The sequence below is a fragment of the Salvelinus alpinus genome, chromosome 8, assembly GCF_045679555.1.
Source record: "Salvelinus alpinus chromosome 8, SLU_Salpinus.1, whole genome shotgun sequence".
Taxonomy (NCBI): domain Eukaryota; kingdom Metazoa; phylum Chordata; class Actinopteri; order Salmoniformes; family Salmonidae; genus Salvelinus; species Salvelinus alpinus.
In genome coordinates, this window is record NC_092093.1 from 65,443,667 (window position 1) to 65,587,845 (window position 144,179).

Here is a 144,179-nt window from a genome sequence, read left to right on the forward strand (position 1 = left end):
GAAAGACGAAGGTCGAAAGCCATGCGTCCTCCGAAGCACAACCCAACCAAGCCGCAATGCTTCTTAACACAGCGCGCCTCCAACCCGGAAGCCAGCCGCACCAATGTGTCGGAGGAAACACCGTGTACCTGGCCCCCTTGGTTAGCGCGCACTGCGCCCAGCCCGCCACAGGAGTCGCTGGAGCGCGATGAGACAAGGATATCCCTACCGGCCAAACCCGGACGACGCTAGCCCAATTGTGCGTCGCCCCACGGACCTCCCGGTCGCGGCCGGCTGCGACAGAGCCTGGGCGCGAACCCAGAGACTCTGGTGGCGCAGTTATCACTGCGATGCAGTGCCCTAGACCACTGCGCCACCCGGGAGGCCCTCACTCTTCATATTTTCAAGCACGGTAGTGGCTGCATCATGTTATGGGTATGCTTGTCATTGGCAAGGACTAGGGAGTTTTTTAGGATAGAAAGAAAAGGAATAGCGCTAAGCACAGGCAAAATCCTAGAGGAAAACCTGGTTCAGTCTTCTTTCCAACAGATGCAGTTGTAAATGAGAACTTGTTCTCAACTGGCCTTCCTGGTTAAATAAAGGTGAAAAAAACAGGCACTAGGAGATGAATTCACCTTTCAGCAGGACAATAACCTAAAACACAAGGCCAAATCTACACTGGAGTTGCTTACCAAGACAACATTGAATGTTTCTGAGTGGCCAAGATGCAGGCAAGACTTGAACATGTCTTTCTAGCAATAAACAACAACCAACTTGCTAGAGCTTAAATAATTTTTTTAAGAATAGTGGGCAAATATTGTACAATCCAGGTGTGCAAAGCTCTTAGAGACTTACTCAAAAAGACTCACAGCTGTAATTCTGCCAAATCTGTTTCTAACATGTATTGTCTCAGGAGAGTGAATACATTATTGTTTTGTAATTTTACCACTTTTTCTCCCCAATTGGTAGTTATAGTCTTGTCCCATCCCTGCAACTCCCCTACGGACTCAGGAGAGGTGAAGGTTGAGAACCATGCATCCCCTGAAACACGACCCTATCAAGCCGCACTGCTTCTTGACATAATGCTCGCTTAACTCGGAAGCCAGCCACACCAATGCGTCGGAGGAAACAACGTCCAGCTGGTGACCGAAGTCAGCTTGCAGGCGCCCGCCCCGCCACAAGGACTCGTTAGAGCGCGATGGGATAAGGAAATCCCTGCCGGCCAAACCCTTCCCTAACCCGGGCAACACTGGGCCTATTGTGCGCTGCCTCATGGGTCTCCCGGTCGACAGCCTGGGATCATACCCAGGTCTGTAGTGTCACCTCAAGCATTGCAATGCAGTGCCTTAGACCACTGTGCCACTCTGGAGGCCAGGAGGGTGAATACTGATCTAATCAAGATATATTAGAGTTTTATCTTTCTTACATTCTTACAAGTATTTGTGTAGATCATTGACCAAAAGCGACAATTAAATACATTTGAATCCCGCTTTGTTACACAACAAAATATGTAAAAGGTCAAAGAATGTGAATACTTTCTGAAGGCAATACAGATTCTGGCCTGTGCATAAGGATGCACCATGTTACTGTAAAATTACTGTAACTCAACAAGCACAATCCACCATGCAACATAGCTAGAGTACATGAGGACAACTACTGGCTTTTACAATCCTATTACACAGTGTTTTGCATGGTGCATGAAGGGACCTATTTTTGACAGTGAACACATATCCTGTAACTTAGTAAGCCAATATCGTTCATAGATTTATTAATACCATAATGACGCGAACAACCCTGCTGACCAGATGTGGCAAGCACATGAAGGCCTGTCTTTAAGGCTGTGTAGTGGCAGGTATTGACTTGCAATGACTGCAGGGCAATGTAGTCTAATTATGACTACAGATGATTGTGTGAAGGTTGACTGACAGTGGCAGGAATGCTAATTATAAAAGTGTTTGTGCGTGTGTGTGTGTGCGTGTGTGCACGTGCGCAATCTCTGCAATCTGCTCCCGGTTAAGAGAATTGTAAATTATCGTACAAAGGGATGCTTTCTCTCTTCCTTAGTGAAATCGTTTTGTTTCAGTCTTTCATACATTTTCTCACACCAGTGTGTATTCTGTTTTTCACACCGCATACAGTGGGTTCAGGGTTGCAGCTGTTACCTGTTCTAATTTCTTATTAACGTGAAAACACGCCCACCTATAACTTTTATCTACAGCCTCTTCAGTCCTTCATCTCCATCTCGCTACATCTCTTTTACTGCAGCCAGTCCGCCCGATCTGACGCAGATCCACCAACGAACGCAGACAAATGGAAAATGCATTTCTTATGCACACAAACGTTTATCGTTTGCATTTACGCGTTTGTTGTCAACGGAGCTACTGAAACCATTTCAGGAAAAGGTAGGCATTTTTAAACGCTTTTACAATCAGGCCTAAGGCAATACAAACAGCCCAACTGTCGTCTATACAATTAATGCAAACGACAGGCCACTACACGGAAAACAAGTGATTCATTCACCTAGAATATTTTGCAATAAAACCCCTGGTGTTTTTCTAAACAATTTTTGTCAAAGAATGACCATTTGTGTAGTTGTTACAGGCCTAAGTGTTTTGAATTGCATTCATTTATGTAAGTCATTTTCATATAATTGACTAGCCTACACAACCACTTAAAGTAAACCAATTTGATCAAATAAACAATCTTACCTTTTGTGTCTTGCCTGTTATTCTGTAACACAGTGTTGCAGTGGTTTGTGGGGTGTTATAACAACAGTTCTGCTGGACCAGCCAGTGGTCTGTCTAAAGCCCCGGATTGTCGAGGACTCCACCCCATCACCTGCTCACAGGGCTGTCTGGATGGCGGGTAAGAGAGGGAGTTATTGTACTTTTATATCACCACAGAAAAGAAAGCTTATTTAAAAAAAGATATATTCACAAACTGTATAATGTTTGATAGAAACATAACAAATGAAAACCACCTGTTGTGATGCACTTGACATGCATCCTTGATGTGGAGACATAGAATCAGCCCCTTTCTACCAATGCTGTGGAAGATGTTTTTGAGTTACATTTTCACTAAGCAGGCATGGTGTCCTGTATGAAGGGAAGACAAATAATCTGTAAGGCATGTCTACACATTCCTAAACCACAGACTTTCTTCAGATAGAGAGAGGGAGACAGAGAGAGGGAGATAGAGAGAACGAGGGAGAGTGAGAGAGATAGATAGATTTAAAAGTAATCAGACAACTAAACCTGTAATGAAGATGATTCGATTTTTACCTGTATGTTGCAGGTACGATGTGGCAGCGTTGTCGGGGGAGACGTGTTACTGTGGTCATTATGGGATGGAGGGGCTGGTGGCCAGGGAGTGTCCAGACATCTCTACTAAATGGGAGTCAGACACTGTCCCACAAAACAACTCTACAGGGTGGTGAGATATATTTTATGCAGTTTTGATTGTCAGAGCCCTAGTGAGTAAGATTTATATTACATGATGTCAATTAAACTTGAAATTGGAAACTTGAATATACCGAGGAGAAGTTTAGATTCATTGTCTCCTATTTTTACATACAAAACTATTGACTAGACCGCTGGGTACTGTATGTTAATTCAAACATCTCTGATACCTACTGTATGTATACCCTATCTGTCTGCAGGTGTTGTGACTCTGTCTGTCTGCCGTGTGGAGATGGGAAGGACATGTTGGCTGTATACAGAACACTGGGGCCTTACGTCCGGAATGTCAGCCTGGCAGTACTGACTGACACAGTGCATTCTGGGATGCCTTTCCTCTTGGAGGTTTCTGGATACCTGGCGGCTCCTCCCACTCAGCCAACAGGTTAGTTAAACTTTTTATCAATCCACTATTTACCTGGTTTTATAGAAGTTACAGTGTAAAATGGTAATTACATATGAATAACCTCATCATTGACTGATTAGTTGATGTGTTGTTTGTTGGTTATAATTGGACCGTTGTGTGGTTGTCAGGGATATATGGCCTGGAAGGAGAGAACCTATCGTCTGTGGATGTTCAATTCAGTGGGAAGGGCCACAAAGGTCAAAGTTCACACAGCGTCATCATCCAGGACGATGGCTTCTTCACCTTCTCCTCTGATTGGATGCTGGAAAACCCTGGAACATACCAAATTAGTATGTCAAAAACAAATAGATGTTTTATTTTTTATTAATGGGAATAAGATCTCACATTCTCCCCTCTCCCTCTCTCTCTAGAGATCTCAGTCTCCAACCTCCTCTCCCAGCTCTTCTCCTCCCTCTATCTCTCCGTCTTGCATCCCTCTCCAGAGGGGTTGGAGGTCAGCCTGGTCCAGGGGCAAGGGGGTACCCCCTCCTGCCTGCCCTACCCAGCCCAGGACACCCTATCCCGGGCTCTGGAGAAGGCCTACCTGGGTGATACCCTCACCCTCCAGGCATATGTAGGAGCTGGAATCAGGGTGCAGTTCCACTGGAGATTCATCAGTGATGATGAAAAGGAAGAGGAAGAGGAGGGAAAGAGGAGGGATATAAAGATAGACTGCCTTCCTGATTCTGATTGTCTGAGCAGCACTGTGGTGAGAGGTTTACACCACATCTGACTTGGGCTTTTCTAGGGGTCAACTTTTCGTTCACTGTTATGATATCATGACAATTGGACTCTATTCCATATTTTCAGAGCCAACTGTTTAAAACTGAGGGGATTCACACTGTCAAGGTCAATGCTTCCAATAAATATGGCTGGACTGAGAAAACCATCCATATTGTGAGTAGTCTGCCACTATGTTACTTTCAGTCAAGCACTAATTTATAAACAGTCTGTTAACATTTTACAGGTGGATTGAGTAACACATTCAGTTTGATAGCTCTACCTGATTTCTTAAGACTTCACTTGTAATAGGGGTGCTCTTTCTCTGTGTACAGGCGGTGGTGAGGCGTGTTGTGTGTGATTTGACTCTGGAGAGTCGGTCTGGGTACCATCTGGCTGCTGGTCAGAACATTTCTGTGGACCTGCAGCTCTACACCACGCAGAGACAGAGCCTACTGCTCAACCTCACACTGACCTACCAGGGAAAACACAGCGTCAACCAAGACCATGTCCACAACCTCAACCAAACCTTCAATCATGACGATGCTGACCATGAAAACAATCAAAACCATGACCAAACAGAAGATCACAACCTCAACCAAACCTTCAATCATGACGATGCTGACCATGAAAACAATCAAAACCATGACCAAACAGAAGATCACAACCTTAATCAAAACCAAACCTACAGTCATGAACTTGACCACTTCTACAACTTTACCCTAGCGCTTGAACTCAACCACAACCAAACCCATGGTCATGACAATGACGATCACACCGTGTCCCTCCAATTCACCCACACCCTCTCCCTGTCCTCTAAACCCCAGCCCTCCAGCCCCCTGCACCTCCGCTCTTCCTATGGCCAGACCAGCTGCCACCTCCAGTTCCGCCTGCACTACCCCCTCCCCTCCACCGTGGGACAGTATACCCTCTCAGCCACAGTCTTCTCCCTCTCTGATCCTGCTGTGCCGCTACTCTCCGCCTGTCTCCCTTGCCCCCTGGTGGTGTACGACCGCATTCGCCGGCTCTGGCCGGCTGGAACGTGGAGCGCTGTGGTTCAGTCACGGTCAGAACTCAACCTCACGGTCACCAGCCAGGCTGACCGCATGGGTTCTAAGATGCTTTGGACAGTTGCTAGGGGCAACACCACTGTGTTCAACAGGATCACGGAGGCCTGGACCGTGACCATGACATTCTCGATCGCAGGGACCTATCTGGTCACGGTCAAAGCCTTCAACCCAATCAGCTGGGTTGGCTTCCACACACACTTCCTGGTCCAAGATCCAGTTGGAGAATTTTTGTTGAATGTTCCAAGAGTGGTCACGGTCGACTGTCCGACCGCAGCGTTGTTCACCATCACAACAGGGTTAAACATGTCTGTGGTGGTGTTAACGAACACATCCGTGCTGTATCAGAACAACAGCTACACAGCATGGGAGGAGGTGACCGTGGGTTTGTTGTTTGACTGTACTGGGACCACTGAGGTTGAGGTCAGAGCTGAGAACAGGTCCGTGAACGTGTGTGTTCAGCTGGTCAGAAAGTGGTTACACACGGTCACCATGGATATAACTCTACCACCGGTCACTGGGCCGAGCCTAGCCCTCAGTACCAAGGTAAATGGTAAGGAAAAATGTCATTCTCAAGTACTTTACTCTGATTCACCATAATATGTCTATGTTTGTGTGAATGTTTAAAGCTTTTCAACTGTTTTAAGATGGTGTGCCTGAACAGAAGGACACTGTCAAGACTTGGGCAGAGTAACATTAGACACTGCCAAGACTGGGGCAGAGTAACATTAGGAACTGCCAAGACTGGGGCAGAGTAACATTAGAAACTGCCAAGACTGGGACAGAGTAACATTAGAAACTGCTAAGACTGGGACAGAGTAACATTAGAAACTGCTAAGACTGGGGCAGAGTAACATTAGAAACTGCCAAGACTTGGGCAGAGTAACATTAGAAACTGCCAAGACTGGGGCAGAGTAACATTAGGAACTGCCAAGACTGGGGCAGAGTAACATTAGAAACTGCCAAGACTGGGACAGAGTAACATTAGAAACTGCTAAGACTGGGGCAGAGTAACATTAGAAACTGCCAAGACTGGGGCAGAGTAACATTAGAAACTGCTAAGACTGGGGCAGAGTAACATTAGAAACTGCCAAGACTGGGGCAGAGTAACATTGAAAAGTTCCTTACCTGGCTTTCCCCCTCCAATAATTCCTGCATTCTTGATTGCTGTCCAACTAAACCTGTATTTCAACATCAGAATTGTATAAGGCTTTAGTGGAATTCCTCTCAAGCACATCTGATAATCTGATCCTCGCTCCTTCTCACTACATGGAGAAACTAGAAGGGACGGAAGCCAGGGGCTTTTTACTACCATATCCTCTCTAACATGGTCATCTAGTAACTACCCTGTCCTCTCTAACATGGTCATCTAGTAACTACCCTGTCCTCTCTAACATGGTCATCTAGTAACTACCCTGTCCTCTCTAACATGGTCATCTAGTAACTACCCTGTCCTCTCTAACATGGTCATCTAGTAACTACCCCGTCCTCTCTAACATGGTCATCTAGTAACTACCCTGTTCTCTCTAACATGGTCATCTAGTAACTACCCTGTCCTCTCTAACATGGTCATCTAGTAACTACCCTGTCCTCTCTAACATGGTCATCTAGTAACTACCCCGTTCTCTCTAACATGGTCATCTAGTAACTACCCTGTCCTCTCTAACATGGTCATCTAGTAACTACCCTGTCCTCTCTAACATGGTCATCTAGTAACTACCCTGTCCTCTCTAACATGGTCATCTAGTAACTACCCTGTCCTCTCTAACATGGTCATCTAGTAACTACCCTGTCCTCTCTAACATGGTCATCTAGTAACTACCCTGTCCTCTCTAACATGGTCATCTAGTAACTACCCTGTCCTCTCTAACATGGTCATCTAGTAACTACCCTGTCCTCTCTAACATGGTCATCTAGTAACTACCCTGTCCTCTCTAACATGGTCATCTAGTAACTACACTGTCCTCTCTAACATGGTCATCTAGTAACTACCCTGTCCTCTCTAACATGGTCATCTAGTAACTACCCTGTCCTCTCTAACATGGTCATCTAGTAACTACCCTGTCCTCTCTAACATGGTCATCTAGTAACTACCCTGTCCTCTCTATCATGGTCATCTAGTAACTACCCTGTCCTCTCTAACATGGTCATCTAGTAACTACCCTGTCCTCTCTAACATGGTCATCTAGTAACTACCCTGTCCTCTCTAACATGGTCATCTAGTAACTACCCTGTCCTCTCTAACATGGTCATCTAGTAACTACACTGTCCTCTCTAACATGGTCATCTAGTAACTACCCTGTCCTCTCTAACATGGTCATCTAGTAACTACCCTGTCCTCTCTAACATGGTCATCTAGTAACTACCCTGTCCTCTCTATCATGGTCATCTAGTAACTACCCTGTCCTCTCTAACATGGTCATCTAGTAACTACCCTGTCCTCTCTATCATGGTCATTTAGTAACTACCCTGTCCTCTCTAACATGGTCATCTAGTAACTACCCTGTCCTCTCTAACATGGTCATCTAGTAACTACCCTGTCCTCTCTAACATGGTCATCTAGTAACTACCCTGTCCTCTCTAACATGGTCATCTAGTAACTACCCTGTCCTCTCTAACATGGTCATCTAGTAACTACCCTGTCCTCTCTAACATGGTCATCTAGTAACTACCCTGTCCTCTCTTGCATGGTAATCTAGTAACTACCCTCTAGCTGACTTTTACTTCCTCTAAATCAGCAGCTTTGATATTAGCACATGAGGTAACCACGGAGGAGCCAATTGGTGACGTCCTCTTAGTGTTGGCCACACCTGCCGTGATCCGATTAGCTGACTTCATCAAAGCAACAGCGATAGTGGTCAGAGGCGGGGCCTTGGTGTTTGAGTGGCAGGTGTCTCTCCCAGAACTCACCACTCACAGTCACACAGACAGGTAAGTCTATCCCCTGAAGATATTTACTGTCACAGTATTTACTGTCACAGAAAGTACTTTTTTTTAACCTTGTTTTCTCCCTACTGTTTCTCTCTCTCTTCTTTGGTTTTATGTTTTCCCTTTTCTGTTTGTCTTTCTCTCTCTCTCTCTCTCTCGCTCCACACCACTCCCTCATTCTATTCATCATCCCTCCATCTCTCCCTCTGTCCCAGGAACACCAGTGTGAGCTCCCTTCATCTCCAGGCAGTTGTTCCAGGGATGTATAACATTACCGTGACAACCTACTGTCCCCTGGGCCACACCTCAGTCAGCCGACACCTAGAGGTCATGGTTCATGGCCCCGTGGGTCACGTTCAGGTCCAGTACCCATTTGGGTCGGATCGGGCAGCGCTCCACCTGCAGGCTTTTGGGACCTACGCCACGTCCCTCCTCCTGTTCAGAGGACACTCCTTCTCCCACAGCGCCCATTTTGTTTTTGACTTCGGAGACGGGTTGCCAACTTCATATGTGAACGGTGTCTCTCATTCGCTGGGAAAGACTGCATCTACCTATCACCAGTTCACTAAAGGTAAACAAGTAATTATGTTTGCAAATTGAAATAAAAATAAAAACAATACCTTACATTCTCCTGAAATTCGGCATGAAGACATTTTGGACACACTGTAATAGTTGATATTTGTCAAACTGTTGAATCTTTATTGCATCCCCAGAGGGAGTGTTCCAGATCAGAGTGTGGGCCTATAATGAGTTCTACAGAAGTATGGCTACGGAACGTGTGTTCTATGTAGAGAAGGTTCCAGCGGGTCTAGAACTCTCTGCCAACTCAAGTGTGGTCCATAAGAACCAGGTGGTTCTCTTTGAGGCTCTGTTAGAACAGGGAACTAACGTCTCCTACACCTGGAGTATGGGAGACCAGACCACCTATGTCAATGCAGGTATTAACCAGGACTGGATGTGATAACAGGTTCTCATACTTACAGAACAGACAAAATGGATTATGGAATATACTGAATTACATCACAATTCATCAATTTCCAAATTTGTCTCAAATCATTTTGGAATCTATAGTCTTTTGTGTGAATATAATTCTGTATGCTTTATCTGTGTGTGTGAATATAATTCTGTGTGCTTTATCTGTGTGTGTGAATATAATTATGTATGCTTTATCTGTGTGTGTGAATATAATTCTGTGTGCTTTATCTGTGTGTGTGAATATAATTATGTGTGCTTTATCCGTGTGTGTGTGTGTCTCCAGGTGCTGTAGTGTCCCACGTGTTCCTGTCTGTGGGTGCATTTGAGGTGTGTGTGTTGGCTGAGAACAAAGTGGGGAGTGTGAGCCACTGTGTCCCCGTCTCTGTGCTGCACCGGATGCAATGTGCGTATGACATATGACGTCCTATCTATGTCAGAAACAGGTACTGTAAGTTCTGAAATCATTCATTCATGAAATGTAATATTTATTTCCTGTACGTCATTTGTCTTTCCCAGCTGTGAGTATCCACACAGAGAAGCAGGCGTATGCCACAAACACTGATATAACATTCCGGGCCCGGACAGAAGAACCGGACCCTGTGGAATTCCTCTGGCACTTTGGAGATTCCCGACCACTTCGAACCACATCACGCTCCTTAAAAAAGACATACCACACACCTGACAGGTTCTCACTCATCTCTTTGATGAACACAATTAATCAGTGATTAGTCATAATCAGTAGGCACATGGTCACACACATGTTTGATATTTCCAGAACAAATACACCCTATAAAGTTGTCAGATTTACAAATCTAGTCTACTCCTTCCTGTCCTCCCAGGTACAGTGTGGTGGTGGTAGCCTCCAACGGGCTGAGCTCCTTCACCTCCGAGGTGCATCCTGTCCTGGTCCAGAGAGCTGTGCGTCCTAACAGATTGCTCCTCCAGCCATCTGTGGTTCTGAACCACACCGCCAGCTTCACCTGTAGGGTCAACTCTGGAACCAACCTTTCCTACTTCTGGAGCTTTGGAGACGGAACCTCCAGGACGGGAGGGAACACAGAACAGCATGTGTTCCACAGGTCAGACTGAACCTTCTAGAAACTTCTATTAAAGGTGCAATCTATAATTGTCCTACCCAATCAATGGTGTTGCTCCTGCACTTGATTGTGAACTGATTGCAGTCTTGGTGAATGTGACAGATGGTGAAATAACATGGCATAGTGTGTGACTGTTCCCCATGCAGGACAGGAGAGTTCACGGTTGAGGTGACCGTGTCTAACCTGGTCAGCTCTGCCTCCCTGACCGCACAGATGTTTGTGGTCGACCGCCCCTGTAAACCTCCAGCTGTTAAAAACATGGGACCGCTCAAGATACAGGTAAGAGTGTTACTGAGAGACTGAAGGTTTGGACCTGTTGGCATAAGGATTTGGACTGACAGACACAGGGTCATATTCAGACTGACCCCAAATTCCCTCTCCTCTCCAGGTACGGAGGTATGAGCCAGTGGGTCTGGGGGTGACGTATGAGGCAGAGGTCCAGTGTGATGTGTTCCAGGGTCTGGAATACAACTGGTCTCTGTATAACTCTACAGGCCTGCCTGTACCTCTACCTCCTATTCACACAGACAGACAGAGCATCACCCTACCCAGCCACTTCCTACACTATGGTATCTACACCGCTATAGCCAAGGTGAGTGGAATCAAAACAGAATTCACACATTCTGTAATACTGTATGTTGTCAATATGTATGTTGCTAGCCCTTTTCATTGAAAACCTGGCAAAATAGTATAGTTTTTATAATTATGTTATCATAACGTTGTCCTGTGGTTGTGTGTAGGTCCAGATCGTGGGCAGTGTGGTGTACAGTAACTACAGTGTATGTGTGGAGGTGGTGCCCAGTCCTCTGGTCTCCTTCATCCATGGAGGCACCAATGTGTTCCTCAGCAGCAGAAACAGCAGCATCATCTCCCTAAACGGACAACTCTCCTATGACCCCGACTACCCCATGAACCACCTCAGGTAACTACAGCAGTAACACTGGCTGTCAGTCTGTCAGTAGCCTACAAAAGCCTACATACACACCAGTTCTCCAGGAGAAAGGTTGGCCAGCCCAACTGCTCTTAGAGGTTGTTTTGGGATTGGCCATTTAATGAAATGGACCCTTTCTACTGTTACTAAATCCCTCCCCCTTACAGCTATAACTGGACCTGTAAGCCAATCAGTACTATCGACAGCTCCTGTTTCGACCAATATGTGCCCACCTCCTTCTCTGTGATCGTGTTTCCAGTGGGGTTCCTGAAACGGGACTTTGACCAGTTCAGGTTCATGCTCACGGTCCAGAGTGGAGAACGCTCATCTACAACTGACACCTTCATCACGGTCACACCCAGCCGGCTCAGGTGGGGAACACTTTGATGTTACTTTACTTTTTGTACACTCCCCTCCGTATGTATTTGGACAGTGAAGTGCTTAGCTAGCATTTTAGATCTGAGATATAATGTTTTTCATGAGATGGCGGTACAGAATGTCAGCTTTTATTTGAGAGTGTTTTCATACATATCTGTTTTACTGTTTAGCAATGAAAGAACTAAATGTATCTCTCTCTCTCTCTCTCTCTCTCTCTCTCTCTCTCGCTCGGCATGAAATACAATTTGTAGATATTACCAAAGCAGTATAGTGGTACAGCATTTCAGTAAATACAGTACAATGCAATAAGGATAATGAAATACAATTCATTTCAGTAGTGATAATAATACTAGTACATATAATCATGTATTCAGGTACAACACTACTGCTGTTGTATTGTGTAATCTTCGATCAATCAATGTAATTAAATAAAAATACGATTAGAAAAAGAAAAAGAAAGAATGTCTAATAAATAAACAACAACATGTACATGATGATGGTTCCACTATGTATTACCAGTAAGTTATATACAATGTAAATACTTCAGCGTGTGGCGTAGAGGTCTAAGGCACACTGCATCTCAGTGCTAGAGGCGTCACTACAGACCCTGATTCGATTCCAAGCTGTATCACAACCAGCTGTGATTGGGGGTCCCATAGGGTGGTGCACAATTGGCCCAGTGTCGTTAGGGTTTGGCCGGGGTAGGCCGTCATTGTAAATAACAATTTGTTCTTAACTGACTTGTCTAGTAAAAAAAAAGGTCTCTCTATGGCAATCATATACATATCTGGCAGTAATATTTGTGGTTTCTCCCTCACCCAGAATCATTCCCAGCTTTATGTCATTAGTAAATGCATAGAAGATGGGAATTGATTGAGATATTTTCTTAAAAAATATGATCTTATTTGGGAGTATTTCTCACAGTAGAGGAAAAAGTGCATCTCTGTCTCTACCTCCCCTGTCGTGCAGTGACCACATAGACACTCCCCTTTAGGTAGCCATGTCTTTTTGTGTTTCCCTTTTTCTATAGCCAATTGGTGGTCGCTGGGCCTGTATTTGGTCAGGATCTGTCTCTGTTTTGGATCTCTGACAGAGTACAGATATTCTGCCAATTTGTATTCTGTTTTGAGAGCCAAATAGCAATTTAGTATAGTCTGTACCAATTTTTCAAATAGGAGGTTTTCATTTCTGTAGCAACTTGATTGATTTCCCTCTGTGTTTGGATAATAGGGTTGTTTAGTGCTTATAACAGATGACATAGGGGACTCTCTTCAGTGTTCAGCTCTTGGGTTTCAAGTGCTTTGAATTGTAAGGATGTTTTGTGGCTTAATTTCAAATGGTGCCAAAATGTTAGTGTCCTTTCTACAGATTTACAATTAAAGGGAATCTTCAAAGTTCCGCTCTGCATGCATTATTTGGTACTTTCTTTTGGATATTTAGGATAATCCTGCAGAATTCCGTATGTAGATTTTCTATTGGTATTTTCTCCCAGTAAAATTCTTTGCAGGAATTTTCACCAAATCCACTGGAGGCACTGATTTTTTGTCTCAGGTAGTTGTACCGTTGGGCATGTTCAACCATGGTATTTATTAATTTGGAGGAGTGTCTGCTGCTCTGATTCCTGGTCTTTTTCTGGAAAATCATGACTGGTTTTCTGAATGTTGATTGCCCAGTTGATGCTGTATTCCTAAAGAATGTTAAGTTGTTCCTGTAGACCTTGATCTGTTGGTGACAGTAGGACAAAGTCATCTGCGTTGAGCAGGAATCTGACCTCTTCATCTTTGACGGTGTCTGTCCAGGGGCTGCAGATCGGTCCAACAACATTGCTAGTTTGTTGACGTAGACGTTGAACATGGTTGGACTTAAACCACACCCTTGTCTCACCCCTCCCCCTAGTGCAAAAAACGATGTTATTTTATTGTTCCGTTTAATACTACGTGTGTTGTTCAAGTAAATAGATTTGATGATGTCGTATAATTTATCCCCAACGCCGCTTTGGAGGCTTTTGTAATATAATCCATCATGCCATAAAGAATCAAAAGCATTCTTAAAATCAACAAAACTTGCAAATACTTTTCCTCTACTTTTCTGATGAACATGCTGGTGTATTACTGTGTGTATTGTGTGTATTTGGTCTGTTATTCTGTGTTTGAATAGAAATGCCAATTCGTTTTTTTGCTGAGAGCGCTATATTGTCTAAGGAAGGTTTGTATTCTGTCATTGACAATACAGCAGAACAGTTTCCCCATGTTACTAGTGACACACATTCCCCTATAGCTATTAGGGTCTAATTTGTTACCTTTTTTATATATGGGGGTTATGAGCCCCTGGTTCCAAATATCAGGGAAGCAGCCACTCTCCAAAACCAGGTTGAACAGTTTTAATAAGGCATCCTGCAACTCAGAAGTACTGTGCTTAAGCATTTCATTCCTGATGCTGTCAGGGCCACATGCATTTCCAGGTTTAAGGATTTGTATTTTCTTCCAAAGTTCAGCCTGTGTCATTTGTTAATTAATTGGGTTCTGGTTGTTTATAATTGTGTGATATAGGGTCCTGAGTTTTTCTTGACTATTTTTTGGCTTTAAAGTAAGGTCTTCTGATGGTATCATTCCATAGAGACTTTCAAAATTATCTTTCCACATGTTGCCAGTTTCTCATGGTTTGAGAGTCCTTTAGGTGCCTTTTGACAAACTCCAAGCGGGCTGTCATGTGCCTTTTACTGAGGAGTGGCTTCCGTCTGGCCACTCTACCATAAAGGCCTGATTTGTGGATTGCTGCAGAGATGGTTCTCCTTCTGGAAGGTTCTCCCATCTCCACTGAGGAACTCTAGAGCTCTGTCAGAGTGACCATCGGGTTCTTGGTCACCTCCCTGAGAAAGGCCCTTCTCCCCCAATTGCTCAGTTTTTCCGGGCGGCCGGCTCTAGGAAGAGTCTTGGTGGTTTCAAACTTCTTCTATTCAAGAATGATGGAGGCCACTGTGTTCTTGGGGACCTTCAATGCTGCAGACATTTTTTGGTACCCTTCCCCAGATCTGTGCCTCGACACAATCCTGTCTCGGAGCTCCACGGACAATTCCTTCGATGTCATGGCTTAGTTTTTTCTCTGACATGCACTGTCAACTGTAGGACCTTAAATAGACAGGTGTGTGCCTTTCCAAATCATGTCCAATCAATAGAATATACAACAGGTGGACTCCAATCAAGATGTAGAAACATCTCAAGGATGATCAATGGAAACATGATGCACCTGAGCTCAATTTCGAGTCTTATAGCAAAGGGTCTGAATACTTATGTAAATAAGGTATTTTCATTTTTAATACATTTGAAAACATTTCTAAAAACCTATTTTCGCCTTGTCATTATGGGGTATTGTGTGTAGATGGCTGAGGATTTTTTATTTAATCAATTTTAGAATAAGGGTGTAACGTATCGAAATGTGAAAAAATTAAAGTGGTCTGTATATTTTCCGTATGTCAGGGATGTTGGGGCTGAATGTACTTGAAAGGAAGTCATTGATACAGGTTGTAATTTCTGGGCTGTGCAATGCTGTGTGTTGTATTTAGATTTTGTGTGGTCTTTGGGTAGAGAAGTTTTTTTTTAAATACATTAATCTGGCAGTGGTCAGACAATGGTGTTTTTGGTCTGACAGTGAATGCACTAATGGAGGAAGGGTCCAAGTCTGAGAGTGCGTAGTCAACATCACTGGTACCAAGAGCTGAGCAGTAGGTGAACCAAATAATCCCCTCTAATCCTGCCATTAAGAAAATACAGGCCTAAGGCTCGACAGAGATGCACTCCTTTCCACTTTTGTTCACTACCTGATCAGGGCTATTTCTATTACTACTAATGGGACTCGGGTATAAGGAGGGATGTCCAAACATATGTCTATTACCCTCAGGGTCTACACATTCAGGTTCAGAACCTCTTCTAGCATTAAAACCCCCACACTAAAACACATTTCCCTCAGGTTGAAACTGGTTGGTCTCTCTTTGGAGATGATCATAAAACTGATCATCATAGTGAGATGAATCTGAGGGAGAAGCATACACCACACCTATATGTATATATACATACACCGCACCTATATATAAAACATTGTGCCTTTGTTGAGTTTTAACCAAATGTGGGTGTTACCCTTTTTGATCTGGCTTAGTGAGTCCTTGCACAGTTTTATGTTTTAATGATAGCCTGAAGGACATTGGGTATCTATATCACCACGACACCATGTTTCTCGAAGTATTATTATGTCTTGACCTTTGGTGTTGAAAATATGGGTTTGTAGTCTTAAGACCTAAGGTAGAGGAGTACAAGCCCCGGATATTCCAAGAGCTAATAGTTAATTATCTAATTTCATATAAGTATATATCTATATATAATTTGGTGAGACTAAAGTACATAGGAAATGAATACACAGACAAATATAGAACAGGACAATTGGGTGTGAATAATGAAAACTAAACTAAATAAATCAATAAAAGTGTGTGTGTGTGTGTGTGTAATAAATACATTAACCTCTCTCTCTCTCTGTCTTTCTCTCTCTCTCTCTGTCTCTATCTTTATCTCTTTGTCTCTCTCTCTCTCTCTCTCTATCTCTATTTCTCGCTATCTATCTCCCTGTATCTCTCTCTATCTCTATCTATCTCTGTCTCTCTCTCTCTTTTTCTTTCTCTCTCTCTCTCTCTCTCTCTCTCTATTTCTCGCTATCTATCTCTCTGTCTCTCTCTGTCTCGCTCTCTATTTTTTTTTCTCTCTCTCTCTCTCTCTCTCTCTCTCTCTCTCTCTCTCTCTCTAGGAGAGTGTCAGTGTATTGTTACCAGTGCCAGGGGGACGCAGTGAACTGGGACCAGTCGTTCTCAGTCAGAGCAGTGTGTGATAGCTGTGGCCCCTCCCCCAGAACCATCAGCTACACCTGGACTCTCTACCTGGTCGACTCCTCCAGTAAGGTGGACACAGACGGTAATACATAGATCCCTCACCATACAGACTACAGCAGGATAGGTCCGTAGACCAGTCCTTCTGATGTGTAGATCCAGCTAAGTGTATAATAAGATCTCTAAAGGCCTGAATTCCAAATGAATGGGAGTGACACAGGCCCTACACTACTCCTATACAGTAGAGTGTATCTGTGTGTAATAATGTGTTTAGTGGGATGAGTGGGGTGTTATAGTGTGGGTATGTTAACCTGTGTGTCCTCTCTTTCAAGTCCCCTTCTGCCACAGTGTGGATCTGAGTATTCCCTCCAACATCATTGGTAGCCCTACCTTCCCCCTGCCTCCAGCCCTGACTCTCACCCCTCCATCATCACCCCCACACACATCCTCAACCACAGCCAGCATGATGTCCTCATCCACAGAGATATCCTCAAATATGACATCAATCTCAGCCAGCTTGGTGACCGGTCTGATGTCATCAAACGTGACCAGCCATACTGAGATACAAACTACGACCCCCACAACTCCCGACCCAGTCCCCCTGCCTCCCTTCTCCCCGTTGCCCCCCTTCCCCCTCCCTTCTCCATCACCTGGTGGTCGCCCCCAGAAACAGAGGTCACAGGGGTCAGTAGAACTTCAGAGAATCAATAGCGCAGCTGGGAACAACCAAACACCAAACTACAGCCCTCCATTTCTCTCTTTACCAAACCACGCTGTTTTGGCCAACCCTTCACCAAACTCCTCCCCCGAGCCTATCTCTGCTCCAATCAGCTTCACTCCTGATACACCTGAGCCAGGTAAGGGTTAAGAGTCACACAATAAAACTTATTATCTTCTGCCGACTGCTTTTCTTTGATAGGTTTCGTAGCTCTGAAATATGTTGGTGTATATTTTAAAGTATATTTTATTTCAGACTTGGGAGGGTTTGACCCCGGTGGGCCCCCTTACCTCATCTCAGAGTACCCTGTAGTTACCTTTGACGACGGCAGCATCCTTTACTCTGCCCCCCTCGGCCAGAGTGACATCATCGAGGAATTCCCCATCGATCCCGATTTTCCCACTGACTACGACTTCCCTTTCCCCGTCCTGGAGAGTGGAGATGTGAGCGGACGTCCTGGTAAGGAAGATGAAGGGAATAAATGAATAGATGGATGGATATATTTACGTCTTTACACTTCTCTTAGTTCAGTCCTCTTTGTGTTGCAGTTGAGGGCTCCTTTCCTGGACAGTCAGTCAGTGGTGGAGTGTTAGGACCCTTCCCTGGATCAGGTCAGTTAAGAGTTACTGGTATTATTGACATACAGTAAATTAAAGTAGCAAATCATTTTAGATCCACAACTAAGGAACATTGAAAAGTCCTAGATGAAACATGTTGCTGTTTTGTTTCAGATCCCTCCACAGCAGAGACAAGCTGGGACCCCAATGGAACACTAGAACCATCAGGCAAACAGACAGGCAGCTATAACTTCACTGGTAATCAAATCAAATCAAATGTATTTATAAAGCCCTTCTTACATCAGCTGATATCTCAAAGTGCTGTACAGAAACCCAGCCTAAAACCCCAAAAGGCAAGCAATGCAGGTGTAGAAGCACGGTGGCTAGGAAAAACTCCCTAGAATGGCCAGAACCTAGGAAGAAACCTAGAGAGGAACCAGGCTGTGAGGGGTGGCCAGTCCTCTTCTGGCTGTGCCGGGTGGAGATTATAACAGAACATGGCCAAGATGTTCAAATGTTCATAGATGACCAGCAGGGTCAAATAATAATAATCACAGTGGTTGTCGAGGGTGCAACAGCTCAGCAACTCAGGAGTAAATGTCAGTTGCCTTTTCATAGCCGATCATTCAGAGTATCTCTACCGCTCCTGCTGTCTCTAGAGAGTTGAAAACAGCAGGTCTGGGTGTAAGGATCTGGGTGTAGCTGGTGCAGAGGAGTCAGGCGCAGGACAGCAGAGATGAGTAACACAAGGAACTTTACTCAAAATATCAAAATACATGAAGTAACATGAGGCCCACAAACATCAGACCGAATTTACAATAAACAAACACGCACAAAAACCAAGGGGAAAACAGAGGGTTAAATAATGAACATGTAATTGGGGAATTGAAACCAGGTGTGTAAAACAAAGACAAAACAAATGGAAAATGAAAAGTGGATCGGCGATGGCTAGAAGGCCGGTGACGTCGACCGCCGAACGTCATCAGGCCAGGTAGTCCTGAGGCATGGTCCTAGGGTTCAGGTCCTCCGAGAGAGAGAAAGAAAGAAAGAAAGAAAGAAAGAAAGAAAGAAAGAAAGAAAGAAAGAGAGAAAGAGTGAGAGAATTAGAGAGAGCATACTTAAATTCACACAGGACACCGGATAAGACAGGAGAAATACTCCAGATATAACAGACTGACCCTAGCCCCCCGACACAAACTACTGCAGCATAAATACTGGAGGCTGAGACAGGAGGGGTAATGCCACGCAGATTTATTTCAGTCGATGTACATATTGGATTGAATAACATAAGTATTTTCTATAGACTCATACTTTTACAGAGATTTAGTTGTGAATGTCTGTCCTACAGATTATAATGTTCCCTTCCTGGGGATAGAGGAGGGAGACCCGGGAGTGTCAGTGGGCAGACCAACAGGTAGGGCTCACCTGTGTTTGTGTGTGTCTGTGTGTGTTTGTGTGTGTGTGTTTAGTGCTTGTGTTTATACTGTGTATGCCTGTGTGTGTTTTTGTATGTCTATCGTCAGGTTTTAGTGGTGGGAGCTCCGAGAGCTCAGAGGGTGACTCTGCTCCTGCTGTCCCAGGATCAGGTGAGGATGAGGGGAGTAACCTGATGGACTCCAGCCCCTCCCTGGTGGTCCTTGAACCCACACTACTAGACTTGCCCAGAGAACTGTTAGAGCAGGAGCTGTTTGAGTCCTACACATACACAGGTAAACATCCATCAGCACGCAATCCACTTAACTACTGCATTGTGCAAAGTGTGTACGTGCACAGCAGTTGTCCAGTCTCAATTCAACTAATTCAAATATAAATTGAATTGTTTTGATAGATTGACTGTACGTTGTTGTACCTGATCACCTGTTGTTTTTGCCTCTAGGAATCTCCTCTAATCTCATCACGTTCAGACCTTTCACTCTGAGAGCAGGGAGCAGATACATGTTGGAGGTCACAGCTAGTGAGTAAGGTCCAGATGTCGAGTCTGCCCTCTGAATCTCAGATGCTGTACGATGATGAGAGATGGATGGATCAATTCACTAATGTATTGATTAACTGATTGCTTTTTAATAAATGTCTCACTCCCTTTATCTGTTAATCAAAGTGTGTGTCCTTGTTTCCTGTTACTGAACTCAGACTCCCACGATGCAGTACTGGGGCGGACTCAGCTGTTCCTGTCCACTAGCCCCAGCCCCCGAGGGATAACCTGTCAGGTGCAGCCTAGCAGTGGCTTCGAGATACACACACACTTCAGCTTCTTCTGCACCTCTGGGAAAGAGGTACACATACAGTCTAACCAACAGCAGTAGTACTGTATTTATCTCCATCACCATCTTACTCATGTGTTTATTGTGTGTGGTTTAGGACCTGCTGTATGAGTACAGTTTCAGTATAGGAAATAGCCCTCCTAAGATCCTGTACCAAGGAAGAGACTTTCAGTACTTCTTCAACCTGCCATCTGGAGACCCTCAGGATGACTATAAAGGTATATTACAACTCTTTTCTGCAGTCAAATGACCTAGTGGTCTCATAGGTGGAATTTTATTCATATTTTTCATAATTTCATAATTAATAAACATTATTTTTTTAAACGTGCCGAAAATCCAGTGTTTATATGTCAGATGGTTTTGTTGTATGTAAGTCTTCTGTGATGCATATAAAGTGTAATATTGGGATGCAAACTCAAAATGTAACACATTTCAACTTGTGTGTGAGGTGTATACTTTTGTTTCAAAGTAGATTTGTTTAAGACTACCAAGAAACACTCTGTGACCCTGATTTAGTCCACTGCAGTAAAAGGTTAACTCTTATTTTATTATACTGTTCAGAGAGGAATATAGCAGACACTCACATTGTTTTGAATTTCATATCTTTATTGACACTGTGTCCCTGTTGATCCAGTCACTATCTATACAGAGGTCCGGAACAGGTTTGGAGCAGCAACTGCACCCTGTCCTGTAACCGTCACAGTCCACCCCAGCTTCATCAGGAACACCTCCTCTAACTACAACCCTGATATGGAACTGTAAGACTGACTGACTGACTGCCTGACTGACTAGTTGATTGACTAACTGATTAACTGACTGACTAGTTGACTGCCTGACTGACTGACTGACTAGTTGACTGACTAACTGATTTATTGGTTGATTGGTCATTGGTTTGATTGATTGATTTGAGGCCTCTCTCTGTCTTTCTCTCTCTCTGTGTAGTTTTGAGTCAGGTTTGAGGAACCTGTCTGGTCTGGTCCAGTTGGGGAACAGTGTAGAGATCCGTAACTACATCATCCTCCTGTCCAGCGTCCTCAACAGACTCAGCCAGGACCCCACAGCCAACACACACACTCAGACACACACACGCACCGCACTCATCAACGCTGTTTGTCAGCTCGACATCAATGACCAGGTATACACACTCGCACGCACGCACGCACACACAGACGCACACTCAAAGTAGAGTGTCTAGTAACGATCAGTTCTTGTGTGTGTCCCTAGCGGTCCATGACAGATAACATCTACATGCTCAAAGACCTGATGCACCTCACCCACCAGGTAAGAGACCCTTTACATTGGGTCAGAGCTTTATATGGCTCTGCATAGAGATGTATGCAGGATAGACGTATAATACATTATGTATTAACAGTGTGTTGTTGTCCCAGGTATTGTTTTCCAGTATCAGTGTGGTGGTGGCGGGTCACGTATAGGCTATAAGATGATAGATGTATATAATATGTATTAACAGTGTGCTGTTGTCCCAGGTATCGTTAGCCAGTGCCAGTGTGGTGGTGGGTCATGTCCAGTCCATCTCAGACCTGTTCCACCAGCCCAGTGTTCCTGTTCCCTACCTATTGGACAGCTGGACCCTCAACACTCTGGTCACACTGCTGTCATACAGCCTGCAGGCCACCCCCACTACTAATGATGTCAGACAAGACCAGGCCACTGCTGATGATGTCATACAGGCCACGCCTACCCTCAAAGAACAGGCCATACAACTCACGACTGACAGTCTGCAGACTACTGATCAATTACTACTGGTGAGATACACACTCTCTCTCTCTCACTCTCTCTCTCTCTCTTTCTCTAATTTCTCTCTCATTTCTCTCTTTCTATCTCTCATTTCTCTCTCTCATTTCTCTCTCTCTCTCTCTCTGACCCTCCTCTCTGTGTTTTAGAAATACCTCCTGTTCAATAAGGTCGAGCAGCACAACGTGACCACCAGTGTCATGGACCTACAGACCACTCACCACGACCGTGGTCTAACCACAGTCATCAGCTCTGGCTCGGCCACCTTCTACCTGCCTGACTCCCTGGACCTGGTCCTGTACGGCCGTAGGAGGAGAGAAACCGCAGATGGACCACAGAGTCTCTGTGTCCTCAGCCAGCTGACCACGTTCACACACAACCTCTACTTCTGGACCAAGACACCTGTACTGGTGAGATACACACACACACTTGACATCGAGATGATGAAGATGATGATGGTGATGATGATGATGATGATGTGTGTGTGTCTTTCAGCTGAGTGGGCCAGTGATTGACCTGACTCTGTACAACTGCAGCACAAGGAGAGAGATTCCAGTACGCTCGCTCTCCCAACCAATCAACATCGAGTTCCCCAAAACACCTAGAAATGTAAGCATTCACTTTCTGTTTGTGATGATGGACAGATTGCCTGTGTGTGCGTGTGTATGTGTGTGTGCGTGCGTGTGTGTAACCTTTCATCTCCCCCACAGGTAAGTTCTTTATCGGAGTTCACTCTCCTGCGTAGCCAGGTGAACTACCACGGTTTCAACATTACCCAGCAGGCCTTGCAGGAGGCCATACTGGTCAGTGTGGAATTCACGCGGCCCCCCAACAAGACCTTTCCCATCATGCTCCTCTTCAGGTGTGTACAAGCCTTTGAGTACAGCTTCAAACCTTCAGTTTTAGAATAGACAATTTCCTCAATTCCCATATTATGTCAGTTAATTGTGTGTGTTCTCAGGATGTTTGAGAGGCCGACCCCCAGCTTGTATCACATCCATAGCATCTATCACTGGGACAGAAACACCACTTACATCACCCTGCCTCCATCATACCTCACTGGTTAGTCTCATATCTCTCTTTCACTCTCCCCCACTTTTTCTCTATCTCTGTCTATTTCTCTCTCTCTCACCCCCCCAAACCCTCTGTTTCCCTCGCTCCCTTGTCTCATTTGCCATATCACATCATCTGTCTTTTGTTGTTTATAATTGAAATGATATTCCCTTTTGTTTAGTCACTGTGATTGCATGCTAATGCTAACGCTAATGCTCCCTGTAACATGAGGATGATAAAGTGTTTCATACGTTCTGTCCAGCTGCAGGGACAGGCTACCTGGCTCTACTCAATGCTGACTACAAAAAGACCCCCAGACACAAGTAAGTAACAACATCATCATCATATTATTATTATTTTATGGAGTCGTGCATGGCCAAGCAGTCGTGGGTGAACAGGGAGTACAGGAGAGGGCTGAGCACACACCCTTGTGGGGCCCCAGTGTTGAGGGTCAGCGAAGTGGAGATGTTGTTTCCTACCTTCATCACCTGGGGGCGGCCCGTCAGAAAGTCCAGGACCCAGACCCAGGGCCTCCAGCTTGATGATGAGCTTGGAGGGTACTATGAGGTTGAATGCTGAGCTGAATGTTGAGCCGTAGTCAATGAATAGTATTCTTACATACAGTGGGGAGAACAAGTATTTGATACACTGCCGATGTTGCAGGTTTTCCTACTTACAAAGCATGTAGAGGTCTGTAATTTTTTATCATAGGTACACTTCAACTGTGAGAGACGGAATCTAAAACAAATCCAGAAAATCACATTGTATGATTTTTAAGTAATTAATTTGCATTTTATTGCATGACATAAGTATTTGATACATCAGAAAAGCAGAACTTAATATTTGGTCCAGAAACCTTTGTTTGCAATTACAGAGATCATACATTTCCTGTAGTTCTTGACCAGGTTTGCACACACTGCAGCAGGGATTTTGGCCCACTCCTCCATACAGACCTTCTCCAGATCCTTCAGGTTTCGGGGCTGTCGCTGGGCAATACGGACTTTCAGCTCCCTCCAAAGATTTTCTATTGGGTTCAGGTCTGGAGACTGGCTAGGCCACTCCAGGACCTTGAGATGCTTCTTACGGAGCCACTCCTTAGTTGCCCTGGCTGTGTGTTTCGGGTCGTTGTCATGCTGGAAGACCCAGCCATGACCCATCTTCAATGCTCTTATTGAGGGAAGGAGGTTGTTGGCCAAGATCTCGCGATACATGGCCCCATCCTCCCCTCAATACGGTGCAGTCGTCCTGTCCCCTTTGCAGAAAACCATCCCCAAAGAATGATGTTTCCACCTCCATGCTTCACGGTTGGGATGGTGTTCTTGGGGTTGTACTCATCCTTCTTCTTCCTCCAAACACGGCGAGTGGAGTTTAGACCAAAAAGCTCTATTTTTGTCTCATCAGACCACATGACCTTCTCCCATTCCTCCTCTGGATCATCCAGATGATCATTGGCAAACTTCAGACAGGCCTGGACATGCGCTGGCTTGAGAAGGGGGACCTTGCGTGCGCTGCAGGATTTTAATCCATGACGGCGTAGTGTGTTACTAATGGTTTTCTTTGAGACTGTGGTCCTAGCTCTCTTCAGGTCATTGACCAGGTCCTGCCGTGTAGTCCTGGGCTGATCCCTCACCTTCCTCATGATCATTGATGCCCCACGAGGTGAGATCTTGCATGGAGCCCCAGACCGAGGGTGATTGACCGTCATCTTGAACTTCTTCCATTTTCTAATAATTGCGCCAACAGTTGTTGCCTTCTCACCAAGCTGCTTGCCTATTGTCCTGTAGCCCATCCCAGCCTTGTGCAGGTCTACAATTTTATCCCTGATGTCCTTACACAGCTCTCTGGTCTTGGCCATTGTGGAGAGGTTGGAGTCTGTTTGATTGAGTGTGTGGACAGGTGTCTTTTATACAGGTAACGAGTTCAAACAGGTGCAGTTAATACAGGTAATGAGTGGAGAACAGGAGGGCTTCTTAAAGAAAAACTAACAGGTCTGTGAGAACCGGAATTCTTACTGGTTGGTAGGTGATCAAATACTTATGTCATGCAATAAAATGCAAATGAATTACTTAAAAATCATACAATGTGATTTTCTGGATTTTCTCTCACAGTTGAAGTGTACCTATGATAAAAATTACAGACCTCTACATGCTTTGTAAGTAGGAAAACCTGCAAAATCGGCAGTGTATCAAATACTTGTTCTCCCCACTGTATGTAGGTACATGAGCAGACAAGTGAACTACACATTGAGACTGGAGACCAGCCAGTGTCTGTCCTGGGACCACCAGGAGGGCTGGACACACACCAGCTGCACACCTCAACAAGGACTGACCTCACACACCAGGGTCAACTGCAGGTAACACTCAGTCACACACACTCGCACACTCGCACACACACACATATACACACACACACACACACACATATGTTATGTTCTTCTATCCTAGTGGGGACCTCAAATTAATTTCCATTCAAAATCCTATTTTCCCTAACCCCAAGCCTAATCCTTAACATTACCATAAACCTAACCTTAACCCGTAACCCGAATCCAAACCCTAAACCTAACTCCTAACCCTATTCATAACCCCTAACCCCTTACCCTAACACTAATTGTAACCCTAACACTAAACCTAACCCCTAACCATAAAATAGCCTTTGTCCTCATAGGGATGTGGGAAATGTATCCACAGGGATAGAAGAACCAACACACACACACGTTTTGTTCTTCTATTCTCGTGGGGACCCTAAATTAATTTGCATTCAAAATCCTATTTTCCCTAAACCTAACTCTCACCCTAACCCTAGCCCTCACCCTCACCCTCACCCTAATCATAACCCACAATGGAATATTCCTTGTTTTACTGTCCTTGTGGGGACTTTTGGGGATTTTAGGTCCCCACCAGGAAAGAAGAACCAACCTCCCCCCCCCCCCCCACACACACACACACACACACATTCTGTATACACGGACGCAAACACGTGTGTGTGTTCCAGCTGTAGGCACTTGAGCCCATTGACCGTGGTCCAGCAGCAGATCCAGAGCAGCCATGATGACTCAGCAGACCTGGCCCAGTTCATCAGGTCAGTCAGACCACAGGATGGCGGATTTGTCATTTCAATGTTCATAAAGAGGGAAGTATGAGTGTTCAACTTAATTATGGTATTTTGCCATAATATGTCTCTCTCTTTTCCCCTCATCAACCCCTCCCCCTTTCACTCTCTCTCTATTTCTCCCCTCCCTTCCCATCTCTCTTCCCTCAGTCTCCCCAGTGATGTGACGGTGGTGTGTGTGTGTGTGGTGTGTGTGTGTCTGTATGCTTTGGGCATGGTGGTGTGTAAGAGAGCTGACCTCATCTCAGAGAGGAACCAGGGAGTCTACTACCTATCTGATAACGCTCCTTCAGACACACACCTCTACTCTGTTACTATACACACCGGCCTCCGCTCCTCACCCAGCATGACCGCCAAGGTATAGTACGCTTTCCCCCCATTTTCCAGAACTCTCCCTTCTTCCTCTCTCCCTCTCCCCATACTCTCTCCTTCCTTCCCTCTCTCCCTCCCTCTCCCCTGTCCCATTATCTTCTATGTCCTTCTATCGTTGTCCTCCCCTATCCTTCTCTCACCCCATTGGACATTTTTGTAGGGGTTAATACATTTTTCGTAAGGGAAAATTAAGTCTGAAATTTCAAAGTGGAAATGACAAACTTCAGATGCCTTTTACACCTCAAATGCACTACAAGTTCAACATTTCCTGTACTCATTATACCCCTCGTCCTAGTCATTATTATACATCATTCTCTTGTGGTAAAAGTTGTGGTAAAAGTAAACAGCCATCTATTGGTCATTGTGGAGCTCGATGGCAGTGAATGTGATGTAGTAGACTCCTCTCACTGGTGCTGTGAAGATACCTGCATCAGAGGAGAAGCAGGGAGACATCAGCAAGGCACTGTTAGTAATACTACCCTGTTGCTGGATTCAGTTTGTATAATTGAGCCTGTCTGGAGTGCCAAACAGGTGGGGTTTACACTTTTGGGACTATCCCATGGGTTCCATTGTACAAAGCAAGCTCAATCAAGTGCAGCTAATGTATGCAGCTAACACAGGTCTGGTGGTCAGTACCTGTAGTTGGGTTGTTGGCCTTGCTGATCTTGGTGAAGACTTTACTTGGCGGCCAGTAGGAGGCACTCTTTCCTCTGGTCAAAATTGGGGACATTGCCCTGTATAGGGTGCCGTCTTTCGGATGGGACGTTAAACGGATGTCCTGACTCTCTGTGATCACTAAAGATCCCATGGCACACTAAGAGTAGGGGGGTTAATCCCGGTGTCCTGGCTAAATTCCACATCTGGCCCTCATACCATCATGGCCACCTAATCATCCCCAGCTTCCAATTGGCTCATTCATCCCCCCTCCTCTCCCCTGTAACTATTCCCCAGGTCATTGCTGTAAATGAGAATGTGTTCTCAGTCAACTTACCTGGTAAAATAAGGGTAAAAAACCCTGAAAAAAAACCTCTAGACCAGTGGGCTGTCAGTATTGAAGGGTCCTACACCATTTGAATCTGTCAAACCAGCAGAGAAGGCCACCTTTGGTCTGTCTGTGAACACAGGAGAGTCAACGCACTCATCATTTTCTATCAAGTACATTTGTTTTGTTTGTAGAGTTGTTGCTGGTACTTCTGTTGGATGAACCAAATACATCTTCATATTCATACATAGTGGTGCTTTACCTGTATTGTCTTTCTCCAGCTCCTCCACCTTGTTCTTCTGGAGCTGCAGTTCAGTAGTGGTGATGCTCAGCTCCTCTCTAAGAGCCGTCACCTCCTTCTCACTGGCTGTCACTCTGGCCCTCATGGCTGACAGTTCAGCTGCTAGAGTTGGAATTAAGGGAATTAATGGAACAAGTAAATTATTTCACATCATAATGAACAACATTAGCTTTTACATGTCTGCTCCTACCTGCATTCTTACGTTCCATGCTGTTCAGCTCCATGCTCTGTTCCACCACCAGCTCCGGCACGTTTCCCCAAAACGTTCTTCAACGTTCTTGAACAGACTTTGAGGTAGTCTACATTTGCTCCGTTTGGTGGGTGTGACGGGTTATGGCTTGAAGCAATGTGACGTATTTGAAGGGCAGCGGTGCATTGTGAACCCACAACCTAACCCCTCCCCGTGTTTCAACTGGTCGTTCTGAAAAGCACTGTTTCCGTTTAATTAAACGTTGCATTAGGTTTTTTGCACTGAACGCAGCTCTGGGGACTTTTCTTCTCCAAAATGTATGAAAATAAAATGATGGTGACACCATTCAAATATAATTTTCCCCTCCAAAAATGAGCCTAACAACATATTGGTCCATATTATCAGGCTGGTGTGTTATTTAGCAATAAGTATTATCACCTGTAGCCCAAACGATGCAGCATAGTGGCTATAAATAAATAGCATGGGATTGCCCATCTGTATTTTTGCTTATCTTAGCTAGATCAGTGCTTCGTTAAACGGGTGTCCTGGGACGTTAAATGGGTGTCCTGGGACGTTAAACGGGTGTCCTGGGACGTTAAACGGGTGTCCTGACTCTCTGTGATCACTAAAGATCCCATGGCACACTAACAGTAGGGGGGTTAACTCCATAAAGTCCATAGTTACATGTTTTTGTTTAGTAATAAGACCTGTCCTTTCATCCTTATGTTTTGGTGTGTCAGTCTCTGTGTGTATGTGCCACCTGAATGTGTAATACTGTCTTTTACCCTCATATCTCATTCAGACACAGGCACAGACAGACACACACACACTACAAATACACACACTGCAAATACACACTGCAAATACACACAAAACCTGTATTTATCAAGTTACTATTACAACATGTTCACCTCATTACATACATTTTTCTGAGCAAACCTAGCAGAATTGTCTGATGTGTGTGTTTGTGTGTGTGTCAGGTCCATATCGTGCTGTATGGGGAGGATGGGGCGTCACAGACCAGACAACTACATGACCCAGAATGCCTTCTGTTCAGAAGGAACTCCAGGAACACCTTTATACTGAGGTACGAAACAACATTACAGCTACAGTATCCGCCTTTACAATGCACTACTATACATCTCTGTTTTTGTTTACTATGAGAACTGTTGTGTCATCAGTCAGCCCAGCCAGGCCAGCCAGCATGTGAAACCCTCCCTCCCTAGCAGCTGTAGCCACAGAGACAGAGACACCCCCGTACTAATACCATGTCACTGTTTGTGTGTGTCTCTCTGTAGTACTGTAGACAGTCTGGGCCCTCTGTGGGGGCTGCACCTGTGGCATGATAACACTGGCCACTCCCCCACCTGGTACCTCAGACAGGTGGAGGTGTGTGAGGTGAAGGGCAAGGGGCGGAGCTGGCTGTTCCTAGGCCAGTGCTGGTTGGCTGTTGACGAGGGTGACAGACAGGTGGAGAGGAGACTCAGGGTCTGTGATCAGGGGCCAGGATTCACCAAGGTAACACACCTGGATGCACACATGTACACACATGTACACACATGCCACACGCAAGCATACGCACACACACACACACACGCGTGTACGCACGTACACACACCACACACACACTCTCACACCAACAGGTGATTCCCATTCAAAATTCTATTTTCCCTCTACCCTAAACCTAACCCTTACTTCTAACCCTAAACCTAACAACCCCTAACCCTATTTCTAACCCTAATTCTAAACTAAGACTGAAATAGATTTTTTACAAATGAGGACCGGCAGGCAGAATGTCCTCACTTCTCTTAATTTTAGTTGGTTTACTATTCTTGTGAGGACTTCTGGTACTCACAAGTATAGTAAAACATGAACACACACACACACACACACACACACACACACACACACACACACACACACACACACACACACACACACACACACACACACACACACACACAAACTCATTGTCTAATGATGTTCTTATGTCATGTGTTGTTATGTCATCTGCTCTTAATATGTTATTTTGTCATGTGTTGTTATGTCATCTGCTCTTAATATGTTATTTTGTCATGTGTTATGTAATCTGCTCTTAATATGTTATTTTGTCATGTGTTGTTATGTCATGTGTTTGTGTAGCTGCTGTATCTGAAGCTGTCAGAGTACCTGTCAGACTTCCACCTGTGGTTGTCTGTGTACAGTGGTCCCTCCCCTAGTGTGTTCACTCACACACAGCGCCTCAGTGTGTGTCTGCTGCTGCTGCTGGGGTACATGTGTGTCAACACGTTACTCATATCTGGCCTCGACGACCAAGTGAGTCAATCAATCAATCAATCAATCAATCAATCTGTCATTATGGGCAACTACACTGCCCATAATGCTGTGTGTTGTTCCAGTACACCTTAGAGCTGGGCATCATCGACGTGTCTGCCGTTTCCCTAACAACGGGGTTGCTCAGCGCGCTGGCTGTGTTGCCCGTAGCGACCGCGCTGTCCTTCCTGTTCCGTCAGCGTGAGGTTAGAGTAAAGAGGTCAGAGATCAAACAGGACATGGTCAGACTGCCAGACATCTACTCTATAGAAGGTAGAAGACACACACACACACACACACACACACACACACACACACACACACACACACACACACACACACACACACACACACACACACACATGCAAGCACTCACTATGGCTTGCTATGGTTCTTTCTTGTGGGTGGTTGAGAACAGGTGAAAGTGAGGGAGTCAAGTGATAAATCTCTGCTCTCTCTATCTCTATCTCTCTGTCTCTCTCTTTCCACCAAGCTGATGCGCTGATCGTGAGTGACTGTGTGTTTGACTCTCTCTCCTGGAACAATCTGCAGCAGTGGGCACAGGAGGCCTGGAGGAAGAAATATGAGGTGACACACTCTTCCTGTTCTTACACACATTTGGGAAAATATGTGTTTGGCTTCTATTAGATTTCCATTTTACCTCTTAGATATTATATTTGTTTACTTAATATTAGGTATCATGTCCCTCTCTCTATCTCTCATGTCTCAGGGCTCAGTGCCGAATAGGAATCTGGTAACTCAAAGAGGAGATCTGGTAATACGGGGCAGTCAGGATCTGGTAAGGGATCTGCTGACCCAGGAGAGCGTCTCCTCAGATTGCAACTCCAGTGGTTTTGACAACAGCTTGCTTGGCAGGTTGCTAGGCAACAGTGTCCCAGACAACAACAGCGTTTGCAAGGAGAGGGATCGTAACCTCAACGATAGCCCCAAACTGCTAGGCAACAACCAGGTGGGCAACAGTACCAGCAGATGCTTAGGGGGCAGGCTCAGCCCTCTACCCCGCTGGAGTCACCTCCTAGCCTGGGTACTGTGTTTGGCCCTGGGCCTCTCCTCTCTAGTGGTCACTATCGTCTTGGGGATCGGGTTAGTACATAAGACAAGGTAGCTATCATACTGTATTAAAGAGTGATACAAATGATTACAAGTGATACACATGGTACAAGTTATTTACCAGGGCGTTATTGTTTTTGTGTGCATGCGTGTGGATGCGTGTGTATGTGTGTGTGCGTATGTTAGGTTCAGCAGCAGTAAGACTTTACTGTGGATCCATTCCGTCTTCTTCTCCCTGCTTTCCTGTGTCTTCCTCATCCAGCCAGCCATGGTAAACCAAACCCCAACGAACAAAACACAAACCCAACCTAGCATGAACCCCAACTTAACCCAAACCCAGCCAAACACAAATATAAAGCTAACCTTTGCAAACCAAAAGTGGTTGCCGTCAATAATTTACTCAGAAAAACATTGATGGAATTGGTCTGTTTGATTTTCTTTTCTAGATCCTTGCCGTGGCTGTGGTGGTCTCCTTCTGGCGCAGGAAGCGTCCGGACTTCTCCAGTTTCTCAGGAGTTCCTGGGTTTCCTGGGTTTCAGGCAGAAACTCTGAAACTGTGGACCCAAGATGGCTCCTGTGTCCCAGAGCTCTTCCTGCTCAGCCCTCCTCATCCGCCCCAGGAGAGATACTCACACTTTGACAGGGTAACAACATCATCCTTCTCTAACAGACAATCAACTGCTCTGGATTTTACTCTATATTATTTAAGAATATATTAAGAAAAGTCTTTGCTGTGTTATTGACAGGTGCTTGCGGCCCGTCAGAGGGCTCGGTATCTGCGTCTGGTACGCCCACCCACTTCTGGGGAGCTGAGGAGGACAGGGGGGAGGAAGAGGAGAGAAACACTCATCCGCAAAACACTCAGGTGTGTGTATGTGTGTGTGTGTGTGTATGTGTGTGTGTTTCTGACCCAGTCTGTTCCCTCCATAGGGAGATGGCAGTGTGTTTCTGACCCAGTCTGTTCCCTCCATAGGGAGATGGCAGTGTGTTTCTGACCCAGTCTGTTCCCTCCATAGGGAGATGGCAGTGTGTTTCTGACCCAGTCTGTTCCCTCCATAGGGAGATGGCAGTGTGTTTCTGACCCAGTCTGTTCCCTCCATAGGGAGATGGCAGTGTGTTTCTGACCCAGTCTGTTCCCTCCATAGGGAGATGGCAGTGTGTTTCTGACCCAGTCTGTTCCCTCCATAGGGAGATGGCAGTGTGTTTCTGACCCAGTCTGTTCCCTCCATAGGGAGATGGCAGTGTGTTTCTGACCCAGTCTGTTCCCTCCATAGGGAGATGGCAGTGTGTTTCTGACCCAGTCTGTTCCCTCCATAGGGAGATGGCAGTGTGTTTCTGACCCAGTCTGTTCCCTCCATAGGGAGATGGCAGTGTGTGTCTCCATGCTGTTCCTCCTACTGTGTGTAACCTATGGCAGCTCCTTTAGAGACCAGTATCACCTCAACCATGCTGTCCGAACACAGTTCACCAGGTAGGAGTGGAACAGGAATATTATCCCTTGTATCCGCAGTTTGTTGCTTGTTGTTAGCATATTCATATGTATACATTTTCACGATCAATATGAAACAATTTTTTTCAACAAAATTTAGGAGCCCACATAACCCCTTCCTGTCCATCCAAACGCATGAGGAGTGGTGGAACTGGACCTTAACCAGTGTACTGGATGGTCTGGACTGGGACACCTGGTATAACAACATATCAGCAACTGGGAAGGTGTGTGTGTGTGTGTGTGCGTGCGTGCGTGCGTGCCTGCCTGCCTGCCTGCGTGTGTCTGTGTGAGAGTGTGTGTCTGTGTGCGTTTGCCTGTGTAAGTCATCGCATGTGTTTTACACCCTCTTTATCTCCCCTCATGACAGGCAGGTGCTGTCCAGGGAACATGTATTCTGATAGGAGAGCCCATCTTGAGGAAGATTGATGTTTCCAACGCATCCCAATGCCAGGTAAACCAGGGGGAATGGACACATCCCATTTAACTGACCGGAAAAACACTGGGGACTGTTAAATGTTGACGTTTAAATGGCTAGGAATTACTCTGTTTTTTTAACCCTCTGTAAAACTGCAGGTTCACTTGTCCACCAGCAGGGGGTAGTGTAGTCAACATGGAGTGTATTTGAGGAATTCAAATCAAAGGAAATTACATTTTCACATTTGCCAAATACAACTGGTGTAGACTTTACAGCGAAATGCGTATATGAGCCCATTCCCAACAATGCATAGTTAAAAAGTAAGAACTTTTTCAAAAAATACAAAAGGAAATAGTAGCACAATAAAATAACAATAACGAGACTATATACAAGGAGTACTGGTACCGAGTCAATTAGCAGGGGTTAGAGGTAGTTGAGGTAATATATACATGTAGGTAGAGGTAGAACGTGACTAAGCAATCAGGATATACAATAAACATAGTAGCAGCAGTGTATGCAAAGAGTGTGAAAGTGTGTCTATGTGTGAGTGTGTGTTTTGTGTGTGTGAGCGTATGTAGTCGTAGTCTATGTATGTGTGTGTGTTGGAGTGTCAGTGTAGTATGTGTGAGTCTGTGGGTAGAGTCCACTGAGTGTGCATAGAGCCAGTGCAAATAAAAAGTTGGTCAATATAAATAGTCACTACAGTCTGTAGTGCCATGCATTCAGATGCCAAGCAGTTTCCATACAAGCGGTGTTGTAGCCAGTCAAGATGCTCTCAATGGTGCAGCTGTAGAACTTTTTGAGGATTTGAGGGCCCATGTCAAATCTTTTCAGCCTCCTGAGGGGGAAGAGGCGTTGTCATGCCCTCTTCACAACTGCGTTGGTGTGTTCGGACCATGATAGGTCCTAAGTGATGTGGACACAGAGGAATCTCTCGACCCGCTCCACTATAGCCCCTTCGATGTGGATGAGGGCGCGATCGGCCCTCTGTTTCCTTTAGTCCTCAATCAGCTCCTTTGTCTTGTTGACACTGAGGGAGAGGTTGTTGTCCAGGCAGTCTCTGACCTCCTTCATATAGTCTGTCTCATCGTTGTCGGTGATCAGGCCTACCACCGTTGTGTCGTCGGCAAACTTAATGATGTTGGAGTCTTGTGCGGCCATGCAGTCGTGGGTGAACAGGGAGTACATGACTAAATCTGCAGCCCTGAGGGGCCCCCGTGTTGAGGGTCAGCATGGCGGATGTGTTGTTGCCTACCCTCACCACCTGGGGCCCGTCAGGAAGTCCAGGATCCAGTTGCAGAGGGAGGCGTTCAGTCCCAGGGTCCTTAGCTTAGTGATGAGCTTGGAGGACACTATGGTGTTGAACGCTGAGCTGTAGTCAATGAACAGCATTCTCACGTAGGTGTTCCTCTTGTCCAGGTGGCAAAGGGCAGTTTGGAGTGCAGTATAGATTGCGTCATCTGTGGATCTGTTGGGGTGGTATGTGAATTGGAGTAGGTCCAGGGTTTCTGGGATGATGGTGTTGATGTGAGCCATGACTAGTCTTTCAAAGCATTTCATGGCTACAGATGTGAGTGCTATGGGGCGATAGTCATTTAGCAGCTAGGTGACCCATGATACAAGTCAGTATTCGACGACCATCCATGTCTGAGGACGTCGGGAGATGACATGGTAACTGGCCACTAGGGGCAGCGGTGAGCACTCTTACCTTCAAGTAGGTTTCGGTTTTGCCAAAGGTTGCATGTTCGAATACAGCGATAGAAAGTTGTTTTTGGCCTATCCCAAACCTTAACCCTTACCTTCACCATTCAGAGTTAATACCTAACCTTAATATTTTGGAGTTAATGCCTAAACTTAACTTTAAACACTTCGATATTTTACGTTTGGAACAACTTCGAAATTTGGCATTTCAGAAACGTGGATGAATGTCAAATTCTGATGTGAGACTGTGAGAGCTTGTTGCATTTAGACAGGTTAACTTGGCGTTCTTGGGCACAGGGACTATGATGGTCTGCTTGAAACATGTAGGTTTTACATACACAGTATTGCAGTACAGCTCAGATTTTACTGTCTGTGCAAACTATCACAATGTCTATGTATTCCACATTTAATTTTGCTGTGAGTGGTCTACTTTCTTTAGAAACTAGAAAATGAAGTTATTGTCTGTGTGTTTGATAGCTAAATGTATCCTGCTGGGTGAACCCATAACTAACCTCTGACCTCCCCTCAGGTGCCTCCTGTAATGGCGACCTTGTTCCCAGAATGCCTCACGGCATATCCCCCACGTGAAAGCGTCTCTGGGATGGCGTTACCCATGGAGGTCAGACTTCGTCTCTGCGGTCAACTCCAGTGTTACACAGGAACTGGGACCACAGTACGACTGGGTCTAACACGGTCAGAACACAACACAACCACTCAGCACCATTATCTCAAAGAAACTACCATGTACATGAGTAAACAGACTTGAACTTTTTTCACATCATGTATGTATCACCAGGCTGTATCATAACCGGCCGTGATTGGGAGTCCAATAGGACGGCACACAATTGGCCCAGCGTCGTCCGGGTTTGGCCGTTGTAGGCCGTCATTGTAAATAAGAATTTGTTCTTAACTGACTTGCCTAGTTAAATAAAGGATTTTTTTTTTTTAAATGTCTGTTCCCCTATTCTACAACACACACCTGAGCTTAGTCTATGATAACATAAGCCATGTTGCTGATGTCATCCTGTCCTCTCTGCTCTAATTAACGCCCAGGTCAGAGTTTGTGTCCAGGCTAGAATCCCTGAGGTCCGCTGGCTGGCTGGACAGACTAACGGTAGCCACGGCAACCCAGTTCACCCTCTACAGCCCCCCCACCAACCTGTTCAACAGTGTGAACCTGATGGCCGAGAGATTACCTGGTGGAGCTTTGCACACCTCCGCCCATGTCCAGTCAGCTAGGGTCTACCATTCACCTACTGTGTGGGACTACTTCAGTATGGCATGTCAGGTAACATCATAACACTCCTAGTCCCTAGCCCCATCCTCTAACTAACCTCTACCATATCCCCTAACATCTAGCCCAGTGGTGGGAAAGCGTTTGGCTTGACGGCCACATAGGGATTTTTAATAGTGAAGATATCAAAACAATAAAATAACACACATGGAATCATGTACTAACCAAAAAAGTGTTAAACAAATCAATATATATTTGGGATTTTAGATTCTTCAATCTAAAATGTGCACCCCCACACCATCACACCTCCTCCCCCATGCTTCACGGTGGGAACCACACATGCAGAGATCGTCCGTTCACCTACCCTGCATCTCACAAAGACATGGCGGTTGGAACCAAAACTCTCAAATTTGGACTAATCAGACCGAAGAATAGATTTCCACCGGCCTAATATCCATTGCTCGTGTTTCTTACCCCAAGCAAGTTTCTTCTTCTTATTGCTGTCCTTCAGTAGTGGTTTCTTTGCAGCCATTCAACCATGAAGGCCTGATTCCTGCAGTCTCCTCTGAACAGTTGATGTTGAGATGTGTCTGTTACTTGAACTCTGTGAGGCATTTATTTGGGGTGCAATCTAAGGTGCAGTTAACTCTAATTAACGTATCCTCTGCAGAAGAGGTAACTCTGGGTTTTCCTTTCCTGTGGCGGTCCTCATGAGAGCCAGTTTCATCATAGCGCTTGATGGTTTTTGCGACTGCACTTGAAGAAACTTTAAAAATGTCTTGAAATTTTCCGCATTGACTGACTTTCATGTCTTAAAGTAAAGATGAACTGTTGTTTCTCTTTGCTTATTTGAGCTTTTCTTGCCATAATATGGACTTGGTCTTTTACCAAATAGGGCTATCTTCTGTATACCACCCCTACCTTGTCACAACACAACTGATTGGCTCAAACGCATTAAGAAGGAAAGAAAGTCTGCATATTAACTTTTAACAAGGCACACCTGTTAATTGAAATGCATTCCAACACCTCATGAAGGCAAAGGGTGGCTACTTTGAATAATCTCAAATATTAAATATATTTTGATTTGTTTAACACTTTTTTGGTTACTACATGATTCCATATGTGTTATTTCATCGTTTTGATGTCTTCACTATTATTCTATAATGTAGAAAATACTAAAAATAAAGAAAAATCCTTGGATGAGTAGGGTTGTCTAAACTTTTGACTGGTACTGTATATTATGTGTTTACTCAAACCTCCTGCGGCCCAAATTGAATGGGCTCACGGGCAGGAGTTTTCCCACCCCTGATCTCTTCCCTCCACGACAACCCCCCACATTCAGTCAGATAGGGTCTGGTCTTCCATCCACTGTCACACAGGACTACTAGCAATAAGCAGTGAGAAATGAACTGTGAGCAGTGAATTGTGAGCTGAGCTAGAACAAAGGCCCATTCTATTAGTCTTATCTCAGACATGAAGGCCAATGATATCTGAAGGTGAATATGAGCTGTAGCTTTGTTTGCCTTCATCTCTCCTCTCCAGCTCATTTTCCTCCTCGTCTCTCTGGTCCAGCTCGTCCTCCAGATCTGTTCTGCTGGAGAGAAAGGCATGCTGGGATACTTGAGAGACCCCCAGAGTTGGCTCCAGGTGAGAGAGAACCCCCTCCCTTCTCTCATACAGTATATACAGCAATACATTCTCTGTAAATCTGGGTTTGCTCACTGTAGTTGTCTGAGTTCTCTTTTTATCGTTTGATTGTGATCAAGCTAGCCTCTTCATACTCAGTCCTAAGCAAACCACACTGAACTTTATACCCTACAAACATTTCTCTCAGTAGAAATTTCTTTCTGTTTGTTTAGTAATAATAGGTCAGTTTGCCCTTCTCTCTGTCTCCCTCCAGGTCAGTATACTCCTGGTAACCCTTCTCTCTGTCTCGATCCAGGCCAGTATACTCCTGGTAACCCTTCTCTCTGTCTCCCTCCAGGCCAGTATACTCCTGGTAACCCTTCTCTCTGTCTCCCTCCAGGCCAGTATACTCCTGGTAACCCTTCTCTCTGTCTCCCTCCAGGTCAGTATACTCCTGGTAACACTTCTCTCTGTCTCCATCCAGGTCAGTATACTCCTGGTAACCCTTCTCTCTGTCTCCCTCCTGGCCAGTATACTCCTGGTAACCCTTCTCTCTGTCTCCCTCCAGGTCAGTATACTCCTGGTAACCCTTCTCTCTGTCTCCCTCCAGGTCAGTATACTCCTGGTAACCCTTCTCTCTGTCTCCCTCCAGGTCAGTATACTCCTGGTAACCCTTCTCTCTGTCTCCCTCCAGGCCAGTATACTCCTGGTAACCCTTCTCTCTGTCTCCTTCCAGGTCAGTATACTCCTGGTAACACCTCTCATTCTCCCTCCAGGTCAGTATACTCCTGGTAACACCTCTCTGTCTCCCTCCAGGTCAGTATACTCCTGGTAACCCTTCTCTCTGTCTCCCTCCAGGCCAGTATACTCCTGGTAACACCTCTCTCTGTCTCCCTCCAGGTCAGTATACTCCTGGTAACACCTCTCTGTCTCCCTCCAGGTCAGTATACTCCTGGTAACCCTTCTCTCTGTCTCCCTCCAGGTCAGTATACTCCTGGTAACCCTTCTCTCTGTCTCCCTCCAGGTCAGTATACTCCTGGTAACACCTCTCTGTCTCCCTCCAGGTCAGTATACTCCTGGTAACCCTTCTCTCTGTCTCCCTCCAGGTCAGTATACTCCTGGTAACCCTTCTCTCTGTCTCCCTCCAGGCCAGTATACTCCTGGTAACCCTTCTCTCTGTCTCCCTCCAGGTCAGTATACTCCTGGTAACACCTCTCTGTCTCCCTCCAGGTCAGTATACTCCTGGTAACCCTGGTGTACTACATCTACTACATCTATCAGTCCATTCTGACTCTGGAGGTCGTTGACCTGCTGCAGCGACACGACTTCAGGACGCATGTGGATGTCAGCTTACTGTCTACCTGGGAACAGGTGAGAATGGGAGAGAGTGAGGTGTGTGTGTGTGTATGATGATGATGATGATGATGTTGATGAGGCCTCTGTATCTCCAGCACACCCATACACTGCGTGGCATACTGCTCTTCCTCCTGGTGGTGCGGTGTATGTGTTTGTCGGGGGTTAACAGAACCATGGCCGCCTCAGTGACTCTACTCAGACTCGCCTTCTCCAGACTCCTCTGGCCAATGGTAAACAACCCACAGACACAGCACCTTCTACCTTAACTACAAACAGTCCGCATGGAAACTATTTAAAATATAATAATCCTAATTTAAATGTTTTTTTTAAAAGAAGTTTCAAGTAACAGTTCAGTAGTACAGTTCAGTACTTCAGGTAAAAGTGAATTGGTTAAAATTCAAGAGGTCATTATGTTTCTAGAGTGTGTGCTTATGTTTGTACCGTTTCTATTCTCTCCCCAGCTGTCAGGAGTTGTCCTGTTGGTGGCTCTGTCCTCTGTGGGAAACCTGCTGCTCCTGAGAAGGTCCTGGGGGTCCAGCTCCCTGCCCCACTCCGTCTTCACACTCCTGTCTCTCTCCAGGGGCCAACTGGGCTCCAGGGCCCCCTCCCTGCCCATGGCCTCTCAGCCCCACCAGCTCCACAGCCCCAACAGCCTGTCTTTGTCTTTCTACCATGGAGCTCTCTGTCTCACCCTCACTGTGGCCTGGACAGCAGTGGTACTCATTAAACCTTTTGAAACACTTTTTATAATACTGTTTTTGTCAGGTGTGTGCGTACTGGTAGCGAAGTCAGGTGCAGGAGAGCAGAGATTTGTGAACAGGCGCACACATTATTGAGGCAAAAGTGCAAAACGCGCAAAAACAGTCACAATAATTATGTTTAACAATAAACATCTTTGTGAAATACCACGGGAAAAACAAACCAGTCTGGCGCGTCAACAACAAACACGTAACACAAACAATCTTACACAAAGACATGGGGAACAGAGGAACAAATACATGTAGATTGATTGGGGAATGAAAACCAGGTGTGCAGGGACAAGACAAAACAAATTGATACATGAAAAATGGAGCGGCGATGGCTAGAAAGCCGGTGACGTCGACCGCCGAACGCCGCACGAACAAGGAGAGGAGCCGACTTCGGCGGAAGTCGTGACAGTTTTGAAACACTTTTTATAATACTGTTTTTAAACATTTGTGTTTGATAAAATCCTTGACATAAATCAACTCGTTTCCCAGGCGATCCAGAGACAACAAACATACACGTAGTCTACCCTACAGTACTGTGTGTATACATCACCCTGTACTTTGTTGTTGCTTTATCCAGCCCTAGCAAGCTACATCAGTCTGCTGTAAACCCTCTGCTCCTGTCTGTTTGTCTGTCTCTAGTTGATTGGAATCGTCTCCTCGTTAGTGAGAGCTGCTAAACTAGCTGGTAGGAGGAGGAGCCTACTGACTCTCTGTGACGTGGTTGGCTACGTCAGGGACCGGGCGGCTGTGCTCATTGGCCAACGCAGACAGAGATGGACAGATAGCCATGCCCACAGGAGAGTGAGTGACCTTTGACGTCCATGCTAATGTCTGAAAGATAGTTTTGAAGATAGGACTGCTTTGCTTTGACTGTCAATGAAAGCAGAGAATAACCTTGTGGTTTAGATTGAGGTATGGAAGGGGTTAACTGGCTGATATATTTTTTTTCTCCTCAGAGTTTTTACCTGGAGGAATTTGAGTGCCTGGTGGATGAGCTGCAGTTTAGACTAAATGCCTTCTCTAACAGTCTGCACCACACCCTACCTCCTAAAGATATCTTCTTCCCCACCCAGAGCCCGTCCAGCCTGGCTTCACAGGTGGGCACACCTGGGTGTCTCACCCACACTGTCTGAACCAACCTGCCAGTGTATATATGATTTAGGCATAACCTTTGAATATGTAAGCCTCTGTGAAGCAATCTAGGTTGAGTTACTTAGACATGTCCCACTTTCAATTTGAACTGGCCACCATCTCATGAGCTGTCTCTGACTCCAGCACAGTTTTAAGGGTGTGCGTTTCTTTTGTAGCGCTCTGCTGCCAGTGAAACAGCACACATGACTGAAGAGACACTTCTCAATGACCCCCCTGACATCACCAATCTCCCACTGACCTCCAGGGAACACTCACCTGACGCACACCACTACAGGTAAAACCACAACTAAATATAATTCACATCAAAAACAGCATGAGCCTGCCATAGAATGGCAGAGGTGATTCACTGAACTATGTTCGCCCAGTGACTACTTGATTATTTGAGTTTATGTTTAGGCTTTAGCTCAGTTAGCTAGCATAGCCCTAAGTCACTCAGATGGCCTGGGTTGTTAACCAGTTGTTTTTATTTCCATCCCAGGTCTCAGCTTGAGTTGGAGACCCTCCACCATCTGCAGCAGTCAGGCCAGAGGAGGCAGACCCCAGCCCCAGCTGGGGGACTCTCAAGTAGGGTAGGGACATCCGGCAGTCCCCTGCATTGTGGAGCACCAGGGAGGAACTCCCGAGAGCACCCATCAGACAGAAACCTCCAGAGCTCCACCTCCATAGGGGGGCCAAGCTACCTCTCCTCCCCAGATTCGGTGCACCTAGCTGAGGCTCGGACATGGGACAACATGCCTCAGATCCAGAGCCTAACAGGCTGGATAGATAATCAGCTGGTTAAGACTGTGATTCTGGAGAATCAGATCAGCCACTGGACCACTGTCGGTCGGTCTGGTAAGAAGAGCCACAGAAGTCCCAGAAACACCCAATGGGCTACAGTAGAGGGGCCCAGCTCCAGATATACCACTGCTTCTGGGGTGGTGGAGGGCCATGGAGGGCCACACAGGGCTGTGGTGGAGGTTATGGTCCATGGGTGCCCGGAGACTGAGCCAGAGGAGGAGGGATTCCTAGGGACAGTCAGACAGTGCTGGGGTTAACACTGTATGGCGAGTCTAATGAATGAATTATCTTCATCAATATGCTATTCAAGAGGGATATTTTGAAAAAAACATGTTTAAATACTCTGTGTGGAGGGAATCAGGCTTATTTACAAGTATTCAGTAGGCCACTGCTTGTGTCACCATGTCTATTTTCAAAAACATTAAATTAACAATGTGCCCTGGTTGTAAAACAAATAAATAAATGGTGTGTAAAATACATTCTCAAATAAATGGTGTGCAGGATAGGGTGAGGGGAGCGCACACTGTTTCTTGAAAGAATGAACATTACAACATGGCTCACTGACTAACCAACTAATATGCTTACAGGACAGTTGCATTGTTGCAGCAATCCAGAGACCTCCTTGCACAATAAATAAATAAACCTCTTCATGATCCTGTTGATATCAAAAGTACTAGTACAACTTTTTCTTGTTTTATGTTCACTCACTGTTGAAAAACAGTAGTCCATTCAGTCCAATGACATTACAACAATTGGTAAAGTATCCAATGACACCCTCGAACGTACAGGATCCAGGAATTAAGTGGCGGTACGCAATTGGAGGAAAACCGACGATGACAGCCAATTAGAACGTGGCAAGTCAGACAAATTCAATTTCAGGAGGTGGGGAGCGTGGTTTCTGAAGTCTTTCTAGTTTGTATGAAACCATAAGACAAAGATCAGTTTAACGCCACTTCAGGAATGATCAAGCGCTACAGAGATTGCTAATAATAGACACATTTGATTATATTTATCAGTTACTAGCTTAAAGGGAGAAGTCTCACTCGTTACACGGATAGCATCCCATTGGAAAACCTGACAATGAGAAAGATAGCGCTGCTGCTAATTGTCTTGCTTGGCGTTGCCCACTTTGCCACTGTTATCCAATGTGAAGAAGATGGTAAGTAGCTAGCTAACGTTAACTAGTAATGAATTAAGTTAGCCAGGTCGTGTACACGCAAGTTAACTGGCTTCTTCTGTCGTTATAATTAGCCAGTCAGCTCGTATTCGCGAGCTAGTTGGGTAACTAGTTAGCTAATTATTAACTGATGGCTAGCTTTTATAGAATGTTGTGCGTGCACGCGCACTCTGTAATGTTACAGCATGGTTTTGTTTAGCTCTTATCATGACTAATTCCATTGCATAACATTGGGTCATTGGACATCCCATGTATTTAACCTTGTGAGGAAAGTGCCCCGACGCTGCACAAATGCTCAGTATAAACGCAAATACACCTTGCACGCGATACAGTTTTGGAAAGATTTGGAACTTAACTCTCATAGGAATGAAAAAAAATTCTAATACTAAAGATACAATTACTGTACTCAGTGTAATCCATCCACGGGACAGGTGTGGCATATCAAGACCAATACACAGGTGCATCTTGTGCTGGGGAAAATAAAAGGCCACTCTAAAATGTGCAGTTTTGTCACACAACACAATGCCACAGATGTCTCAAGTTGAGGGAGTGTGCGATTGGCATGCTGACTGCAGGAATGTCAGGAGAGCTGTTGCCAGATAATTTAATGTTAATTTCTCTTCAATAAGCCGCCTCCAAGGTTTTAGAGAATTTGGCAGTATGTCCAAACAACTGCAGAACACGTGTAACCATGCCAGCCCAGGAGCACAGCTGGCTTCATGTGTGGGATGGTCTGGCAAGCAACCCGGACAGCTGATACAACTGTGGGTTTGCACAACCAAAGAATTTCTGCACAAACTGTCAGAAACCGTCTCAGGGAAGCTCATCTATGTGCTCATCGTCCTCACCAGGTTCTTGACCTGACTGCAGTTCGGTGTTGTAACTGACTTCAGTGGGCAAATGCTCACCTTCGATGGCCACTGGCATGCTGGAGAAGTGTGCTTTTCACAGATGAATCCGTTTCAACTGTAACGGGCAGAATACAGACAGCGTGTGTTTGGGTGAGAAGTTTGCTGATGTCGATGTTGTGAACAGTGTTCCACGGTGGGGTTATGGTATGGGCAGGCATAAGCAATGGACAACGAACACAAACACAATTGCATTTTATCAATGGCAATTTGAATGCAGAGATACTGTGATGAGATCCTGAAATGGTCACACCAGATACTAACTGGTTTTATGATCCACCCTACCATTTTTTTAAGGGATCTGTGACCAACAGATGCATGTCTATATTCCCAGTCATGTGAAATCCATAGATTAGGGCCTAATGAATTTATTTCAATTTACAGTTCATACAGTTGAAGGAACTCTAACTCAGTAAAATCTTAGAAATTGTTGCATTTATTTTAGTTCATTGTATGTTCCATGCTTTCAGCTGAGAACCCAAAAGGTGGGCCTGCTGTAAGCTCCCCAGGGTTTGAGAGCTAGGTTTTGTTGCAACGCAAACCCAACTGCGCTGTCCTGACTTGTTGCTATACGTTCTGTGGATTTCAGTGTTATCAATGTTTGCAGATGTAGCAGAAGTCGATGAGGTTGATGACAGTGACGATGAGGAGGATGAAGATGATGGAACAGAGGTGAAGGATGAGAACGGAGTGTTGGTCCTGACCGACAACAACTTTGACACGTTCATGGAGGGCAAAGACACTGTGCTGGTTGAGTTCTATGCCCCATGGTAAGTTTGCGTAAAGGGAGAGTTGACAATAAGTCAATATTTGTCAGTCATTGGCGACGTGTCCATCCACATCTATTGTGCGGCTCTTGGTAGCTGATAATGCAGTGTGAAAACCGGAAGGCCTTCATCTCAAATGCATGGGATATATGCACCATTGAAATCATTTTCCCCTTGATTGACACTTCTCTAATCTGTTCTCCCCTCTCCCAGGTGTGGCCACTGTAAGCAGTTTGCTTCTGAGTATGAGAAGATCGCCCAGAGTCTGAAAGAGAATGACCCCCCAATCCCTGTGGCCAAGGTGGATGCGACCAAGTCCAGTTCCTTAGCAAGTAGATTTGAGGTGTCGGGATATCCCACCTTCAAGATCATGAAGAAGGGGGAGCCTGTGGAGTATGATGGAGCCAAGAATGAGCAGGGTAGGACAACCACTAACAAGACTGAGCTGGTAGCCTGGCTGTCTCTGTTTCTGTATTTGACTACGCTAGTACATCTTGGCCTTGTTTGACTAAAGCGGAAACGGACTGGTACACAGGCTACTATCTTAGTTTCACTTCAGTAGCATTGGTAATGTTATAACTGACTGAAACACAATCACATTGTGGCTCGAGTGAAAGAGGTAACCCAGCCGGACTGGATTGCAACCCCCTTCCAGTTTCAGTTTAGTAACACTATTAATGTGGGAACTGTGGTTGTGTTTCAGCCATTGTGGCTCAAGTGAAGGAGGTGGCCCAGCCAGACTGGAAGCCCCCTCCTGAGGCAACCCTGGTGCTGACCAAGGACAGCTTTGACGATGTGGTCAACAACGCTGACATCATCCTGGTGGAGTTCTACGCCCCATGGTCAGTCAGTCCACCTCCAGACAACGTTTAGGATGCTTCTCAATGATCTAGTCACTTCATGTCCTTGTCTCCTCTTCTTCATCTGCACTGGTCTGATGCATGAAATCTATCACTTCCTTTGTGGTTTCTATCTAGTAAAGGAGTGGAGGTGATTAAAATAGCTTTATATGAAGCTTCATGACTGTTGTTCCTGCCTAACGAAGCGTTATGGTGCTATTTTAACTGTCCCTCCAGGTGTGGCCACTGTAAGCAGCTGGCTCCAGAGTATGAGAAGGCAGCCAAGGACCTGAGCCAGCGCTCTCCTCCCATCCCCCTGGCGAAGGTAGACGCCACCCAGGAGAAGGACATCGCCATCCGTTTCGGGGTGTCGGGGTACCCCACCCTCAAGATCTTCAGGAAGGGGAAGGCCTTCGACTACAACGGACCCAGAGAGAAGAGTGGTATGTCCACACTTCAGACTGTTTCAGACACTACCCAATAACTAAATATATCTGCTAACATTATGGATTTTAGTACGTGTCCCATTGTAATGATATAGCCAAGTGTTCTAACTATTCTGTGTGTTCTCTCTGTGTAGGAATCGCTGACTATATGAGCGAGCAGGCAGGGCCTCCCTCCAAGCAGGTGCAGATGGTGAAACAGGTGTCAGAGTTTATCAAAGATGGTGACGACGCTGTCATAGTGGGTGTGTTTTCCTCGGACCAGGTTACGACCTACGACCTCTACCTAGAGGCCTGTAAGTATTCAATCATTTTTAATTAACAATGCTTTGGTGTACACAGTGCAGGGTTCACACAAGGTGCTTCAAGTACTTGAATTTGGTACTGGCATACTTTGAAAATCTGACATTTTCTCAAGTTGGTACTTTTATTTAATCCATTTTAGAATAAGGTTTTAATGTAACAAAATGTGGAAAAAGTCAAGGGGTCTGAATATTTTCCGTATGTATAAATTAACGAGACACCTGTGATTCATGCCTGTCTCAGTGGACTAATACATTGCAGAGGCTGCGAGGATGGCTCACCAGTAGTACGTTTACCATTAATTCCCACTTCTAATCTACAATGTTTGTTTGGTTACAGTAATTTGTTAATGTATTCAATTATTCGTTTTTTACCGTTCTCATTGTCTGAATGGACACTTAGTTTGCGGACTGCACAACCTAGGCTACACTTGTGAGGAACAAGTTTTTTTCATTCATTTACATCTCGTTCTTGGTACTTCATAGTACCAAAACATTACCTCATCCAATGGCATATGTCAATTCTAGATACTTCCATCTCAAATACACTCCCTCCCTGGACAAGCTCACTGAGTATATGACCTAGAAGTCACTCTCCTATCTCAAGATTCATGCAACATCAGAGGGGTAATACAATGGTTCCAGACACTGCCATACTACTCCCCCCAATGGGAAAAGGAGGGTGACTGGCGTACAGACATTGTGGAGCCCTTCACATGGTTTAACAGATACATTCACATATGAAGACAATGTTCCATTCTGATATTCTGCATATTACCAGACATGTAAAAGACAGGCCTGACCTCTCCCCTCTCTGGGCCCCAAGTGACTTTTCCCTAGAGAAGAAAGGAAAATGCAACTGCCGACAGTATAGTCCAAAAAGAGACATTCTAATGACAAGTATTTCACATAAGCATATTATGAAAGTAAATAAAACATCTTATTTATTTATGTTACCTAACTAATTCTGATTCAGCTAGGACAGTGCTCTTGTCAATGTTGCGTAAGGATGCGTACCAGTTTACCCATAGAAGTAGGCCTAGGCTACCTGGCCTGCGCGTAAAATGTAGGCCTATACATTTGCACATCTGATAGTATTTCTGATTGTCTTAAGCTCCACAGTGATGGTGAATTCTCAAATGTTTTTCTTCACCTCAAACGGCACGTAATCAATCTGTTTTTACATGCATTAAGACTACGTTGAGGAACTTGTCAATTTGTAAAATCTTTCCAGCTCTTTTGATAACCACTCAGCACGATGGGAAAGGGGGGTGGGTGTCATGCTCTGATCCGGTGGAAACATAATAAAATAGGCCCACCTGATTTACTTATCCCTTGCACAAATAGCCTACAGCTTTGTCAGTCCAGAGCTCACTGGCACAGGAAACTGAGGGCCAAGAATATTCTATACAGTATTGCAAGTTTGCTAGCACCAGCTTCAGGCTGGACCAAGTTAATAGTTGATACAATGTTTAAAGTTCCTTGTAGACAGGCCAATGTGATTCATAGGATATTTCTTTTTATCAGAGTATTTTCTACCTGCAAGCTACACTGTTTCTATTTGTTGGCTTTATGGAGGCTATTTTTACATTGTTGGCAATAGAATTTACTTTTAGAATTTTGATTAACCACTTGATGATTTTCAGATACGAAGACTTTATTATAAATTAAATTGAACTGTTCCACGGAAATGTGCATATGACAATCATAACTGGCACGCAGTTTGGTAGGAATGGTAAGATAAATTGGCATTCTAAATGGGAAAGGTTGATGACTCTTGTTGTAGACATGACATACTGGTAACTTCAGGAGCTTACTGGCAGACTCTGCCAAGGCCAGCTGGAAGAGGTTCGGGAACAGTTAAAAAAAAAAATATATATATATATTCTTCTGGTTAGGCTATCTTGATCTTGCTCCTTGTCATTTGTGTGTCTTGATTATTTAATCAGTGTGCTTAAAGCATAAGACGAGCTCAGTAGCCTACCTACAGTATAGTTGATTTTCTTCAAACATATAGGGTGTGTCTATAGAAAACTCCACGTTTTTAAAAATGTTTTTTTTTTTGTCTGGGACAGCCCTATAAACAACATATTATTGAGTAGAACTTGTAAGGTTCCCCATGAGGTTGTGGGGATGAACTTTTACAAATTGATGGTCCTTGAAAATAAATATTAGTGCTTGAAAAAATACTTAAGTCCTTGAATTTGACTTGCCACGGTCTGTACGAACCCTGCGTATGACTATACATAGCATGCTATATGTTTAGTATTGAGGGTGTATAGGAAATTCCTTCTCTCCTGGTGAGGCTTTCTAAAAGGGATCAATAGTGATTGTATTGTACTCCGTGTTCCCCTCCTATCTGTCCTCCCAGGTCATGTTCTTAGAGAGGACTTCAAGTTCCTCCATACCTTCAGTTCAGACTTGGCCAAGCTCCTCAAGGCCTCCCCCGGCCAGGTCGTCATGGTGCAGCCTGAGAAGTTCAGGTCCAAGTACGAGAAAGCTTCACACACACTCACCATCAAAGTAAGTCTGTCCACAAGGTTTGTGCGTTTGTCTAACCTCAGGTAGACTTCAATGAAGCATGCTCTCCTGACCTAAGAAAATGCTGAAATGATTTGTGCATGTTTAATGTTGTAAGATGTTCTCATAACCTGGCCTGGCCTATCTCTCCTTTTCAGGACTCCACAGAGGTGTCTGAGGTGCAGGACTTTTTTAAGAAACACATCCTGCCACTGGTGGGTCACAGGAAACAGAGCAACGACGCTAAACGCTACACCAAGAGGCCGCTGGTCGTTGTCTACTACGGTGTGGACTTTAGCTTCGACTTCAGGAAAGGCAAGTGTCCTCAACCCCATATTTCCTAGGTTGTGTGAATATTGTCTAAAGCTGCGTAGCTTCCATAATACCTTGTCATGCTGAAGAGCTGGAACAAAAGCCTGCACTACCAGTAGCTCTCCTCCAGGACCGGCGGTTGGAGAACCTTGGCGGTGTTAATTGGAGCTCATCTCATGCCTCATGTCTGATAACCCCTTCTATTTCTGTTCTAGCCACCCAATTCTGGAGGAGCAAGGTTCTGGAGGTGGCCAAGGATTTCCCAGAATACACCTTTGCCATCGCTGATGAGGAGGACTACTCCGATGAGCTGAAGAGCCTGGGGCTCAGCGACAGCGGGGAGGAAGTCAATGTGGGGATTCTGGGAGATGGTGGCAAGAAGTTTGCCATGGAGCCTGAGGAGTTTGACTCTGAGGTGCTGAGGGAATTCATCATGGCCTTCAAGAAAGGTGAGCTTTACAGCAATTGTTATAAAATGTCAGGACTTTAAACCACAACATGTTGTATTGAGTTACATATTAACCTGAGTTGAGTACCTTGTCTGCAGCCAGCCAAATATAATCAGTATGTGACAGGTCTTCATTGCCAATATCATGTAATGGACTATACATTAGTGTCCATTGGTCACCATGTCTGTCCATTCTTGTCTCTCGCTCTGTAGGCAAACTGAAGCCTGTCATCAAATCCCAGCCGGTGCCCAAGAACAACAAAGGCCCTGTGAAGGTAGTGGTTGGAAAGACCTTCGACGACATTGTCATGGATACCAAGAAAGACGTCCTGATCGAGTTCTACGCCCCGTGGTGTGGTCACTGCAAGAAGCTGGACCCCGACTACACCGCCCTGGGCAAGAAATACAAGAACGAGAAGAACCTGGTCATTGCCAAAATGGATGCCACGGCTAACGACGTGCCTCACGACAGCTACAAAACAGAGGGCTTCCCTACCATCTACTTTGCGCCTAGCAACAGCAAGCAGAGCCCAATCAAATTTGAGGGTGGGGATAGAACCATAGAAGGATTTAGTAAGTTCTTGGAACAGCACGCCACAAAGTTATCACAGAGCAAAGATGAACTTTAAAAATCTCTTTCTGAGTAGGCAAGAACTTTAACCATGCCAGTGTAGAGACTACAGGTTCTAGGTGCCCTGGAGGAGCCGAGGGAAGACTGTCAATTCCAAATCAACCCTTCCTAGCCCCTACACCCTAGCCACCTATGTGCAAGATGGAGCTACCACCATATGTATCCAACCCTCTCAGATCTCCACTAGGGCCTAGTGTTTAGGGGGTCGGAGTTGATTTGTGTCCCCACAGAGGGCTGTTACTGAGTTTCTCTGATTTACCAGATGTAAAATAAAAAAAATCTAAAAAGAAATCTGATCAAATCAAGAGATTCTGCTTTTGTTTTCCATGTCTAAAAGCATGTAAGCACTGCGAGTTCTAAGCCTTTTTAAATAAAGCATGAACTGATGTGGTAGTTGTGTGTACTGAGTGGTGGGGTGCATAATTCTTATCCTTGTCAGCTGTACTGAGGACAGGATAGGTGAAAGCAAAATTAAGGAATGTTGTCTGTCCTATTATATAGGATGGGAGTATTCAACTCTTACCATACAAGGTCCAGAGCCTGCTGGTTTTCTGTTCTACCTGAACTAATTGCACCCCGTCTAAATCATCCCCTGAATAGAGGTTATTATATTCTATTAAGATTAATTGATTTTAGTTTCAGTTTTTAGATTCACTTTACTACTATGTTTTATAAAAACATTTAGCTTTAGTGTTGGACAGATGTGTGGGAGGCTAGGCTCCATGTATGTGTTGTATCATTTTTGGGGATGTCCATTCCTGCAACTGTGGGGCATTAATGCATAAGGTGATGGGTCAGGTCATAGGTTAGGTTTAAAGGTAGACTGCAAGAATACCTAGATGCACGACATAAACTAGTGAGTCAATATCTGCAACAACCAGGAGGGTTGAAGAGCGACGCTAAACTTCTCCGCTGTTTTGGTATCATAGCTGCTGTGTGAAACTTGCACATGCACAGATACTCCGTCTGACAGAGTGCAGTCTTGCATGTTCTCATCTCAATGGCCGTTTTCGAGTGGATCAATTTGAAAGGTGGTGACCTATTTTGGGGATAAAAAAATTGTACAACTTGGACCAACATGTCAACTGCATTAACTTTACAAAAATCATGTGATCAAAGATGACGTTTTGACTGCAGTCGCTATTCAAGTTCATCCTGCAGGGAACGCCTGCATTGCGTGAGACTCTATTGTCAACCAATCATTAAGGTGTTTTTATTTGACCCACACGAATGTGACCAAAGACATGACTGAAACAACCAATTTGCACGGTGTACAGTAGATATATATACAAATGTGATATGAGGTTCTCACTAATTGTACAATGTCCACACATGGTTTCAGATTGTTAGTATGTGTGATATAGAATGGCAACACTCATGTTTCCTTTAGGGAGTGGATGAAATTTACACAATTGTTACCTGATGGAAAATGGGGGATGGTCATGTTTTTACATTTCAATCAGGGGGAGGGTCATGTAATCCGTTACTCCCCGACCATAAATTACATGTAATCTGTTACATGTAAGGGATTACAAAAAAATGAACTAATCTGTTACGTTACCAGCAAAACTATTGTAATCAGATTACAGATACTTTTGAAGAACTAGATTACTTCGAGGATTACTTTTAAATTCAGAAAGCATGTTTGAGGAAAAAAATCTTTGACACTTGTTTTCTCAATGACATTGAGAAAGGCAGAGCCCCACCTGTTTTGAGACCCACATTTTTTGCAAAAACATATAAATATATATTTGGGGGGGGCTTGCCTGTTTTGCATGTATTTTGGCATTAATACGTGTCACATATCGGAAATGTTTGCGAACAATGTAAAAAAGTATATAATTGAGTTAATAACGCCGCATACAAACATGGTCTCTTTTTTTTGTTTTCTTGAGTAAGGAAGCTCCGAAATGCAGGTGTTTCAGCCTAGCTCAGTGTTTTCTGTGGTGGTGGGGCGGGCCAGCAGAAAATAGGAGCATTGCGCCGTGATTGGCTCAGTGTTCTGTCACTCATGGGGACCTTACGCAATTGCCAAGCTTAAGTGCTTAGAAAGGGTAGACATCCAACATTTCAGCCCTTTGGGTCCTGCCATAGAGTTATATTACAAGTGCCCTTCCAAGAAGGCTCAGGGTCATTGGCCACAGAAATTATGTAAAATCACATATGTACAGTAGCTTTGATTGGACTGATGTCCATGTCAACATCTTACTTTCACAATCTTAGCTAGCAGTCATCATGAATCAAGTCTACTGGCAAATCCTTTTTAATCCTTGTCATATGAAGAGAAATAATGAAGAAAAAATATAGATAAAATGTATCAGTGCTCATCGGCCATTGGACATAAACATTACACAACAATTTGGAGATCGTAAATTCAACAATGAGTCATTTGTAAGGATAGGTGACAGTGGCTAACTGCAAGCATTGCAACTGGGAAGTCGGAAATAAACAGCTCAAAACATTTTGAATGGTCATTCAACTCGGATTTGTAAATCCGGCATCTTTCTCTTTGATGACAAAATTTGCCCACGAAGGACCGCTGCGCCACTTTCCTGTTCAAGCACATCACAACAACGTGAGGCCAAAAATGCTGCTACATAAATTATGTAGGATGCCAGGGAGATATGTATCCTGTAGCTAAGAAAGTAATACTAAGTGTATGTTGTGTAGTAAACTGTTAGTAGCCCATGTGCCTCACCCTAATAATTTGGCCGGTGTATGCTTGTTTACTAACTTTTGTTGTACAGCTTTGACAGTGCTACTGATAGTAGTGGTGGCGCTTGGCTTGCACGTGCAAATTCAGCACACACAACATTCTGTAATAGAATTGTGTTATTTGAGGTGTAAATTTAAAAGCTTATTTAACGTGTCAAATAGTGTTATATGATGTGTATCTTTTTTGACAAACACCCAAAGGTATTTCAATGTGCCTCACCCTAATAATTTGGTCTATTTTAACCTCTTAATTTTTCCTACTGTTCTAACTTGGTGGTGCACATGTAGCCTATAACCTGTTTAAGATAAATGTAATAATTGAATATGGTAAGAGCTTTCATTGTCTGCTTATATGCCCCCTTTAGTTATCCTACGGTTCTGACTTGTTGTACAGGGAGTACACTGTAAGAACTGCCCATGTTCTGAATTCTGTCTCAGTACATTTCAAAAGTGCTGAACAAATAGTTATATTGACTACGTCAGTCCTAGCTCCCTCATTAATGTCTTAATAGAAATTACGGATGGACTCTTATCCGCTTGTCGTCCCCTTATGCCATAGTTTGTACATCTCAATTGTCATTAGAAACCACATTTGTATAAGCAAGTCAGCCATATCAGCTATGTTTTTTTTAAAGGCAGTAAATGAGGCTGAATGAACTGTTTCACTGCCAGACAAGGCTCCGCTGATAGCCAGGTGTAGCAGTGGTAAGGTGTTGGGACAGCTTTAACAGTTTGTGGATACCGTTTGTCAAGGTTATAGTGCAATTAATGTATTGTTTAGTGTCGTGGCTTTGCTGGCAAGCATCCCACCTATTTTTTTGCTAAAATCGCCACTGCATAGCGCATTGATGTGAATCACATTGCTGCTCTCTCATTTAGCTATTTGTGCCTTATGGATTGTGGTTGTTGTGGATGGCTGTTCACAAATCGAAATGTGTGGATCCCAGCCTATGGAATAAAAGTGAGGCTTTTATTGCTCAATATAATTCATGCTGATAAAAAAAAACATGCCTAATGGACACGCTCAAACTCACACACTATTGATTTACTTAAAGGGGCGATCTGTAGTTGCTACATCAATTTTTGGACTTGTAAATTATATATATATACAGTTGAAGTCGGAAGTTTACATACACTGAGGTTGGAGTCATTAAAACTCGTTTTTCAACCACTCCACAAATTTTTTGTTAACAACCTACAGCTTTGGCAAGTCGGTTAGGACATCTACTTTGTGCATGACACAAGTAATTTTTCCAACAATTGTTTACAGACAGATTATTTCACTTATAACTCATTATATCGCAATTCCAGTGAGTCAGAAGTTTACATACAATAAGTTGACTAAGCTTTTAAACAGCTTGTAAAATTCCAGAAAATTATGTCATGGCTTTAGAAGCTTCTGATAGGCTAATTGATCATTTGAGTCAATTGGAGGTGTACCTGTGGATGTATTTCAAGGCCTACCTTCAAACACAGTGCCTCTTTGCTTGACATCATGGGAAAATCTAAATAAATCAGCCAAGACTATTGTATCGCAATTCCAGTGAGTCAGAAGTTTACATACAATAAGTTGACTAAGCTTTTAAACAGCTTGTAAAATTCCAGAAAATTATGTCATGGCTTTAGAAGCTTCTGATAGGCTAATTGATCATTTGAGTCAATTGGAGGTGTACCTGTGGATGTATTTCAAGGCCTACCTTCAAACACATTGCCTCTTTGCTTGACATCATGGGAAAATCTAAATAAATCAGCCAAGACCTCAGAAAAAAAATTGTAGACCTCCACAAGTCTCGTTCATCCTTGGGAGCAGTTTCCAAATGACTGAAGGTACCACATTCATCTGTACAAACAATAGTATGCAAGTATAAACACAATGGGACCACGCAGCCGTCATACCACTCAGGAAGGAGACGCGTTCTGTCTCCTAGAGATGAACGTACTTTTGTGCGAAAAGTGCAAATCAATCCCAGAACAACAGCAAAGGACCTTGTGAAGATGCTGGAGGAAACAGGTACAAAACGAACTATATCCACAGTTAAACGAGTCCTATATTGACACGACCTGAAAGGGCGCTCAGCAAGGAAGAAGCCACTGCTCCAAAACCACCATAAAAAAGCCAGATTACGGTTTGCAACTGCACATGGGGAAAAATATCATACTTTTTGGAGAAATGTTCTCTGGTCTGATTTTTAAAAATTGAGCTGTTTGGCCATAATGACCATCGTTATGTTTGGAGGAAAAAGGGGGACGCTTGCAAGCCGAAGAACACCATCCCAACCGTGAAGCACGGGGGTTGCAGCATCATGTTGTGGGGGTGCTTTGCTGCAGGAGGGACTGGTGCACTTCAGAAAATAGATGGCATTATGTGGCAGGAAAATTATGTGGATATATTGAAGCAACATCTCAAGACATCAGTCAGGAAGTTAAAGCTTGGTTGCAAATGGGTCTTCCAAGTGGACAATGACCCCAAGCATACTTCCAAAGTTGTGGAAAAATGGCTTAAGGACAACAAAGTCAAGGTATTGGAGTGGCCATCACAAAGCCCTGACCTTAATCCTATAGAAAATCTGTGGGCAGAACTGAAAAAGTGTGTGCGAGGAAGGAGGCCTACAAACCTGACTCAGTTACACCAGCTCTGTCAGGAGAAATGGGCCAAAATTCACCCAACTTTTTGTGGGAAGCTTGTGAAAGGCTACCCGAAACGTTTGACTCAAGTTAAACAATTTAAAGGCAGTGCTACCAAATACTAATTGAGTGTATGTAAACTTCTGACCCACTAGGAATGTGATGAAAGAAATAAAAGCTGAAATAAATAATTCTCTCTACTATTATTCTGACATTTCACATTTTAAAAATAAAGTGGTGATCCTAACTGACCTAAGACAGGGAATTTTTATAATGATTAAAGTCAGGAATTGTGAAAAACTGAGTTTAAATGTATTTGGATAATGTGTATGTAAACTTCTGACTTCAACTGTATATATATCCATTGCTCTGTCTATTAATCTGAGAGTGGTTACATTTCTCCAGGCCCATCCCTCAGCTTTTAACCAAAACAGAGTCGGGGCGTCCGTTTTGTTATTGTTTCATCTGTGGATTTGCCCTTTAAACAGCTGCATATTATCAAGATATGAAAGTGTCACCAACAAAAAGTTAAACAATAAGCCTATAGCAAATGCAGCATACGACATTCATTTTTCACACGACAAAAGTACTTTTCAGTAGTGCTGAAAGCATGCCATTCCATGAGCGCAGCATTTATTTTTAAACTCAAATCAATGAGCCCAATCTGTCCTCCATGACAAGAAAATCCTAAACAACACAGTAGGGCTGGCTAATAAGTCCTTCGTTTTTGGAGTTATGCTCAGGTAAAACAATTTGGCTAATCTATACGACCATATCTACAAGTCCTATTCTTGAAGATCAAGGGGTATAACATTTATTGGAATGACTGTAATTCTGATAGACTTTGGTTTTTAATATAAAGATATAATTTGATTGTATTATTATATGTAGTAGAAAGCGATGGGTTAGAAGAAGCCATCTTAAAATGTAACATCCATATATGGCCAGCTATGTAAACTTTAACATAGATTTATCCTGCAATAGATGTCGTTCAATTGGTAACATAAATGTTGGTATTTTTTTAATGCTTCTTAAGGGGAAAGTAATCTAAAAGTATTTTAGATTTTTATTTAACTAAGCAAGTCAGTTCAGAACAAATTCTTATTTACAATGACGGCCAAACCCTAACCCGGACGAAGCTGGGCCAATTGTGCGCCGCCCTATGGGACTCCCAATCACGGCCGATTGTGATTCAGCCTGGGATCGAACCAGGGTCTGTAGTGACACCTCTAGCACTGAGATGCAGTGCCTTAGACCACTGCACCACTCTGGAGCCCTGAATGTAATCAGATTACGTTACTGAGTTTGGGTAATCCAAAAGTTACGTAACTGTAACGGATTACATTTAGAAAGAAACCGACCCAACCCTGTTGTTAATCAATTAAATGTCATATTGCTCAGTGTTTAAGAATTAGTTGCATATTATATATCTGTGTGCCCGATGCTGCACCTCATCCCCGATTCTCTGCTGAGCGCGCAATATCAAGTGCTCAATTAAATGATCCATAGCCTATATATAGGCCTAGACTATACAAAGAGTATGCTCGGAGAAGCACAGGCCAAAGTTATATATTTTTAAAGTACTTCCTTCCCAAGTTTTTGCGCTGCTGGGATGGTGTATATAAAACTAGGTTACACCGCATTACACACGCCAATGGATAGGCTATCACAATCACAAGCCCTTCCCTGCTCTTGCTGATGTGAACCCTTTAGTGCTGCCTAACCAATGGCTGTGCTGTGTATGGTGGCACTTCAGGAGGCAATAAAAGGCTTCTTCCAAAAATATTTTATTTGTCCAAAAAATGCTATATCTGTGTCAGACGGAGAGCGTGAAGATGAGGAGGACTGGAGATAAGCTTGCTACTGCTGTAATTGATTTAAAATAAAAACAGTGTTTCGTTGACCATAATGAAGCTATTTATCAGAGTTATTGACCTCACAATAAGCCATATTCTAGTAATTGACATAACTTACATTACTATCTTAATTTTTAATTTGACTTTAGGCTACTAACATCAAGAGGGCTTTGTGTTGGAGCCAATTTCTTCCTATTCAAGAAATAAGAGGTCGGCCAACCTGTTTGACAGACAAAATTATAGTCTGAAATCTATAGATTTTGTCAGCCAATTCCTTCAGTCACCATGCACTCCTTAAATATCTTGGTGTCAGTGATGTTAAGTGGTTATTAAGTGGTATCTTGGTGTTGGTGTGTTAAGTTAAAACCAGGACTCGAGTTGGGGGGGTGTGTGAAGGTATTGTGGCTTTTGTTAAAGAAAATGGTTACACTATATATACAAAAGTATGTGGACAACCCTAAAAATGTGTGGATTTGGCTGTTTCAGCAACATCTGTTGCTGACAGGTGAATAAAATTGAGTACACCGCCATAAAATCTCCATAGCCAAACATTGGCAGTAGAATGGACTTACTGAAGAGCTCAGTGACTTTCAACATGGCACCGTCATAGGATGCCACCTTTCCAACAAGTAACTTCTTCAAATGTATGCCCAGCTAGAGCTGCCCCAGTCAACTGTAAGTGATGTTATTATGAAGTGGAAATGGCTCAGCCGCGAAGTGGTAGTACACACAAGCTCACAGAATGGGACCGCCGAGTGCTGAAGTGGGTAGCGTGTAAATATCATCTGTCCTCAGTTGCAACACTCACGACCGAGTTCCAAACTACCTCTGGAATCAAGCTCTCCGTTCGTCAGGAGCTTCATGAAATGGGTTTCCATGGCCGAGCAGCCGCGCACAAGCCTAAGATCACCATGCGCAATGCCAAGCGCCGTCGCCCATGCACAACGATATATGGTGTAAAGCTCGCCGCCATTGGACTCTGGAGCAGTGGAAACGCATTCTCTGAAGTGGTGAATCACGTTTCAACATCTGTCAGTCTGGCAGGCAAATCTGGGTTTGGCAGATGCCAGGAGAACGCTACCTGCCCGAATGCATACTGCCAACTGTAAAGTTTGGTGGAGGATGAAAAATAGTCTGGGGCTGTTTTTCATGGTTCGGGCTAGGCCCCTTAGTTCCAGTGAAGGGAAATCTTAATGCTACAGCATACAATGACATTCTAGACGATTTTGTGATTCCAACTTTGTGGCAACAGTTTGGGAAAAGCCCTTTCCTGTTTCAGCATGACAATGCCCCCATGCACAACGAGGTCCATACAGAAATGGTGTGTCGAGATCGGTGTGAAATAACTTAACTGACCTGCACAGAGCCCTGACCTCAACCCCATCGAACACCTTTGGGATGAATTGGAACTCCAACTGTGAGCCAGGCCTAATCACCCAACATCAGTGGCCGACCTCACTAATGCTCTTGTGGTTGAATGGAAGCAAGTTCCTGCAGCAATGTTCCAACATCTAGTGGAACACCTTCCCAGAAGAATGGAGGCTGTTGTAGCAGCAAAGGGGGAACCATCTTCATATTAATGCCCATGATTTTGGAATGAGTATATGATCCCTTATTAATGTTAAATCCACTTCAATCAGTGTAGATGAAGGGGAGGAGACCGTTGAGACATGGGTTGTGTATGTGTGCCATTCAGAGGGTGAATGGGCAAGACAACATATTGAAGTGCCTTTGAACGGCATATGGTAGTAGGTTCCATGTGTAGTTTTGAGTGTGTCAAGAACTGCAACGCTGCTGGGTTTTTCACGCTTAACAGTTTCCTGTGTGTATCAAGAATGGTCCACCAGCCAAAGGACTTCCAACCAATTTGACACAACTGTGGGAAGCATTCGGGTCAACATGGGCCAGCATCCCTGTGGAACACTTTCTGAGGGCAAAAGGGGGTGCAACTCAATATTAGGAAGGTGTTCCTAATATTTTGTACACTTAGTGTATAACAATGCTTTTGTCCGCAATTCTTCATGCTAGAAACAAGCTGTAAAATGTCGTGGAAAGACGTGACTCTGTTGCATATAGAATATATTTGGTTTGTCTCTATGACATGCAGAGGCTGCGTTACAACCTATAGTCAAGGAGATAAATGTGATTCTGTCACTATTAATTGACAATCAATATTTCAGCAGGCTATTAAACAACATACTAACTCTAAATCAGTCAGGATCAAGCCACGTAGCCTACCAAGGCACAAAAATGAATTATTTATATATTATAATTATTTCAAGGCTATAGACTACCATTTATTAAATAAATTGTGAAGCATTTGTTACACGCTAGAGCCCTCAAACTCAACTCTGGACCTCGAAGCCGTTCCACTGCATTTTTTCATTGTTCCCCTCTAACCAGGGACTGATTTAGACCTGGGACACCAGGTGCTTGCAATTAAATATCAGGTAGAACAGAAAACCAGCAGGCTCCGGACTTCGTAAAGTAAGAGTTGAATACCCCTGCGCTAGAGCGCTAGAGTTGAATACCCCTGCGGCAGCAGTGCTCAGCATTTCAGCAACATTCCTATACATTTCGCATTTAGGATCATGTGATGAGATATGCATTCTAATTTAGCCTAGCCCTTTCACACGTACCATCACACGGGTGTGATCGTTCTACAGTGGTCCCTGAAGCGTACGATCACACCCGTGTGATTAGAACACTCATTTAGAACGTTCATTTAGAACGGCCAGTTTCGAATGACGCAACAATCAGCATTTGAGCTGGACACACTTTTTTCAGAAACTATTTACACAAACACAGTCCTTACAAAGTTATGTCCAGAATGTGAGCAGTTTATTTTGGGATGCAATGTTCAGATATTCACAGAAGTATATATAGCATAACACAATCATCCTAACCGGAAAAATGTAGGCTACATTTGTCCAAGCGCTAACTGAGGAAAGATTGACCCAACACAAGCAGTAATATTTTCTAACTCTCGGGTGACATAAACTACAATATGAATTAGCTAATAGCAATTATTATGTATAATTAATCACATCACGGGTGAGCTCACCATTGATCGAAATAATTAGGTAAAACACTTTTGAAATCGAAAGTAATCCGACGATTAGTTTCAGCGCGCAGCCATGCATTTGTTCCTCACAGAAACCGAAGATAATAAGAGAAGACAAGATGAGTTTGGTCTGTTTATAGTATGCATGTTGGAGGTGTGTGTCAATCACTGTCGTTCACATCCCACCCTTCATTTCCGGAAGTCCTCAAAAAATGAGTGAACTCTTACTCCCCTCATTTTGTTATATCATCTTTGGTCAAACAGACGATTACGTGAAACCCAGAATGCATTGTATGTCAACAAACATGGCTACACAGCTGGAATTAGCTTAGCTCATCATAATCAGTACAACCTTCAAAAAAGTATTTTACACACATATGTGCCCATTACAATCTATGCAAGAATCGGAATGCATGATTTGTCACATAGAATTGAAAACATGTGAATAAAACAGTAAATACACAAATAATTGCCACACAAAACATTTTCTGATAGTGATTTATTGAGACAAGTGGCGTGTGCCGGCAGTCAACCACGTACCCTCTCACTCTAAACCATTCAGTGTTGTTGTTTATGTATGTAGATAGTGAGCTAAGCTGTAGCATTAGCAATAACTTTCAAAAGGAGACAACTCACAAATGTGGAAATTCTGGAGATTTTGAGTCTGAAAGTCAGGAATCAGATTCTGACAGTGAGGAGCTGCCCCCCAACCTTGTAGCCATTGAGAACACTGAATCTGAGGACCCCTTGTCCACTGACAAAGTCCCAGTTCCATTAGAAGATGCTGGTGGTGATGGTGGCAGACTGACAGTGGATGAAGTACAGGAGTTCTGTGGTAGCTGGAAGGCTGCCAGCCATTTCACCCCTCCTGGCCCTGCTGATTGTGTTGATGAGTCCCAGTCTGGAGTGCAACGCCCCTTGCCATTTCCATCTGAGGCAGACTGCTTCAAGTTGTTTCTGACAGAGGAGCTGGTGGGAGACATAGTAGAGACCAATCGCTATGCCTTGGAGCTACAGGATAAGAGAGAGCCAGTGTAACGGATGTGAAATGGCTAGCTAGTTAGCGGGTACGCGCTAATAGCGTTTCAATCAGTTACGTCACTTGCTCTGAAACCTTGAAGTAGTGGTTCCCCTTGCTCAGCAAGGGCCGCGGCTTTTGTGGAGCGATGGGTAACGATGCTTCGTGGGTGACTGTTGTTGATGTGTGCAGAGGGTCCCTGGTTCGCGCCCGGGTATGGGCGAGGGGACGGACGTAAAGTTATACTGTTACACCAGGAGTGGGGGGACAACCACAATTAGTGAAATGTATACATTCCTGGTGACAGTAAAGAAGAACTCCCTAAGAGAATACTGGAGCAGAGATCCTATGTTTGCAACTCCCTTCTTTGCCACCCTCTTTTCCGAAGACTGCTTTCTAGTTCTGCTGCTATGACTGCATTTCATCATCAACGCTACTGCCATCCTAAATGACCCGTTATACAAAACAAGAGATGTCAACAGCTGGCAGTAATGTGCCATGACAAACGAGACGTCCATGTCCTCTCCACTGTCCATACAGCAACCATGTCGGCCACAGGGAAGGTGGACCACCTGACGGGAGAGAGAAACAAACCAGACAGAGAAACATCAAACCAGACTGCGTACTTGACTATTACCTCAACCATGTCGGCCACAGGGAAGGTGAACCACCTGACGGGAGAGAAACAAACCAGACAGAGAAACAAACCAGACAGAGAAAGATCAAACCAGACTGCGTGCTTGACTATTACCTCAAAATGAGGGCAGTGGATAAGGCCGACATGATAAACAGCTTTGTGGAATGCACTCAGAAAACGACCAAGTGGTATAAGATATTTTTCCAGGGTAGCGTCAAAATACAACATGCCAATACTTCTGACGCATTTAGCATTGTTTTACAGAGTTAATAGAATAATGTAACTAGCTACATAAGCACGATTGAATATAACACCATAAAAGGTGAGTAACATGAGTAACGTTACCTAGCGTGTCCGCGGTTATAAGGAATATACACAAATATATTATGCTCCATACACACAGTGAGCTACAGTAGAAACGGTATAACACGACACAGAAACTATTATAACGTAATTAGGCACTTACTTTGATAGAAACGCAGTCTGGATTTGAAGATGGGTGTCTGTAGTGACGCCTCTAGCACTGAGACGCTGTGCCACTTGGGAGTCAAAAGGCCAGGGTAGCTTCAACATACAACACATGCTAATACATCCGTGACGCAATTAGCATTGTTTTCCAGAGCTAATAAGACTGTAGTTAGATACCTAAGCATTGAGTATAACACCATACATGTTATGAAATTAGTAACGTTACATCGCGTGTCCGCGGTTATAAGGAATATACACAAAAGCATGATGCTACAGTAGAAACGACATAACACGACATGCAGAAACTATTATAACGTAATAAGGCACTTTGATAGAAACGCACTCATTTCCAAAGTTATTATTGGTAACGAAAACAACTTTGATTGCGATGCAGGCGACAGGTGGAAAATATGAACACGTGTATGCAGGACGGCAGATGAGTAAATGTCTGCAGACTTGAACTGCACAAACAATTGAGAAGTGTTTGGGGAATTTTGTCCGGGTCAGAAATGTCCCAAAAATTTATTGGTCCGCAAAAGTAAAAATGACTACTTTTATGTGAATGAATGAGGCGGAACACACCTCATTTCAAACTGTTATTATAAAATAAAAAACTGTTTAGAAAATAATTTAAAATTGACAAATAAAACAGGCGGCGTGCTTTGGTTTGAGGGCAGCGCAGATTAAATGTACTGTTACATAACAATCACATTCTGGAATTAGAGAGAACGTTCTAACATCACGTGCATAAAACAACTCACGCTGGGGCGGCCGTTAGAGATATTTGGAACTCACGCATGAAAGGGCTAGAAGATACTCTTACATTCCCATGCCATATTCACAGTCAACACAAATCTATTTTGTAACAACAATATCATGGAATAAAATAATAAATTTGAAAATTATATATAATGCTTTTTCTTCAATTCATTGATGATCAGATACTTCAGTTGTAACTGGTTCTGTTGTGCTCAATTTTTACAGTTGACAACTTTAGCACGGTCCCAAACTTAGACTATCCTATTTTTTTTAACAATAGCTTGTATAGAAATCAAAACATCTCTGGTGCTGCTCATTAGTTGTCATGCTCTGTTGTGGTATTATAACAGATTCTGCTAGTTATGTAAAATGATGTAGAATTGCATGAAATGCGTTTATAAAAGGCTATTTTTTTCTCAAACCGCAAATAAGATGATAGATTAATGCAGTGATTTTATTATAATAAAGATTTTTCATCCCTATCTGTCACGTTCCTGACCTGTTTTCCCTTGTTTTTGTGTTTATTTAGTATGGTCAGGTCGTGAGTTGGGTGGGTTGTCGATGTGTGATTTTTATGTTGGGATTTTGTGTGTTCGGCCTGGTATGATTCTCAATCAGAGGCAGCTGTCAATCGTTGTCCCTGATTGAGAATCATACTTAGGCAGCCGGGGTTTCACGTGTGTTTTGGTGGGTGTTTGTTCTTGTGTCAGTGTTTCGCCACGCGGGACTGTCACGGTAGTTATTTTGTATCGCATATTGTTTTGTTATATATTAAATCACTATGGAAACTAACCACTCTGCGTATTGGTCCGATCCTTCTCGCCTCTCCTCGTCCGAGGAGGAGGAAGAAAATGACTATCGTTACACTATCATTGTCCGCGTGGTCTGCGAAACCACAACCTTCTAGCTACTTTACCATGTAATGCTTACATTACGAAGATCCGTTTCTAAAACGGCATGCAGTAGGCCTATCTAAGGCTCTGATCTGTCCTAGGAGTGAGGGTAAACAGTATGCATGTTCTCTGCTATCCACTTTATGTTTTAGTTAATATTTTGGGTATAGGGGAGGGTCACAAATTATTTTTCGAGTGTTAAGGGAGGGTAAAATATATATATGTTACTGAAGGGAGGGCCATCCATTTTCATTTCAGATAGGTCCAATTTTCTCCAGGTATGCCTCATTATAAATAATGTACAATGATTTATTGTCGACATTTAAAAAGTTTGCATTGAAAATAGATGCGACAATTGCCTGCAAGGGTGCATTTCCATTTAACTGTCTTGTGTTGATAAATACTGGTGGACATAATGAAGTCACACAAATGTTTCCATTACCATTTAAGCCAAATTAATAAATTGGCGACAGCCTGTATGCCCTCCTACCTAGCTGTTTCATATCTGAGGTAGCCCGCGAAAGCCAGCATGGATAGAACGCAGTAATTGACTAATATACAGTGCATTCGGATTAAATAAAATGTTTTCCTCATCAATCTACACACAATACCCCATAATGACAAAGTGAAAACAGGTTTTAGACATTTTTGCACATGAATAAAAACCAGAAATACCTTATTTACACAAGTATTCATACCCTTTGCTATGAGACTCGAACTTGAGCTCAGGTGCATCCTGTTTCCATTGATCATCCTTGAGATGTTTCTACAACTTGATTGGAGTCCACCTGTGGTAAAAGGCACACACCTGTCTATATAAGGTCACACGGTTGACAGTGCAAGTCAGAGCCATAACCAAGCCATTAGGTCGAAGGAATTGTCCATAGAGCTCCAAGACAGGATTGTGTAGAGGCACAGATCTGGGGAATGGTACCAAAAAAATACTGCGTGATTGAAGGTCCCCAAGAATACAGTGGACTCCATTTTCCTTAAAAGGAAGAAGTTCAGAACTACCAAGACTCTTCCTACAGCTGGCTGCCTGGCCAAACTGAGCAATCGGGGGAGAAGGACCTTTCTCAGGGAGGTGACCAAGAACCCGATGGTCAATCTGACAGAGCTCTAGAGTTCCTCTGTGGAGATGGGAGAACCTTCAAGAAGGACAACCATCTCTGCAGCACTCCACCAATCAGGCCTTTATGGTAGAGTGGCCAGATGGAAGCCACTCCTCTGTAAAAGGCACATGACGGCCCGCTTGGAGTTTGCCAAGTGGCACCTAAAGAATTCTCAGCCCATGAGAAACTAGATTCTCTGGACTGATGAAACCAAGATTGAACTCTTTGGCCTGAATGCCATGCGTCACATCTTGAGGAAACCTGGCACCATCCCTACAGTGAAGCATGGTGGTGGCAGCATCATGTTGTGGGGATGTTTTTTAGCAGCAAGGACTGGGAGATTAGTCAGGATCGAGGGAAAGATGAATGGAGCAAAGTACAGAGATTCTTGATGAAAACCTGCTCCAGAAACTCAGGACCTCAGACTGGGGCGAAGGTTCATCTTCCAACAGGACAACGCAGGAGTTGCTTCGGAACAAGTCTCTAAATGTCCACGAGTGGCCCAGCCAGAGCCCGGACTTGAACCCAATCTAACATCTCTGGAGAGACCTGAAAATAGCTGTGCAGCGACGCTCCCCATCCAACCTGACAGAGCTTGAGAGGATCTGCAGAGAAGAACGGGAGAAACTCCCCAAATACAGGTGTGCCAAGCTTGTAGTGTCATACCCAAGAAGACTCAAGGCAGTAATCGCTGCAAAAGGTGATTCAACAAAGTCCTGAGTAAAGGGTCTGAATAGTTATTTAAATGTCATATTTCCATTTTTTTTAATACATTTTCAAAAATGCCTGTTTTGCTTTGTCATTATGGGGTATTGTATGAGGCGAAAAAACTATTTAATACATTTTAGAATAAGGCTGTAACTTAAATTTCCACAGGCAGTGCCATGGTGAAACTTGCATTCCTGTAGATTTGAAATAATTGGATGGTGAAACTTAATAGCCAACCAGAAAAGCAATTCAGGCATTCTTGAAAGTCAGGATAATCCTTGTCCTGCAAAGAAACATTATTTTTATAGAATTTTTTTCTATTTTACAAGCAGTAGGCATTTTGAATTAAATGTGGAGTGGAGCTTATAGTTACATATTCGGCAATCATAATTTATCTAAAAAACACAGTCTCCATCATCATTTGTTGCAATAAAGAAATAAAAAAAATCTACCTGTCGAACTCATAAAAATGTTGTCTGTCTTTAGAAAATGTCTCCTATATGTCGTTTCCATTACACAAGTCGCAATGTTTTTTTTGCGAAATTGCTTTTGTAGAATAAACCTGTGTCAATGGAAACCTGCCTAATGCCATGTTGATCTGAGCCTTGCTTTTGGAAAACCACTCCCCGACGATCGTCTACAGTCAGTTGCTTTAGCCTTACTACTCAAACGATCCCACTATCTGGCTGCTGCTTGTGGCAACATCATCTAGCTGAGTCTACCTTTCAATTTTAAAGTCTATCTTAAAAAACCTCTTAAGGATCGGAACCTTTTTTTAATATTCGCCTAAAATGACGTACCCAAATCTAACTGCCTGTAGCTCAGGCCCTGAAGCAAGGATATGCATATTCTTGATACCATTTGAAAGGAAACACTTGTGGAAATGTGAAGAATTTAGGAAAATACACTGCTCAAAAAATAAAGGGAACACTTAAACAACACAATGTAACTCCAAGTCAATCACACTTCTGTGAAATCAAACTGTCCACTTAGGAAGCAACACTGATTGACAATACATTTCACATGCTGTTGTGCAAATGGAATAGACAAAAGGTGGAAATTATAGGCAATTAGCAAGACACCCCCAATAAAGGAGTGGTTTTGCAGGTGGTGACCAGAGACCACTTCTCAGTTCCTATGCTTCCTGGCTGATGTTTTGGTCACTTGAATGCTGGCGGTGCTTTCACTCTAGTGGTAGCATGAGACGGAGTCTACAACCCACACAAGTGGCTCAGGTAGTGCAGCTCATCCAGGATGGCACATCAATGCGAGCTGTGGCAAGAAGGTTTGCTGTGTCTGTCAGCGTAGTGTCCAGAGCATGGAGGCGCTACCAGGAGACAGGCCAGTACATCAGGAGACGTGGAGGAGGCCGTAGGAGGGCAACAACCCAGCAGCAGGACCGCTACCTCCGCCTTTGTGCAAGGAGGAGCAGGTGGAGCACTGCCAGAGCCCTGCAAAATGACCTCCCGCAGGCCACAAATGTGCATGTGTCTGCTCAAACGGTCAGAAACAGACTCCATGAGGGTGGTATGAGGGCCCGACGTCCACAGGTGGGGGTTGTGCTTTCAGCCCAACACCGTGCAGGACGTTTGGCATTTGCCAGAGAACACCAAGATTGGCAAATTCGCCACTGGCGCCCTGTGCTCTTCACAGATGAAAGCAGGTTCACACTGAGCACATGTGACAGACGTGACAGAGTCTGGAGACGTCGTGGAGAACGTTCTGCTGCCTGCAACATCCTCCAGCATGACCGGTTTGGCGGTGGGTCAGTCATGGTGTGGGGTGGCATTTCTTTGTGGGGCCGCACAGCCCTCCATGTGCTCGCCAGAGGTAGCCTGACTGCCATTAGGTACCGAGATGAGATCCTCAGACCCCTTGTGAGACTATATGCTGGTGCGGTTGGCCCTGGGTTCCTCCTAATGCAAGACAATGCTAGACCTCATGTGGCTGAAGTGTGTCAGCAGTTCCTGCAAGAGGAAGGCATTGATGCTATGGACTGGCCCGCCCGTTCCCCAGACCTGAATACAATTGAGCACATCTGGGACATCATGTCTCGCTCCATCCACCGACGCCACGTTGCACCACAGACTGTCCAGGAGTTGGCGGATGCTTTAGTCCAGGTCTGGGAGGAGATCCCTCAGGAGACCATCCGCCACCTCATCAGGAGCATGCCCAGGCGTTGTAGGGAGGTCATACAGGCACGTGGAGGCCACACACACTACTGAGCCTCATTTTGACTTGTTTTAAGGACATTACATCAAAGTTGGATCAGCCTGTAGTGTGGTTTTCCACTTTAATTTTGAGTGTGACTCCAAATCCAGTCCTCCATGGGTTGATAAAGTTGATTTCCATTGATCATTTTTGTGTGATTTTGTTGTAAGCACATTCAACTATGTAAAGAAAAAAGTATTTAATAAGAATATTTCATTCATTCAGATCTAGGATGTGTTATTTTAGTGTTCCCTTTATTTTTTTGAGCAGTGTATAACACATTAGATCTGGTAAAAGATAATACAAAGAAAGAAAAAAAACATTTTTTTGTACCATCTTTGAAATGCAAGAGAAAGGCCATAATGTATTATTCCAACCCAGGTGCAATTTAGATTTTGGCCACTAGATGGCAGCAGTGTATGCGCCAAGTTTTAGACTGATCCGATGAACCATTGCATCTTTGTTAAAATGTTTGTATCAAGACTGCCCAAATGTGCCTAATTTGTTTATTAAAAACTTTTCAAGTTCAAAACTGTGCACTCTCCTCAAACAATAGCATGGTATTCTTTCACTGTAATAGCTACTGTTAATTGGACAGTGCAGTTAGATTAACAGGAATATAAGCTTTCTGCCAATATCAGATATATCTATGTTCTGGAAAATGTTCTTGTTACTTACAACCTCATGCTAATAATTCATCATTGGTTTTAGTTTCAGTTCTAGTTTACTATAATAACCTTGAGGGGAACAATGAAAAAAAGCAGTGGAACTGGCTTTGAGGTTCAGAATTGAATTTGAGGGCTATAGAACACATGAGATGTGGTTTGTAAAATGAAAATATTGAATGTTTTGTGCATACTGTAGACACTACTACCACAGATAGAACAATGAGACAGATATTTCTGTTCATTGAAAATATTTCACTGGATGTATAAATGTGAAGCATCCGCTTGGCGTTTCCAAAGCCAAGTGTCTGGCAGTGGGAAGAGGTGTCATACTTGAGTAAAAAGTAAAGATACCTTAATATAAAATGACTCAAGTAAAAGTAACCCAGTAAAATACTACTTGAGTAAAAGTCTAAAAGTATAAGATTTAAATGTACTTAAGTACAGTGGTGTACTCAATTGTCATTCTTGAGTAAAAGTACAAAGTAAAAGTAAACGCTATACATCAAATTCCTTATATTTAGCAAACCAGATGGCACAATTTCCTTTTTTATAACTTTTTTGACAGCTAGTGGCAACTCCAACATTTAGACATAATTTACAAAGGAAGCATTTATGTTTAGTGAGTCTCTTGATAAGTGTGCGAATTTGATATTTTTCCTGCACTGCTAAGCATTCAAATTGTAACTAGTGTCAGGGAAAATGTATGGAGTAAAAAGTCCATAATTTTCTTTAGGATTGTAGTGAAGTAAAAGCAGAGAAAAATATAAATAGTAAAGTACAGACTCCCCAAAAAACTACTTAAGTGGTACTTTAAACTATTTTTTACTTAAGTACGTTACATGGCTGGCAGTGGGAGAAGATGCAATGAGATGGATTTTGGCCGATTTTCTGCTTATTTTCTATTATCGATGAAACAATTGATCTCACTACAGTTCTGTTCCCAAAACTAAAATATGAACAGAGTGGACAAAATTGTATAGACTTTACCCTTTGCTAAAGTTAAAAAAAAGTGCATTGTTTAGGAGTGCAAAGGCGAATTTAGTTCATGCACACGCGCATTTCACAGTTAAATAAAGGTTAAATAAATAAAAAATGCACACGCGCACTTTAAACTAGGCGTGCCCTAACGGAAATATGCGCCAATAGGATCTCGCTAGCTCGTGCTTGGCTCTAACCACCTCCTTGCTAGTTATGCCCACTATGACTCATTCGTTCCCATTTGAAACGACGGGTTTTGGTCAATCTTGGTTTAGTTATAAAAACCTTTGCTATTACTGTATGAGCAAACTGAACTAACTGAACGAGGCCGATTCGTCTCCCGTGCCATCTACCAATGAGCGTATGAGAGGGGCGGGACTTAGTAAACTGGATAACCCTAGCGAAGAGGAGGGCTCCTTCTCAATAATCTAAGTGGCTCCCTCTCCTTGTCGACCTCCCTACATGATTACAAGTCAGTAAACTCAGTGTAGCTGTAAAGTATGTACAAGAGGATGAACAAGAATTAGATTTTACTGTCATGGGTAAGATGTCAATTGAATACTCAGCAAAGAGCTAGGGAGAATAATTGCTTACTCCTCGCGTCCTCTCTCCTCTCTCCTTCCCAAAACCCATTAGATGAGAGCCACTTCTCCTTCAATGAGTTTTGAGAAGGAGAAGGAAGCTAACGCAATGAGTAAGCAATTATTCTCCCTAGCTCTTTGCTATCAGTGCATATAGAGAAAAGGTGATGAGAGGAAGCGACTTTAGACTCTTGAGACTATATCCGACCATAACAAGGTTTCCATGCCATGACCAGAATAAAAATAAAGCAGATATTTACTTTATACACTGTTTTCTACAATATAAAACACATCCACCGTTTAGTACATTGCTTTGTGATTTGTATATAACGGTTTTGCTACCAATATTTACTCATATCTACTGAAATTGTACATGACACATTTGCTCATGGATTATTAAATATGGTATTACCATGATGAGTCGTAATTGTAAATAGTTGCACATACATGTGGCACCAGGTAATAGAGTAAACACTTCGCATCTACATCTTTGCTAGGCATTTGTATCGTCGATAACCAAGAGAACAAAGGAAACTTCTCCACATGTCCCCCATTCCAGGGCCCCGTTGTAGCGCGGCCTATCATTGGCCAGCTCCCTGATACAATCCGACCCATCGCAATGCACCGTAGTGAGAATCTTGAATATCGGCCGCGGTGATTGGCCCATATGTTTGGCGCTCGTTGAAGCTGCAGTGGCCGGAGTGGGCGGCGAATGTGAGTGAAAGAGACGGAGAGAGACGTTTGAATAGTTGCTGAGGCGGAAATATAGAAATTGAGAAACTGTTCAGTAAAACAGTATATTTTACAAGACGTTAATTCCGCATCAAACTATCCGTGTTATTTCCATTGGGAAGTACATACCAGAAAGAAGCGTAGCGAGCCGGTGTTGTTCGCTAGCTAGCTAGAGGACGCGCGAGGTGAATTGACTCCCCCTTTCTCTCGCTGCTAACGAGCTAGCCAACAAAACATAGTAACGTTAGTAATCCAATCCCGATCAACGAAAGATTCTCGCTTGGTGCGTGTCGGATAGATCCCGAGTCACTTCATTGAATGAGGACTGACCCCCCTCTGCAGGTAGGAAATGCTGTCAAAATATACAATTATTTCCTCTGAAAAAAATAAATAATAGCCACATATGTAACGTTAGCTAGCTATCTCTGTCTTGGTCGCTAGTTAGCTTGCTAGCTAACCGGTTAGCTAGGTATGGAAGGTTCATGTTAGAGTTGACACATTTATTCCCTTGTTTGATCTGGCTGTTATCTTTGTAAATTATGCCAATAAGTTAGCCAGCCAATTAATGTGGCAAGATGACAGTTGTGTAACGTTACTTCACGTTGCAAATTAACTGGAGTGTTTGTCTGCGGTGGAGGCGCGGAAGGGTTTAACTTTCTTCACTTCAAATCGTACCAGGTTTACACGTTGATTCCCAACATTGAACTTTATTGAACTGTGTAGCGGTGTCATTCATCTTTTTAGCATTAGTTAGCTAGCTAAATCGAATTATTTGGCAGGATGGTTTGAAATTGACATTTAGCTAGCTAACATCTGAATTGGGAAATGTGCATGATACTAGCTAGCTAGTGTTCGCTACAATTCTATCAAAAAAATTGTCACATTTGACATGACAGCAATCGATTTGGCGACAGCAATAAAATCAAAGCGGAGTGATCAGAATTAGGTTCTAATGTGTGTCACTCGAGGCAGTTGAGAGCGAAAGGTGAAAGCCTTCCCTACTCTGATATACTTGTTGTTCTTCACATTTCCAATAGGGGCGCTATTTAGCCACTTGCCACTACATACCAGTAATATGGCACTAGTCTAGTACAGAATAGAACTCGCCAGCTTGTAGTCCTAAAAACCGGAAATGATTTACCTCTGGTTCGTTTAGACCAGGGGTGTCAAACTCATTTCGCATCGTGGGCCACATACGGCCTAGGGAGATGTCAAGTGGGCCGGACCATTAAAATTATACCATACTCTGCTATAAATAACCAAAATATCATGTCTTTCCTTTGTTTTGGTGTAAAGAAGCACAAGAACATTAGGAAAATATTGAAATTTAATGAACTATCCTTTTACAAAACATTTCATGAAACACCTCATATTTCCTTAGACAAATGTGCAATTTACTTTTATCATTCACAAATATGCATTGCAACTGATCCCACTGATTGTACAAAGGCACAAAACTTTAATTGGTACTGAAAAATATAGTAATGCACTTTAAGATTAAATGAGACTTTTAAAGAAAGGAATTTTTAAACCACTTACACATACGCATATAAAATCTAAATGTAATCCCTGCGTACACCTTACAAACTAAGGAGAGTGATTTTAAATGTGTAATGAAGAAAGTGTTCGCCTGTCCTGTAAATCTGTAAACTTCATACATGAAACATACATACACATACAATACATACTGAAAATTTATGGAGTTGTATGAACAGTAGAATTCCATCACACAACTTTTGTTTTGAAGCTGCTGACTAACATTAAAGTGCACATTTTTTAAATCACCACAGTAAGGATTCATCTTCACAGAGCTGTATTCTTTCAATGCAAACAGTATCTAAGGCAGCATTTTAAAGGTACCGAAATACCGAAACTTGTTGCAAACACACCAAGCACGAAGGTTTTCCGTGCATCTCTGTAAATAAATAGGACGTGGTCCATTTTTCTTTGAAAATTCTACACTCCTTATCTACTTTTCTCCGTTTGGATAACGACATTTTGGCTAATGAGGGTGTAGCGGAGAGGTAGAGACCAAGGTATTAACAACGTCGTAACAAGCAGCAGATGGCGCATTGATACCGTCTGCTGTTTTCAGTCTGTCTCAGTGATGCGGCTTGTCTTCTACTCTGATGGAAAGAGTGCGCCCCTTAGCGGATAATCCATGAATTGCAGCGAATTAAAAATATTAATTCCATGTCTTTTATGCATTTTTTCCACTTTCAAATTATCCTGCGGGCCTGATCGAACCTCCTTGGGGGCCGGTTCCGGCCCGCGGGCCGTATGTTTGACACCCCTGGTTTAGACATTTCTATGGGGAAGGAATAGGGTTTTTGAATAACCGCCGATAATAAGGTCTGACGTTAACACAGGCTTATGAGATCTTATACGTTTTGTTCTATAATGGTAATATCAATCAGTTAACATTACCTTTATGAAGTCTTTATTTGCGTTATATTTTTTAAAGTATTACATAAATGCTTCAAAATTCACAAAGTGATGTTAGATGATGAAGATTGTCTCATAGAACAAAACGTATAAGATCTCCTAACCTGTGTTTACCACAGACACAGGCCTTATTTTGGGCTTTTATCCAAAAACCGTGTGAAAAAAAAAAAAAAAACTTTGTTCAACGAACCATGGAGGAGTTAGTGCCTACAAAAAAAGACGCCATTACTATTGCTCTCTATTACCTTTTAATTATAAGATTGTTAATTGTCCCCTCCATCTTTGAGTATTGAGCCCTTCAATCTAACATATGAACATGTTTGTTCATATGATTTGACAAATAATTTTCTGTGATGTGTAATTCTACAGTAAGTCATACTCCTTTCCTCTATGCGTGGCGAAGCCCTAAACATGAGCATCCAGTGTGGTGACTGGTGTAATAAGGTAACAGATTTTCATGGCAGCACCGGATACTGTATTTCCTCAAGGGAGGGGATCCATTGGGTTAGACCCACCCAGGCAGGACAGATGCACAATATCAGTGCAGATTAAGAAAAGGATACATTCTAGTCATGCATCCTCTAGAGTCTAGACAGAGCTATAGGCAGTGGTCTTTCTAGCAGTATGTGATCAGTACGTTGTTTTGGCCAATCACAGACAATGCAATGTATTTATTATGTTTAGTCTGCAGGGTTTTTCTGGGTAAAAATGGTAGTGGGGGTGGGGCCATGGGCTTGGCCAATGGTGCAGTCACTGACCTAAAATGTTAGAGGCCCTCCTGTTGGCCGCAGTGACTAATGTAGCTGTTTTAAAGATCATGTCCTGCAATTCTACACATTTTGCCATGAGGCTAAGAGAAAAAGGTGCCGTTTTAAAGCTAATTTCGTGCCGTGGGGCTGAGATAACATGTTGCCGTTTTAAAGTTGATTTCCTTCAATTCTACACATTTCACCATGGCTTATGCTATCTGAGTGACTCAAACATTATAACAAATCAATGGGTGCCCCATGCCATGACAAAAATACTCCTGAATGCATAATTTTGGGAATTTGACTGGCTAGTGTTTATTTTGGTGATTGTTAGTTCTAAGATTATCTTATAAAAAAGATACAGGTCCATTATCTTTTCTACGTACTTTATATCTGGTTTTAGTCATTTTAATTTTACACTGAAACATTTTTCCATCCCCCAAATTATAAAATAAATATATAATTGTACTGTTTGGACATAGGAGGCTGGAAAAAACACTATGCAGGAAAAAAAACCTGAGTGTGTAATGTACAGTGTCTATTTTGTATACAGCAGTACTGTGTTGGTAAGACAATTTCCCCTTGGGGACATTAAAGTTCATCCTATTCTAGACAGCAGTCACGTAGCAGACGCACAACTCTAATTTGATTTCTGTTGCCAATGACTTGGAACTAGGGCCCTCTCCAGCATCCGTTTCTCCAGGCCTTATTGAGCAGAGAGACGCGGATGTTATTATGGAGACTTCAATACTGTGTTTAGTTGGAACTGAGCATGTGTAATGGAAGCCAGCAAAGACTGATTTGTGATTTATGTTTTACCCCAAGTAAATGGACAATGAATTTGAAACATGCAACCAGAAATTAGTTTGGGGGTGTTTCCCCTTATTTGCATGACTATGAACTGGCCTGGCATGACTGTCTCAGTGCAGCTGTAGAAAGGGAGTAGAGGTGGGAATAGAAACTGAAACAGCCGTTGACTCTGAAGAGACTGTGCGTGCGCCCTTATCAACATGTTCAATGACCAGCTATGGGGTCCAAAGCTCAGTTGTGTGTTTTCATGTCAACTCTTTGCCTTTACTCTTGTACAGTTCATGGTTCTAAAGCTGTGTGTGTGTTCCAGGTTGACCATGGTGCTGACAGGGAAGCGGTCTGAGAAGGGACCAGTGTGTTGGAGGAGAAGGGTGAAGTCTGAGTACATGAGGCTACGCCAACTCAAACGTTTCAGACGGGCTGATGAGGTCAAGGTACCTATATGCAAACAAACATTATATATATATATCACTCTCTCTCTCTCACACACACACACACACACACACACACACACACACACAGGTTTCTGACAGTGTCTCCCCCCCCCAGAGTATGTTTAACTCTAACCGTCAGAGGATCTTGGAGCGGACAGACATCCTGAACGCTGAGTGGAAGACAAGAAGGATCCAGCCCGTTCACATCATGACATCTGTTAGCTCCTTACGAGGGACCAGAGAGGTCAGCGCATGTTTCACACACAACACACACCTATCCAGAGATATTGAAATCTACGTTACCAGTTTACTGTTTTTCACCATTTAGGACTTTTTACACTTCTCTTTCCAGTGAAGGCTTATCTGAGTCCTCTAGTGTGTGTGGTCTTGTCTCCTACAGTGTACGGTGGACAGTGGTTTCTCTGAGTTCTCCAAACAGGTGATACCTCTGAAGACGCTCAACGCTGTAGCCTCTGTCCCTGTCATGTACTCCTGGTCCCCGCTACAGCAGAACTTCATGGTAAACACGCACACACACACACACTGCTACAGCAGAACTCCATGGTAAACACGCGCACACACACACTGCTACAGCAGAACTCCATGGTAAACACACACACTGCTACAGCAGAACTCCATGGTAAACACACACACACACACACTGCTACAGCAGAACTCCATGGTAAACACGCGCACACACACACTGCTACAGCAGAACTCCATGGTAAACACACACACACACTGCTACAGCAGAACTCCATGGTAAACACACACACACTGCTACAGCAGAACTCCATGGTAAACACACACACACACTGCTACAGCAGAACTTCATGGTAAACACGCACACACACACTGCTACAGCAGAACTTCATGGTAAACACGCACACACACACACTGCTACAGCAGAACTTCATGGTAAACACGCACACACACACTGCTACAGCAGAACTTCATGGTAAACACGCACACACACACTGCTACAGCAGAACTTTGTGGTAAACACACACACACACACACACTGCTACAGCAGAACTTTGTGGTAAACACACACACACACACACACTGCTACAGCAGAACTTTGTGGTAAACACACACACACACACACTGCTACAGCAGAACTTTGTGGTAAACACACACACACACACACACTGCTACAGCAGAACTTCATGGTAAACACGCACACACACACGGCTACAGCAGAACTTCATGGTAAACACGCACACTGCGCAATACTAAGCTTGTTCTGACACGTGCACTAGAAACGCAGTTATCCAACCCGATGCCGTAGTCTAGTTCTGACTTGATGATAATGACGTCACAGACTATAATGGAGTTGTCCTGACACACCTGGTCTGCCTTGTAGGTAGAAGACGAAACGGTTCTCCACAACATCCCCTACATGGGAGACGAGATTCTGGACCAAGACGGAACCTTCATAGAAGAACTCATCAAGAACTACGATGGCAAAGTTCACGGAGACCGGGGTAAGACATGCACGTGTGTGCGCACACACACAAATATTTGATATGATCAAATCTTGTGTTTTTGGATGTGTGGTGTGTATTCATGTTAAATGACTGTGTGTGTTTCCAGAGTGCGGCTTCATCAATGATGAGATCTTTGTGGAGCTGGTGGGTGCCCTGACCCAGTACAGTGACAACGATGATGAGGATGATGATGAAGAAGAGCAGGAGTTTAAGCTTGAGAAGGTGGAGCTCTGTGAGGCGAAGGACCACCTGGCCGAGGACCCCCGAAAGGAACCCCTGATCAACACTGACAGTAAGACAGACGGCCACTTCCATCATCCAACCGAGAATAGATATGGGCCCTATCCCAAAACCATTCCCTTAAACCTTTATCGCACAGATCTCTCCCCTAGTTCCCTTCCCTAGGTCCTTGTCCTTTCAGATCTTTATCTCTACTTACGCTCTCCTGTGTGGGCTGACGCGGTGACTGTTGGTAGAAATTGTGTGTGTAACCCCTTTGTCCTCTGCTTGCAGGCCAAGGCAGTAGTGACAGCTCTAAGAAGTTTCCGTCTGATAAGATCTTTGAAGCCATCTCCTCAATGTTCCCTGATAAGGGCTCAACAGAGGAACTTCGAGAAAAGTAACTACCCCTCTCTTTGTGTGTGTTTCATATAAAGTGTGTGTGTATTAGGGCTGTGATGATGGAGTTTGGAGTAACAATTAATTGTCATGCAAATGGACACGGTTATTGTATTTTATTTTATTTCTGAGCTTGTACTGTACATAATGCATATTTGCAAATGAGGTTTGTCATACCTAATGAATACAACACAGCTTTGATGGCACCCTGTCTCTCAAACTAATGTTTGGAGCTTTTGGAAATGAACCTTCTCTCAACTGTGCCGTTCTGGTCGTAAAACCATTACCAACTTTACCCTCTTTTTTTTTTTTTTATATATAAATTTTTATCCCCTTTTCTCCCCAATTTTCGTGGTATCCAATCGCTAGTAATTACTATCTTGTCTCATCGCTACAACTCCCGTGCGGGCTCGGGAGAGACGAAGGTCGAAAGTCATGCGTCCTCCGAAGCACAACCCAACCTAGCCGCACTGCTTCTTAACACAGCGCGCCTCCAACCCGGAAGCCAGCCGCACCAATGTGTCGGAGGAAACACCGTGCACCCGCCCCCTCGGTTAGCACGCACTGCGCCCGGCCCGCCACAGGAGTCGCTGGAGCGCGATGAGACAAGGATATCCCTACCGGCCAAACCCTCCCTAACCCGGACGACGCTAAGCCAATTGTGCGTCGCCCCACGGACCTCCCGGTCGCGGCCGGCTGCGACAGAGCCTGGGCGCGAACCCAGACTCTGGTGGCGCAGCATAGCACTGCGGTGCAGTGCTCTAGACCACTGCGCCACCCGGGAGGCCATAACTTTACCCTCTTGATGTAAAAAAGAAAAACTGCTATTGGGTAAACTATATCTATTGAATACTATATCTACTATATCTGTTGAATTTCCCCTATTACTAAAATGAATCTATGAAAATTATTATGACGATCATTCTTTTAGCTCAGTTATTGTCCATAATTGTTGGTTACATGATAATACGATTATTGTGCCAGCCCGTGTGTGTCAGTAGTGCATATTCCTGTCCTGCCTCAGATCTAATGGTGTGTGTGTGTGAGTGATCAGGTACAAGGAGCTGACAGAGCCCCAGTTGCCCGGTGCGTTGCCTCCAGAGTGTACTCCTAACATGGACGGTCCCAACGCTCGCTCCGTTCAGAGGGAACAGAGTCTACACTCCTTCCACACACTCTTCTGCCGACGCTGCTTCAAATACGACTGCTTCCTGCACCGTGAGTGTACGGACACAGACACACCCACTCTCTCTCACCACATTTGGACTGTTCTGCACCAACACTCTGACTTCACTATGACCACTTATCTTTCTCGTCTTTGTATCTCTCTCTCCAGCCTTCCATGCGACTCCTAACACCTATAAGCGTAAGAACATGGAGAATCTGGTGGACAGTAAACCCTGTGGTGACGAGTGCTACATGTACCTGGTGCAGGCAAGTACACTCAGACACACACTCAGACACACACTCAGACACCTTCAGTTCTGACTGTTGTTCTATGGTGGTTGTCTAGGATGGATTGGTGAGGGAGTATCCTGACGGCATGGCAACCGAGAGGTCCAAGACCCCTTCCAAACGCCCAGTGAGCCGTCGCCGGGGACGACCCAGCGGCAACAGCCGGCCCAGTACACCAACCGTCTCCACGGATACCAAAGACACGGACAGCGAGCGAGAGGGGAAAGACGACGATAACGACGATGATGATGATGATGATGACAAGAAGGACGAGACCACCAGCAGTTCAGGTACATACACACGTGTGCCAGCCAAACACCATACCCAGTCGTATGCACACACCCACACACTAACCATTGCCTTTTGTGTAATCCAGAGGGTAACTCACGGTGCCAGACTCCAGTGAAGTTGAAGCTGACGTGTGACCCTCAGGTTGTTGATTGGAGCGGAGCCGAGGCTTCACTCTTTAGGGTTCTCATCGGAACCTACTACGACAACTACTGCGCAATAGCACGGCTCATAGGAACCAAGACCTGCAGACAGGTCTGTTTTTATCACCAAAGCACCTATGCATTTCTCTAGCTTTCTCTCCCATGACTTCCTCTTTACTTGGCAGGTTTTATGGAAAGACCTTTTGTATATTGTCTGGTAATGGGTGTGTCTCTAGGTATATGAGTTCAGAGTGAAGGAGTCTAGTATCATCGCTCGCGCTCCGGCCGAGGACGAAGACACGCCCCCTCGCAAGAAGAAGAGGAAACACAGGTACGCCATGCCCAAATATGGACAGACTACTTCAGGGTGCAGTAATGGGCTGACTGCAGGACATAGTCAGAAGCTCTGGTTGTCAACTTCCATGGAAAAGACTACTCACAATCTCCTTTTTTAGGTTGTGGGCCACTCACTGCAGGAAGATCCAACTGAAGAAAGGTGACGATTGTCTCTAGAACTCTCCTGACATTACAGCCTCACTCAATCTTAGAATGTGATTGAATGTGTTCTTTTGATCATTGTGGTTCATTTATCAGTTTTTATCTTTGTTGTGTGACAGCGCTGACCTGTGCTTGACCCCTCCCCCTGTAGATGGTTCGTCCAACCACGTGTATAACTACCAGCCATGTGACCACCCCCGCCAGCCCTGTGACTCCTCCTGTCCCTGTGTCACTGCTCAGAACTTCTGTGAGAAGTTCTGCCAGTGCAGCTCAGAGTGTGAGGAAATGTTTTAATACTTTATTTTGATCCATAATTACATTGCAAACCAGTCCACACTCTCGAACTGTCTCTCTCTCTCTGTGTCTAGGTCAGAACCGTTTCCCGGGCTGCAGGTGTAAGGCCCAGTGTAACACTAAACAGTGTCCGTGTTACCTGGCGGTCAGAGAGTGTGACCCTGACCTGTGTCTGACCTGCGGAGCTGCTGAACACTGGGACAGCAAGAACGTCTCCTGTAAAAACTGCTCCATACAGAGGGGAGCCAAGAAGGTAACACACATACATACACACACACACACACACACACACACACACACACACACACACTTGATATCAGTAGCTCACTCTTGTGATTCCCCCCCCCCCCTCTCAGCACCTGCTCCTAGCTCCGTCTGACGTAGCAGGCTGGGGCATCTTCATCAAAGAGCCAGTTCAGAAGAATGAGTTCATCTCTGAGTACTGTGGGGAGGTGAGGCTCGGCCCTGTGTCTGTCATGGTGATGGTTTTGTTTGACTTGTGTGTAATGTACAAGCCTGTGGAAAATAATTGTTTTGTTCTCCCGTGTTGATTGTGTTTTTCTCTCCCCTCCTTGTAGATAATATCCCAAGATGAGGCGGATCGCAGAGGGAAGGTCTACGACAAATACATGTGTAGCTTCCTCTTCAACCTCAACAACGGTAACACACACGCATACAAAAGTATTGAAATACTGTTTTTGATAAACTAAGTGGGAGGGAAAGCTAATTCTTTCTCTCTCCCCACCCCAGACTTTGTAGTGGATGCTACTAGGAAAGGAAACAAGATTCGTTTCGCCAACCATTCCGTCCACCCCAACTGCTATGCAAAAGGTCAGACAATGCCATAATCACTTTCATTAGTTAATTTTGGGTGACTGTTTCCAGAGGGGATCAGACTAGGTGTGCTACGGTACTGTTTAAACCACCAGATGTATAGTATGTCAGCTGATCCAGCCAGTCTGTTGTGTATAACCTAATACACCGGCAGATGGGACCAACAGACGTTACACTCTGATGTAGAGTTTCACTGATAAGACCTCTGTTGTGCTAACAGTCTTTCTCCTATCTCTGCAGTGATGATGGTGAATGGGGACCACAGGATAGGGATCTTCGCTAAGAGAACCATCCAGACTGGAGAAGAGCTCTTCTTTGACTACCGGTCAGTATATACGGGTTACTAACCAGCCTGTCTGCAGCCATTTCAATCTGAATACCCCGTGAGGAGGGTGTCTAAAACTTGTTCCTTGTTTGGTCTCATTGACACACTTATACGTACGCATACTCACACACTTTGTGGTTGATTTGACGTCTGTAGCTAACTTGTCTTATCTCTCTCAGGTACAGTCAAGCTGATGCTCTGAAGTACGTCGGCATCGAGCGGGAATCAGAGATGCCATGATCCCCTCTTCTACCTCTAGATCAAAGGCCTTACACACGCACGCACACTTCTCTTCAGGAAACGCAAACGGCTCATTGTCGGAATCCTGGGATGCTTCAAGAATTCTGGGAAGTTTTGACCTTTTTCCCCCCACTTTGAATAGTTTTTCTACCAACAAATCTTCCTGTTCAGAGTTATGTAGGACTCATTGCTATGGTCACTAGAACAGTCTTTCCTTAATTTACAGCTAACAAACACATAAACAGGTCTTAATAAATCCACTGCGGGGATCTCTTTAGCTCTGTTATGCTTTTTATACTTGATCCAAATTCATGTACACAGTGACTCAACCATAACAAGTGGTTGTTGAACATTTTACTTAGTCCCTGACCACCAGCTAGACTAAATGCAGGTTAAAAACCTCTGTGACTGACTTTTTCCCCTTCCCCTAGCCAGTGTCCAAACCTTAGTCTCAGACCCCACAGACGCACTCTTGAATGCCGGAACATTGTTTTGAGACTATAGCCTGATATCTGAGGTGACAGTGTACGATGCATGTTGACCAGCAGCACTACCTGTTTTTGTTTTTTTCTTTGACTTCTGGTTTATTCCTAAAACTATATTCTGTCTTTCATTTCTTCAAGTTTTGAACATTTGATGACCATTGACCACCTGAGGCATGCTTTGATACAATCTCTATTCTAGATGGTGCTAACTAAGACGGTGTGATGTTCTCACATTTTAAAACTTGATGTTTTGTAAATGCCCCCAGGTATCCACTTCTGCTGTGCCTTGAATCTCGTCGTTAGAACACTGAATAGTCACTTGATTAGAGCCCTTAAGTGTTGATTTATTGATAGATGTATCCTCAATCTGGTTAATGCATGATGACGAAAGCTTCCATGTTTGTAGTCCCGGGAAGACCTCACTGCTACTATAATCTAGTGATGCCTGGTGCTTGTGAATACTGCAGACTTGAACCAATACAACCAGCCTTGAATAATGTTAAGTAATGTTCACGTCTTCACCTGCAGTGGGACGAACTGCTCCGATTTATCTCCTGTTTTTACAACTGTAACTTTGTCAACTTTTAGCAGCAACTGAGAGGGCTCTGTAGAGACCTACAGACAGATCTAGATGACTGACGGTTGTGTTTAGATGGAAGTCAGGAGCCTATCTTCTTTGTTTTAAGTAGTTTGTTGCTCATGTTAGTACAGGGGTGGGGAACTCTGGTTCTTGGGAGATCCATTGATTCAATGTCACAGCTTACACCAGGTCTAAATCGGTCTGACTGGAAAACCAGCAGATACAGCAGCTCCCGAGGACTAGTATCTCACCCATCTGTTAGGATGTATACTTCCTGAGTTGTAGAGCCAGCTGGCGTCCAGTGGGATTGGACATTACAGAATGTTCATAGAACAGCGGTGCTTCTGTCATATGGAATAGGGAAACTGCTCTATACAAATTATATATTGAATGTTGTGTAACGTTTCCTCCAGTTGTCTAGCCGGGACCACTACTGTCTGATTTCCAAGGTGCTGATTTTTACTGTCTTTACAGGGAGTATTGTTCAAAGTGATCCAGAATAAAATAAGAGGAAAATGGTGTCCAATTGTTTTTTTTTAACCACTAACAACCAAAGCCTTCTCAGATGCATTTTAAAACCACTTCAGTAATGAGTAATTTTGCAGAGTCGTGTTAAACGAGCGGTATAATTAAGCAATAAGCCACGAGGGGGTGTGGTATATTGCTAAGGGCAGTTAAGCACGACACAGCCCTTAGCCGTGTTATATTGGCCATATACCACAAACTCCCGACATGCCTCATTACTATTATAAACTGGTTACCAACGTAATTAGAGTAAAGATAAATGTATTGTCCTACCTGTGGTATACTGCTGCCAGCCAATCAGCATTCAGAGCTCAAACCACTCAGTTTATAATGAAAATTCACACCACATCTTGGTGCAAGTAACAACCCAGCCAGTGACAAGACCACTAGAGAAACCTTGACTTTATTTAGCACACATTTGTAAAATGAACCACACTATACAAATGGTTTCCTCATTGCAGTAATGATACAGGGGTTACAGGTCCAATCCCCTATGAAACCCTAACCCCATACCAGGGATTTTACAAGACCCAGTGGGGGAAGAGGCTAGGGATGGGGCACCAGTTCAGTGGATCCAACACTTCAGCAGTGCTGATTCAGTGCTCTACGCGATAGGAATTAAAAGGTAGTTTGAGGCAATATGTAGCGTTTACTGTGAATGCAGTCTCCGCTGAACTTCAGCGATACAGATTGAATAGAGCCCTCCGACTCAGATTTAAATTGCAGGGGCGTCTCCATTTAATCCAGACAATTTATTTCCTTCGTCCAGACCGGTGGTAAAACCAGTCATCTCTCTACTCCTCTGGCTACATGGAGGTAGCGTACTGGTCCAGTTCTGTGTGCTTCAGCCAACTCCTCCTAGTGTGTGTTATGTTTGTCTGGGATGATAACGATAGTTAGCTGCTACAACACCTGAGTATCCTACGAAGCAAGCTAGATCTACTCTGGGTTTTCTAAAACTAACCAGCTTCACAAACCAGCTCAGGCTTCATCCGTACACTACAACGGTCAAAATGTCTTGTCTGCGGCTAACTATAGCAGGCTTGTAACTGCGCGTGCATGTCGCACGGCAAACTCATGAGACAAAAATCAATCCATGGGCAACTCAGTTTAACATTTTAATTTGTGCCGAAATCAAAATGCATCTTGCAAATTCAGCAGACTGCTGTGTGAAATGCTTTTAGAAGGGCTGTCTTTATTTTATTAATGCCTGCTTTGGTGTGCTTATCAATGCACCAGCACCCCCCCTCTTATATACACACTTTTTTGTATTAAGTCATACAAAAGTTACATTGCGTTAAGTTTAAAATGCATTCTGACATTACTAAAATATGTAATGTGATTTTAACATAACACATTTGATTCATCAAAAATCAGTAATCTTCCTGAAATGAAGGGGTTGATGAGGGAATCTGATTTCATTGATCCTCAAGGCCCAGTCATTTCATTCAAGGTAAGTGGAGTTAGCCTGCATCAGAGCAGGATAGTTCTGAAGGATTCATTGCCATATAAATGTACCTGGCTAAAAACGTGAGCCACTTTCGTATGACCGCTTATCCTGAGTTGAACTCAGTTGACCAAAGTTAGCTCGCTAACTCCTCAAACCTGCTTCGTAGGATATCAATCTGAGACCAGGCTAGCAGGGAGGCAGTTGCATGCAGTAACTATGGACACAGCTCTCTGGTTGGACTTCGCACTATGCCATGGGGTGAGGGTTTGGGGTGGGTCTGATCATATTTGCATATCAAAACAAGATAGTGTGTCCATGTGTATATGTCCCACTGAGCACACACACGTCTGCCAGTCAGAAGAACCACACTTTATTACTCGGACATAAAAAAAAAGACAAAAATGAGAGGGAAGGGGGCGGGTTAAGCCAGGTAGCTGTACGTGTCTTTCTCTCCATCCACTCTCTCCAGATACTCCTTCTCTATCAGGATGTCTATACACTTCTACAGAGGAGAGACAAGGGTAGCAGAGAAAAAGGGGGCAGAGGGAAAGGGGGTGAAAAATATGTACTTTAAGACAAAAATATTACAGTTGGTGCAATGTGTGGGAGTCCTTTGAGAATGTATTGCGACAGTGTGTGTTACCTTATTAATAACAGGGACTCTGGGACAGGTAAGAGTGTGTGTTACCTTAATGACAGGGACTCTGGGTTTGAAGCGGGACGAGAGCTGGTTTAGGACTTCAGCCAGGAGCTGCTGGTGTTTCAGAACCTTCCTCATCTTCATTATCCTCACTATGGCAGCCTACACAGTTCATAAAACTTAGTGATCCACGCTGAAAGAGAAATTCAGTACAGTAGTTTCAACAAACATGTATATGCAGTCGGGAACACACCTGTATGAGGAGCTTGCGGTCCTCCTCTATGTTCTTGTGTGTGGTCTCCTGCTCCTGTTTCTGTTCAGTCTTCATAGGAACGTTAATGTTCACACGCAGCTTCTTACTGGAGACATGAACAACAAACATTATTTTAAGGATTAAATCTATGCTTAGACAGAAAACGCACAAGAACCAGACAACACAAAAGGAGAAACAGAGAGCGGACTTACTTCTTGTATCCCAGGAAGAGTTTGATCAGGGTTTCTGGTTTGAACTCCACTTCGTCTATGTTAGCATTCTCATCCTCCAGGACCTGACACACAGACCGCATTACAGTGCATCAAAGCTGGGACCGAGACTGAAAAACAGCTTCCATCTCAAGACTGTTAAACAGCCATCACTAACAGAGAGGCTGCTGCCAACATACAGACTCAAATCACTGGCCACTTTAATAATGGTATCACTAGTCACTTTAAATTATGCCACTTTAATAATGTTTACATATCCTACATTACTCATCTCGTATGTATATACTGTATTTTATACCATCTTGCCTATGCCGCACAGCCATCGCGCATCCATATATTTATATGTACATATTCTTATTCCTTCCCCTTACATTTGTGTATAAGGTAGTCGTTGTGATTTTGTTAGATATTACTGCACTGTCGGAACTAGAAGCACAAGCATTTCGGTACACTCACATTAACATCTGCTAACCATGTGTATGTGACCAATAAATTTGATTTGAGTCACTACTTTCCATCAGTGTGTAGGCTTTTATACTGCAGAGTCCAGAGCCCTCTAGTGAACGAACTATCATTATACAACACATTCTACTTGACTTGCACTTACCAGCAATTTGGATTTCAACAAGATCTGCAACACTTGAACCAGAATGTCCTAAAAACAACAAAATGGTAAAAACAATATTCACAGCCAGTGAAATACAAATGTGCTAATCTCATCAGGGGTCATTTAAAAGCATTTATTTACATTTAATACATCTCTATTTAGAGCACAGTATCAGCATAACTCACGGTTTTGATCTGTGTGCTGTCAGTGAGTTGTTGTACGGAGTACAGGTCCTCTGTGTTGTACTGCAGCAGGATTGCCATCTGGAAGGTAGAGGCCTGCAGAGTGTACCTGGAACATACATTGAATTACATCTGTGATGACGTACATCTCCAGATTCTAGTGAGAAGTGACCTTGTACCAACTCTGTACCTGTTTTTAAAGCAGTTGGTGACCAGCTCTCCTTTAGACAGGTGGTAGAGCCAGGTGAGTTTCCGACCGCTGTGTCTGCTGCCGTAGAATGCTGTGAACCGCTGGTAGCTACGCTCCAACTGGAGGACGAGAGGTCGATGCATTAGGTCTACTCTCCCCTACGTATTTGGTCAGTGAAGCTAAAACTTTTAATTGGTTTCTATATACTCTATCAATTGGATATGAGATCAAGTGTTTTATATGAGGTGCCGGTACAGAATGTCACATTTTAATTTATGGACATTTTTGTTTTATACATATGTTTTACCGTTTTGAAATGAAAGCACTTTATGCATCTAGTTCATCCATTTGAAGGGGTCATAAGCATTTGGAGTGAGAAAGCTAGAGGCATAAATATCATACCCCCCAAAAACATTTACCTCCCCTGTTATTGGTTATGGTGAGAGGTTAGCATGTTTTGAGGACATGATCTTTGTGCATCTGTAACTTTCTCACTCATCATTATTCACGAGTAATTCATGATTATCCGTAGTGTTCAGTGTTCAGAAACATTCTATTCTATTTACAATAAAAGTGATTGTGTGCTATGAATATGGGAGCAAATACCAAACTTTAGACTAAATGTAATACACAAGTGAATTTGTCCAAATAAACTCAGCAAAAAAAGAAACGTCCCTTTTTCAGAACCCTGACTTTCAAAGATAATTCGTAAAAATCCAAATAACTTCACAGATCTTCATTGTAAAGGGTTTAAACACCGTTTCCCATGCTTGTTCAATGAACCATAAACAATTAATAAACATGCACCTGTGGAACCATCATTAAGACACTAACAGCTTACAGACGGTAGCCAATTAAGGTCACAGTTATGAAAACTTAGGACACTAAAGAGGCCTTTCTACGGACTCTGAAAAACACCAAAAGAAAGATGCCCAGGGTCCCTGCTCATCTGCGTGAACATGCATTAGGCATGCTGCAAGGAGGCATGAGGACTGCAGATGTGGCCAGGGCAATAAGTTGCAATGTCCGTACTGTGAGACACCTAAGACAGCGCTACAGGGAGACAGGACGGACAGCTGATCATCCTCGCAGTGGCAGACCATGTGTAACAACACCTGCACATCGGTACATCCGAATATCACACCAGCAGGACAGGTACAGGATGGCAACAACTGTTTGTTGGCCTGTTGTAAGGCAGGTCCTCACCAAACATCACCGGCAACAACGTTGCCTATGGCCACAAACCCACCGTCGCTGGACAAGACAGGACTGGCAAAAAGTGCTCTTCACTGACAAGTTGCGGTTTTGTCTCACCAGGGTTGATGTTCGGATTCGCATCTATCGTCGAAGGAATGAGCATTACACCGAGGCCTGTACTCTGGAGCAGGATCAATTTGGAGGTGGAGGGTCCGTAACGGTCTGGGGCGGTGTGTCACAGCATCATCGGACTGAGCTTCTTGTCATTGCAGGCAATCTCAATGCTGTGCATTACAGGGAAGACATCCTCCTCCCTCATGTGGTACCCTTCCTGCAGGCTCATCCTGACATGACAATGACACCAGCCATACTGCTTGTTCTGTGCGTGATTTCCTGCAAGACAGGAATCAGTGTTCTGCCATGGCCAGCAAAGAGCCCGGATCTCAATCCCATTGAGCACATCTGAGACCTGTTGGATCAAAGGGTGAGGACTAGGGCCATTCTCCCCAGAAATGTACGGGAAATGGCAGGTGCCTTGGTGGAAGAGTGGGGTAACATCTCACAGCAAGAACTGGCAAATCTGGTGCAGTCCATGAGGAGGAGATGCACTGCAGTACTTAATGCAGCTGGTGGCCACACCAGATACAGACTGTTACTTTTGACACCCCCCCCCTTTGTTCAGGGACACATTATTCCATTTATGTTAGTCACATGTCTGTGTAACTTGTTCAGTTAATGTCTCAGTTGTTGAATCTTGTTATGTTCATACAAATATATACACATGTTAAGCTGAAAATAAACAGTTGACAGTGAGAGGACGTTTCTTTTTTTGCTGAATTTACTTGTCACCTTCAAATGGTGGGACTAGATACATGACGTCCTTTCATTTCTAAAACAGATATGTATGGAAATACCCTCAGAATAAAAGGCGACATTCTGTACTATCGCCTCATAAAACAAATAAAAACAAATAAATGTGTTGGGGAGTGTAATTTATGTTGTATTAAGTTGTGTTGGAGTTAGGAGTGATGTGTGTATCGTTACAAGGTTGAATTGGTATTGAGTTGAGTCTCACCTCGGAGGGCAGAGCGAAGGTGCATGATTGCTGGAACGGCCAGGACCCGGAACTCAACACCTGGATACTGAAGTCCACTGTAACACACCTCATTATTTAGCATTGGAAACACATTTACAACAAATACAGATACCAGTAAACAGAAGTATTAGGTTTATTAGACAAACCAACAGGTGCTTACAGTCGAGAGGTTCAGAGTTGGTCAGGTGTTTCTTGAACTGTTCGTTGAGGTCTTTGCTGACTCCGATGTCCTGGAACATCCTCTGTAGTTTAGATGTGTACTCAAAGCCACACGCTTGCTAAGGGAGAAAGTCACAATACTTTCAAAATTACATATTTTCTTTTACATTCCTTGGGGTGATCGGTCTGTGTGAGATTGGATAAATGCGTGTGTGTGTGTGTGTGTATATATATATATATATATATATGAGGTACAGACCTTGAGTTTGGAGATCATGCTAGCTTCTGCGTCGTCGCTAGCACTGTTCTGGTGGACGAGGCGTTTAGCCAGCATCTTAGCATAGAACTTCTGGAACACATCCTTGTCCTCTATGTACTTAAACACCACCATCTGAGGGATGAGCAACATATGAAATATTTATTGAGATAGGACGTTGAGACAGTTGGTAACTCAAATTAGTTCTGAAGAGAAAGTCAAAAGGTTTATGAACAAAGAGTAGGTCCTCACCACTTGGTTGAGTGTGTCCTCCAACTCTGCCTCTTCTGGGTTCTTAGAACTGGAGAACAGAATACAGTGAATGTTTAGTTACGTCAGAGACAGACAATAGCCCCAGCGCCATACAGTAGATTACCCACCTCTTCTTGAGCAGAGAGTCACAGTATCTAGCCAGTAGTTCAGGTGATTTGCTGGAGGACTGGGCCATCTTAGTGACCGTGTTGTTGTTGATGAAACGACCACACGCCTGGAGAGAGAACGCGCTACAACGTCAGTTCTGGGTATTTATATAGGAATCCTTACTACATTGATTTTTTTCAAGGAGAAAAAAGTTGTTTATTAAAAAGCTAGAATGCACCTTGTCTAGAGCAGCTACGAAGCCAGCGTCGTTGTTGAAGGCAGACATGACCAGAGCGTTGTACTTCTTATGGACGTTCAGTGTGGTCTGGACATACACCTTAGGGTCCTAGGAGGGACAAACACACATATATACATACAAATATATATATGTGTGTGTGTGTGTGTGTGTGTGTATGTGTGTATGTATGTGTGTGTGTGTGTACATACGTTGAGAGCGGCCTCCCCACATTTCTCTATAGCGGCCAGGCCCTGGTTGTGGATGTGTGTTTCTAGGAGTTTCTTTAGCTCTCCCAGGCCATCCGTTATACGAGACACCAAGTTATACATCCGACCTAGATCTGAGAGGGAGGAAAAAAGAAAGAAAGAGAATGAGGGAGAGGAGAGAGAATGAGAGACTGAGTACACACAACTTTTGTCTAAAAACACAGGCACTCATAACAAGGCATATATAACTCCTTATACTTATTCTCTATTGTATTTTCCATTTCCTGGGTTGAGCAGCTGAAAAAAAAAACCTACACCATTCCCTACCTTGGTTCTTGTCAGCATCCAGTAGATTCTGGAACTCTGTGTGGAAGATCTCCAGGTGTTTCTCTATGAGCACCTGTTCACACCGCCTGGCCAGCTCATCCTGAGTGGACTCATGGAGGTACACCTGCACACGCCTCTGTTCCTCTAGCAGACGGGCCTCGGCCTACACACACAGAAACACAAGGTTAACTTCCTGGTGCTTTCATGGAGCTACACCTACACCCGTCACTGCTGCTACCCCCACCCTATTTTTCCCCCTCCATCCTCACCTTCTTCATATACTCAGTAACAGGGTTCTGTTGGAGGAACTCGGTGCTCTCTCGTGTGTAGAAGCGTTCGGTGTCCGTGAGGAACTGGCACTCAAAGTATTCTTTATACACTGACAGCGTAGGACCCTTAGCAAACGCATCCTCCTCATTCAGCCCCAGCTCCACTATAGGAGACAACACACATACAGTCAAGTCTGAGACTTCTGAATTCTTCTATAAGAGAAAATTCTGTGATGTGCTGGAATGTGATGATATTTTATAAACGCGTGTCTAAGTGAAAACTTGAAGTGGATTGGTTTGAGGTGTGTTGTACCGTAGGACTGCACCACACCACTGATGAGTCTGGTGTTGATGGTCTCTCCATTCCTCTCCTTCTCGATCAGCTTCAGGACCGCATTCGTTACCTGAGAGAGAGAGAGCGAGTGGTGTAAAGTCAATGAATGTATGAATTACGTTGTTCGCCGTCTTAGAATAAGATGGCAGCTCTATCCATCGCTACACCAGTTACACATAGAACGACACAGTGAAACACACTGAACTGACGTGGTTGGTGATTCTATTTACCGTGCGTGTGTTGTGTCAGTCAGATGTGACATCATCATCATACCCACCTGTTTGTTTAGGGGTCTGAATAGACACTCCCTCCACGTTACCAACGCCAACTACAGAAGAGGGCATGAGGGATAAATGGAGGAGAGAGGATAAACTAATGTCATAATTCACTCATCTTTTACAGTTGAAAATTGACACACACAAAGACACCCCCTCCCTCCCTCCCTCCCTTCCTTCCTTCCTTCCTTCCCTCCTCTCACCGAGTAGATCTCGTAGATGCCCTTGCGTCCCTCATCACATTCACGTCTGACCCAGTGCCTGTTGAGGTAAGCACAGATCCCATTCAGCACCTTACTGGAGAACCGGTAATCCTCCCACTGCTGTGTGTAGAACTTCAACACACACTCATCCATCAGGTCCTCACCATCCTGGGAGAGAGAGAGAGAGAGAGTAGAGGGGGAGACGGAAGATGCATTGGTCACCAAACAAAATAAGGTACAGTTCAAGAGAAAGAGTAAACAATGATAGGTGGAATTGGCACCATATTTTCCTTGTATCCAACCACACATTAGATCTGTGAAAGGTCATCAAAGTGCCAGCGGGTCAGGAGAGGATGGAATCCCCATGTCACTGTACCACTCACCATGAGCAGACTGGTCAGGTAGTTCTTGAGGAACTCCTTGAGTCTCTTGTAGAGTTCCAGGCCTACGAACTGGGCCCCCCCAGGAGTACTGCTCTTCTTGGAGGGCTTGTTGGGGACGGCAGACCCCCGGCCTTGACTGGACTGGTGCACGCTGGTACAGTAGTTATACACATGGCTGACAGGCAGGGGAGTTAAGACAGAAACACTATGGTGGTATCAGGTCTATTGCAGCAGGACTCTGACCTCTCTACATGTGATGTGACCTAGCCCATCAGTAAGTATTGCACCACTAGGACACACCCATGAACACAACACCATAATGACACTGCAATATACACTGCATACTGCTGTGAGTTTCCACTTTGGGAAGTAGGCCATATAAACCTTAAACACCCTTCAAAAGGGAAATCACAGCAGCCGTACCAACTTAATAACCCCTTAAATTCCACCACCTCCCCTGGCCTTCACCCCCCCTTAGCGTGTGGGATACGTGTAGAGCTCCATGTAGCGTGACTTCGCCATGCTCTGCCGTGTGTACACCTGGTGGATGCCAGCCCTCAGGTCGTCCCAGATCTGGTCCAGCCCGATCTGCTTCAGCCCATGTGGGTTCTGGCCCCTGTTGGACGACATCGTCACGTCCCTCCTGCTCTCCTCAGCTCCTTCTTCTCTCCTCTGCTCCCACTCCTGTTGTTTCTCTCCTCTCAAGTGCTGTCTCAGAGTGTGCCGTCCATGGGAGGCTGGTGAGTGCGTGTCAGTAAGTTTGGCTCTGTCGTCAGTTGCTCCTCCTCACAGCCTTATGCAGCAACACCTCACCACAAGACCTGGAGGAATAAGAGAGAGAAAACAGTGGTTACTAACAGTGGTTGCTGTTCTTTCTAGCAGCTGAACTATGAACTACGTGATTACAGCTAGCTAATGACAGATTAGTCCACTTTAGGGCCAGGCTACTTCCTTCCCAGTCCTCTGGCAGGCAGACTGGCCTCAAATACTGTGTCAGAAACCGCAGTATATTCAACATGAGAGGAGCTCTCCACAGCCCAAAGACATTGATTACAGTCAGATACATCGCTATGTAATATAAACCCTGATTGGCCAGGAGACCAGGAAATGGCAACATCAACAAGGTCCCTCCCCAATTTACAAAGAAATGAAGAGAGAGAAGGGAAGTGAGGCTCATTGTTGTTGACAGCCAGGCAGAGGGTCTATATATAGCAGAGGACAGCCAGCCTTGTCTCCATCTCTGGTCATTTACTGTCATTTAGGCCCAAGGCTGAGGATGTTTGTTTGTGTTGCAACCTGAACACTATTTACTTCCTGACACCATTCACAAGCAGTGTGTGTGCGTTTGTGCTTATGACCAGCACTAGATTGGTGGATAGGCCTAGTTCTCCCATGTTATATTTAGACACACCAGTAGCAGTGATCACTTGTTTACGGTGTGTGTGTGTAAGTATCTGTGTGTGTACGCATGATGGCAGGAGTCCTTTAAAAACTTCAATAAAGACAGAAGGGGGTGAGTGAGTAACTTACAGGATGTCCATGCTGTGAACATGGAGGCCATGACAGTGATTTCCTCACAGTTAGTTGTGAAACCTGAAACTCTGGCACATCAACGTCATCATGTTCCTCTAGTGCAAATTTCATGACCCCATCATGTGTTGTTTCTAGGAAAGACCCCGGAGGGGTATACTACAAAGGAGGTTCAATGAGTTAGCCAGCTAACTTTGATAAACAACCAAAATACCTATTGCTTTTTTGGTTTATTAAGAAAGCTAAACTCAGATATGTGTTTTTGGTTGTTGAGTCAGTGACCATGCCCATTTCAAGTGTATCTATAAAAAAATAAAATACTAAGTTGTTTCAGAACATTTAGACAAGTTAGCTGGCTAACTCTTGAACTGTTATTGTAGTATACCCCTCAGGGCTGATTGCTAATAGTAACTAACATCTGTGCTAGACTAGCGTGTCAACACATGACAAGAACAGTAACGTAACCTTTCTAATGACGTCAGCTAATGGTGATCCGAATAAGGTTCACCAACCCTACAACTGCTTACACTAACAGTAAGGCTAATGTTTTAATATCTAGCTAATCCAATTGGATCTTTCTGCAGGAAATGATACATTAACAACACAATACAACCGTGAGAAACCATAATGGCACAATGAATCAGGGAAGAGCGAGAGAGCTGTGGTCGTGGGAAAGCAGCCGGTAAATCTCATTAGGCTACCTCAGTCATTGTGTCCTGGCCAGAGTAACTGAACCTTACTAGGGCCCGGGACGATACCAGTATCGCGATACTCGTTAGTATCATGGCAAGGAAACAAAACAAAGCAGATTTAACTTCTATAGGAAACAGCCCTAATGTTGGTAACAAACATCATTATGTTTTCATCCAGAGTCACATGCATTATAGCACACAATATTTTACATACAGCAGGTTTTTAAAGAACCAAAAGAGTTTGGTCTGCTTCATGTTTTCATTTTTGCCATGGAAAAAAAGATTGTGATACCGATATCTTCCTGGCCCTACCTAATAGCCTACATATACATTAACACACACCAACAATGTAATAAACAGAAACACAGAGCTAAACCACCTCGCTAGCCTTCAACCCAATCAGGTCTTCTCAACGAGAGAAGATTAACCTACTTCCTTATTGACTACAGATTTAACAAACCCAATGCCTAGAGGTCCCGTGTGGCTGAGTTGGTAGACCATGGCGCTTGCAACGCCAGGGTTGTGGGTTTGACTCCCGCAGGGGGACCAGTATGAAAATGTATGCACTCACTACTGTAAATCGCTCTTGACAAGAGCGTCTGCTAAATGACACATTTAAAATAAAAAAAATGTAAAAGGGTAAAGCTCAGGTGTAGTCTGCCACAAGCAAAAAAAAAAATATATGAATAAATGTTTCATTGCCACATACACCAGATAGGTGCAGTGAAATTAGTTGTTTTATAGGTTCAGCCATAATAGTACGGCACCCCTGAAGCAAATTAGGGCCAAGTGCCTTGCTCATGGGCACGTTTTCACCTTGTCGTCTTGGGTATTCGAAGCAGCAACCTTTTGGTTACTGGCCCAATGCTCTAACCGTGAAAGAGTGATTCATTCACAGAACAGAGATACTGTGTATCAGATAACGCAAAAGCTATGCCTCGGGAACATGCAATCCTGTAGTCAAATCACAGTGTATTGGGAACCATTTAATTGCTTTCTAGCTTGGAGTGCAGGGTGTGTTTTGGGGCAATAAGGCAGGCTATTTCATTAGTGTATGCAGCTTTTGATTCTCACTCAGCTCAGCATTTGAAAGGCTAGTGCGCACGCACACCAGGATTGATTTTATAGTCACAGCTCTCAGCACGCCTCTCACATGTTAAACAGACACAGGTCATCTAAGGTAAAGGCGGGGAGGGGGTGTTCAGCCTTGCACACACACATCTAGCGTCCAGGTTTCCTCAGGCTGTATCAAACAGGCGCTTTGCTGACTGACTCAGAGGAACAGAACGGGGCGGCAGGTAGCCTAGTGGTTAGAGCGTTGGGCCAGTAACCGAAAGGTTGCTTGATCGAATGCTAGAGCTGACAAACATCTGTCGTTCTGCCCCTGTAAATAAGAATGTGTTCTTAACTGACTTGCCTAGTTAAATAAAGGTAAAAAAAAGTGAGATGTCAAGCTGCTCTATTTCCGACAAGAGTAGAGCAGTCCTGCCTCAGAGGAAGTCAGGGAAGCACAGAGCCTGTAGGAAGAGGTTGTCTTCTACTAACCATCATGGGGTAGTTAGTGATTGGTGGCAGAAGCCATTACTGGGGTGGTGAGTGTGAGGCAGGCAGGGTCAGATTTCTGTCCCACTGAAACCAAACACTAACTAGGCCTACATGACCTGAAAGACGACTGTTCCATTGACACTGTCTTTCCCTCACTTACATTACACCCAGCTTACCACTCTGCCTTCACAGAGCAGAAGTAATTGTTTGTTGTGATACTCAGACCAAATGAGTGTAGTTTAGTGACAGAGTCCGAAGAGGGTACTTTGGTTGGACAGAGTATTTATGGCTAAATAAATAACGTTAGTTTTAATTTGCTCAATGTACATTCAATGTTAGAGGCCCAAAAGCAGCTTGCCTTCGAGCTCATCTGTATTGTCATAACTAAATACAGACCAAATTAGACTGGTTTGCCAACAGCATTTAGCCAGACTAGTGAGTGTTGTTGGCCAGCCAACTAACGTTAGTGTTGTTGTTGACCAGCCAACTAACTTAACGTTATCGTTAACGTTATTTAATGGCAAAACATTTGAGCACATAAGGTAACACGGTGACTTTTTCAAGCTTGCTAGTTATTGTTGGTATAAGTTACTTGTTCGCTAAATCAACATAGAAGCCAACACATTCATGGGCTAGCTAAAGCAACATCACAATTTCTAGGTTAGGATAACAAGGCAGCCAACGTATCTAACGTTAGCTGACGCAGCTAAGTTAGCCGAAAGAACGACAGCCGTTAGCTAGCTAGGTTAGTTTTCTAAACAGCGTAGCTGCCATTGTTGGACCCGATAGCTAGCCGTCGCCGGGCGTCGGTCTAATTCATGTTTGAGTATTTTGATAAGGTTATGACGAGCCAGACAATATTTTCTTAACTAAATATGAGGTTAAAACCATAATTTCCGATGAAAATTAAAATGGCACCCTGTTCAATGAGTCAGGATTATTCGCCAAAACATCTCCTGCTTGCGCGGCTAACCACAACGAGCTGCTGCCTCGCTAGCTAGAGGATAGCTAACTAACTAGCTCAAATAAAAGCTTCATGGCACTTAGACAATAGAATAATAAGCTATTCTTACCATTTCTGAACCGTTTATTTGCCCCAGCAATAGAGAAATACAGGTTCAGGAATCTAGCTATCGGCGCCTCCTTTACTCGGTTCTTGACTGAGATGGATTTCCTTCGTTTCGCAGTTGTCTCAAGATGATGTAGCAGCGCTAAGATCTCCTAGTGAAATGAAATGATGATGATGACACGGTGAGTGGGTTACCACAGCGTCAACGTCAAAATGGTCTATATCGTAAAAATGTATAAAAACAAAAATACGATTTTTGGTCTAAATGTAATGTTCGAGTTAGGCATAAGGTTAGTAATGTAGTTAGGTTTAAATTGGTAGAAATGGGGAGGGTTTATTACATTGTGGCTGTGGTAACTGGTGACAACTAAAATGGCAAATCCAAACACATGCGTATCAGACAAATATAAAATAAATTAAATTGTGGATATTTGTTTGAAGAAGAAACACAACCAACCAATGATTCACTTGACATTACTTTTATTTAATTGACACAACCGGATTTATTACAATTACGTTAGTTTATAAACTAAGCCAAGAAATCAAATGGTAAACAAATATGCTTTATATACCATAACTCAATTATGGTAAATACTGTAGAGCCACTCAACACCCCAAACATACAGCATTTAACAATTTTAAACACTCCACTTAACCAGCTGTGCTTTTTCACTGTCACAGAAAGAGGCTCCAACTGTGCTGTTCCACTACAGAGGTCTTCATTGGTAAGATTCTCATTAGGGTGTTTATTCTTCCATTGTTTAGATGTGTAAAGACTCTCAATGAAAGTCGGTTTGAAGATGTGTTGTTGTTAACAGGCCATGGTCAGAGAATGACAGCGCCTGATCCTCTGGGATTTCTGTGCCACTGTGAGGTCAGGGGACGACCCCAGTGGGGACTGTGCTACATGTTTATCTTCAGAATGATATACAATAATCAGAGGAGGCTAGTGGGATGGGCTGTAGGAGGACGGGCTCGTTGTAATGGCTTAAATGGAATAAATGGAACAGTATCCAACACATCAAACTAATGGAAGCCACATGTTTGACCCCCTTCCATTAATTCCATTCCAGCCATTACAATGAGCCCGTCTCGTGTAGCTCAGTTGGTAGAGCATGGCGCTTTCAATGCCAGGGTTGTGGGTAGGATTCCCGCCGAGGACCAGTACGAAAACAGTATGAAAATATATGCACTCACTACTGTAAGTTGCTCTGGGTAAGAGTGTCTGCTAAATTACTAAAATGTAAATGTAAGCTCCTCTTCTGACAATAAAATATATCTACTCAATTATTTCCTTCCTCTGATGTTTCCAGAAACAATATCTCTCTCATCGTCACTCAATGCATAGGTTTACCTCCTCTGTATTCACATCCTACCATACCTTTGTCTGTGCATTATGCCTTGAATCTATTCTACCGTGCCCAGAAACGTGCTCCTTTTACTCTCTGTTCCGAACGTACTAGACAACCAGTTCTTCTAGCCTTTAGTCGTACCCTTATCCTACTCCTTCTCTGTTCCTCTGGTGATGTAGAGGTTAAACCAGGCCCTGCAGGTCCTAGCTCCACTCCCATTTCCCAGGCGCTCTCATTTGTTGACTTCTGTAACCGTAAAAGCCTTGGTTTCATGCATGTTAACATTAGAAGCCTCCTCCCTAAGTTTGTTTTATTCACTGCTTTAGCACACTCTGCCAACCCGGATGTCCTAGCCGTGTCTGAATCCTGGCTTAGGAAGACCACCAAAAACCCTGAAATTTCCATCCCTAACTATAACATTTTCCGACAAGATAGAACTGCCAAAGGGGGCGGAGTTGCAATCTAGTGCAGAGATAGCCTGCAGAATTCTGTCTTACTATCCAGGTCTGTGCCCAAACAATTTGAGCTTCTCCTTTTAAAAATCCACCTTTCCAGAAACAAGTCTCTCACCGTTGCCGCTTGCTATAGACCACCCTCTGCCCCCAGCTGTGCCCTGGACACCATATGTGAATTGATTGCCCCCCCATCTATCTTCAGAGCTTGTGCTGTTAGGTGACCTAAACTGTGACATGCTTAACACCCCGACCATCCTACAATCTAAGCTTGATGCCCTCAATCTCACACAAATTATCAGTGAACCTACCAGATACAACCCCAAATCCGTAAACACGGGCACCCTCATAGATATCCTAATCAACCTGCCCTCCAAATACACCTCTGTTGTCTTTAACCAGGATCTCAGTGATCACTGCCTCATTGGCAGTGGCACTGCCTCATTGTCAAACGACCACCCCTCATCACTGTCAAACGCTCCCTAAAACACTTCAGCGAGCAGGCCTTTCTAATCGACCTGGCCCGGGTATCCTGGAAGGATATTGACCTCATTCCGTCAGTAGAGGATGCCTGGTTATTCTTTAAAAATGCTTTCCTCACCATCTTAAATAAGCATGCCCCATTCAAAAAATGTAGAACCAGGAACAGCTATAGCCCTTGTTTCACTCCAGACCTGACTGCCCTTGATCAGCACAAAAACATCCTGTGGCGTACTGCATTAGCATCGAATAGCTCCCGCGATATGCAACTTTTCAGGGAAGTTAGGAACCAATATACACAGGCAGTTAGGAAAGCAAAGGCTAGCTTTTTCAAACAGAAATTTGCATCTTGTAGCACAAACTCCAAAAAGTTCTGGGACACTAAAGTCCATGGAGAATAAGAGCACCTCCTCCCAGCTGCCCACTGCACTGAGGCTAGGAAACACTGTCACTACCGATAAATCCACGATAATTGAGAATTTCAATAAGCATTTTTCTACAGCTGGCCATGCTTTCCACCTGGCTACCCTGGTCAACAGCCCTGCACACCTCACAGCAACTTGCCCAAGCCTGGTTTAAATGAAGATATGGATTTACAAACTACAGGCCGCTAAGTACCCTGGTTTAAATGAAGATATGGATTTACAAACTACAGGCCACTAAGTACCCTGGTTTAAATGAAGATATGGATTTCTCACCTTTCCTGTAGGGTCGTGATAGGTCCATTTGCTGTCATCTAGTGGACATTTTGCTCTAATGCCCTCAGCTATGTCTAGACTGCTGTGGTCCATGTTTGCTGTGTTCTAGTGTACTATAAAATAGATGGCTCTCCTATTCTTAGCACTTTGCCCAGTCATATTCAAGGTTAGAACTACCTTTCTATGGGTCCTGATGCTTCTAGCCTTGAGTTGCATTTTTGATAACATAATTACAGTATTTCACTTTTGAATGTGTATAGTATTGCTTACTAGGTGTTGTCCAATGAATTCTGTAACCAATCCCTCTTCAAATCAGGGTTGATTGGAAAAATATGTTCAAAAGAGGACTATTATCATATCTTTGTACTCCCTGACGTCCATGCAGCCGAAACACATCGGAGTTTTTAAACTTTGTTTCCATTGAACATGCCATACAAATAAAGCCATTTTAATTCATTATATGAAGAGAGACTATTTCCTCCTTTCCCATTCTGTATTGTTGAAACTTGTGTTTCAATGCTGTTTAGCCACAGTCTTTTATTTAACCTTTATTTTGATCATGCTGAGAACAAGGTTTTTCATAAGAGCCCTGTAATTTCAAAAATTACAAAAATATACACATCAATACACTATGAAAACCAGAGTGATACATAACACAATCATAAAAAACAACAGTCAGTAAAAGGCCAACAATCAGCCATCTGAATTTCCCTAGCCTAGAGGCACCAAAACATCACATTTTAGAGAGTTTCTGAGATTATTCCTCAAGTAAGGGGCAACAAAACTAAAATCAGTATTATCTGTATGCCTATACAAAACAATTATCTGTAGGCTTATACAAAACAATTATCTGTAGGCTTATACAAAACAATTATCTGTAGGCTTATACAAAACAATTATCTGTAGGCTTATACAAAACAATTATCTGTAGGCTTATACAAAACAATTATCTGTAGGCTTATACAAAACAATTATCTGTAGGCTTATACAAAACAATTGTTTGTAGTACAAAACAATCTGTTGGTCTATACAAAACAATAATCTCTACAACAATCATATAAAACAATAATTTAATTGGTTATATTCTCTTCAGAATTGATTATGTCAACACAGTGGTTGTAGGCCTACTTGTACTTGCAAACAACAGATTACAGCTCATCCAAAACAGTTCCACAAGGATTTGAACAAAACTAAAAAAGTCATCACACATCATCCCCATCCTGGCTGATCCCCACTGGTCACCCACCACTCAAAGAACAGGCCTAATAATACATGGTGGTGCAAGGAGCAGTTTTTGAAAAATTATTGAACATTGCTGACTAATTCAAAATAAAAATACCGAAGCATTGTGGAGTGTTTAACCTCAGCTGTATTTGGCTGTGAGTAAATATCATTGCAGGGCTATTCCACTGTTAAAAAGGCCTCCACTGCCAAGATGCTTAGACACTGGTGTTTGCCGTAATCACCAATTAATGGAAAGACTCTCTCAGTGAAAGTGTGTGTGAATGTGTGTATGTGTGTGTTGTTAACAGGGTCAGCGAAGGACAGCATTCCTTTGTCCCAGTCCAGGAGCACTCTGATCCTCTGGGGTTTCTGTGCTACGGTCAATGGATGGTCCTGGTGGCAACTGTGCTGTGTATTTTGCATCAAACTGCTTCAATGACCAGTACCCACTCTTAACTACTCCCTTCGTTCAGACACCCTCCTGTATCACACCCAGTCACAATAACTGTCCCCAACCTCAATGTCCCAGCTGTGTGTGCCTGAGTGAAAGCCCTCAGAGCCCAGGAGCCATTTGTAGCTATCAAACCTCTCTGGGTTGTCAGGAAGCTGCTGTGTCTCACTGACTTTGACACTGGTCAGATCCTCAGACAGGATGAGATCTGGGTGGGCAGTATCTAGAATCACAGGAGCTTAACAGAGAGAACAGAGCACTGTATTCAAATTATAAGTGATCGGTGTGGCTAAACTCAAACATGTATGACATCAGACAGGGAAACTTGGTAAATGTCTGTAAAGTGACTATAGAAAATATACACCCCCTTGCACAATTTAAACATTTCGTTGCCCTACAGACTGACAACCATCAGGAAAAAACAGTTTAAAGCGTCTATCCATGTTTTGCTTGTTTTATGAATAGTAAATACAAATAATCTTTATTGAATTTAATCAATGTTTTCCTATACCTTATAAACCTGTGAAGCCTCATCTATGGATCTGATCCAGTGTTCATGTTTTATTGAGGTCTGGTATTTCACAGAGATTGGCTGTTTATCCTCCTGACAGAAGAGCTTGAATTTCTCTCTGTGCAGACTGCATAGCACTTTTGGAGTTTGTTGAAGCTCTCTCCTGTAAGAAGGCCTCACATATGTCCTTCAGAGCCATGTTAAGGAAAATCTCTGTTGAAGATTTTCTCTTGCATTCAGGACATTCCTTTTCTTCCTTCTCTCCCCAGTGTTTCTGCAGACAGGATTTACAGAAGCTGTGGCTACACAATAAAGTAGGACTGGATTCTTGAAGATGTCATGCCACAATGGACAGGAGATATGCGCAACAATTTGTAAGCCATTTTCTCTCATAGTCACATTCCTTTCTCTGGAATGGCTTCTGGAGGCAACAGTTCACTTCCAAGACTCACCCTTGTTTGGTTAGCAGGGCCTGAAAGTTACACTTTAGGTGGAATATTCAATGGTTCAGTTTGAACTTGCTTTTTGCAGAAGTCCTGTTTTATGTCCTAAGAGAGCTGAGAGGGTTGTACATTACCGTGAGCAGGTGAGTATCATGGACTTGGTGTGTGAGGGGTGGATCTTTAAGTTTTATGGGATTGTACAGTATATTACCACGAGCAGGTTAATGTCAGGTGAGGGGCTGATGGATGCGGCTATGGAACCCTGACCTGTTCACCAGACGTGCTACCTTGTCCCGGACCTGCTGTTTTCGACTTTCTCTCTCTACCGCACCTGCTGTCTCTAACTCTGAATGCTCGGCAATGAAAAGCCAACTGATATTTACTCATGAAGTGCTGACCTGTTACACCCTCTACAACCACTGTGATTATTATTATTATTTGGCCCTGCTGGTCATCTACGAACGTTTGAACATCTTGGCCATGTACTGTTATAATCTCAACCCGGCATAGCCAGAAGAGGACTGGCCACCCCTCAGAGCCTGGTTCCTCTCCAGGTTTATTCCTAGGTTCCTGCCTTTCTAGGGAATTTTTCCTAGCCACCGTACTTCTACATCTGCATTGCTTGCTGGTTGTTGTTTTAGGCTGGGTTTCTCTGTAGCACTTTGTGACATCGGCTGATGTAAAAAGGGCTTTATAAATACATTTGATTGATAGATTGATGAGGGGTGGATATTTGAGTCAACTGGAACTCTGCACATACTGTTATTGCTCTCCTTAGTGTTCTAAACCTAGCCTAGACCCAGATCTGTGCTCATGCTCTTGCCAACCCCATTGCTCATTTTCAAGCCATTGGCATGGCAATGAGTGACAGGACTTGGCATGATAGCGCAAACAGACTGGCACTCAGGCTATTCTAAACGCTCATACTAAGAACACCATGTTTTTGTCAGACTTTATTATATAGAACTACTGGTAATAAAAAATACGTACAACAGGCATTTAAACAATTTTACAATTAATTTACAATACTGAGGATGGATAGAATACCTCTTGTTAAGTATAACAACTCCCCCTCAGCCTGCTCTGCTGAGGTTCAAACCCTACAAGGGGATTGGTCTTCCCTAGTCTCCGAACAGGTCAGACCACCAGGAGCCGTGGCAGCCAAAGGGGTTCCAGGACACTTTATACATGGCCAGTCCTTACTGACCAGGCATTGGGGTTACCTCACTCGCCCATCAACGCTCTGGGTTGAAGTTTGCCCTAGGTATAGATCTAGGATCAACTTCCCCAATCCTAACCTTAACCATTAGGTTGGAAAATGCAAAATCAGCATCTCAAGGGGCAACTTCACCCTACTCCCTCATCAACACTCTGTAACCCATCCCACCGACCAATAGATCGACAGAACCTAGGACCTGGGTCAGTTGTTGTAAATCAGACACCTCTCACCTCTAAATGGCGCTATTCTATTCTTCATGGTTCTTTGTCCCAGATTACCCTGTACTAATGACGTGTTCAAAACAACTAGGAATTCGGAAATCTCAGACTTCAGTGCATTCAAGACAACTGGGAACTCGGGGAAAAAAACTAGCTCCAACTGGGTAAAATAGTTTTGAATGGTCATCCAACTCGGAATTACTCTGGTATCTTTCTAGAGCTCCGACTTTCCAACCCGAAGATCACTAATTTCAATATTTGACCTTGTTTTTTTCCAGAGTTCCCAGTTGTCTTGAAAGCACCAATAATTTAACATAGCCTGAGTGGCCCTAATGTGAAAACAATCTACCTGTCAGAGGAGGTTCTCTTCTGCAGTGTTGAACCAATTCAGTAAATGTGGAGGAGTTGTCTCAATGTCCATATTGGAAGTTGCGTCACAGGCTCCCTTTCCATTTCCCCTGAACACTGGTTGCATTTGGCGCCGCTGAGGGTGCCCTGGACCAAACATGACCCCAGTCTGCCTAATTAGAAGCCTCCAATGACTCAGCTTCCCAAATAATTGTACAATTAATTTTCAGAAACATGTTGGGGTAGGGAAATGGTAGTACACTGTGACAAGGTTGATCAAGAAAAAGAGTTTCACACTCATACAGCACAATTACCTTAAACATGCAATACAAAATATTTCACTGTAAAAAGCAACAACAATTTATTTACGTTTTATTACTAAGTATAATTGAGTTGATTTCAAAGATGTCTTTTTTATTTTTTATTAAGACAATTGGTTTTCCCCTAAAATCCACTAACACACTCAACAGTACCATCTTGTTCCCGGGATAAAGCCTTGACATACTGTACCATAATCACAACATCACCACCAGGGCTGTCCCACTACAGCCAGACAAACTATTTTGTCCTTTTACAGAGACCATCCCTGGAAAGATTCTCAGAGGGGAGAGCTTGAAATAACTACCAAGAATATGGAAATACTTTCTCAGTGAAGGTGTGTGTAATAGTGTGTAAACATGTGTTCTTATCAGGGTCAGAGAATGACAGCTTTCCTTTGTCCCAGTCCAGCTGCATTCTGATCGTCTGGGGTTTCTTTGCCACTGGGAGTACACTGGTTGATTCTGGTGGGGAAAATACACTGTATTTATGTTTGAAGTGCCAGAATCGCCAGTGTCCACTCTTAACTGCTGCCTTCCTCTCAACAGACTTTTCTATCACACCCAGTGGCCAGAATGTATTGTTCCCAACCTCAACGTCCCAGCTGTGTTCCTGAGTTAAAGCCCTCAGAACACAAGATCCAGATCCATACATAGTCATCAAACCTCTCTGGGTTATCAGGAAGCTACAGTGTCTCATTCCTGCGTTTCACACTGGTCAGATCCTCAGACATCCAGAGATCTGGGTAGGCAGTGTTTGGGTCCAGAGTGACAGGAGCTGAGTGTTGGTCCCATGTTTCATGAGCTGAAATAAAATATCCTACAAATTTTCCATATGGACAAAAACCTTATTTCTCTCAAATTCTGTGCACAAATTTGTTTACATCCCTGTTAGTGAGCATTTCTCCTTTGCCAAGATAATCCATTCACCTGACAGGTGTGGCATATCAACAAGCTGATTAAACAACATGATCATTACACAGGTGCACCTTGAGCTGGGGACAATAAAAGGCCACTCTAAAATGTGCAGTTCTTTCACACAACACAATGCCACAGATGTCTCAAGTTTTGAGAGAGCGTGTAATTGGCATGCTGACTGCAGGAATTTCCACCAGAGCTGTTGCCAGATAATTAAATGTACATTTCTCTTTCATAAGCCACCTCCAACTTCGTTTTAGAGAATTTGACAGTACGTCCAACCAGCCTCACAACCGAAGACCACGTGTAACCACACCAGCCCAGGACCTCCACATCTGGCTTCTTCACCTGCGGGATAGTTGGAGACCAGCCACCTGGACAATTGATGAAACTGGGTTTGCACAACCAAAGAATTTCTGCACAAACTGTCAGAAACCGTCTTAGGAAAGCTCGGCTGCGTGCATACGTCCTTACCAGGGTCTTGACCTGACTGCAGTTTGGCGTCGTAACTGACTTCTGTGGGCAAATGTTCACCTTCGATGGCCACTGGCACGCTGGAGAAGTGTACTCTTCAAGGACAAATCCCGGTTTTAACTGTACCGGGCAGATAGATGGCAGACAGAGTGTGTGGCGTTGTGTGGGCGAGTGGTTTGTTGATGTCAACATTGTGAACAGAATGCCCCATGGTGGCGTGGGGTTATGGTATGGGCAGGCATAAGCTACGGACAAGACACATAATTGCATTTTATTGATTGCAATTTGAATGCATAGAGATACTGTGATGAGATCCTGAGGCCCATTGTCGTAGCATTCATCCGCCGCCATCACCTCATGTTTCAGCATGACAATGCACAGCCCCATGTTGCATGGATCTGTACACAATTCCTGGAAGCTGAAAATGTCCCAGTTCTTCCATGGCCTGCATACTCACCAGACATGTCACCCATTGAGCATGTTTGGGATGCTCTGGATCAATGTGTATGACAGCGTGTTCCATTTCCCGCCAATATCCAGCAACTTCGCACAGCCATTTGAAGAGGAGTGTGACAACATTCCACAGGCCACAATCAACAGCCTGATCAACTCAATGTGAAGGAAATGTGTTGCGCTGCATGAGGCAAATGGTCAAACCAGATACTGACTGGTTTTCTGATCCACACCCCTACCTTTTTTTTAAAGGTACAGTATCTGTGACCAGCAAATGCTTATTTGTATTTCAATTGACGGATTTCCTTATTTGAACTATAACTCAGTAAAAGCTTTGAAATTGTTGCACGTTCCATTTATATTTTTGTTCAGTGTAGATTGGAACTGTGGGTGATTTGTAGTTGGTGATGTATTTGGAAGCCAAGAAGAACATGTCAAGTTAATAATAGTTGTGTACAACTGTCATTGACACTGCTTTACACTAAATTATGTTAATTGAATTGTCACAGTTTACCCACAAAATACTGTGATCCGAATACATACAATTCTCTGTTCTCTTATTACTAGTCATCCTCACGTTAATGTGCTTGAATGTTTGGTCACAGGTTTGTTTAACTTTATTAAAGACCTCCAGTTTTTCCTGTAAGGGTTTCAGGAAAGTCTGTAGGTCCTCCTGGAATGAGAGGATGTTTTATTGAAGAGAAATGTTCCTTCCTTTTTTCATTAGAGTTTATTTACATGGAAGAAAGGTGAATAGACTGCTCTCCTCTGTGTTTAAGTCAGGCTATGTGAGTGTACAGTAGGTGCGTCACGTGTGTGTGGTTAGATCTGTTTTACAGGAGTGATATTTTTCAAGTACTTTTCTCAGTGGAGTTTACACTTTTTTTTGCCCAACAGTTTAACCACCTTTTGCAGAAAAATGCATTGAAAGTATAGGGAGCGTTACTTCATTCATAGACGCTAACTACTTTAGCGCCTATTGAGGAAGGTATCTTCATACCGGGGGGTTTTGTTAAGAGCCCCTTGTAACGATGACACTGTGAGTCGAGAAGCAGGAGAAACCAGGTGGGTATAATGATGATCTGCAGGTGCACGTAATGATGGAAGCCATGTATTTGTAATGATGGATCCCAGGAGCGGTGGTTAGTATACCGGCGACGTCGAACGCCGGGGGGAGGAGTGAGAGTAGACGTGACAGTTCCCACCGCCGACACCAGCCAGAGGGACGACCCCGAGGACGAGGAGCAGGCCGGTCCGGGTGGCGAAGGTGGAAATCACGGATGATGTTGGGATCCAGAATGTCCTCCACCGAAACCCAACACCGCTCCTCTGGGCCATACCCCGCCCAGTCCACCAGGTACTGGAGCTGACCCCCACAACGTAGGGAGTCCAGTAGGGATCTGACAGCATATGCCGGACTCCCCTTGATGTCCAGGGGAGGTGGAGGAGTGTCGTGGGGGACAGCATCAGATAGGGGACCAGGAACCACCGGCCTTGAGACATGAAAAGAAGGTGAGATATGGTAGTGACTGGGAAACTGTAACCTATACGCCAACTCTTCGCCAACTCGGTGGACGGCACATTGGAGTCTCATGTGAGCATCGCTCCACACTTCTGTGCGCCGGAACCACTCATCAACCGCAGGAGCTTCGATCTGGCCCGGGGTCCACGGAACCATGGCCGGCTGAAAACCCAGAACACACTGGAAGGGGGTCAGCCCAGTGGAGGAATGACGTAGCGAGTTCTGGGTGTACTCTGCCCATGTAAGGAAATGAGCCCATTCTCCCTGCCGGTCCTGACTCCTCAGGAACCTCCCCAGCTCCTGGTTCATTCTCTCCACCTGCCTGTTGGACTGAGGCCGGTACCCGGAAGTGAGGCTGACCGTGACCCCGAGCTTCTCCATAAAGGCTTTCCATACCCGTGATGTGAATTGGGGGCCACGGTCGGAGACGATGTCTTCCAGAAGGCCATAATGCCTTATGTTACGAATCCCTTTGGCCCGACAGTCTAGGGGGGATGGTAATGGGACCCGTAACATAACTCATGCAAAGTGTAATACAAAGTAACGGTGAGAACGAAATAACCACGACAACTTAAATTTACCGTCAAACTCAGGGTTTATTAGCAAACACACGGTAATGGGGGGGGGGGGGGGGGCAGGAAAAGGGGCTGAGCTGGACCCAAGGAAAGAAACAAATATCCCAAAACACCCCTAAGCTAGACTAGCCTATTTCAACAACAGCTAACTAACCAACCAAAAATACAGTGGGTGGTCCGCCCAGTTCTAACTAGTGTATTTAACAAAGTTTACCTACGGGTAGTGTATGCACATGGGCGTCTTATCTTGGTTACCCCCTTTTCCCACCATCAAACAAACACTCACACACCATAACCAAAACAATACTCACAGGTGGGGACAAAGTGACATGTATCCTAAACCACACAAGAGGTCTACAAACATATGGCATGTACAGAGAGATTGCTCTAGACAAAGAGATCAAGCTCCAGAGAAAACAACTGACAGGGTTTTTAAACCAAGGGAAAGGGAATGTGATTGGGTAGGAGAAAAGGAGCAGGTGTCTTCTGATTAGCGACTGATTGATGACTGATTGGGGAATGATGATTGTCACCTGTGAGTAGGGGAGAAGGAGAGAAAATAAATACACACAGGATACACACAGAATAATTGTATCCGTAACACCTAACCTAATGAAGACCTGCTGGAAGAGTGCCTCAGCGACCTGGAGAGCATTATGGGGGACCAGAATGCTTCCTGTTTGGCCCTGTCCGGGGGTATCATCGGATGGGGCCACAGTGTCTCCTGACCCCTCCTGTCTCAGCCTCCAGTATTTATGCTGCAGTAGTTTATGTGTCGGGGGGCTAGGGTCAGTTGGTTATACCTGGAGTACTTCTCCTATCTTATCCAGTGTCCTGTGTGAATTTAAGTATGCTCTCTCTAATTCTCTCGTTCTCTCTTTCTTTCTCTCTCTCGGAGAACCTGAGCCCTAGGACCATACGTCACGGCAAACCGGGCATGATGACTCCTTGCTGTCCCCAGTCCACCTGGCCTTGCTGCTGTTCCAGTTTCAACTGTTCTGCCTGCTGTTATGGAACCCCTACCTGTTCAACTCTTAATGATCGGCTATGAAAAGCCAACTGACTTTTATTCCTGATTATTATTTGACCATGCTTGTCATTTATGAACATTTTGAAAATCTTGGCTCTCTCTAATTCTCTCCTTCTCTCTTTCTTTCTCTCTCTCGGAGGACCGGAGCCCTAGGACCATACGTCAGGACTACCGGGCATGATGACTCCTTGCTGTCCCCAGTCCGCCTGGCCCTGCTGCTATTCCAGTTTCAACTGTTCTGCCTGCGGTTATGGAACCGCCACCTGTCCCGGACCTGCTATTTTCAACTCTTGATGATCGGCTATGAAAAGCCAACTGAAAATTATTCATGATTATTATTTGACCATGCTTGTCACTTATGAACATTTTGAACATCTTGGCATAGTTCTGTTATAATCTCCACCCAGCACAGCCAGAAGAGGACTGGCCACCCCTCATAGCCTGGTTCCTCTCTAGGTTTCTTCCTAGGTTTTGGCCTTTCTAGGGAGTTTTTCCTAGCCACCGTGCTTCTACACCTGCATTGCTTGCTGTTTGGGGTTTTAGGCTGGGTGTCTGTACAGCACTTCGAGATATTAGCTGATGTACGAAGGGCTATATAAAATAAACTTGATTGATTGATTGACCAGAAAGAGGGATTCAATGACAGGATTTTGAAAATCTATCCACAACCACCAAAATGGTGGTGAAACCGTCAAAGGAGGGGAGATCAGTAACAAAGTCAATGGATAGATAGAACCAGGGACACTGAGGCCCGGGAAGGAGCTTCCCTGCTGGAGCATTCCGGGGGGATTTGGTTTGTGCACATACGGAACAGGACTTGACATAGTGAGGGACATCCTGCGCCAAGGTGGGCCACCAGTATTTATCAGATATGGATTGAGTAGTGCGAGAAATACCTGGATGTCCAGCGACGATAGCTGTGTGTGCCTAGGTAAACAGTCGGGTCTTTTCCCTGTAGGAACATAGATGCGCTCGGGAGGAAAGTTAGTGAGTGTGGGCTCCCTCTCCAGAGCTTGGCAGATGTCCAAATCTACATCCCAGACCACAGGATCTATGACTCGGGAGGATGGGATTATAGGCACATTCTGGAATGGACCCTCTCTCGAATCGTAGAGACGTGTCAGGGCATCGGCCTTACTGTTCTTAGAACCTGGGCGACAGTGTGAAGTCAAACCTTGTGAATGGCCCACCTTGCTTGGCGTGGATTCAGCCTCCTCGCTGTCCGTATGTACTCCAGGTTCTGATGGTTGGTGAGAATGACGAATGGTTCCTTGGTGCCCTCCAGCCAGTGTCTCCACTCCTCTAATGCCAACTTAACCGTCAGGAGCTCACAATCACCAATGTCATAATTCCTCTCTGCAGGGGACAGTTTCTTATAGTAAAACACACATGGGTACAACTTCCGTGGATTACAACTTCCGTCGTTGAGACAGAATTGCCCCCACGCCTACCTCTGAAGCGTCCACCTCCACCACAAAAGATATCGTGGGATCTGGGTGGCTGAGCAATGGGGCGGAGGTGAAATGTCCCTTGAGTGGACAGAAGGCCCAGTCGGCTGTTGGGCTCCAAAACAACCTACGGGGCCCTCCCTTAAGGAGAGAGGTGAGAGGAGCGGAAGTTCCTGATGAAACGGCGGTAGAAATTGGCAAAACCCAAATACCATTGTAACCCCTTTATTGTGGTTGGGACTGGCCATGACCTGACCGCATCTACCTTCTTGTTGTCCATTTTCACTCCCTGTGGGCTGATTTTAGTAGCCTAAGAAGGAGACTGCCCTCTGATAAAATTGTCTCTTCTCAGCCTTGACGAACAGGTGGTTAGCCAGGAGGCGTTCCAGGACTGCTCGAATGTGAGTGATGTGATCCTCCAGGATAGCCGAGTAGATCAAGATGTCATCGATATACACGACCACCTGGCATCCGAGCTACGAATGCCTGGAACACTGGAACACTGACGAAGCATTAGCTAAGCCAAATGGCATCACCAAGTACTCGTAGTGACCAGACATCGTGCTAAACTCAGTCTTCCACTCATCCTCCTCCCGGATGCAGATGAGATTGTAAGCACTCCGCAGGTTCAATTTGGTAAAGAACCGGGCCCCGCGGAGCTGTTCGATGGCTGCCGGCACAAAACGGGAGACGGTACCGATACTTTGTGGTAATCTCATTGAGTCCTCTGTAGTCAACGCATGGACGTAACCCTCCATCCTTCTTGACCACGAAGAAGAAACCAGCAGATGCAGGAGAAGTGGACGTGCGGATGAACCCTTGTTGGAGCGCCTCTTGGATGTAATCCTCCATGGCCTGGGTCTCAGCCACCGACAGAGGGTAGATGCATTTGCGCGGAGGTGTTGAACCTGCAAGCAGGTCGATGACACAGTCCCAGGGGCGGTGAGGAGGAAGACAGGTGGCGTGAGTCTTGGAGAATACCTCCTGCAGGTCCTGGTATACCTCCAGGATGTTGGGCTGAAGGGCAACCACAGGACTCTCAACCGATGTGGAACCACAGGGGACGGGGAAGCAGGTCTTCCGGCATTCGGGTGACCAGTCTGTGATTCTCATCCTCAACCATGAGATGGTAGGGTTATGGCGGTGAAGCCACGGGAGGCCGAGGATAATCTTGTGAACTGGTGCATTGGTAATGAAGAAGCGGACGTTCTCCTGATGAATGGACTTCACTGTGAGGGTGAGTGGTTGGGTGATGTGGGTGATGGTTCCGTATCCTAATGGCCAACTATCAAGGGCTTGTGTCACACCCTGATCTGTTTCACCTGTCTTGTGATTGTCTCCACCCCCTCTAGGTGTCGCTTATTATCCCTGGTGTATATATATTCCTGTGTTTCCTGTCTCTCTGTGCCAGTTCGTCTTGTATGCTTTTCAAGTCAACCAGTCCCGTACTCCTGCTTCTATTCTCTTTTACTAGTCCTCCCGGTTTTTGACCCTTGCCTGTTTTCTGGACTCCGTACCCGCCTGTCTGACCATTCTGCCTGCCCTGACCTCGAGCCTGCTTCCACTCTGTACCTCCTGGACTCTGAACTGATTTTGACCTTTTGCCTGTCCACGACCATTCTCTTGCCTAACCCTTTTGGATTGTTTAATAAATATTAAGACTCAAACCATCTGCCTCCCGTGTCTACATCTGGGTCATGCCTTGTGCCTTTATAGCTTGATCCGGGAAAGGAGAGGATTATGGTTAGAGGGGAGGAGCGGGAGACGTGACACCCCTAAACATCAGCACGCATCGCTTGCTGTATTGCATTGGAAACATAAGGAACGTGTCTTTCATATCAGTGAAAAATAATAATAAAAAAGGGTAAATTACTACACACCTTTATAGGGTTACGGTTAGTGTTTCCACACGGACATATCTCGTTGTTACAACGCTTGTTTAAGGAAGACATAGCCGCCACCTGTGCTAATTAGCTGTCTAGCTTGCGTCGAACACCTGTGTGTAAGCTGACTGTAGTTTGTTAAGTGGAGGCACACACATTGTATGGATCTGTGCAAAGCTGCTACAGGGGTGGCTATAATTTGTTAAAACACAGCGTTGAGTTAAAACACAGCGTTGGAATTGTAGTTTGCATGGAACCAAATGTGGGGGAATGTAAAGGCTGAAAACCTTACATACAGAAAATAAAGGTTTTCGATAGCTAAGGGAGCGTTAGTTTACCTACCGAGTTTTTACCACTACATCTCTGAAAAATACACTGGTTTCACACACACAAATACAACAACAAATTGATACTATACTGTATCTGACATGTTTTTGTATATTAAATGCAGATCTTTATGCAACTGTACCTTTTGATACTGTGCAGTTTCATCCATGGGGCAGCAGTTGTTTTTTGTGTGTTTTCTGGAGGCCTGGCACACCACACAGATGGGCTGTTTATCCTCTAGACAGAAGAGCTTGAGTTTCTCCCTGTGTAGACTGCAGAGCTCCTCAAACTCCCCTGAATCTCTCTGACTCCTCTCCAGTAAGAAAGACTCACATATGTTCTTTAAGAATTCAAATTGCTTCTCTTCCTGCACACTGGACATTCCCGATGTAGCCTCTGTTTCCAGTGTTACTGCAGACAAGTTTTACAGACACTGTGCCTACACAACAGGACAACATAATCTTTGAAGATATCATGGCAAATAGGACAGGAGAGATCCTCCTCTGGGAGATCTGGGATCTTTTATTCTTTGGATTATATACAAGGATTCAGCACCCGATCTAAGTTTATATAAGATGGAGTCGAGCAAGTTGTTAATCTTTTCAACAGCTGATCTGGTAGCCATGCTATGTCCTAGCCACATCAGTGTCTCGTCAATACTAAAAAAAGTACTTCCGGGGGTAGAGCTAGCATGTTGGAGTGAAAGGCTGTGTTTGAGAGAGGCTCTCGCAGATTTTTTCAAAACATACATAACCTTACCACACTTTTTGCACCATAAGTCTTTAATACAATAGCGTTAATTTTTATGTCAACATGTTGAGTAATAGGTGACTAAAGGACAAGAAATCGTCATCGGAGGCCTCCTCCCCACTAAACAGCGAGGCAGCCATGGCGGAAGGCACATGTCATAACGTGACACTTTCAGAACTTACCCTGGCTCTGGGAGAACTACGTGTTACTATAGCTGAGGATTTCAAGGCTGCTATTGCTGAACTGGGCACCAAAATCGAGAGCACCATTTGAACGGTTGCTTCGCAGGGCCAGAGTATTGTTGGACTTTGAGAAAGCTTCTAAATTCAACGCTGGTAGGATCAACGAGTTAGAGAATGTATGTACATCCTTGCAGGAGAGTGTGCAGAGGCTTTCCGTGAAAATGGCTCACGTCCCACCGACTTCTTCACCAAGCTACTGAGGGATACAATGGGATCGAAAGTTTTGGCTTCGGAGCCGCAGCTGGACCGTGCACATCGCACATTCATCCCCGTGCCTGGACCGTGCCGACGTCCTCGCCCAGGAATCATCTGTTGTCACAGTTTCAAGACGAAGGATCTTATCCTGCGTTACGCTCGAACGAGGGGTAACCTGTTGTCTTGTTTTGCACAATTTGTACAAAATAATAAAATGCAGTACGACAGGATATTTCTTAACGCAGCTCTTTAGCTAGCTATAACTGGCATGTTCACGTGTCTCATACCATGATCAACTGACCATGACCTCTCCACCTGGGTGGGCATAACCAATCATAGCGCAGTATGATACGGCGGTAAAATGCATCCAATTACAATTCAGTATGTTTACACATATGAATATTACATCCCCCTTTTTTAAAACAAAAATAAAAATGTTTTACATATTCTGAGTGTTTATTTTGAATACATGTTCTGTAGTTTGAACTCAAGGTAAGTAACCTTTTATACTACACCAACTGAATCAACATAGACTCTGAAACAATGATCCAACATACTGTTACTTTTCGAACAAGGGATTCTCAGCAACTCAGCTTTCACTGTAGCAATGACATCTTCACGTTTCAAACAAATACAATACCAAAGCATTTCAAGTCAACTTTTCAATAACAAGTTTACAGTCTGGAACTCTTTTAGGGCAGCGATCCGCCTACACCCTTAGACATTTCACAGGTCTAGGACAGCTCTGGGCTTGACCTCTCTTCCTGACCTTGTGTGATATGATGCTGAGCATGCTTCTGTGTCAGTCATCAGTTCTTATGGAGTTGCAGGTAAGTATGGTGTATGTTGTGCTGTGTGTGTGTTTAGTCCATCACGTTCGCTTTCAGGGGAACAGTTCTTCTCGTCAGTGTGTTGTTCTTTTGTGTTCAGTAGGTGACGACGATTGCGGCGGTACACCGCTCCTTCTGCAGTGCGGACGTGATATGAACGTTCAGTGTCAGCTGGCTGGATGACGAGTTCTGGCTTCCAGAGGCCATGCTCCTGGATTCTAACTGACTCTCCATCGTTCAGTGGTGGCAGTGGTCTAGCTGACCTGTCGAAGTATCGCTTTTGTTGTTGTTGTCTCTGTGCACGTTTTCCATGCATTTCCTTGTAGCTGACGACCTCAGGTTGCAGCTGCTGGTTGGTGCTGGGAAGGATTGAGCGAAGTCTGCGGCTCATCAACAGCTGGGCTGGTGATTTGAAGTTGTCAACTGGAGTGTTGCGGTATTCAAGGAGACTGAGGTAGGGGTCTCTCTTGTCTGCTTTTGCTTTGTCCATGAGTGATTTAGCTATCTGCACAGATTTTTCAGCAAGGCCATTACTTTGAGGGTAATGTGGGCTTGTGGTGATGTGTGAACTCCCATTCTTTGTGAAGTATTCAAATTCATTTGATTTGTAACAGGGGCCATTGTCAGAAATTAAAGTCTCTACAATGCCATGCCTGGCAAAGATTGCTTTCAGCTTGTGTATTGCAGATGTGGTGCTGTGAAGCTTGTCATGTTTGAAGTATCTGCTGTAGTAGTCCACTGTTACGATGTAGTCCTTGTTGTTCCAGGTGAACAGAACGGTTGCCACGACCTTCCAGGGTTGGTCTGGGATACAGTGCGGTAACATTGGCTCTTTGGTGTTTGAGGGGCGTTGTTCAAGACAGGTGGCGCATTTAGCAACAATGTCCTCTATTTGTTTGCACATTCCAGGCCAAAACAAAATGTCCCGTGCTCCCTGTTTTCACTTTACCATGCCCATGTGTCCAGCATGGATCTTTGTCAAATTATGATTTTCTCTCCTTTGAAAATAATTCTGTTGATCTGTGATAGTTCATTACGATGGTTCCAGAACTTTGAGACGCTCTGAGGGCATTTTCTCCTCTCCTCAGGCCATCCATCCTGTATGACTTTCCTCAGCTGTGTGAGCTGTGAGTCCTTTTCTGCTTCTGCTCGGATCTCCTTCAGTTTTGTGTCCCTAACTGGTAAGTTGCTGCACACAGTGTGCACTTGCATGTCCATGCCTTCACTGAGGCTGAGGCTGCTAAGAAACTTCCTAGAGAGTGTGTCTGCGACAGGGATGTCTTTGCCTGGATGGTGAGTGATTGTGAAGTCGTTAGCCTTGGTGGGGCTGCGGCTAACAGTTTCCTCATGATTGACTCGAGGGGCTTGTGGTCGGATTCCACAATGACTTGTCGTCCATATACGCACTGATGGAAACGTTTACATCTGAACAGAATGGCTTAGAGCTCCTTTTCGATTTGAGTGTAGTTGATTTCACAGTCTGTGAGAGATTTGGAAGCGTAGCCAATGTGCTTTCCTTCTTGCAGTATCACTGCACCTAGTCCATACTTCGACCCGTCCAGTCTTTCACTCTCTGGAAAGCAATGTTGTGTTGCTTCTGTCTCTACTGGTGTTGTCACTGATAAAACTAGCTTGATGAGGTCCATATTCTGTCTCTACTGGTGCTGTCACTGATGAAACTAGCTTGATGAGGTCCATGTTCTGTCTCTACTGGTGCTGTCACTGATAAAACTAGCTTGATGAGGTCCATGTTCTGTCTCTACTGGTGCTGTCACTGATGAAACTAGCTTGATGAGGTCCATGTTCTGTCTCTACTGGTGCTGTCACTGATAAAACTAGCTTGATGAGGTCCATGTTCTGTCTCTACTGGTGCTGTCACTGATGAAACTAGCTTGATGAGGTCCATGTTCTGTCTCTACTGGTGCTGTCACTGATAAAACTAGCTTGATGAGGTCCATGTTCTGTCTCTACTGGTGCTGTCACTGATGAAACTAGCTTGATGAGGTCCATGTTCTGTCTCTACTGGTGCTGTCACTGATAAAACTAGCTTGATGAGGTCCATGTTCTGTCTCTACTGGTGCTGTCACTGATGAAACTAGCTTGATGAGGTCCATGTTCTGTCTCTACTGGTGTTGTCACTGATAAAACTAGCTTGATGAGGTCCATGTTCTGTCTCTACTGGTGCTGTCACTGATAAAACTAGCTTGATGAGGTCCATATTCTGTCTCTACTGGTGCTGTCACTGATAAAACTAGCTTGATGAGGTCCATGTCTAAACATGCTTTAAGACCTAGCACTGCAGCTGCTCTAGTGTCAACAACGTAAAAGTCCAACATCATGTCACTTTCCTTGTATTTACATTTGAAAGTGCATGTGCCTTTTACTGGGGGCTGTTCCCCACCATAACCAGTCAGTCTGCGCATGGTGGGCTGTAGCTCGCACTCAGATGTCGAGCTGCAATACTTATTCAGAGGAATAATGTTTACTTGTGCACCAGTGTCTAGTTTGAACTTTAACTCTGTGCCTTTTGTTCCTATCTCAATGTCAGCAAATGCTCTTTGCTCTGTCTCTGATATGACTTTTCTGTGTCACTGAATCAATAAACAGTTCATCAGCATTTGACTCTTTAATTGACATTTCATCTTCACTCACTGTCTGTACTGTTTTTCCACGGTAAGCTCTGCACACTTTTGCAAAGTGATTCCATTTTCCACATTTAGTACACTGTTTGCCTTTAGCTGGGCAATTTCCCTGCTTCACCATGCACTTTGTATCCACAATATCCACATGTTTTGGGGTGTTTTGAGTCTGTGTCACTCTGTTTTGGAGTTATGTGTCTCTAGGTTCTGAAGCACGCTCTCTGGGCACTGGAGGGGTGCTTTGATGTCTTCCTGACTGTGTGCACTGCTTGTTCAGTGATGTGCTCGTGCTGCCGCCCGAAATGGTTTTCATCTGAACCTGTGCTAGCTCGTGAGATCTGGCTATGTCGATAGCTTTGTCAGGCGCTAGCTCAGACCCAACATTCAAAAGTTTTTCTCTCACTCGCGGTAAGTGTATTCCAAATACAATACGGTCCCTGACCATCTCATCCTTGTTTGCATAATCAGTGTTTCACAAGCAGACACAGCTTAGTCACAAACTGTTCAAATGATTTGCTAGCTCCCTGTACTTTCTCATGGAATTTGTACCTGGCGAAAATCGTATTGGTCTTCGGCACAACATTTGATTCAAAACGATCGTAGTATGTTTTCAGTACCTTTGATTCAGCCTTGGAAAGTGTCCATGTGTTGTAAATATCTCTCCCTTTTTCACCGATCCAGAGGAGCAGGTTGCTACACTTTTCCTCTTCTCTTTCCTTCAGAGGGCCCGTGAACATTAGCTCCAAATGCTTTTTGAACTTATGCCATGCATCGGATAAGTTTGTAGACTTCCAGTCCATTCGAGGTAAAGGAACTCCAGCAAAATCCATTTTTTTGTCCTTTCACTCTGACGCTCGAATGAGGGGTAACCTGTTGTCTTGTTTTGCACGCTTTGTACAAAATAATAAAATGCAGTACGACAGGATATTTCTTAACGCAGCTCTTTATTAGCTAGCTATAACTGGCATGTCCACGTGTCTCATACCATGATCAACTGACCATGACTTCACCACCTGGGTCTTAACCAATCATAGCGCAGAATGATACGGCGGTAAAATGCATCCAATTACAATTCAGTATGTGTACACATATGAATATTACACCTGTTACATAAAGGATATCCATTCCATGTCTATGATGATTACGCGCCCGATGTGGCAAAGTGTGCCCGCTACAGGGATGTCATGACCAAACTCTACAAACTCCATCTTCGCCCAGCTTTGCTCTACCTTGCCAGACTCAGAATTACCCCTCCTTCTGGTGAGAAGATTTGGCTCTCCTCGGTTTTGGACGCAGATAAGTCTATCTGGGAATACACACCAGTCCCCAGTACAGGGTTAGAGCACTTTTTCCTTGTGTGTTAGGGTCTGCTCATGGACTCGAATCCATACTGTGCTATAGCGAGGGAAATCTTATCAAACTGTTCTCGCAAGGGCTGCCGATTGAAGTTTCATTGGTGTTCCCGGACATGTACGATGCACTGAAGGGCGAACGGACCTTATAGTTCACTTTCATTTCACTCTCATGACTGACCTGTCGTTGGATTTTTAGAACATGCCTGTTTTATTGGCTTGCCAGGTTTTTATCATTAACACTTTCGGATGGATGTCCTTATATTCCCCGATTTTTGTTTTGTTTCGTTATTCATTTATTTCTCTATTTTTATTATCATACTTTTTTTTGGGGGGGGGGTCGTGCCAAGACCTCAAGATCTTGGTTGGAGGTCCGGGTATGTATGTGTTTATGTACAGTTGAAGTCGGAAGTTTACATACACCTTAGCCAAATACATTTAAACTTAGTTTTTCACAATTCCTGACATTTAATCCTAGTAAAAATTCCCTGTCAAATGACTTTTAATGACTCCAACCTACAGTTGAAGTCGGAAGTTTACATACACTTAGGTTGGAGTCATTAAAACTCATTTTTCAACCACTCCACAAATATCTTGTTAACAAACTATAGTTTTGGTAAGTCGGTTAGGACATCTACTTTGTGCACGACACAAGTAATTTTTCCAACAATTGTTTACAAACAGATTATTTCACTTATAACTGTATCACAATTCCACATGGTCAGAAGTTTACATACACTAAGTTAACTGTGCCTTTAAACAGTTTGGAAAATTCCAGAAAATGATGTCATGGCTTTTGAAGCTTCTGTTAGGCTATTTGACATCATTTGAGTGAATTGGAGGTGTACCTGAGGATGTATTTCAAGGCCTACCTTCAAACTCAGTGCCTCTTTGCTTGACATCATGGGAAAATCATCCTTGAGAGCAATTTCCAAACACCTGAAGGTACCACATTCATCTGTACAAACAATAGTACGCAAATATAAACACCATGGGACCACGCAGCCGTCATACCGCTCAGGAAGGAGACGTGTTCTGTCTCCTAGAGATGAACGTACTTTGGTGCGAAAAGTGCAAATCAATCCCAGACCAACAGCAAAGGACCTTGTGAAGATGCTGGAGGAAACAGGTACAAAAGTATCTGTAGCCACAGTAAAACGAGTCCTATATCGACACAACCTGAAAGGGCGCTCAGCAAGGAAGAAGCCACTGCTCCAAAACCGCAAGAAAAAAGCCAGATTACGGTTTGCAACTGCACATTCGGAAAAATATCATACTTTTTGGAGAAATGTTCTCTGGTCTGATTTTTAAAAATTGAGCTGTTTGGCCATAATGACCATCGTTATGTTTGGAGGAAAAAGGGGGACGCTTGCAAGCTGAAGAACACCATCCCAACCGTGAAGCACGGGGGTTGCAGCATCATGTTGTGGGGGTGCTTTGCTGCAGGAGGGACTGGTGCACTTCACAAAATAGATGGCATCATGAGGCAGGAAAATGATGTGGATATATTGAAGCAACATCTCAAGACATCTGTCAGGAAGTTAATGCTTGGTCGTAAATGGGTCTTCCAAATGGACATGACCCCAAGCATACTTCCAAAGTTGTAGCAAATCCTATAGAAAATTTGTGGGAAGAACTGAAAAAGCGTGTGCGAGCAAGGAGGCCTACAAATCTGATTCAGTTCCACCAGCTCTGTTAGAAGGAATGGGACAAAATTCTCCCAACTTATTATGGGAATCTTGTAGAAGGCTACCCAAAACCTTTGACCCAAGGTAAACAATTTAAAGGCAATGCTACCAAATACTAATTGAGTGTATGTAAACTTCTGACCCACTGGGAATGTGATGAATGAAATAAAAGCTGAAATAAATAATTCTCTCTACTTTTATTCTGACATTTCACATTCTTAAAATAAAGTGGTGATCCTAACTGACCTAAGACAGGGAATTTTTACTAGAATTAAATGTCAGGAATTGTGAAAAACTGAATTTAAATGTATTTAGCTAAGGTGTGTGTAATCTTCCGACTTCAACTGTAAATATATGTATATATAATTTGTACAGTGCCTTCGGAAAGTATTCCGACCTTTGACTTTTTTCACATTTTATTAGGTTACAGCCTGTCGTGGTAATTTCCTGTATTACTCAATAAAGAGAGCCAACCACACACAAGTCAGAGTTATATTATAAAGTCCATCTTTAATAATATATGAGCTTCACCATAGCCCTTTTTGACTCTCAGATCAATTCAGTGTCTATAAATGAATTCTCTGAGAGTGTCTACAAAACAATTCTTAGTATCATTTATAGCCATGATACACCCCTCTCAACTTACAAAGAACCTTTTACTTGAAAGAGGAGTATCCCATAGCTAGATAGCATTAGCTATAAATTATCGTTCAGTTTGGTCTCCTAAGACGAGGTTTCAATCTCCTGCTTGGTACCAAAACATTACCTCATCCAATGGCATATATCAATTGTCAATTCTAGATACTCCCATCTAAAATACACCCCCTCCTGGATAAGCTCAGAAAAGACAGTGAGCCTCTTAGGTCATATACTAGGTCAAGATAAGGGCAACCTCAGAGGGGACATACAATGGTTCCAGACACTGCCATACTCCTTCCCCCAATGAGAAAAGTAGGGAGTGACTGGCGTATAGACATTGTGTGAGATAACTAACTGGTTCCCCATTTATAATGCCATCCCTTCACATGGTTTAGGAATAGTTACAGACACATTCCCATAAGAAGACAATGTTCCATTCTGTCCTCCTCCCCTTCTGATATTCTACATATCACCACATGGTTTAACAGACACATTGACATATGAAGACAAGCCTGACCTCTCCCCTCTCTGGGCCCCAAGTGACTAAGCCCTAGCTGAGAAGGGAAAATGCACTGCCAACCCTATAGTCCAAAGGGAACCATTCTAATGACAAGTATCTCACAAGCATGTGATGAAAATAACATCTTATCTATCTATGTTACCTAACTAATTCTGATTCAGCCACGACAAGCCTTACTCAAAAATGTATTTAAAAAAATTATCAGCAATCTACACACAATACCCCATAATGACAAAGCAAAAACAGGTTTTTAGAAATTTTAGCAAATGTATTGCAAATAAAAAATGGAGATATCACATTTACATAAGTATTCAGACCCTTTACTCAGTACTTTGTTGAAGCACCTTTGGCAGCGATTACAGCCTTGAGTCTTCTTGGGTATGATGCTACAAGCTTGGCACACCTTTATTTCGGGAGTTTCTCCCATTGTTCTCTGCAGATCCTCTCAAGCTCATTCAGGTTGGATGGGGACCATTGCTGCACAGCTATTTTCAGGTCTCTCCAGAGATGTTCGATCGGGTTCAAGTGACTCAGGGATATTCAGAGACTTGTCCCGAAGCTACTCCCGCATTGTCTTAGCTGTGTGCTTAGGGTCGTTGTCCTGTTGGAAGGTGAACCTTTGCTCCCAGTCTGAGGTCCTGAGCGCTCTGGAGCAGGTTTTCATCAAGGATCTCTCTATACTTTGCTCCGTTCATCTTTCCCTCGATCCTGACTACTCTCCCAGTCCTTGCCACTGGAAAACATCCCCACAACATGATGCTGCCACCACCATGCTTCATCGTAGGGATGGTGCCAGGTTTCCTCCAGACGCGACACTTGGCATTCAGGCAAAAGAGCTCAATCTTGGTTTCATCAGACCAGAGAATCTTGTTTCTCATGGTCTGAGAGTCTTTAGGTGCCTTTTGGCAAACTCCAAGTGGGCTGTCATGTGCCTTTTACTGAAGAGTGGCTTCCATCTGGCCACTCTGCCAGAAAGGCCTGATTGGTGGAGTGCTGCAGAGATGGTTGTCCTTCTGGAAGGTTCTCCCATCTCCACAGAGGAACTCTAGAGCTCTGTCAGAGTCACCATCGGGTTCCCTGACCAAGGCCCTTCTCCCCCGATTGCGCAGTTTGAACGGGCATCCAGCTCTAGGAAAATTCTTGGTGGTTCAATGCTGTAGAATTTTTTTGGTGACCTTCCCCAGATCTGTGCCTAAACACAATCCTGTCTCTGAGCTCTTCGGACAATTCCTTCGACCTCATGGTTTGGTTTTTGCTCTGACGTACAATGTCAGCTGTGGGACCTTATATAGACAGGTGTGTGCCTTTCCAAATCATGTCCAATCAATTGAATTTACCACAGGTGGACTCCAATCAAGTTGCAGAAACATCTCAAGGATCTCACTAAAATCGGCAGTAATAAAGCCTCTCTTGAAAAAGCCAAACCTTGACCCAGAAATTATTAAAAACTATCGGCCTAATATTGAATCTCCAATTCCTCTCAACATTTTTTGAAAAAGCTGTTGCGCAGTAACTCACTGAAGGTGGTAAATTACATTTTAAAGGCGGCAGACCGAGGCTCTGCATCTGTCCTCATGCTCCTAGACCTTAGTGCTACTTTTGATACCATCGATCACCACATTCTTTTGGAGAGATTGGAAACCCAAATTGGTCTACACGGTCAAGTTCTGGCCTGGTTTAGATCTTATCTGTCTGAAAGATATCAGTTTGTCTCTGTGGATGGTTTGTCTTCTTACAAATCAACTGTAAATTATGGTTGTTCCTCAAGGCTCCATTTTAGGACCACTATTGTTTTCACTATATATTTTACTTAAAGAGAGAATTAGAGAGAGCATAGTTAAATTCACACAGGACACCGGATAAGACAGGAAAAATACTCCAGATATAACAGACTGACCCTAGCCCCCCGACACATAAACTACTGCAGCATAAATACTGGAGGCTGAGACAGGAGGGGTCAGGAGACACTGTGGCCCCATCCGATGATACCCCCGGACAGGGCCAAACAGGCAGGATATAACCCCACCCACTTTGCCAAAGCACAGCCCCCACACCACTAGAGGGATATCTTCAACCACCAACTTACCATCCTGAGACAAGGCCGAGTATAGCCCACAAAGATCTCCGCCACGACACAACCCAAGGGGGGGCGCCAACTCAGACAGGAAGACCACGTCAGCGACTCAACCCACACAAGTGACGCACCCCTCCTAGGGACGGCATGGAAGAGCACCAGTAAGGCAGTGACTCAGCCCCTGTAATAGGGTTAGAGGCAGAGAATCCCAGTGGAGAGAGGGGAACCGGCCAGGCAGAGACAGCAAGGGCGGTTCGTTGCCTTTCCGTTCACCTTCACACTCCTGGGCCAGACTACACTCGATCATATGACCTACTGAAAAGATGAGTCTTCAGTCTTTATAGTCATTTGACTAGTTTTATTATGAGTTTATTATTTACTTTGAGCCTGTTCCAGCATCTTGTTGGATGATTTGTATGTTGTAAATACCTGCACCTGCTTCAAGAGTCTTAAAATAAGAACCGTGCACTGGATCTTCTGCTTCCTGCCTCTCCTGCTCATCAACACCAGCCAGGCAGCTCCAACCATCCAGGGCAAATAAGGGTTGTACCATCCACCCTTACATAATATATGCGTTCTATGACACGGTATTTGAACCTTACATAGTGAACAAGCACCCCATTTTAAGCTGTTTGACCACAGCAAAAGCCCAGCAACATTTCATATGACTTAGCTTTTTTTCAAACTTGCCCTACTGAGTCTTTTCCAACCCGCTTTAGCTGAGATGGAGTTGACTGTCCAATACGGTGTATTAAATTGGGGTCTATGGAGGGGGCGGAGTAAAAAGCCAGCAACAGTCCATACAACACAGTTCCCCTCCAAAACTAAACATATTTAGTATTTTCCACCTCACTTTTGCTGAGACAGGTAGAAAACCTTTTCCTTTACAGTCCAATATGTATTCCATATGTAGTGAAGTGCATTGGCAGCTATGTCATGTTGCAGGGGAAAATAGTCAAACTCTGAAATACCAAATAATTTGTATTTATTAGCAAAAGATAGTAAGACAACTGCTGGGTTCAGCACATAGTGTTATGGTTTCACAGAACTAGGATAAGGGTGCTACTAGGATAAGATACATGAGGCTATAAGCCATTAGAGGGTGTTACTAGGATAAGATACATGAGGCTATGAGCCACTAGAGGGTGTTACTAGGATAAGATACATGAGGCTATGAGCCACTAGAGGGTGTTACTAGGATAAGATACATGAGGCTGTAAGCCACTAGAGGGTGCTACTAGGATAAGATACATGAGGTTATAAGCCACTAGAGGGTGTTACTAGGATAAGATACATGAGGCTGTAAGCCACTAGAGGGTGTTACTAGGATAAGATACATGAGGCTGTAAGCCACTAGAGGGTGTTACTAGGATAAGATACATGAGGCTATAAGCCACTAGAGGGTGTTACTAGGATAAGATACATGAGGCTATGAGCCACTAGAGGGTGTTACTAGGATAAGATACATGAGGCTGTAAGCCACTAGAGGGTGTTACTAGGATAAGATACATGAGGCTGTAAGCCACTAGAGGGTGTTACTAGGATAAGATACATGAGGCTATAAGCCACTAGAGGGTGTTACTAGGATAAGATACATGAGGCTATGAGCCACTAGAGGGTGTTACTAGGATAAAATCCTTAAGCCACAAGGCCATATAATTATCCAGGAATACATCTCAAGCAAACTGGAAATAAATTAAAACCGTGATAGGATCTGTAAGAACCAAGAAACACATAAGTATAGCACCAGTCTCAAAATTTCTCTCAAAGTTTGTGCAAAAATGTGATAGATAATTCATCCACCTGACAGGTGTGGCATATCAGAATCTGATTAAACAGCATGATCATTGCACAGGTGCACCTTGTGCTAGGGAACAATAAAAGGCCACTCTAAAATGTGCAGTTTAGTTACACAACACAATGCCACAGATGTCTCAAATTTTGAGGGAGCGTGCAAATGGCATGCTGACGACAGGAATGTCCACCAGAGCTGTTGCTAGATAATTTAATGTTCATTTATCTACCATAAGCCGCCTCCAACATAATTTTTTAGAATTTGGCAGTACGTCCAACCGGCCTCACAACCGAAGACCACATGTAACCACGACAGCCCAGGACCTCCACATCCGGCTTCTTCACCTGCGGGACAGCTGATGAAACTGTGGGTTTGCACAACCGAAGAAACCATCTCAGGGAAGCTCATCTGGGTCTTGACTCAGGCGTTGTAAATGACTTCTGTGGGCAAATGTTCACCTTCGATGGCACTGGCACGCTGGAGAAGTGTGCCCTTCACGGATAAATCCCGGTTTCAACTGTACCAGGCAGATGGCAGACAGAGTGTTTGGCTTTGTGTGGGTGAGCGGTTTGCTGATGTCAGACTGAACACCCTCTAGTGGCCAGATACAGACTGGTCTTCTAATCTGCGCCCTACCTTTTTTGTATGGTATCTGTGACTAACAGATGCATATCTGTATTTCAAGTCATGTAAAATCCATAGATTAGGGCCTAATGAATTTATTTCAATTGATTAATTTCCTTATATGAACTTTAACTCAGAAAAATCATTGAAATTGTTGCATGTTGCGTTTATATTTTTGTTCAGTGTAATACTCATTACCCTACAGTATATAAATTAGTAATTCTCTTTAGTTTAGATTTTTTATAATGTAAACTCAGCAAAAAAAAAACACAACCCTTTTTCAGGACCCGGTCTTTCAAAGATAATTCGTAAAAATCCAAATAACTTCACAAATCTTCATTGTAAAGAGTTTAAACACTGTTTCCCATGCTTGTTCAATGAACCATAAACAATTAATGAACATGCACCTGTGGAACGGTCGTTAAGACACTAACAGCTTACAAACTTAGGACACTAAAGAGGCCTTTCTACTGACTCTGAAAAACACCAAAAGAAAGATGCCCAGGGTCCCTGCTCATCTGCGTGAACGTGCATTAGGCATGCTGCAAGGAGGCATGAGGACTGCAGATGTGGCCAGGACAATAAATTGTAATGTCCGTACTGTGCGAGGCCTAAGACAGCGCTACAGGGAGATAGGACGTACAGCTGATCGTCCTCGCAGTGGCAGACCACGTGCAACAACACCTGCGCAGGATCGGTACATCCGAACATCACACCTGCGGGACAGGTACAGGATGGCAACAACAACTGCCCGAGTTACACCAGGAACGCACAATCCCTCCATCAGTGCTCAGACTGTCCGCAATAGGCTGAGAGAGGCTGGACTGAGGGCTTGTAGGCCTTTTGTAAGGCAGGTCCTCACCAGACATCACCGGCAACAACGCTAGACCAGACAAGACTAGCAAAAAGTGCTCTTCACTGACGAGTCTCGGTTTTGTCTCACCAGGGGTGATGGTCGGATTCGCGTTTATCGTTGAAGGAATGAGCGTTACACCGAGGCCTGTACTCTGAAGCGGGATCGATTGTGTCACAGCATCATCGGACTGAGCTTGTTGTCATTGCAGGCAATCTCAACGCTGTGCGTTGCAGGGAAGACATCCTCCTCCCTCATGTGGTACCCTTCCTGCGTGCTCATCTTGACATGACCCTCCAGCATGACAATGCCACCAGCCATACTGCTCGTTCTGTTCGTGATTTCCTGCAAGACAGGAATGTCAGTGTTCTGCCATGGCCAGCGAAGAGCCCGGATCTCAATCCTAATGAGCACGTCTGGGACCTGTTGGATCGGAGGGTGAGGGCTAGGGCCATTCCCCACAGAAATATCCGGGAACTTGCAGGTGCCTTGGTGGAAGAGTGGGGTAACATCTCACAGCAAGAACTGGCAAATCTGGTGCAGTCCATGAGGAGGAGATGCACTGCAGTACTTAATGCAGCTGGTGGCCACACCAGATACTGACTGTTACTTTTGATTTTGACCTCCCCTTTGTTCAAGGACACATTATTCCATTTATGTTAGTCACATGTCTGTGTAACTTGTTCAGTTTATGTCTCAGTTGTTGAATCTTATGTTCATACAAATATATACACATGTGAAGTTTGCTGAAAATAAATGCATTTGACAGTGAGAGGACGTTTCTTTTTTTGCTGTTTAGTTGTAAATTTGTAACAATTTTTACATTATGCACTATGACTATGCAAAGCTACAAAAAAAGATTGATTTCATATCATACACATAGCATTTTACCACATACCTTTATTTTGAAGGCAAAATAAGAAAACCGGAAGTCTTAATGTTGCTGCCGTGACGTTAATCCTAATCACACCCATCTCTGGAATGACTAGTACTATTGGTGCTTTCAAGAGCACTGGGAACTGGGGAAAAAACAATGTCAAATCAGGACATCAGTGATCTTCAAGGTCGGAAAGTCGGAGCTCTATAAAGATGCCCTAGCTTGTAATTCAGATTTGGATGACTGTTCAAAACAATTCTTCCCATTCGGAGCTTGCAGTTGTATTGAACGCACTATAATGTTCAGTTGTGGATGCCAATTAAGGCATCCCCCAGCACCTCTCTGATTCAAACGGGTTGGGTTAAATGCGGAAGACACATTTCAGTTGAATGCATTCAGTTGTACAACTACCGTAACTAGGTATCCCCCTTTCCCTTTCTCTTTCCTTTCCCTTTAAATTCTGTAGAAATTTAACTGTGATTTTTGCGAACAGCAGCTTGATGTCATTGTTTGGCTAGTAACTGTTCTTCCTTCAATGGGGTTTAACGGACGATGGTAATATTAATGGTGCATTACCCCCACCAAAAGGACTGGAGTATAAACCCATTATATTTTGACACAAAAATGTGAAAAGGAAAAGTACTGCCAACTAACCCTGCACTCATTAAAAACCCACCACCCCATTCCACTATTTTGACCCTATCTAATCCTCCACTCATTAAAAACCCACCACCCCATTCCACTATTTTGACCCTATTTAATCCTCCACTCATTAAAAACCCACCACCCCATTCCACTATTTTGACCCTATCTAATCCTCCACTCATTAAAAACCCACCACCCCATTCCACTATTTTGACCCTATCTAATCCTACACCAGGCTGACTGCCTGAGAGGATGGGACACTACCATTCAACACACCCTGTAACTCTTCTGCAGTAAAATCTCGCAATCCCAAGTAATTCTCTGCAGCTGTCACCACAACACCTATTTTCTGTGACTTCCATTCCATTCCTGCGTTATAGCTGATAACCATGGCAATGAACGCTAAAAAGCCAACCTTACTGAAGCACATCTCATTAGTCCTATCACTCTGTACTGGCAAACGTCTACTACTCACCGGGAGCCTCTTAGGATCCCTCACCCCTCTTCCTCTACTTTCTTCACTGCCTCGGCACATGACACCTTTTGTAAAACTCTGACCCTGGCAACATCAACATGCCTCTTGCACCGGACACCTCTGATCCCCAGCAACATGGGCACCCCTACTCTTAACACATAAAATCAAATGTTATTTGTCACGTGGTTCGTAAACAACAGGTGTAGACTAACAGAAAAATGCTTACTTACGGGCCCTTCCCAACAATGCAGATTTTTGTTGTTGTTGTTGAAATAGTAGAAAAATGGTAACACAAGGAATAAATACACCAGGAGTAACGATAATGAGGCTATATACACAGGGTACCAGTACAGAGTCAATGTGTAGTGGTACAAGCTAATTGAGGTAGATATGTACATATAGGTAGGGATAAAGTAACTAGGCAATGGGATAGATAATTAACAGTAACAGCAGCATATGTGATGAGTCAAAACAGTTAGTGCAAAAAGGGTCAATGTAGATATTCCGGGTAGCTATTGGTTAACTATTTAACTAACTATTTAGTAGTCTTATGGCTTGGGGGTAGAAGCTGTTCAGGGTCTTGTTGGTTCCAGACTTGGTGCATTGGTATCGCTTGCCATGTTGTAGCAGAGAACATTCTGACTTGGGTACCGCTTCGTTCACCGATACTACACATTCCTTTGTCCCATGCCCTCCTGCACACATCTCCCATCTAGGAATCTCCCTCCTACACGCTGCTGCAACATGACCACAAGCTTGGCACTTGAAACACGGTAGTGGATACGGCACAATAGCTCTTACGGGATAACTGATATATCCTAACATTTACTTTATCAGGTAACGACTCAGCCTCAAAACTCAAAGGACAGACAGGGACTCTGTTTCATCACGCTCACCATCAAGTCTGTGTCGCACCAAACAGCGGGCATCACAGACACCGGGAATCTTCAACTTCAGTTGATCCACCTCCACCCTTACCGCTACCCCAGTAATCACTCCTTTCAATGGTGCCCTATTCCTGAGAGCAGAAACACAAAAAAGTCAACTTCGGGTTACCTTAACTCCTTTTTCATCCAACCTGAAACCACATATGGGTCAGCCAAAAGGCAGGGGTCCACCTTCTCCAAAAATGTCACGCCTACTGGACCAGATGAATCTTTTTCATGACCATCGGTGCGAGGCTCGAGCCCTGAGGTCATCCTCACTCTTCCAATCCACCTCCAGAACTACTGGAGTATAGCACATTCTGTCTGTACTCAACGCCACTCTTCCTCGACACACCATCTCCCTCGTTGTCACTAGCTTCATCAGGTTCTAACTCGTAACCTACTTTCTTCCTTCTCCTCATTGACCCCACGCCTGGAAATATACTTCCATTAGAATCCTTATCACTTTCACTGTCGGATTCCATGTTTCCATCCTTTTCCACTAGTATATTTCGTTTGAGTCCACTACTAATTTTCGATTGACTGCTACCACGCTTCCCACCACATGGAACCCCGGCTTCGCCCCATCTTCCGAAAGAATGACCTAACGCCTTGCACCCGTAATCCTTCCTGTGTTTCATTCACGTCTGCTCCTCCCCTAAGACACTGAGTGTGTTTCAGTCACGTCTGCTCCTCCCCTAAGACACTGAGTGTGTTTCAAAGTGATGATATCTCTCTGCACATTTCCTCAATCATCTGTTCATCATCTGACTCTTCTGCTCCTTGTCCTCTCTCAGAGAAGCTATCCTGGCCTCCTCGTCCTCTTGTAGAACCTGCTTCTGCTTCTCAAGCTCTTCCTGTTTCTGTGTGCTGGGCCTGGCTCTGGAGACGGAATCATGCCTCAGAAATTCATACAGGGTCAAAGACATTTGCTCAAAACTGTTGCATTCTCTGACTGATACTGAAGTAGCGTTCTTACCTTAATGTGCTCTGTTGTTTGATCAAATGATAGTTTAAGGCTATTTAAGTCCTGTAAGGGCTTCAGGGCAGTTTGGAGCTCTTCCTATTGGAGGGAGAACATTTCTGATACCGGATAGTCACTGGATTAACAGGAATTGACAAGTCAAATAGAACAGGGCTTGTTTTAAGTCTTGTTCTCTTTGATACAATAATTTATTTTACCTGTCTATACATTTTAATGGAATAACAAAGGTTTATATAATACAAATAAATAAATAAATTGAGTACCTTGTGAACCTGTAGATCAGGGGTGTCAACTCATTCCATGGAGGGCTTATTGTCTGCTGGTTTTAGTTTTTTCCTATCAATTAAGACCTAGGCTACCAGGTGAGGGGAGTTCCTTACTAATTAGTGACCTTAATTCATCAATCAAGTACATGGTTGAGCAAAAAGCCACAGACACTCGGCCCTCCATGGAATAAGTTTGACAGATGTGCCCCACAAGGTCCAGAGCCTGCTAGTTTGCTTTTCAACCTGCTAATTAATTAAACCCACCTTGTGTGCCAGGCCTAAATCTTTCTCTGATTAGAAGGGAACCATGAAAACAAGCAGTGGACATGGCTTTGAGGTCCAGGGTTGAGTTTGAGGACTGTACAGCTTAATCTATGGCGCAGTAGTCAAGGTTTTTGTGTTGTTTGGAGGTCTGACACATCAAAAAGAGGGGTGTTTATCCTCCAGACAGAAGAGTTGGAGTTTCTCCCTGTGCAGACAGCAGAACACCCCAGACTCTGAGATCTGGAAGTCACCTTGTCCTAGAGATTTACATGGTAATCATGAAACACAGACCTTATTTTAGGTGTTTCTAAAAACCCCTATGGGAAAAATGAATGGTGGGGAAATTATTGGAACCATTTCCCTGTTTGACTGCTAGGTCTTATGGGTATTATGACTAATACTGTGGTACTCTATGAAGTGTTTGTTGTCATTCAATGAGAGAGGACTAGTTTTCATGCACATTTTTTCAATTGGGAAATACTGCACCAAACATCTTAATTAGGTGTAAAATTGTGTGACTAAGACATCCCCTGCAAAACTGTCGAAATTAATGACAGATTTCTTGATTTATCTAGATCAGGTATTCCCAAACTAGGGGGGTACGCGCAATGCCTTCGTGGGTACGCCAAATAAAAATGTAATTCACAATGTCTTTTTTTCTTCACGGTTTCAAACAGCTCATTTATATTTTCCAACGGGGCTATACATTTGGGTGAGGTTGTTTTCGTGCCTGAGTGGCCTCGTGTCACTGCCAAAAACAAAATTAAACCATCTAGCGAAATAACAACACAATGTCAAATACAGGTAGCCTAGTCAAATAATTAACATCCAATCACATTAACCGTTACTCTCTCGCGGGAAATCCACTAACGGTCCGTATGTAGCCAAACGTAGCGTTTTCTGCATTATGCAATGATATGGGCAGCGACCATGTAACGCTTTTACAACATACAGAAGTGCACTGGTTATCAAGGGGCAAAGTATTGACACGTTTTTTAAAGACACTGATGCCCTTTGCAACCACGTACCTATGTGAGAGTGGATTCTCAGCCCTCACTAGCATGAAAACTAAATACAGGCACAGATTGTGTGTGGAAAATGATTTAATACTGAGACTCTCTCCAATACAACCCAACATTGCAGAGTTATGTGTATCCTTTCAAGCACACCCTTCTCATTAACCTGTGGTGAGTTATTCACCATTTTCGATTAAGAAATAAGGTTTTATATGTAATATGGCTAAATAAAGAGCAAAATTATTGATTATTATATTATTATTTGTGCCCTGGTCCTTGCTAACCGGGCTATCTGCATTGTGTCCCACCACCTGCCAACCCCCCTTTTACACTACTGCTACTCTCTGTTTATCATATATGCATCGTCACTTTAACCATATCTACATGTGCATACTACCTCAATCAGCCTGAGATAACCGGCGCCTGTATATAGCCTCGCTACTGTATATAGCCTCGCTACTGTTATTTTTCACTGTCTTTCTACTGTTGTTTTTATTTCTTTACTTACCTATTGTTCACCTAATACCTTTTTTGCACTGTTGGTTAGAGCCTGTAAGTAAGCATTTCACTGTAAGGTCTTCACCTGTTGTATTTGGCGCACGTGACAAATAAACTTTGTGACAAAAACTCACACTAATTCTTATGTTTAATAAATGTATCGTATAGTGTTTGTGTGGCAGGCTTACAATGATGGCAAAAAACAACATTTGAGAGTGCGCTGACCCTGGTGCTAAAGGGGGTACGCAGCTAGAGGTTGAATGTTTGAAGGGGTACGGGACTATAAAAGGTTTTGGAACCACTGATCTAGATGAATTCGGACTATTTTGAGGAAATGTGTTCTGGATATGTGGTTGCTACGGTGTCTCAAGAGGGAGGAACAGTGATATTGCCATTTTTTTTCTAGTTTTTCAAGCAATGGTCTTTAAGGGAGTATGCGAAGCACAAACGTTCACTTTCCCTAGCTGGGTTCTGCAAACCGAACCTAATATGCGGCAACTTTAGAGCTGTCAAATGCACAAGCAGCTCCTGTCATTAGGCCTGTACCTAAATTGGACATTGCCATTGGCAGCACGGAGTCACATTAAGAGAAATCCCATGCAGCCTTGTTTACAAATTCGAACACTGGAATGTGAGCTGTAATCTACACCTTGATTAGGCTGATAGAAATCCAAATTATTTTGTTTAATGATTGTCAATTTGAGCGTCATTATTTCCATATAACACATGAGTAGGATGGGTGTGGCTTTGTGACAATGATGAAGAGCAGCTGCTCATCAACTTGACAGCTCCAACTTAGTTCCACCTCCGAAATATCAGCTATGCGGGTGTCTGCTATCCTCGTTAAAGCCGGTTAAATGTGTCTGGTTCGGTTTGCCCCTAGCATAACTCGACTAGGCTAAGAGCATATTCCCTAAAGACTTTTGCTTAAAAAAATCAGCAATATTACTGTTGTTTGTCCCTCTTGAGCCACAATAGCAACATAGCCTCAAAATAGTCAGAATTAACGGGACACAGTCTTTTCACGCCACTTCGTTACCAAGTGATATTCGTAGCAGACTAGGAGAGCATTTTAGCTAACCCTAACCATTTTCCTACCCTTAACCTGTCTCCTAACCTGCCAAGTTAATTATCCTGCTGTGTACGTTCCCATAACCTGCTACAAAAAAGTCCCTTCCGTATCGAATTGCCATGAAAAGAGTGTTTCTCCTGAGTTAATCTAAGATAAATCACGAAATCTATCATTCATTTTGACGTTTTTGCCTAAGAAGTCTTAGTCGCGTAATTTTACATTTAACTAGGATTGATGTAGAATTTCTCAAGCATGAATACGAGTCGTCTTTTCATGTTCCCACTCCTTCTAAGAGTAGTACTGTTGACCAATGACCAACGAAGGGGCGTAGACTTTGGCTACCGAACTATGACTTGCCTCAAGCAAAAATGTTGCATGCACGAGGAGCTGAAAAAACCCTGCTGAACACCAAAACAAAACAGTTATAATCACAAAATGTCGTCATAATATTAGCGAAAACTGTTTTGACTGGGAAGCATACGGTAAGTTTTATGCTTAATCTGAATCTAGACTAAAGAGTAAATCGTTTGGCTCGGTCATACCAGCTCCATATCTGAACACGACCAGAGTGGAATAGAGAGAAACCTGTTCACTGTTCCTTGTACATTACATTTTTACTAAACCAGTAAATGGTACTGTAAGAATATTTATAATGGTTATGACAAATAGTTAGGCGATAGCTGCTACCTAACTCATAGAAATAGCTTACAAGTTCAAAGGGAAAACCACTGTACTCTGAAAATGTTGGACCCAAATAGATGTATGTTAATATGGAGGACATAATCTGAATAATGTTGCCTACTTAACTGCAGATGAAGTCAGGAGAAAAACTGTTGTTTCATATCTGACCTACTTTACTTATTAACAAACCTGTAAAATGATGACTCAGCATTCTCCCTCTCTCACCCCTCCCTCCCTCAAACATTTTCTCTCTCTCTCTCTCTCTCTCTCTCTCTCTCTCTCTCTCTCTCTCACCCCCCTCCCTCCCTCAAACAGTTTCTCTCTGACAAACACATATACTATATTGTGCCATCATTGACAAGGTCCCCACCAGATGAATACACGGTAGCCCTGGATGTAAATACTGTCTTTATTGAACTGTACAGAGCTGAAAGCAAGACTGAGATGACTGACAGTAGCCTGGTGGCTAGATGTGGCATGACAACGAACATTAGATGGCTAAACCCACCAACAGACAGTCTCCGTCTTCTCTGTGTGGGTTATGGTGTCCTTAGTGTGGAATTTTCCGAGACGATATATAAACATTTCACAACATTTTATAAAGCAATACAGAAAAAAAGAACAGAAAAATTAACCATGACAACAAGCTACAAAAATGGCAGTCAATACATCATCACACTGTATCCGGGTAACACCGGTATGAAGTAAACATTCGGAACGACTGATAGACATGATAAATAAATATGAATATAAAAAATGTGTACATGTCTAAAAAAAGAAAGAAAGAAAATGACTGGCGCTGACATGGGTCTGTCTCTACCACTACGGTGCTGTGTAACCGTGTTGTGTCACCAAGAGGAAGGATAGTGGCCAACTCCTGAAGGCACAGTGGGTTAAACCATTAAACACTGTACGACCAAGCCTCGAACCCTCACGCTCTACCACAAAGCCTTGTCCTATGGAACGTAGGCTACACCCCTCTATGCCACCCTGTCTACACACAAACACAACACTTTCAACATAAGGTAAGATGTCTAGCCTTCTCTCATTCTCATTGGGTCTCACGAGACAAACTCTCAGTATTACAAGTTTCATGAGCGATCGAATTGATCAATCTTGGAAAACAAACATGAGAACATAAGACTGAAGTGTTTGGCAACAGAATACACACTGAAAGTTCCAGAGTTCAAAAGTTCACTGACAGGAAGGAAAGAAAGCTATCTGCCGTGCAGAGTGTTTATCTATGGTTCCTCCATGTTTTCCCCATCAAGCTTTGAGACATTCCTCTCCAGTCATTGATGAGAAGGAATTCTCGTTGATACAATCTAATGTCATAATTAAATTAAAGTAAACTTCTCTCTCATACATGTGCTATGCTATGTATATTACATATACTATCTGAAATGTCTTGTAAATGTAGAGTACCAATGTCGCTGAATAAATAAACATATTCAAATATAAATAAAATATATTTATAAATAAAACCTATTTACAGCATGACTTTTGACATCCATGTTTCTGTAATAACACATGGATGGACTGGTTTGTGGAGTGCATATGGAAAATGAACATGTAAGCGTGACCAACAGAAATGTTAAACTTAGAAACAGATGAATTAATATAATCTGTCAGATCTCAGTTTAAAGCGGCAATCAGCAGTAGAAATAAAAACAGAGTGTCCCCTGCCTGTTTCCGTAAAAAGCTGAGGGATGGGGCTGGAGAAACTCTCAAATTCATAGACAGAGCTATGGATGCAAGGACTGACCATCCATGATATCAACATTATAGATATAATCATGTTTTGAGGCTATATAGTGTTTGTTTACATCTACTTTGCTTTCAAACATTGGAGTAAAACAAGCTTATATTTCAGGTTCTGATTGGGTATGACAGTTGAACTAAGCTCATGAGACATTTATAAGTTACATTCTTCAAGAATGAATGGGTACATATAATGAATTTATAAGTCCAAAAATGGATGTAGCAACTCCTGATTGCCCCTTTAAAAAACAAACAAGTCTGTGCTAGTGTATGATCCAGTGGTTATTATTATTAATATACAGAGGTCAAATACATAAGTCAAATAACTTGAGCTGTGCTAATTGAGTTTGATTTAGTTTGGTACAATGGAGACAACAGAATAGTCCCAAAAGTAAAATGACATTTTAATGTACTTGAGATATGTATTTGATCCAGATCTGTCTATCTATTATGTATTCAAAGGACTCCTGACAACTCCCAAATACAATACAAAGAAGGACTCATCAGTTACTATGTACAGATTTAGTCTCTCAACGCAACGTTCCAATAGACTCTCTTCTTTCTTCTGCTTTTATGAAAAAAAATCTGATTTCTGTACACCATTCTTTACCCACTTCCACCCCCTCCTCCATTCAGTAGGGACACTATTGGATGACATTTCTTTCCATCTCTCCTGTGATTGGTCAATAAATGAACCTCCCACTCTCCATTTCTCATGTGGTTGTTGGTTAGATACACAGCCACCCCTTCTCTCTCTCTGTCTTTCTATTGGCAGTTAGATGAACCACTCTTTCTTTGATTCGTCGATGGTCTCTGGGTTGGGGTCGGTGCCGATGATGGTGGTGTCAGCTGATTCGCCACTGGCTGGCTCCGCCGCTTTCGACTCATTGGTGTGGTAGGAGCCCTTGTGACGGAACATGTAGCGAATCAGGAACGCCAGCGTGCACAGGATGGTGAAGATCACCACGGCAATGATACCTGGGGGCGGAGGTATAGAAGTACTTTTAGAAGTACATGTCATTTTATAAGAAAGAATATTGATATGGCCAGTTGAGGTTAGAGAACCAATTTATAGAAGCAAATTTGTAATATATTTGTTGACATCATGTATGGGAGACACATTTGGAGACACTTATCTGCAGCGGAGGCAACTGAATACCAATAGATCAAGATCACATCTGGACCTGGCAGAGAGTCATGTCTCTGTGGTACACCTCTTTAAAGATAACAGATATGTGAATATGCTGAACATACCTCCTATAATGGCTGAGTTCCTGTTGACTCCATCTGGGATCACTCTCTCTTCATTAAATGGGAACTCTGCACCTGGAGACACACAGAGACAGGAAATACAGATCACATCAGCCATACACACACACATACACACGCACAGACATGCACACACGTGCACGTGCATACACATGCACACACCACTGTCTTCCATTCAACTTTAATGAATCCACACCAGGCCAAGCTGTCCAGTCTCCCACTAATTGGCTTTTATCCCTCCTGATGGAGAAATCTGTCAGGTAGACGAGTGGAGAGAGAGAGCGAGAGAGAGAGAGGGAGAAGAGAGAGAGAAAGAAAGAGAAAGAGAGATGACAGGGATTGGAGAAAGGCAAGAGAGAGTGGGTGGATGAGAAAGTCTGAGGGGCAACAGAAATCTGGAGAGAGAGAGAGACACACACACACACAGAGAGAGAGAGAGAGAGAGAGAGAGAGAGAGAGAGAGAGAGAGAGAGAGACACACACAGAGAGAGAGAGAGAAGAAGAAGAGGAGTAAGAAGAGACCGTGAGACTGATGAATCTGCTCTGTCAGTTTTGCTTCTGGCTCCTGGATCAATAGATGTGATCGACCAGAGACAGAGACAGAAACCATTCCACTGGATCACAAGGAAGACTGCAGCACCCACAATATGAGAATGTGTGTGTGGTGTTGTGTACCTGCTTTAACTGTAAAAATGTTTGTATGTGTGTGTGAGTATCGTACCTGAGTCCAGGCGCCAAGGATCGGTGGCAGCAGACATTGGTGGGATGGTGAGAGGCGAGGCTCCACAGTTAGATTCTACCAGCTTACCCTGGTAGGACACTGGCACAGACTGTCTGTCTGTCGGTTTGTCTGGATGTCTGTCTATCGGTCTGTCTGCTACAAGGTTTCTTAGGGCTGTTTTCAGGGGTGTGACTCCGTTGAACTGGACGCGTGACAGACAGCCTATGAACCCTGGAGTGTTATAACGCTCTATAAGCGCTGGGTCTATCACTCCGGTCTCTGAGGAGAGAAAGAGAGAGAGAAACAGAGCGAGAGGCAGACAGTGGTTTGAGTTTTAACAAGATTGTATTATACAATACAAAACTTTAAGGCAGCACCCAGTATTAATAGTCCAAAGCAGAAGGCTGAGAAAATGAGAAGGAGAGGAAGGAAATGTACATAATCAGCACTTATATTTCCAGCAAACCAACTGCAGCAGAGTGTACAGAAAGCCACTGGCCACAGCACTTTCTTCATACCAGCTATCAGACACCTGCATCAGCACATTTACAGGGAAATCATCAAGACATCACCACCATGGGATACAACACACACACACACACACACACACACACACACACACACACACACACACACACACACACACACACACACACACACACACACACACACACACACTCATTAGAATGTGTGAGCAGGTTTTTAAATCAGTTGCAATGACTAATCTTTCCTGCTGTTAGAGACAGGAAAGAAGGGGAGGAAGAGAGAGAGACAGACAGACAGACAGACAGACAGACAGACAGACAGACAGACAGACAGACAGACAGACAGACAGACAGACAGACAATAGTTGGTTTGCAGTACCTTTTTTGGAAAGTAGTACCTATTCAGTATGTTAATTGGGACAGAAGAGCCCATACACAACATATTCTCAGAAGGAGACATAAGACTTAAGAGCTAGTGTAGCCTGAACCTTTAAACACACCTTCTTAAAGGAAAGAAGAAGACACGTTATATCCAAAAAACATAGCAACAAGGGACACAAGCCAAAGGAGTAGTCCAAGGAACCACCCAACTCAGAGGAGAGGAAAAGAGCAACAAGAAAGGACACACAGCCATCAGCAGGCAACAAGATCAAGGAATCCACTCAGGACCAGAGAATACAAGGCCATCTCTTCTCCTTTGTTCTCCTCGATGTGGCCTAGCCAAGGATCAAAGACTTGAGTATAACACTCTTAATATTCACACACACTGAGGTCTCTCTTCTCATCTTTCATTCTATTTCATTCTACATGATCACTCTCATTATGTTTGTAAATATTGTGATTAGCGTTATTAAGTGTTGATTGTATGAAGAACTTGTGTTTGTCTTGTTATTCTGGTAAAAAGCTCAAATTGATTCTCAAAGAATTATTACTAAAATAACTCATAAGTCAGTTCTTAGAGGACCATTTCGTCCAATAACTGGACTGGGGCTCATTAATAATATCATAGTAAGAAGTGTATACACTACCTTACATGGGCTTATACTGTGTATATGTACTGTAGGGCACTTTGGCCACACAACCTGAACAGGAAAAACATAGGACCCAAGTTAGAGTCTGTAGAATAGGGTCAGGAGCTTTTATGGTCAGTCAGGGAAAACTGATAATACAATAACACACAAACTCCCTTCACACTTTTCTACTATCTTTCTCCACCTCCCTGCTTCTTTCATCTTCTCTTTCTCTCTCCCGTCTCTGTCTCTCTCTTTTCATCTTTAATCCCCCCCTTCTCTTCCTTGCTTTCTCTCGCTTTATATTTCTATTATTTTGTTGTGTATCCGCCGGTGGAGAGCTTTGAGTTTTTTTGAAAACTATTCAAAAGATCAAATGTATTGTCATTACTTTCTCTCTCTCTCTGTCTCTCGTTCCACTCCTCCTCCTCAGGCTTCAAAGAATGGAGGAGGTTCAAACACAACGTTAACACAGAGGGGGGGAAAATGCAGCAGAAAAACAGACTAACAACCTCAAACACACAGAATATTGAGTGTCTGTGCATGTGTTTGTGTCTCTGTGTAACTGGATCTCCTACAGACACAAGATACCAGATTTCTCTCTGCGGCGATCATGTTTGATAGATTCAGGCTAGGTATCAGAATGTGCTGTCTGTGTTTAGTGTGTGTGTGTTTAGCGTGTGTGTGTTTAGTGTGTGTGTGTGTAACTGGACCTCCTACAGACACAAGATATACAGATTCAGGCTAGGTATCAGAGTGTGTGTGTGTGTTCAGATCTAAGGCACTGTCCAGAGGTGACAGATTAATGAGCCTTTGGTCATCCGTTCCAATCCCACAATGATGTGCATGGGTGGAGAAACGCTTTGATATCAGGTCACTGCTGATGGCCCTGTCAAAGGAGCTACACACACCACACACCCACACCCACCTTGTTTAGGAGAGATAACGTGCTGCTTGAGAGGAAGCTTATGGAGATACTGGCTGTCCAGAGTGTGTGTGTGTGTGTGTGTGTGTGTGTGGTGTGTGTGTGTGTTTTCGCTTGTGCCTGTGTTGCTTCACTGCCTCAGAATAAGCACTGTGCATGCACTGATAACATTCTCATGAATATACAATGAATATGAGTATGATTCCCCTCTTTTCATGATCTGCTTGTATTACTAAACATGTGTTCACCCTCTCTCTTCTCTCTCTCTCTGAGCAATATTACTGAGCATATGCACATCTCTCAGAGAGTGGACTTGAATACTAATAAGATACTGATATAACACTTAAAGGCTCAGGCTGGTCCACTAATAGGCTGGTCCCAGGTATTAAGCTTTGCCATACAGGCTTGTCTTGGCATAATCAACAAGACAGACAGACAGACAGACAGACAGACAGACAGACAGACAGACAGACAGACAGACAGACAGACGGTCCGACAGACAGACGGTTAGACAGACAGACAGACAGACAGACAGATGGTCAGACAGACGGTCAGACAGACAGACGGTCAGACAGACAGACGGTCAGACAGACAGACGGTCAGACAGACGGACGGTCAGACAGACGGACAGACAGACAGACGGTCAGACAGACAGACGGACAGATGGTCAGACAGACAGACGGTCAGACAGACAGACGGCCAGACAGACAGACGGACAGATGGTCAGACAGACGGACAGACGGACAGACAGACAGACAGACAGACAGACAGACGGTCCGACAGACAGACGGTTAGACAGACAGACAGACAGACAGACGGTCAGACAGACAGACGGTCAGACAGACAGACGGTCAGACAGACGGACGGTCAGACAGACGGACAGACAGACAGACGGTCAGACAGACAGACGGACAGATGGTCAGACAGACGGCCAGACGGTCAGACAGACAGACGGTCAGACAGACAGACGGCCAGACAGACAGACAGACAGACGGACAGATGGTCAGACAGACGGACAGACAGACAGACAGGAGTTGGCTGAGGCCCAAAAAGATGGAGCCATGCTAATCATTCTCTTACAATGTGACACAAACATGATTGTGCCTGTGGACCAGCCTGTTCCTAACAGCCCCTCTAGGCTTAGCTCTCCAGCTCCCCCCGACCTGTAACTCCTGTTACGGCTGAATGTAGATGACTGTTCTATTTCAGTAATGACACCAGCACAATGCATCAGATCTACATCATACACACCAGTGGAGGCTGCTGAGGGGAGGACGGCTCATAATACTGACTGGAACGGAGCCAATGGAATGGCATCAAACACATGGAAACCATGTGATACCATTCCAGCTATTCCGCTCCAGCCACTACCACGAGCTTGTTCTCACCAATTAAGGTGCCACCAACCTCTTGTGATACACACCAGTTGGTTGGTCCCTTTGGTCCAATGAGAATTTATCAACATTTATTGGGAGGTACTGCAAATACAAGAGCTGACCGGAGCTGTTATTGGGTGAGAAAAGCGGGATGATGGGGGAAAGGGGGGTAAGAGGGAGGGAGAGATTGGTTGAGGATTAGGAGAAGGACAGGTAGAGGGAGGACAAAGGTGGAGAGAAAGGGATGTGAGTGGTTGATAGAAAGGGGGGGGAGAGGGACAGTGAGAGGGGAAAAGGGGTGATGAGAGAAGCACTTAAATGGAGGGACGACCAGAGGAGAGAAAGGGTGAAAGGATCAAGCAGGGTTACCATGGCAACAAATGGAAGCTTATGGCAGAACGAGAGAGTAAGAGAGAGCGAGAGAAAAAGAGAAAAAGGGGGATGATAGGGATGGAGAGAGAGAGAGACTAAAAGGAGGATTGGTAATAATGAGAAACAAAATGACCCTAGCTGTGTTCGTATACCCATACTAACATACTGTATACTACATACTTAATGAGTATATACTACATAATATTTTCTATTAGTTCATTTTAGTATACTGAAAACAAACAGTATGTTTCCAGTTGAGTGTACTAGCTCTCAGCCTGTCTACCGGAACTTGATGCTGTTGCTATGTAACCTCTTGCTAGCTAGTTAGCATAACAAATGACTAGTTAGACATTTTACGACTTTGTGTGTGTTCTTAAATTCAATCTGGAGTGCCAGAGTACGCTCATACATTCAGAGCATTGTCAGATTGTCCGTTTGTAAATTCAGAGTGTTTCGCTCTCGGAGCGCACACTGGATGCTCGGGCCAGGGAGTAGGGTTGATTTGAGCGTTCTAACGGCAGTCAAGTACCCAAGCTAACGTTGGCTAGCTTGCTAGCTAGCTACTTCCAGACACAAATGAGACCACTCTGACCATTTTACATGCCTTAGCAGAGCTGGTTAGGCAGTTTTCATGTTATCCAGAGCGTTGGTGACTGTAACTGTGCTCCTGGCAACAATTTAATTACGCTTTTTTGCCAATGTTTACTGACACTGGGGGGTGTTGAGCGCTTGTAAATTCATTATTG

General features: G+C 43.9%; 5 protein-coding genes and 2 long non-coding RNA genes across 11 annotated transcripts in view; 4 read left to right on the forward strand and 3 right to left on the reverse strand.

Annotated features, from left to right (window-relative positions):
* Positions 1–1,251: 1,251 nt before the first annotated feature.
* LOC139582325 (polycystin-1-like protein 1) lies at positions 1,252–42,519 on the forward strand. Its single transcript, XM_071412317.1, has 61 exons — positions 1,252–1,288; positions 2,721–2,844; positions 3,274–3,411; positions 3,638–3,819; positions 3,969–4,130; positions 4,212–4,549; positions 4,896–6,180; positions 8,366–8,558; positions 8,771–9,126; positions 9,269–9,493; positions 9,814–9,933; positions 10,047–10,215; positions 10,370–10,609; positions 10,774–10,906; positions 11,016–11,219; positions 11,368–11,549; positions 11,726–11,929; positions 16,728–16,891; positions 17,139–17,663; positions 17,780–17,983; positions 18,073–18,135; positions 18,256–18,339; positions 19,430–19,495; positions 19,605–19,790; positions 19,958–20,035; positions 20,212–20,354; positions 20,440–20,560; positions 20,977–21,100; positions 21,285–21,477; positions 21,567–21,623; positions 21,830–22,108; positions 22,247–22,507; positions 22,593–22,706; positions 22,808–22,959; positions 23,059–23,159; positions 23,413–23,473; positions 25,366–25,503; positions 26,142–26,228; positions 26,409–26,616; positions 29,084–29,190; positions 29,402–29,621; positions 30,246–30,419; positions 30,503–30,689; positions 30,910–31,048; positions 31,221–31,520; positions 31,674–31,758; positions 31,934–32,131; positions 32,234–32,352; positions 32,848–32,958; positions 33,077–33,200; positions 33,344–33,427; positions 35,622–35,785; positions 36,146–36,380; positions 37,869–37,973; positions 39,183–39,323; positions 39,404–39,538; positions 39,770–40,024; positions 40,697–40,858; positions 41,014–41,154; positions 41,365–41,483; positions 41,688–42,519. The coding sequence occupies exons 1-61, from the start codon at positions 1,252–1,254 to the stop codon at positions 42,244–42,246; spliced, it is 11,565 nt and encodes a 3,854-aa protein (XP_071268418.1). The 3' UTR covers positions 42,247–42,519.
* A 307-nt stretch (positions 42,520–42,826) lies between these two features.
* Positions 42,827–50,729, forward strand: pdia4 (protein disulfide isomerase family A, member 4). Of its 2 annotated transcripts, none has more exons than XM_071414708.1 (10): positions 42,827–43,148; positions 44,682–44,844; positions 45,055–45,260; positions 45,545–45,683; positions 45,918–46,123; positions 46,261–46,419; positions 48,797–48,948; positions 49,104–49,260; positions 49,473–49,706; positions 49,919–50,729. In XM_071414708.1, the coding sequence occupies exons 1-10, from the start codon at positions 43,070–43,072 to the stop codon at positions 50,332–50,334; spliced, it is 1,911 nt and encodes a 636-aa protein (XP_071270809.1). In that variant the 5' UTR covers positions 42,827–43,069; the 3' UTR covers positions 50,335–50,729. The 2 variants fall into 2 exon arrangements, with proteins under 2 accessions (XP_071270809.1, XP_071270808.1); XM_071414707.1 differs by having other exon boundaries at positions 42,855–43,148; positions 44,664–44,844.
* A 9,622-nt stretch (positions 50,730–60,351) lies between these two features.
* On the reverse strand, positions 60,352–63,624 carry LOC139583528 (uncharacterized). The gene is made up of 2 exons (XR_011676566.1): positions 62,718–63,624; positions 60,352–62,186 (listed from the first exon to the last, which is right to left on the reverse strand). It is a non-coding gene; the product is annotated as an uncharacterized lncRNA (long non-coding RNA).
* Positions 63,625–70,509: 6,885 nt separating this feature from the next.
* ezh2 (enhancer of zeste 2 polycomb repressive complex 2 subunit) lies at positions 70,510–83,570 on the forward strand. Of its 3 annotated transcripts, none has more exons than XM_071414744.1 (20): positions 70,510–70,590; positions 75,676–75,799; positions 75,915–76,043; positions 76,200–76,319; positions 77,166–77,286; positions 77,396–77,581; positions 77,803–77,908; positions 78,962–79,131; positions 79,244–79,341; positions 79,421–79,652; positions 79,739–79,905; positions 80,030–80,124; positions 80,249–80,289; positions 80,443–80,568; positions 80,660–80,838; positions 80,942–81,037; positions 81,164–81,245; positions 81,336–81,416; positions 81,660–81,744; positions 81,924–83,570. In XM_071414744.1, the coding sequence occupies exons 2-20, from the start codon at positions 75,683–75,685 to the stop codon at positions 81,982–81,984; spliced, it is 2,292 nt and encodes a 763-aa protein (XP_071270845.1). In that variant the 5' UTR covers positions 70,510–70,590; positions 75,676–75,682; the 3' UTR covers positions 81,985–83,570. The 3 variants fall into 3 exon arrangements, with proteins under 3 accessions (XP_071270845.1, XP_071270843.1, XP_071270846.1); XM_071414742.1 differs by lacking the exon at positions 70,510–70,590 and adding an exon at positions 71,314–71,703; XM_071414745.1 differs by lacking the exon at positions 70,510–70,590 and adding an exon at positions 71,315–71,703 and having other exon boundaries at positions 78,962–79,125.
* A 391-nt stretch (positions 83,571–83,961) lies between these two features.
* Positions 83,962–97,546, reverse strand: cul1b (cullin 1b). Its single transcript, XM_071414741.1, has 22 exons — positions 97,270–97,546; positions 92,920–93,250; positions 92,430–92,604; positions 92,047–92,214; positions 91,846–91,896; positions 91,548–91,638; positions 91,235–91,398; positions 90,966–91,128; positions 90,642–90,772; positions 90,433–90,540; positions 90,215–90,321; positions 90,087–90,135; positions 89,838–89,969; positions 89,580–89,697; positions 89,399–89,475; positions 87,127–87,245; positions 86,940–87,045; positions 86,755–86,802; positions 86,130–86,212; positions 85,918–86,023; positions 85,713–85,826; positions 83,962–85,526 (listed from the first exon to the last, which is right to left on the reverse strand). The coding sequence occupies exons 2-22, from the start codon at positions 93,057–93,059 to the stop codon at positions 85,446–85,448; spliced, it is 2,331 nt and encodes a 776-aa protein (XP_071270842.1). The 5' UTR covers positions 93,060–93,250; positions 97,270–97,546; the 3' UTR covers positions 83,962–85,445.
* Positions 97,547–135,180: 37,634 nt separating this feature from the next.
* Positions 135,181–136,171, forward strand: LOC139583552 (uncharacterized). Its single transcript, XR_011676570.1, has 2 exons — positions 135,181–135,315; positions 135,830–136,171. It is a non-coding gene; the product is annotated as an uncharacterized lncRNA (long non-coding RNA).
* The window catches only part of cntnap2a (contactin associated protein 2a), a 226,266-nt gene continuing 217,996 nt past the window's right edge, over positions 135,910–144,179 (reverse strand). For both annotated transcript variants that reach the window (XM_071414746.1, XM_071414747.1), the window contains 3 exons: positions 139,266–139,544; positions 138,530–138,601; positions 135,910–138,253 (listed from right to left, as the gene is read on the reverse strand). In XM_071414746.1, the coding sequence (XP_071270847.1) occupies positions 138,051–138,253; positions 138,530–138,601; positions 139,266–139,544 (554 nt within the window). In that variant the 3' untranslated portion in view covers positions 135,910–138,050. The remainder of the gene's footprint in view (positions 138,254–138,529; positions 138,602–139,265; positions 139,545–144,179) is intronic.

What these genes read in the sequence shown, in the direction of transcription:
- LOC139582325 (XM_071412317.1), top strand. Translation starts at nt 1,252, where the DNA reads ATGGGTCTCCCGGTCGACAGCCTGGGATCATACCCAG. An exon ending in TGTGCTGCACCGGATGCAAT is followed by an intron (nt 9,934 to 10,046) that starts GTGCGTATGACA and finishes TGTCTTTCCCAG; the next exon opens with CTGTGAGTATCCACACAGAG. An exon ending in AGCTCGACATCAATGACCAG is followed by an intron (nt 21,478 to 21,566) that starts GTATACACACTC and finishes GTGTGTCCCTAG; the next exon opens with CGGTCCATGACAGATAACAT.
- pdia4 (XM_071414707.1), top strand. Translation starts at nt 43,070, where the DNA reads ATGAGAAAGATAGCGCTGCTGCTAATTGTCTTGCTTGGCGTTGCCCAC. An exon ending in GTGGAGTTCTACGCCCCATG is followed by an intron (nt 45,684 to 45,917) that starts GTCAGTCAGTCC and finishes CTGTCCCTCCAG; the next exon opens with GTGTGGCCACTGTAAGCAGC. An exon ending in CACACACACTCACCATCAAA is followed by an intron (nt 48,949 to 49,103) that starts GTAAGTCTGTCC and finishes TCTCCTTTTCAG; the next exon opens with GACTCCACAGAGGTGTCTGA.
- ezh2 (XM_071414744.1), top strand. Translation starts at nt 75,683, where the DNA reads ATGGTGCTGACAGGGAAGCGGTCTGAGAAGGGACCAGTGTGTTGGAGG. An exon ending in CAAAGTTCACGGAGACCGGG is followed by an intron (nt 77,287 to 77,395) that starts GTAAGACATGCA and finishes GTGTGTTTCCAG; the next exon opens with AGTGCGGCTTCATCAATGAT. An exon ending in ACCCCTGATCAACACTGACA is followed by an intron (nt 77,582 to 77,802) that starts GTAAGACAGACG and finishes CTCTGCTTGCAG; the next exon opens with GCCAAGGCAGTAGTGACAGC.
- cul1b (XM_071414741.1), bottom strand. Translation starts at nt 93,059, where the DNA reads ATGTCGTCCAACAGGGGCCAGAACCCACATGGGCTGAAGCAGATCGGG. An exon ending in ACAGCACACAGATCAAAACC is followed by an intron (nt 86,803 to 86,939) that starts GTGAGTTATGCT and finishes TGTTGTTTTTAG; the next exon opens with GACATTCTGGTTCAAGTGTT. An exon ending in ACCGCAAGCTCCTCATACAG is followed by an intron (nt 85,827 to 85,917) that starts GTGTGTTCCCGA and finishes TGAACTGTGTAG; the next exon opens with GCTGCCATAGTGAGGATAAT.